We start from the raw sequence: 136,730 nt of genomic DNA, 5'->3' as shown, positions 1-136,730 counted from the left end.
CAGAGAGGAGGAGAAGAGGAGGGATGAGGAGAAGCGGGAGGGGCGGAGGGAGGAGAGACAGGAACTGAGGCACAGACATGGCTGCTGGAGCCATTTCTGCCGATGTGCAGGGGACTTCACTGGACTCTGCTGAGTTCTCTGGTCTGCACAGGTGGAAGGACGTCCAAATCCTAAAGGGAGACAGAGAAGACAGACAAGAGTCGTTATTCACCTTTCAATCACACCACTTAGTGAACCTCTCATGAGCTCGTCTGTTTTAATCGCATTCACTATAGAGACCTCTCTGCTGCTTTAAGCTTGAAATGCCTTTGATTAAAGCACATAGAAGGTGGGGACAGGTTGAGGAAACAGACATCTGCCGTGAGATGACCTGTTAGAACTAAGACACAGCATTCTTCATTTTTAGGAGGACTCAGCAGAGCTCTCAGTGGTTGCATGACTTTTATTGTGGATTAAAAACAGATCAATGAAATAAAAGCAATAAAAGCAACAAGAAAGGTAATTACATAACTGTAAATGATGATACACTTGTATCCAGCATCTGTAATAAAGTAAAGTAAAAAATAACAAACCTAAGAAAAATAGCTGGCCTGAATTCAACAGGGGGCCCAGATGAAAAGAAAAAAAATCAATCACCTCTTGTTTTTATCTGGACTGCAGAACAGTCAATAGGAGCATTCTTATTGGCTGTACCACAGAGCAGACAGTACACACATTACTCTGTTTCTAATGTGGACTGTAGAACTTTGCATAAAATCTATCCATCTCTAATCCAGAGGCACCGCAGGCTATAAACCGGCTCACACAGAATTAAAGCTAACTAGAATCGTGGCTCCCACAGTCAGACCAATCACTATGGATTCCAGCTCAGCAGCAAGAACAGAAAGAACAAAACATCTTCCAACCACCACAGCGTACTCAACTTAGCATGCACCACATTCGTGGACATGCATCGCTGAGCTTTTTTAGCATCTTTCAGCTCATTTGTTTGGTTTTACACACACAAACTCTTTTGATCTGTATTATATCTGAGATTGCCGCGTGGTTGCGAGTGAAAGGAGACCAAAAAGAGAGAGGAACAGTTGAACTGGGGTGTTAGGTTAAATCAGTGCAAAAACATACACCGAGAGGAACAGAGCCTACACCCAACCACATACTGGACATACACACACACACACACACAGAAATACACAAACACAAACAGCACTCTGTGTTGAAGTTGCTGACCTTGTACGTGCATACCCTTCACACACACACACACACACACACACACACACACACACACACACACACTCCACTCTCGGTCCGTCAGCCTTGGGCGAAAAATTTGCTGACCCTTCTTTCACAAGTACACACACCACACACACTATACACGCAGAAGCACAGTTAGTAGTCTTGTCGTGACATTATGCGTGGAGTTGCTGACCCTGTCTTCATCTATCTTCCTGGGTCTCGCTGCCCTGACAACAACCTGTCACTTCAATACTCAACTCACTCTCTTTCCACCGTCTATGCCAACAACTACTTCCCCATCTCCCTAGTCTCTTCTCGCTTACTCTTCAGTCCTGCATCACAGGTTGACGTAAGATTCAGCTGAGAATGAGGGAAAATTGAAGTTTCCACCTTGGATACAATTTTAAAAAAATTGAAATGAGTTTAAATAACTTTGCACGCACTTAGCCTCTAGAGTTATTAACTTGATTGATTACAATAAAGGCTTTAAACTTAGATTTTAACTCAGAACTTCTCTGCCTAAGATATTAATATGCAGGTTTCCACTTGATGAATTTAGCATTGCCCCCGTTCATTCAGTGCTTCACAGTGGACCAATATGGGATATCATCTTTTTTTTTATTTTTCATTCCTATATTCTGAAGTCTACATTAGCCACAATGCAACTCCACCACTGACAGTTCAGCTGGAAATTCGGGTCTGTTATACTAGTAACTGCTAATATCGCCTCCAGCCACTAGCTTTGAACAGAGACAGGTCACAGAAGTCTTTCTAACTTATTTTTTAATCTTTTAGTCTTCAACTAAAATAATTACCACACAGTGAAGCTGTAGCCCTCAGGACCCCTGAGCTTTTTCGGCAGACTTTGTTTTAAAGTATTAAAACAGTTGGACAAAATAATCTCAGGGTCCACATCTCAACTCACTTGTTCCAGGGCTTCAAATTCAATCTGGGTAGAAAGACAGTTTTTAAGGTTTTCAAGGTCACTAGTTCAAAGCCAATTGCTATGGACAATCACAATCAAAGATCCTGAGGAGAGCTTCCATCCATTTTAGAGCATGTCTTTGGACTGTGAGACTAAACTGGAGCAGACGTGGGGAGAACATAAAAACTCCAAACAGAAAGGCCTAAGCCTATGAGGCGCTGTGCCAACCACTGCATCACCACGCTGCCCCTCTGAGAACTCAAAATCAATTACAGAGTTTGTTTACCGCCGTATAAACTCAGCTGTCAGACACTGATGACGCTTGAAATGCACCCAACATAAGACTTGATTCATCAGTATATATAACTCAGCCATCTTTCTCTTTGCTCTTCGTTTGCCCGCTTCATTAAATGGCCTCTTGCTCCTTCCCATCTTCTCCATCTCCACCTCTCTTTCAGTCTTGCTGTCAGACTCCCTCACCTCCTGCCCACTTCTTTCCCTGTATCTGCGTGAGTTAATGTCCTGTCGTCCTCTGTCTCCGTCTCTCTCTCTCTCTCTTTCTGTTCGCCTACACACAACTTCACATCTCCAGCACCTCTCCATATCCCCTCCCGCGCTCTCTTTCACACCTGCGGCCCGTCCAACCTTTCACATCGTCCTCAGCCGTAAACAAATCTGTCCCGCTTCGAGTCCACAATATGTGAATTTGCTGGCACAGTAGTAAACACGCAGAACAAAAATAGACGAGGGTTGCTCATGGGAAGGAAGCACAAATAGTGTTTGTACACACAAATCTTACATCCAGTCTTAATGGATTAGCTGAAAAGTGACACAGAGTGAGGACGGATGTAAATATGGCTTCGTGTCAAGCTATTTATAATTTCCATATGTGCTAACAAAAACCTGTTAGCCTTCTCTGGGCTGAGTTGAGATGGTCTTTAATTTTTGCAACCCTTTAATAATGACGTGCATGGTTGCATGACAGAAAGGCGTCTGTTCTCACAGAAAATTTATACAAAAAGGGAAAGAAGAAAGTTGCAGAATATTACCTGACACAGTGGCAATTTTACCTCAAGAGGAGAAAGGATTGATATGGCATGGGGAACAGGGGGAGTCACACTTATAGTGCTTGAATTTAAACCTAAAGGACTGACACCAGCTCCAAACTTGCTTCGTAATCCTTGTGTATGTACTGTATGAGTGTATGATTCTGTGTTCTTTATCTCCCCAAGGCTTTCCCTTGTAGGACATGAATCACTCACACACACAGTGACCCTTTCTGACTTTAGTTGACAGTCTGACAGCGGTGCTGATGCGTGCATGGGCAGACATGTATGGAAATGGAAATGCATGCATATACACACACACATGGACGAAAACAAACTCTGCTCTGCTTTCAGTCAAGCCAACAGGTGTTCACAATGTTCATATGCATGTGCGTATCTAGGCAGATAATTCGATGATTGGATGACACACGTTTGCAACGTCTTTGTTGGCGAAAGGCTGGAAGACACTGATACAAGAGGCGAGAGCGACCTATGCAGTACGAGAAAGGTGACAAAATGTCTTTAACAAACAGCTGACGACATCAGTGTTTTATTTAAGTTATGATCCTGAATATACATTTATGGTCTGAGTTTTTCCAGTTCTAACCATTTAATTATATTATATTTTGGAATCACCTCTCTACATTTTGATAGAGTCCACTGAATCAAATTGCAGTGGGAACTCACAGGAATGTTAATGTGTCACTCTCCTAATGCTGTATCTGAGCTGTATTAAATCTTTAAGTCATTAAAAGCATTCAAATGGCGAATCACTCTGTGACTGCCATCACGTTAATGCTTAGCAAGCAAATACCGCGTCTACAAAACAAGAAAACAGCCATACTGGGATTTTTGAGAGCTTAAATAATGCAGGAAGTATAGGACCGCTTTATTAAAATAACATTTGTCTGGCAGCACTGTAAGCAGGTACACCTGAAATATTCATGGCTGAATATTAAACTGTTTAACACCACTGATTACAAGTGTCGCCAAACACACCAGGATTTAAATCAGAAGTTAGAAGGCAATATAAAAGAAAGAACACCACAACAATAAACAGTAGTAACCAAAAGAAACCTGGAGAAGCAGTAGCTGAATAAACCAGAACAACAACTCCTGGTTTAAGAATGAATTTGGGAAATGTTAAATGCCTAGGAGAGGATGCGATGGAGGCCGACAGTGCACATATTCACACCCACTGTGAAGCACTTATTGAAGGCAGTGAGAGCATTGACCACGGTTGTTGATTCATATCTCATCAGCTGTGCTCCGATGCGCTGCCTGCCATGAATCACCACGCACACATATGCACGCACACACGCATGCACACGCAGTGAGGGCTACTGTTGTCTCAGGGTTAAATGACATTTGAGTCATCACATCTTCGCGGACTCCACTAGCATTCCCACTTTTGTTCATCCGATCTGTCTTTTCCTCTTTTTTCTCCATCTACCCGTCCTTTCACACGCCCCTGTTAAGTCACATGACCTGATGTTGCTAAAAACTCTGAAGTGAGATCGTATTGTTGTTTTCTGTCAGGATCACCTGTGACTCCCTAAGGGAGGTGTGAGCTAAAAAGGCGTAGGTAGTGATTTGGTATTTGTAATATCTCTTTGCCCTCCAGACAAAGACATTTTCTGTAACTACACCACAATAGTGGTTGAACCTGGAGTTATATGCTCTCTAAGGGCTACAAGTATATTTTTTTATTGCTTTCTTTATTCAACTTTAAATCCAATGTCATTTTTGGTTTTTATAGCACTTTTATGCGCCTTATTCTCTATACTACCACTATACCTTTTAGTTTGAAGGCCGATTTAGAAGAAAATAATATAGATACGTACAGATAAGTTGATTTCTTTCATGTACGATGAGACTCAAATTGAAAAAGAGCCCTTCTTCCTCATCCTCCCTGTGAGGCTGCTATTCGGAGGTTCAGTTTCCACTGAATGGCCGTGAACGGGTGGTTACACTGCATTTTAAAGGTTTTAACAAGGCCGTTTGAAGCAGAAATGGATTATATGATTATATTTTACACTAATGAGGGCAGTATCAGAATATAACAGGACCTATGTGTCTTAAATATGCATTTTCTCCTCGACTCTCCATCTTCTCCATCCCCATCCGTCCATCTCCCATCCCATCTCTTCATCCCTAACTCCCCCTTTCCCCTCCTTGCACCGTTCCCTCTATCTCTAACAAAGTTATAATCTCTCCTCCACAGAGAGTGAAAGGGAGAAAGATGAAGCCAGCATGACTGATCTTAGTCATATCTCTCATATGTATGTGTGTGCAGATCCCTGCAACTTCACTGGTTGTGCTGTGTGTGAACGTGTACATGCTCATGTGGTGTGTGTGTGAGTGTGTGAGCGAAATGTGCATGCGTGACTGATCTTTGGTTGGAGCCGTGGAAGCTCCAGGCTCGGGTGGTGGTGGTGGTGGTGGTGGTGAGGGGGGCAGGGGTTGGTGATGGTGGAGGCAACGATGCAGCAAGCCAAACCCAGGAAGGAGCAGTTATTGTGGGGGAGCGGGTAGCTGTGGTTTGTAGCTTGGTAGGACAAGATTAGAGGAGAGACGAGGAGAGGAAGATGATGCAACAGAGAGAGGGGAGGGTGGTGGTGGAGGTGGGTGCAGCAGAGAAGGGGGAAGGGGAGAATAAGAGAGAAAGGTAGTGAGGAAAAGAAATGAGAAGATGCAAAGAGATAAAGAAAGAGGTGGAGAAAGAGAGGCGGTGTGTGAGTGTGTGTGGCTCTGGGATTACAGCTATCGAGCGACTGAAGAGCTGATGAGATGCGTAATTAGGCAGATTTAAGGGCGATAGCAAATGCGCCCCACTGGGCCGTGGATACAGCTGTCCAAGCATGTTAGAGAGTGCTGTGAAGTGCTGCGCATACTCCACAACACAGTGCAGATTTGAAGGCGATGGCGGACGCAGCCCAGGGGAACAAAAAGAAAGACATCAGGGATGCGGCCCGGACTGTCCCCTCAAAACAGCGTTAAAAGTCGCTGCAGGACGTCGTGTGTGCATCACTAAGTTTTCATGTCATAATGTGTGTGTGCATGCCCAGGTTTGAAGAGGATAGTGGATGTTAGACTGACAGCTGTCCACTGCATCTCATCTTCACCATGAGATGCAAAAAGAAAGAACGATTCAGACTCAAGGTGCCAGTGAAAGCACCGAGTCTAGACACGCAGAGGAAGCTGTTTCAAAATGTTGCACAGCACAGATTTATGGAGCTTGCAAATGCATCCTGCTGGAGCTTAAAGCAGACACTGATGCACCTGTTTCTTACTGGATGAAAGCCTGATAATTAGTCACAACAGAGTCGTACAAAGAAAAAAAAAGAAAAAAAAAGATGCAACATTTGAATAATCGCTCCTGAGATTAGAATAAAAATACAACATTTAGTATTGTATTTATAATATAGAGGCAGATTTGCCCAAAGGTTCATTGACACTAAGAAAAACAGTTGCAGGCTGTCAGCAGTGTGTGTGTGTGGCTGTGTGTGGTCAGTACTCTGGTGGTCACTCAATGTTCCTCCCTACAGGACTCAACATTGATCTGCCACCAGGCTCATCCATCACTCTGAGGACAAGCGCACGCACACACACGTACACACACACACACACACACTCACACACACTGCCACAAGATGCATTTATATAAGAGACCAAACACACACCATGCGGATAAAACCTGCATGCTGTATTCCTATAAACCCACACAGACGTATGCAATCATGCATTTCTGACAAAACATAGAGTCTGCAGAGTAAGCACAACACTGTATGCATGCTATAGTACAGTAATATGCTAGAGGCGCACACACACACACACACACACACACACACACAGTGCATTGCATGTAATGTATAGATGTCAGCTTTAGTCATATGATGTGCTGAAAGTCGGATCAAGCCTCTAGCCAAGGTCTCAAAGGTTAAGACAGAGAGAGACCGAGCGAGTTTGTGTATAATCCCGTGGCTTTCGGTCACAACGTAACACTTTCTCCTTTATTTTTACCATTTCTTTTCTCTTTCTCCCTCAAAAACCTTCCACTGAACTCCAAAATACTTTATGTTGTTGTCATGTGGCTGCACAGAAGACACTGTCTAAGCCTCAGAATAATTTAAGGAACAAGAGAAGGGGAACTGAGGTTCACAAGACTAGAGTAGAGGAGTCTTGCTGTTCTCTGCCCTCAGAAGAGTCTGGCTCCTTTATGTACTACATACAAATTTCACCACAGGCTCCCAAGTCAATGAGAGTTAACATTATCCTGCCCGAAGCAATGCAACTTCTCCTTATGTCTAATTCTTCATGTGTTCTTTCATCTTCTATGAGGAAATCCAACCCTTTATAGCACCTTGCGTTCTATGTGTCTGCAGTGTATGAAGATATGGCCTGCAGCCAAAGTTCTCACTTTTTCAACAGCGTTTACTTTCTCTCCTCCTGACCCTCCATCAGTGTGCTGCGTCAACATGTGAAGACATCAGCCAACTGGGGTTAAAAGGGTTTTAATAGGGTGTGACATTAAATGAGGGGAAATGATTCATGATGGGGGTGGATATGTATGGAAGCGTTCTTGTGTATGTAGGAGACATTTTTTTCATTTGTTTTTATAGATATTTTCCTGCAGAGAAAGAGAGGGGGAGAGGATGACAGGATGTAGCAAAACAACAACTAAAATTGAACCAGGACTGCTGCAGTAAGGACACAGCCTTGATCGAGGTGAGCTACCTGCGTGCCAGAGAAGAGACTTTGTTTTAAAGGTCTATGTGGCCAGAGGCATGAAAAACAAAGAACTCTGGAGGTGGTGAATTTGTTTGAATAGTTATATCAGGAAGGGTGCATAAATAAGCCTGATTTTAGCCAGTAGACGTGTGGGCATGCATATAAATGTGTGTGTGTGTGCGTAGCTAATCAAGCAGAGCTGCCGAGGTGACACTTCAGGTTGCTCAAGTAAAATTGCGATATAGACGTTAAAGTTATATATTAAATGGTGTAGAACCACCAGATGTTATATCCAGGCAGTTAAAGAGAATTTCAGCTACATTGAGAGCCACTGTATAAATGATTTGGAGTGGTAGCATTGGGAGAACAGTGCATGATGTGGACTCGACTTGATTTGACTTGAAGTTGCACAGTATAGAAAATTTCCTTCCTCATAAAACATTTGCAAAATTGCTACTTCAAAGAATAAATATGTGTTCTGGGTTTGTCAGACCAAAGAATAAAGTGTTATTAACCACCCAGCCACATTTAGATCAGGTAAATCAGGTATAAATGAGCAGTTTTCTCAGCTCCAGGACTGTGGGGGCGTGCCTGCTGAATGTGCTGAAGCCAGCATTCATGGGAGCAGTCAAGCAGCCATTTTGAAGCGACTGAAACATGTCAGAGGAGTTCAGAAAATGACTTTGAAACACTCTGAGTGAGATGCATTAATCTCTATCTCTCTGCTCGGGGTGCAGGGGTATGCTCAGGGTGGCCTCAACGTGTCATCGAGCCACCCTTTAGGACCGCCCACAAAATCCTGGACTGAAAACTGGTGAAAACCTGTTTTAACCCCCAACTCCACATTTCAGTAATATGTCGTTCAAAGTATTTTCACATGTTTTCAGCAACTATTTTCCAACATATTTAATGTATTTTGAAAGGAATCTCAGAAATGCCTTTACACAGTAAACATTTTAAATTGTACATCGTTTGCCAACAGTCTTCTTCTTCTTCTTTCCTGCCTCATGCTGAAAATCAGCCAAAACCAACCAGTGACCAATAAAAAACATTGCTCTATAGCACTACTAGTGGTCAAAAACTACACAGAGTACCTTTAATCAGCAATACATATTAATTATAGGTAATACATATTAAGGAAGACGTAGTTAGTGTTAACCAGTTAACCAGTCTGACAGCAACCAGAGCCTCAGGAATATGGATACTACCTAAAAATTCAGCCTGGCGGTGAGTGAGCTGTGCTCTATGGTTGAGTGATTGAATAGCAGCTAATGCTCAGAATGAGCTATCATGCAGAGGATGTGATAATGTGTGCAAATTTTAAAATCCAGTCCGTTGTGTTTAATTTTTTGGGATGATGTGATACATCCATATGGAATATATGATTATACTGTGAAATAATTCTCTGCGCACAGTTTTGAATACAGATGAATTTTTCCAGCAGCCTCTGGGAAAAATAAAAAAATTGTTGGTTATGGTGGTAAGTGATAAATTATTCTCACAAATCAATAATCTAACTAACAATTATGCTCTGCTCTGCATCTGTAAAACTGGATACAGTTAGTGTTTTCAGTGCAGTGCTGAACCTGATACAGTGCTCATAAATATATGATATATTAGCATGAGGATTTCTCACTGCCTCAAAGGACTCAAGTTACATCTGTGACAAAGCTGGCCAAGATGAAACAAATGAGATCATGTGTGTGTGCAAATGTGTGCGTGTGTGTGTGTGCCTGAGTCAGTGAGGGTGAAGGGTTTATCATCACAAACATCCTCCGGGCTTGCTTTAGATGGATGATGCAAGTTTTTCTTGCTTCCTTTTTCGCTTTCTTTCCCATCGTCCTCACCCGTTTCTCCCCCATCTGTTTGCTCTCTCTTCACCTCCTTCTGCTTCTCCTCTAACTCAAATCTCTCCTGACCCCGTCTTGTCTTTCAGTGTCAACCCTCCTTCCTTCTCCCTCTGTCTTTAGCCCCTTATCCAATCCTCTCCTCCCTCCCTCTCTCTTGTGTAACAAATAACAGCAATCCTAATAAAAAGGCTAAAGAAATCCCCTTGTCACTGAGAGCTTAGAGGAAAGAGAAAGGCAGAGGCCATTTGCTCATACATGTGTGTGTGTGTGTGTGTGGAGGGAGAGTGGGAGCGAAAGCAAACACAAGAACAATAATTTGAAGCTGCATTAATCCCTCCTGATCTCTTCTTATATCCCTGACGAGTGAAGTAAGCACAGTATACTTGTCAGCGCGCACACACACTTCGTTTGTTCACGTCACACACACTCACTCCACACACGATTGTCCTCTCTGTCTTTTAAACACACACTCGTATCTTTATCTTTTTACACACTCACACTCTCACCCCCTCTCTTCATGCTATGCAGTGATAATAACTTTGGTATCCCATTAGTCACCGTGGTAACAGCATAGGGCCAATCATGTTCTTTAAGCCAGCCATTTTCCACACTCTCATTCTTCTTGCCACTTTTCAGTTTCTATAAATATGAACTGTATCTATTTTCTCAGTTACCCTCCTTTTCTCTCCCTCTCCATTTATACTTTCACTATTTGACTGTCACCCATGGATGGATTTCTGAATGGGCATAGTAGGTGCAGGGGTCATGGGCTTCACCTGCAAAATGTCACACAATGACAAGAAAAAGATCCGAAATGACTACAACAAGGCATAGCACGACTACAAAGAGACACAAAACAAGAAAACATCTACAAAAAGATGCACAGAAATACTACAAAGACGCGCAGAATTACCACAATAAATGGAAAACACCCACAAAATCCAAAGAGATGCAAATTGAGAAGAAGATGAAAAGATTCAAGGCAGCCACATAAACACATAAGTCAACAACAAAGACCCTCTGAACTGCTGCAAAGTGAAGAAAAACCACCGTAGACGTGACAAGACTGTGTATCATACTCCTCTGTACAAGTGAGTGGCCTTTCTTCTAATATGTACAGTCTTATATATACTTTAAGAGGAGGCCGGTTTAATCTGAGCTGAGATAACCACTGGATCAATAGATTAGTTGATTGAAAACAAATTAGGCAGCGACTCTTCTGAAGAACGAGCGGCCTATGACTCACAAAGTAAATTAAAGTACATTTTCATTTGTGGTGTGATGGAGTGAAAAAAAAAACCCTCTAATTTCAGTGCTCCAAATATTTTGGCACTAATGTTGAACAATGAGTTGGACAGCACTTATCTTGAGTGCAGCGTAAAAGGAGCAACCCTGTCGCACGGCGTTGCATTCAGATGAAAGAAAGAATGATTAGAGAGAAAAACAAAACAAAATGAGAGCGAGGAGCTGAGACCCAACGGGCCCTGTGCTGTTGTGTCGTAACCACAGTGATTAATGGGATAGGAAAGTTATTATCATTATCATTATGAGTATGAAATGAGTGGGTGATGCACTCAGCGTGTGTGTATGTGTGTGTGTGTCAGCCAGATGGGGGAAACCAGAGGGTAATGTTAGCGGATTATTCATAGGGACGACATTAACTAAATCAATTAGATAAGAGGGTTTTCCTCATAAATTAGACTGTTAAGTGGAGATTACAATAACACGCTGGAGCACACGCACACACACTGTGGAATTCCTGGAATAAAGAGCGCCAGCCTTTCTGTAAAATGATCCTGTATTGACTGTGTGTTGATGGTCAGAATGAGGTCAAGACATGTAACTCACATTTTCACATTAGTGTAATGAAAATTTGATAGCCTTACTGAGGCTTTTAATTGTTCTTATTGGTTTTATAAAGCATTTATTAACTGCACACATGCATATCATTCACTAATGGGCTTCAAACAGTCAGAAATATGTTTATCCTAATCAAAAATTCAGTGTTGTATTTGTGCATATAACCATATTATGGTGTGATATAAACTATTTATTAACTGTAAAATAAAGTGTTGTCTGTGAATGTTGTAATAATGCATTGTATGAAAAAACACAGCACAGTTTTATAAGAAATGGCAGCACCCTTTAAGACTGGTGTACGCTTGAAACAAAGAGACTGTATGACAGGTTGTCCAACTACACTTGACAGCAAAAGTGTTCACAGATCCCCAAATAGTTCACTTTTAGATGAATCTCTCCTTAAATGCGTTCACGGTACAGGACTTGTTTGCCCACGTTAGATGAAGAATGAAAAAGGAGCTCTTCGCTTCTTTGAGATGTGCTCAAAGTGCTCGGCTTTTCAGGATTAAAAATTCTGTCTGATGTGGCGCCTTTAATTTCCAACATCAGAAAAAGTGTAGACAACGGAACGGCAGAATCAGCCGTTTGAGCAAGTTCCCCCGAGAGCAACATATGTTTACGTTCAAGTGACTAAACCTTCTAGCGACGGAGGACGTCAGCAACGTTATCAGAAAGCAAAGAAAGTCCGCACAGAGAGGAGGTCAGGATGAACGGACTGGTCAACAATTCTCTAGAGGCTGCTGTTTGTTTCCTGTTTCAACCAGATAATCAATGCTGTTGTGTTTTAAAATGAGCCATCAACTTAACCACAATGTAATGTAGATATGACAATGAGGCTCAACCAAACCAAAACTTAACCACAGCATTGTCATTGAAGCATGCTGACCTCTTCACACACTGTGGTTGCATATATTACTCGAGTGACACCACAGGCTCATGTCTCTTTCTCATTAATTAATCCTCTTTACTTGGCTGATCTTTAGAACTCTGTTCTGTTCTTAAACCCTCCCAGACACCACGATCCAAAACATGCATCTGTGCTCGCAATCTGCCAAAACCTGCTAATAATAATACTCACTCTGATAATTATGAGTGGGAGCTCTATTCATGTGTGTGAGAGGGAGTGTGGGAGTGTGGGAGTGTGTGAGTGGGTGGGCATATGAACTGTGGGATATCACAGTGAGGGGAGAGGGAGCTCTCATATTTTACTGTTGCTCAAACAATTAAAACACACACACACACACACACACACACACACACACACACACACACACACACACACACACACACACACACACATACATATCTGTTCACATGCACAGATGCAAATAATGACGGTAAAATGCAAATGGATGTGGATAGACCTTTACTGTCCCTGTTGTAATGACTAGGACAGTTAAGCAATGAGGTTGGCAAGACTTTTAACAGGTACAATTAGCACAGTAACACACACACACACACACACACACACACACTCTAGCTGTAGCACACAGATGTGCGAGGTTGGCAGTCAAATCCAGTCGGAGAACAGACTACGAGGCCGTGAGGAAAAGGCACAAAGACAGAGAGAGAGGGAAGAAAGGAGAGAGAGAGAGAGAGAGAGAGAGAGAGAGAGAGAGAGAGAGAGAGAGAGGAAGAAAGGGCGTCGAAAGAAGGAAAAATAAAAAGCGAGACCGAGAGAGATTTAGATTAGAAGGCGAAAATTTTTCAGGCTTGGCAGCGAATCAATTCACGGCATTACCAGCGGCGACACCAGAGAGGCCTGGCAATCAACAGCTGAACGGACCTTGTTACCTCAAGGTCACACACCTACCTGCACAAACACACAAACGAAGCCGGGCAGCAGTGTGAAAGATCGAGGCACTATTTCTGGGGACGTGCATGCTGTCACATGAATTCAATCTCTTCAGATTCATCCCCGAATGTTCATCTTTTAAACAACAGCCTCCTCTTTGGTATCACCACAGTTTTCTCCCTGCACCCTGCACTCTTGTCTTTATCGACTATTTGGTGAAGCTCAGTGCAAGGATTAGTTGGCAAGTGGTGTGAGCATTGATCGGAGAAGAGCGCAGGATTTGATGAGATGAGACGCCTAATACTGCTTTACATCCCTCTGAGGCTTGACAAAAACACTTTAATGACACATCTTGATGTTCCTAAGCCCCATTTACTCCTTCAAGGGTGAAATCCAGAAGCAACGACTTGACTTTTATTTACTCTCTGCCGTGATCATAAATCTGATTACATCTGACTGGTATGTACCACACATGACGCGTAGACCACGGATGTTTTAAAAGAACTGGATGTTCCAAGGTGGTGCTCCGTTCTTTCCAATGAAGTGCTAAAAATAGCCTCCATGTTTCTGAGTCTGGCATCTCTGGCTGAGCCGGCTGGCTTCCTGCAGACTGTTTGATTTTCATTAGACCTTGTGGCTAAATTTGTGACTGTTTTTCTGTCTTATTGACAGGCGAGTAGGATCGAATCATCTTGACATACAGGAAACTAAAGAATCCCCCACAGTGTTGCACATTCATATTATTAATGACATAAATAAAAGGGTGTGTTGGTGTCCGGGCAAGAGCCTACCCAAGTCCATAGGCGGTGGTGGTGGTGGTAGTAAAGGTTAGCTGCCAAAGAAGAGAGACCGACATATTATTCACACAGCTCTAAACCGTAGAGATCATTCATCGGTTTCACTGATCAGGAATCAGATAAAAGCGACAGCAGAGCGTGAAGCCTTTTCTGTGACTGCAAACGTTGAAATCGTTGGATCTGCTTTCTTTCCTGCCACTTTAATATGACAGACAGTGCAAGCCAGTCATCAGGGCGGCAGATAAGAACAGCAATATTGGACATTTCTGCAAAACTCTGGACTATGCACTTGGAGCATGGGTAAGGTCGGGAAGGTACGGTTAGGGTTTGGTATAGAAATGTAAAGCAGCTCTGTTCTGTGTGAACCAGCTGACTGCTGCATCACTGGATAAATAGACACACAAAAATGTATCCTCTCTCCTCCAGCAACCATTTTTCTGTAGGACATTTCTGAAAAATAAGCTCTATATGCTCAGAAACCCACAACTCAACCCCTTGATATTCTTTCGTCTGCAAAAGGAAAGCTGCCAACAGAACAGGCTATTTTCCAGCTGCTTGGTGCAAAAAACCTCTCAGATTGTGATTGACCTCAAGTCAGCTGTGGTGCACTGGCAAAGCGCTGTGGTCTGAGTACAGTCTGATTATTCCGACCTCGTGTTTGAAGGTCTTGTCTGAAGCATCACAAGATGTTGTTTCTACGACTGGAACAAGGTAATCAGTGTTTGGCTCATTAGATATAAATTCTGTTAATTAACGAGAACCACAATCGATAGAGGATGAGGGAGAGGAGAGGAGAGGAGAGGAGAGGAGAGGAGAGGAGAGGAGGAGTAAACAGCAGTTTTTATTTACGATGTGGCCGACAAAATAGGGAAGGAGAAAGCATCAAATGGAGCTGAGGAAATGAGAGAGTGCTATAAAAAAGGAGGAGAAGTCAGGAGCTAAAGGGGATATACAGCCTGACTAATAGGGACGGTGTGGATTTCCATTTTAACCTTGAGGAGGAATAAAAATCCTATACACACACACAATCAGAGAGACAGTCACAAAGACACACACATACCATCTTGAGTCATATATAAGCCTCTGGTAAGATGCTACTTCCTGCACAAAATCCTTAAAACCTTCCAGTCATCTATAGAATGAAATACAGCATGCAATACCACATTATACTTGAATTGTTCAATGAATTATAGCGTGGATATTTCTTATATAAGACATAACAAATGAGACAAAAGGAGATCCAGGCAAAAAAAGAAAGAAAAAGCAAGACTTTGTAGTGAGTATAATCTCTGAGGTGGACTGGTGAGCAGGCAGGGATCAATTTCAGCAGCAGCCATGCTGGGTGGTTTGGCTGTGGCCTTCCTGGTGGGTCCATTAGCCCAGGCTGGAGTGGTCGGGTGGACAATTTCACCCAATTTGTCTGGCCTCTTAATGCATTCATCTCTGGCTAGCAGGCGAGCTCGGATGTTTAATTTCAAAATGCACTCCATCTCAGATTGCCTATTACAAAGTGACAAAGTGCAATCAATCCTGTAACCGCAAAAAGATGAAACTGAATCAATAAAAAAGTCAAATCAGATCGCTTAAAGTTACTTTTGGAATACTTTGCCTCTGAAATCAACTCAACAAGCAGAGAAAAAGTTATTTTTTGGGAGGGGATTTAAAATGAATAACACCGTGTCCCATCTTTAACCCAAATGTCCACCGGATGCAGCTGCATGTCGCCAACGTGCAGATGTCTTCTGACTCTTAATTTTTCTCTGGTTTGCTATTTTTATTACACCGGGTCTGTTTTTTTTTTTTTTTTGCCAGATCAGCTCGGATCTCTGAAGCATGAAATGTTACTGACTTTGTCTTTATGTGCATATAAATAAACATTTCTCATCAGACAACTATTGAGGACGAACTGTAATTGCTAATTTGCAAATATTAACATGCCAATATGCTAAACTTAGGTTTTTATTACCTGTGGTGTACATCAGCATGTTAGCACTGTCATTGTGCGGACGGTAGCATGCTGACATTAGAATTTAGCTCAAAGCACAGCTGCGCCTAATTTCGGCCTGACAGAGCTGCTCGCGAGGCTGGTTCACGCTCGTTTATATCTGAACTTCGTGACCCTGGAAAAGCAAAGCTGTAGTTTTCTCTTCTTTTAAGGCACCACATACAAAATAAAGGCTTAGTTAGATTAGTTCATGCTGATCAGATATGAGTCGATAACAACTATTCAATATCCAAAAACACCAAAAATGTCAACAAACCAAACTCTAAGTAATGGAATATGTTGTTGAAGAACAGACTGCATAGATGCTCCCCGTTGGATGCTGGAGCAAGAACTGAGACGAGACAGCTTAGAGTTGGACTTCTCAGGATTTCTACTTATTACCTTCTTTTCAAAGAACTGAGACATTGTTTAAAATTGTTTTTTTTTCAATACCATCACCGACCTTTATGTGTGATCTGGCTGTGAACTTAGTGAATGATGATGAAATGACACTGAAAATGACCCAGTTTGTTGCAACATTTCACCAGTTTCTTCTGTCAAAAAAACTAAAAGTGTCTCTCCTATTTAAAGAAAGTCTTTCATGAACCTGAGGCCAGGCCAGACTGTCTGTAATGTCTTTCAAAATGCCACAAGCATTTGGAAGAAAAAGAGAAACTGGAGCAACAAAAACTTATTCTGTACTCGTAATCACAACAGTGACTCCCATCAAAAATGCCCATTACTGTCTCCAGTATGTGGTATATCCTGTCAAAAATACACAAATATCAGAGCACAACTTGCTGGTGTTCCCATTCCTAAGGAGCCAAGAGTTTGCTGCTGGACGCATGACGACACAGAGACTAATTGTCCATTATGTAGGTAGGAGCGTTGGATCCCACCTCGTTCCTGTAATGATAATGGCTTCTCGCAGTTAGCTGTTAATTACTGCTGCTGCCCGCGTGTGTCTGAATGTGTGTGTGTGTGTCCATGTGTGCGTGTTCGTTGATTATGCTGAGCACGCTCGACGAGTGTGTGCAGCCATGGGTGAAACCACCCCTGTGCTGCAGAGAGACAAAGAGAGGGAAAAGTTAGATAGAGACTCTGACAGACAGGTGTGGTTAGTCCCTGAGTCACCGTGACCTTATGATTGGCCTGCCAACACACACACACACAGAGTAATGAACACACATACATACAGAGTGTGTGTTGGGCTCAATGTGGCGTGGTGATGTCAGAGCAGTTGATTTCAGTGGTCTGCATTTGACACCACCATCTGCCTTAGCTGCAGGGAACTGCACACACACACACACACACACACACACACACACACACTGATTATTAATGCTAGAAGACCACAAAATAACTCGCTCAAACACAAACTCTAACACTAACAGCACGCAGACTGAGAATAAGCACTAAAACGTACACGCTATTAATATAGAAACACATAAAATATCTCTATATATTCGATATCTGGCATCATGCACTAATTACTGATACACACACAAAATCCTATGCATGAATTATTTCACATAAATTAAAAAATATCCAGCCTGAAATCAATTAAGATGCAGATGTCCTTCTCTCACACAGCTCCCTAACAAATCTCCTCTGCGCTGCCTCGCCTTCACCCTACAGTAAAATATATGAGTCTCTCAAGCTCTCGACCGAGCCCTGCATTAAATTAGCGCTGAAATATTAAATGCGGGCATTTGAGAGAACGTAAACATCCAAACATGAGGCGGTGGTGATTGTGGAGGTCCGGCTGTTGTTGTGCGTCTGCACTGCACTTCCCAAAATCACTTTTCAATTAATTAAGTAGAGTGGGACTGTGACACCCTTCCCTTTGAGTTTCTACAAAGTTTTCTGTAGGTGGCATGCTTTTCCTCCAACAAGGTTGGCTACAATTCATCGTGTTAACTACCTGGAAGAAAAAAAGCTCACCTCTTGTAGAACAAAAGAGTGTTCTCTGTCCTGTTTCCTAATCCCAAACAATTTTACACTAAAAACATCCATTTTCTTCCTCTTATCCGGGGTGGGATCGCGTGGGACTTTGTTATCCAGATGTCCCAAACAAAGCATTCCAGCTCCTCCCCAGGCGTTCCCAGGCTAGATGGGCTATATAGTCCCTCCAGCACGTTCAGGGTCTGCCCCGGGGTCTGCTCCCAGTTGGATGTGCACAGAGCACCTCCAAAGGAAGACACCCAGGGGGCATCATAATCAGATGCCCAAACCACCTCAGCTGGCTCCTTTCAACACGGAGGCTCGACTTCGGATGTCCGAGGCTGAGCCCAGCCACACGGCAGAGGAAGCTCATTTCAGCTGCTTGTATCCACAATCTCATTCTTTTGGTCACTAATGCTCATGACCATAGGTGAGGATCAGAATGTAGATGCACTGGAAAACTGAGGTACGACGTCAGCAGTACTGCAGATGCCGCATCATACTGCCGTTACACTAAAAACAACACAAAACTTAGTAGTAAAGTGTCTTTATGCACACTAAATTTACCTTATATATGAATGTGTCAAGCTTTCATCGTATAATCGAATGCATCAAGGACATGGGGAAGCTACCCACAGGCTTAAACTGAAATTTCAAATGGTCGTGAGACAGCTCAAAGGAGATCTCTAAAAACAAACAGGTACTAAATCTGTGAAAAACATTGTTGCTTGCTCGGTCCCATCAGAAAGCTGCCATCACACTCGCTGTTTATATGAGGATTACAGCACGCATGGACCAACTGCTGTACCCCATTGCCAGCCAACACACATCACGTCTGTAAAGATGATCGTAATGATTTGCAAATAATTCATTTTCTAGGTTTTAAAATCAACTGGAGAGTGGACTGTTATAGCCGCCACCAAAAACCTCACCAATCTCAGTGACTGGTTGGAGTACTGTACTGTTGTAATATCACAGTATAATTAATGTAAAACATGCAGGTGGCATTTACAGTCTCTTTTCCTCTCTAACCTTGTATCATTTCCTATTTGTACAAAATGATACAGATATCGTACGTCATGAATTTGGACTCAAGTGAAGCAGGAAAATGTAAAAGCCTTTAAATCTGGATAACGGTTCACTCGGTTTAGCACTACATCGGTCAGCATAAGGCAACAAAATGGACATCTACCTAAAAATGTCACTGATTATTACTTTAACCTTCATCTAGAAAAGGTTGATTTAGCACAGTTGCCTTTTTTCCCGTCAAGCTTCACACTCACAGTTCTGCATTGTCGGCCTCAGTTAGGTCTTTAGTGTCCTGTTCAAGGGCAGCTGCTGATGGAGGACAAAGTGTTTGTGTCTCTCTCTCTCTCCCTGTTCAGACACTTCAGCCACCCCCGGGATTCAAACTGTGCAGTCGTAGCCTCAACTTATTAAGGCCCAGTCGTCTCTGCTAGAATGACTTCAGCCGTGTTACCATGCTGCGGCTAAATGTATTTAGTGTAATACACAAGCTACTTCAGATTCTCCATTAAATTCCAATATTCCACTCAACAGTGGTGTGAAGGTAATGGCACTTGTACATTTCCATGCATGACTGTGCATGCTGCAGATGAAATTTAGAAAGACGAATTTACTGTACTGTGAGATATGAAACAGTAATGGTATGTGCATGTAATTCTATGCAAGAGAGCGACTAGAGGTTACTTAAACTTCCAGTGCTTCATTCAGCCGTGAATGTCTATTAGAGGAGCACTTACCTGGATAAATAGACACAGAGACAGTGTACGTGTACTCTATAGAGGTAGTTCAACCTGTGTAGACGGTCCTCGTTGTTGAAGGTGATGTAGATCACATTAGCACGCAAGAAGTGTCACATTAGATAAGACAGAATGTCATTAACTTTCACCGAGCAGAGCAGAGCAAGGGCAAGAACTGAAAACGTGAGGAATACATGTAACAAAAGTAGGGTTGCTGGAAACTTTCCATGGTAATTAACAGGAATTTATGGGAATTAACGAGAATAAACCAGGAATTTACACAATTGAAGGTTGGCCCTTAACAGGGAACCTAAATATAGTTAGGGAAAATATATTTGAGCATAATCTTGTCTAAAACAACCAGATTTCACAAGTACACTTGAATATCTGCTATTCCTCCATCACATGAACAGATGATTTCTACAACCCTGGACCACACTTTAGAGCCCAGAGCACAACGCTATTAAAGCCTGTGGACTACATAAAGTGAAGTAAGCTTTGATGATATTATGGGGTAAATATATTTGATGTATTGTATTCATGTTTAATTTGCAAATAGCACATGATAATGTATTCATACAGGAGATAGCTAGCTGATCATTTAGATGCTAAATAAGCTGTAGCTCGCATCATTTCATTGGCAATCTATGAGGTTTATCTTATCATGATGCTAGATTACCCCTAAATTACTAAATTACCTCAAATTTCCAGTTAATTCCCATAAGGTCTCATTAATTCCCATAAATTTCCATATTTGTAATATTTCCAAAATTTCAAAGCTCGACTTCCCCTGGAAAGTTTCTGGAAATTTTGGATCAATTTCCCTCACTACCCTAGATGACCCCAAGATGGCACCAAAATTAATTGTGTGTGACTTTCATGGCAAACTATCCAATTGTCGAGATATTTTACTAAAAAAAGAATAAAATGAGCAGACAACCAACAAACTGACGCTGCCATCCATCCAGAGTCACAGCACTAGACTTGCAAAGAAAAAATCAAATATTTCTCCCTATGAGATGTAATCATGAACTATTCTTTGCCCCCTTGCTCTCTTTTATGCTCATCTTTCATTCCCTTCTTGCCGGAGGAATTCACATCTTCCTCTGTCTTTCCTCTCCACTGCTGATCATCATAGATAACTCTTCTCTCTCGTTTTCTCTCTTAGTCAGCATCGCAGTTGTCTCACTGATGCTGAGGTCTTTCTCCACCTCATTACATTGCACTTCTCTTCACTTGTTTTGTCTGCCATTTCGATATGTCTGTATTCTATTGGCTGCTATTTTTCTCACATTCCTCCCTTCGTTTCTCCACCCAAACTTTACTTGCTCTGGTTAGAATCAGTGTTATTCTTCATTAAAAAGCTGGCCCAGTCTCCATTCTTTATCTCCAACATAATGGCTACCATCTATTCGTTTCACCTTACAGAGTCATTATAATGTTCTAATTAGGTTTAATCTTGTCCTGCACTCCATTTTCATTGTAATCATCCATCCATTCTACACCTCCCGCAGCTGCCTTGTACTCCATGTTGCATCAGCCTCTCATTGCTGTTCATCTCCGCAGCTCTTTTCACCTCTTTTGCAACTCCACTTCTTCACTCTATCTGTCATCTGTGTTTTCTTCTTTACACTCCACACATTTCCTGTCACATCGGTATGTAGTCAGTCATCCCAGTGTCCCAAACCCAACCCACTTCCACCCGCAAGGAACTTCCTATTTTCTGTCTCTGCCTTTATAGACAACGTCGCCTTGCTACTCCTCCATCTTTCAATTTTTCATTGTCATTTTCAACTGCTCACTCGACTTCCTTTCTATTTCTTCCTCCCTCACACATCCCATCTTCTTGCCATTTTCCCTCTTTGTGGCTCTATTGATTTGTACACCAACCAGTGCAATAAAACAACACCATCTGCACACATCAGCATCTTTGGAACATATGGCTACGTGTTAAATTGAATATATCACATATACATAGCTCGGCTGTCCGATGAAAACGACATATTTCCACTTTAGATGATGCATAGTCTCTTCTGTCAGCAGCACTCATCTCAGTGCCCAAGGAAAAGATGTTTGTTACGTCATGTATGTAGGACAGATAGCAGGAGGATAGCTTTCGATAAATAACATTATGGACCACGGATAGGCGACGAGCTCTGTGATCTCACTGATACACGCACATCAGTGTCAGATTAGTCTGGATTATGATGATTTTAATCTAAAATAGTAATATAGCTTCAATAAGGCCAATGTGCTAAGCAGAAACATTGATAGTGATAACTTACCAACTAAGGGGGGGGTGTAAAAAGGAGAGTTGAGGCTAAGAAAAAAAGAAACCAATTAATAAAATCAAGAAAGGAAGCACTTCCACACTGCCTGCAGCTAATGAAAAAGATATTTTTAATCATTCTGCCCCAATCATGTTTGAAAGACTTCATTTGAATCCAGCTCACCTCTGGCGCCCTCGGGGAATGCATTTCAATTACCACGTCATGTGTTCATTATTGATCCTGCACTGACCCAATGCAAGGATTCAGATAAAGATCAGAGCCGTGATTCATACACACAAGGCGAGAGCCTGCCCGTAATAACATCACCACACGCACTCACTGGCAGTTACAGAGCAGTTAAAGGGTAGTTTCATTAAATCTGGCAGTGTCTGAATGACATTTGACCCGCAGACCATGAGACAAGCTGGACACACTTCTCTGCTCCTCTTACTGTACTTAGATTACATTTTTACACGTCTCTTTGTATCTTTGTCCCTGTGACTCATTTCCTGAATCCAATACAAGACGTTGGTATAAATTATGCACGAACAATATCAAAATTGCACAGATTCTACTCACTCATTAAACATTTATGTCGTTTCTTCCAATCTCTCTCTCTATCAGTCTTTTTTTTTCTGGCTCTCTCTCAGCATCAATGCACACACACACACACACACACACGAAAATGAACAGGGTTTGTGGATCTATAGTGGAGCAGCAGTGTGTGACGGGCCGAGGGAATTCCAAAGGTCAGTGCTTAGTTTCAAATACAGACTCACACACACACACACACACACACACACACACACACACACACACACACACACACACACACACAGCTTTCACACATAATAAACTGTTTGCCAACACAGAGTCGCATAGCGTATGCAGCACAGGAACAAAACACACACACGAGCACTACCTCGAGATGTGAAACACAACCCCACATGTACTAGACAAACACATGCGTGTGTTCAAACACACCTCTGAGTGTGTTGCGGGCTTGTCTAAATGACACCGTATTGAGTCGACGGTGACTGAGTGACTCACTGCTGCAGGTGATTGCCTATTTGGCTGTCAGCATTGCCAACAGACGCACGGACACAGAGAGTCAATAACCAGAGTGCATTCACACACACACACACACACACACTCAAACAGACTGATTGGCTGCACCAAATGGTTTCAAACATGCATAAGTCGGCTTAAGGGATGACTCATATTCGTCTTCAGACACCATTCACAACTGGGAGTTTGACTTTGCCACGACCTGGCTGTCCGACCTGCTCTGCGTGCTCTCTGGAAGAGGATATCTCGCCCTTGACACTTGCTACATCTGGTAATGGTCAAGTGGGTGAAAAAAAAACACATCCATGAATGCTCTTATGGTGTTTCTTAAGGTCCTCGTTGAAGTATTTTGATAGTAGATGTTGCAGCTCAACACAGTTTTCTCTCGACATACTATGTTTAATTATAAAACGGTAATTAAGGGAATAGTTCCAAGGGAATGGTCGGGAAATGGGCTTGTTCCATGTCTTGCCAAGACTTGGATGAGAGGATCAATACCACTATCTGAGTAGTTAGCTAGAGCCAGAAATCAATTCGCTTAGCCTGATAATATGACTCGAAGTGCAGGGAAGCCACTGCAGCTAACAGGCCAACTTGGTGGAAGCTCCAGGAAGCAAACAAAAAAATTGTTGTAGCATTTATCACCCTGCAAAACTTAACCTGACCTAACCTGGTTAAAGGAGATACAACATGTTAATTTATGAGCTTTAGACATGTTGGAACATTTTATTTGAGGACTTTGAACTTGACTTGTGCTTCATACTTAAGAGAGCGGTTTATATCGTTTCATCAAACTCTTCATTTTCAGCTGTTGTTAGTCGATATTCACATCTTAATATGCACCGTGTATAGAGAATTCTATAAATAGTCAAAATGTTGCCGTCACCTCCAATGAAAGCTGATACCGTTCAGCACCTCCTCTTCTCATTTAGCCTCTTGTGCCTGCAGAAACACTCAATATCAGCAGCCAAGCGGTTCAGTGGATGACAGCAAGTCGGACTGCGAGTCATCTAGTTGTTGATGTCTGTTTTAACAAGACCAGGAGGCTTCGCTGCCTGAAAACAGCTCGCTGAATTTCTAATCACACAGCCTTGTGTGTTTTCCACTGAATGACTTCCGTTTCTTCGGTTAAAATGCATTTTCAAATGTTCTAATTGTATTTTCTAGAGATATTTCTATTTATTTGTTTCTTATTGTTCCTCTGAAGGATTTATAAGACATGGGATGTCCTTACGAGTAGGGTTGAATGCATGCGTTGCTCTGTCAGAGGTCATTTAAGGAGACCGAGTGTTACTGATCTTGCCTTGGGCACTAGATAGGCCAGCTCTGTCAGGCAGCGGCACAGCCACAGACAAAAGCTTCACATCACAGCCTTCACTTAGACCAAACACAGGATGTCTGCACTGTCTGTCAGAGGAGAAGATGAAGAAGATACATCACTAAACAATAAAAACGGGGCCAGGAATTGCAAAGTGTAGCACCAAAAGGTGATTCTTAAGCGTGAATCTTGATCATTACACAAAATGATTAGTCCAAGTGTCAGCACGGCAGGTTATATTTCATTTCCAAAGGTCACGTCCATAAGCTTATTTAAGCCAGTGAGTCAGTGCAGCTGAAAAACATGATTGATATTCCGCCATAACACCAACACTCTGGAGTTGTTATGGATTTTGTCCAAGTCTCAAATCTCCATTCCTGCTGAGAGCAATATCCTCCCAACCCAGCACCTTCAGGAGTACTTTGATTTAATGTCTTACAGTCTGGTGCAGCAGGAAAGTATCTCAACTAATTCTAAACCTGGGGACATGAGCTCAAGACTCACTGATAGAAAGCATCCAAGAATTAACAATGAATCCCTGCAGATTGACTGCAGATGAGAGAAGAGTGGACAGAGAATAAATTGAGGTTTGCGAAAGAAAGCCACGGGAAAAAAAATCACAAAATGAACAAGTTACACTGACACAACTTGCTTCCAACTTGGGTCCTATAATTTGAAGTGCAGAAAATACATCACAACATATATATCGAATCAGCTGATGATAACAAGACAAAAAGAAGAAAGACTATTGCCATCAGGGAAAATAAGTTCAACTGGCCAACAACACTTGGCAACTGCAACTACCTAAAATCACTCTCTTGATTATTGGGGCATCTCGACTTACTGGAGTACTGGTTTCTTGGCAAAAATTACAACCAAAACTCAGGATATGCAAATAAGGTGACAGCCAAGAATGGATTTGTTGGATATCATTCCTGTCTCTCTCTCCCTGTTTCCTGTCATCTCTCTATTGTTGACTATCAATAAAATGCATAAAATTCTTCAGGAAGACCCAGAAACATTTGTACTTGTCACGAGTAAGCGGTGCTCCAATTCTAACAAAAAAAAGGACACAATTTAGCACAGTTTACAGCTCAGAAATGATTCTCATGGAAGAAAATGCAAGATTGTGTTCAAAGTTGACATAATCATTGGTGAAACAACAATAGTTGAAACACTGTGTGGTTTTAGGGTTGTAAATGGCAGATTTTAACTGAAGTTTAATGCTTAAAATAGACACATATGGTTCTTCTTTTTTAAGCTTAAAAGTCAAACTTTATTGAGTTTCATATTTCTATGATTGGACAACAATCTACAGTTTTGAAGCCAAACTTTATGGTTTAGCTTGAACAAACTGTGCTTGGTGCAGCTTTAAAGTTAGATTAATCCTTGTATGCACAGCCAACCCTGCCAGGCTCACCTTTTATCTCTGAATACAAAAGAATTGAGTAATTCTTTAAATAATTAGGTAGTGTTGTGCACACCTCACCTCCATTTCTGATTTGTGCTTTGGCTGGTATGAAATTGTGTTTATAAAAGCCCCTCAGGGTGACAACCTCACACATGTACACAAACAGCTGCAGGAACACAGGGCATAAATGAATCATGGTGCATACGCTCCAATAACATTCGAGTTCCCATCTGCTCTCGCTTAAAGACATCTTGAACTGCGCTCACCTGCATTACCGTACACACACACACACACGCTTGAGATCTGCATTCATACACCCTACATTACCAATCCTTGTTACTTAATAATGTGGATGCCCCTGCAGCACACACACACACACACACACACACACACACACACACACACACACACAGATGAAGCACTACTCTGGTAACAATGCAACTCTGCCCTTAGGGGATTACACACCTGCCACAGCTTCCAGCAGACAGTCACTCATTCACACACACACACCCACACACATACATACATGCAATCACTCCAGCAGCACATCCTGCAGCAACAAAATCAAAGCAACAATGAGTGTGCATCAGCAGTATGTCACATCCAATAATATCCAATACAGTACTGAATATAAATGGCTGTATAGTAGAGGAGAATGGAAACATAATCTCGAAGCATGTGTGTGTGTGTGAGAGAGAGAGACAAACAAAAAGAGAGAAGGGGAGAGTAGAAAATAGGGCCAATACTGTTGCCATGGTGATTAATGAGATACAAATATCTTTAACATTATCATTATGGGTATGTGAGGAGTGGGTGATGGTGATTGTGTGTGTGACAGAGAAACAAATGAGAAATCCTCAGCAAAACGAGTTAAGTCCAAACCCCCCTGGCTGCTGTTCTATCTTTGGATCAATGATGTTTTCTTGCATCTAACCAGGCGGCTGTTTGACAGGGTGTCTGCAAGCGGTCAATAAAAACACACAGGATGTATACAGAAAATCTCAGAGTGAATTTGAGTGAAATCAACTTTCTGCTGGTCTGTTTTTTCTCATCTAAAATATGAATAAAAACCGCTGCTTCTGACCAATAGCTCCAGGCAACATGACCGCTGAGACCGGAGAGGAGTTTACCAGGGGACAGGGCATGTAGCAGCACGGTTAGAGGGGTATGTGTGGGCTTGTGATGGGCTTTTTGAAGGGTGTTTAAGTCGAAAAACATCGCTTACTAAACTGTGACTAAAGAAAATGAATAAGTAATGTTCTCCACTAACTCCAGATTTAAAGTTATGATGCCTTTGAGCAAGGAATCAAACGCTCGAGAGAACTGCAGTTTGACTTGTCAGCTCTTGTGCGAGACTTTGAGAAACAGAGTCAGCATCAACTCCCTTTACTTTTAAGATGTGAAAGAAACTTACATTTCCAAAAATGTATCTGCAAGCTACCAAAATGTTACACCTGAAGAGATTATGGCAAGATTATTAATACCTCACAGGAATGAGCTGTCAGTAACGGATCCCCAAAAGCTTTAAAACTTTAAAGCTGCACTAGTCAATTTTGGGTCCATTCACTACATCTAATGTAAAAGTAGTGCCCTAAGTGGCAGTATGTGTCATAGTCACTCACGCACAAAGAGTTATCACCCAAGTCTGCAGTTATATTCAGCTCCACAAAGCACTTTAGAGTCTTTCAGCTCGTATTTTTGGTTTAACTTAAAGCTTTTGTTCCCATTGACCTCATCAGCGCAGTGTCCGCCACAGCAGACAGACGTTTTCAGCAAAACGATATGTCAACACTCTGATGAACCAACTGTGCCATACTCAGAACTAAGTGGCAGACAAGGTTAGCATTCATTGGGTGAAAATAGTAGTATATGAGCTAAATAGTTCTCTAGACTTGGTGGAGACCAAATCAGAACTAAGCAAAGAGCCCCATGAAGCGCTTTAGTGTCTTTGAGCTAATTCTTTTGGTTTTCTAGGTGGTAACTCGTCAACATTGTTTCCAGCTGCAGCAGACAGATGCTTTAAAAAAAATATTGAAGTATTATACGGTACCTGGTCAGCACCAAATAGCAGACAAACAACGTCAGTGTTTAGGTGGTCAACATAGTACAGCAATAATCCACTAAGAGAAATTGATGACCAAAACAGAGCTAAAAAAAAGGCTAAATATTGTCTTCATACTAACCTAGTTGCCAAAAACAGGACTCTATTACGAATTACTATTAATGTAGCTCTGTGGCTGCTGGACATGTAAATACAGTAATGTTACTGTTATTCTTCCAGTGGTAAATCTCACAGTACCATATGTGGGTAAGAATATAAAGTAAAGGCAAAAAAAAAAAAAAAAGACAGATTAAGCCTCACAATTTCTCACATACCTTAAACGGACATGCATGTCAGAGTTTGCTTCGGAAGCTCTCGCTTCCCCAAATTACTCAAATAAAAGCTGGTCAATCGATCAGCACATCCAGAGGTCGATGTGAGCTAAGTGAGGCAGGCATGAAAGAGCTTTTGAAGTGTTCGACCCTTGCCCGACATCCTCCTTAACCAGCAGATCTGAGAATAACAAGCATTCATTACACAGACAATAAACACACTCAACCGCACGTTTTATGTTCTCTCGCGCACAGAAAAACACACACTGGTTCAATCTAATGATCCTGCTTTCACGTTCATGCATTTTTTATGTATGTGCATGTTAGTAGCGTGCACCCTTGCGTGCGTAATTGTGTGTGTGTGAGTGGGTGTACATGTGAAATTTCAGAGATGACACACCGCACAGCATTCATCCCCGTCTTTGAAGCCAGTAATTCGCAACAGGCTCATTGTGAGCTTGTGGAGATGCATGCATGATATTCCTGCATATGTGTGTGTGGCTGCACATGTGTGTATTAGTACTTAATATCTACTTTGATCCATCTAAAAGCATGCTTGAAGCCGCGATTGAGATCCAAGCAAGCAACAGATTGTCATGCTGGTAATGGCATAGAAGAGGAGCACAGCAACGAAGTGGAAGAGGTTAGGGGGAAGGAAAGGAAAGGAAAGGAAAGGAAAGGAAAGGAAAGGAAAGGAAAGGAAAGGAAAGGAAAGGAAAGGAAAGGAAAAGCTGATATGCATGTGTGAAAATGGAAAAACTAGAGAAAAGAGAAGAACGCAGCAGACGATAAGAGAAAAGAGTAATTGCATGCAGACAGTGCAGAGGAGGAAATGAGAAGTGTCAGTGGGCCCTTTGGGCTGTAAAGGCCAGAGAGGTTTGGTGGAGTATCAGCAGACAGATGAATGGTGAAGCATGTATGAATGTTTCATTCCACCTCTAGATTAGGCCTACATTAGAGAATGAACTTAATGAACACTGCCCGCAGGCTGGAGGTTAATAACTACACTGCCTTAATAAAGACATGATCACGGATCAGAGAGAAAAAATAACTGAACGGACCTCATCCGGTGGAAAAAAAGCCTCTCTGAGTGTGTGTGTGTGTACAGTCAATGAGAGCAGTATCAACAGTAAGTGGCCTCACATACACTCAGTTATAGCTCAGTCCGTGGGGACTTGGTTCAAGGCCAGCAGGGACCACAGTATGGAGTGTGGACTGGTAGCTGGACAGGTTCCAGTTTGCTCCTGGGTGCTGCTGAGTTGTCCTTGAGCAAGCCACTGAACCCCTAACTCCTGCTAACCACGGGTATACATCTGAATGTCCATAAGCCCTGTGTGTGTGTGTGTGTGTGTGTGTGTGTGTGTGTGTATTGATTGACCTTTATTTACTGGAGGCAAGTGCTAATAGTAAGTGAAAGGACGTAGATAAAGGATATGACAGAATGATAGTTAAAGATAAGACAACAAATAGTCTCAAGCATAAATATAGCAATGGAAATATAGATGTAGTAAGTATAAGTATATTTTTACTCTTACTACTGAGTATCAGGATCCAACATGAACACAATGTTTTCTTCCAATGTTGCATTAGTTTTAGTTGCTTCACTCGACAGATTTCTGCTTTTTCCTGTGTTATTTCAGCAGTTTCAGCAAGTGGCAGGAGCTCTGTTGGGTAAAGGCAATGTCACATACTTTAATGCAACAGTATGCATTAAAAATAATTAGATTTTTTTACAAGCAAATATTGGATTGAAACCACATTTTCAGGGACTTTAATCTGAGTGATTAAAAAAAAAAAGTGAACTTTACTCGTGTGAGATACATCATTTGAATACTTCAAGAGGCTGGTGAGATTTGTTTGTAGCTTTTTGAATAAAACAATTTTGGAACGAGGGTAACACAATATGACTCAACAACACCAAACAGTTACTTGTGTAAGACTTGTTTCTCTGAGTGGTATGAGTCACTATGGGCACATGACACATTCCAAACTAACCTAGATTTCAATTAATCATTTCTAATAGATAGAGTTTCAATAAAAACTGAACATGATTACCTTCCTGACAAAAGCCGTTTGATTAAACTACCAACTGACTCTAGAGTCATAATTCCACATATTATTATTGTGATGATTTTAACTCTAAGTGCGTGTTTCCAAGCTTCGGGCAGACAGTCACATCAATGGCAGCTCAAAGGCAAAATGAAGTGTAATGTTTTAATGAAATGAAAATCTTTATTATAATCTGGCTGAGCATCGTTTATTTCCATTTGCCCTTTCTCATGAATTTCGCCGTGCCATGACGGCATGCTACTCGATTCTGATTGAAATTTCCTGTAACGTGTTTGATCACTCTTCTAAATGAATGCTTTATTTATTTAACCGTGCCGTGCGATGTCGTGTGTGCTCTTCATGCATCGCTACAGTGATATATTTGATGTCACAGGGCGTGCAGGTGTTTAGCGATTCATAATGAGTAACAAACAAAACAGAGAGTGTTTTATAGCCTCCATGCCGATGTGGACTGCGTGCTGTGAGAGTGTAAGCCTTCCCTCTAACTGGCCGTGGCAGTATGACAAGTCTCAAACTGTGGCTTTAGATAATCCCCATAATGTAAAGTATATGCAATCTCATAATGCATATTACACGTATGGCATTACGCAACACACAATCATCAGTATAACCTTCCCCCAGCTTTCTATGGATAGGAAGTCATGGATATGGTTTGATCACACTCACGAACACAGACATACACACTCTGAGTGCAAGTCATATTGCAGATGTTCATATCCAGGATCTGCCAGCCTCCGTTTGTTTGTTTTTTCCCCATGTGTGTATGATGTTAAGAGGTACTGGCAGCGCGGTGCTCAGACTTCCGTCCCTTGCTAATGTCACACACAGAGAGGATAGCAGAGAGCCTGGGGGAGCTAGTTAGCTTATGTGTGCACACACACACACACACACACACACACACACACACAAACACAAACACAAACACAAACACAAACACACTTATCATGCATAAATAAATGAATATGAACATTGAAAGTGAACATTTAAACTTTCATACTCACAACAATGTACCATACTTCCATGCAGGCTGTCCTATAGTGTTCCCTCACTCGTGTGGATTTCTTTTTGCTACACTGACTTGGCCACACACACACACACACACACACACACACACACACACACACACACACACACACACACACACACACTGTTCATTTAAGTGTTCTTTTCATGCTGCGGGGCCCTGATGACACACACACACAAACTCTCGTGGAGTTCACAACTAAAAGTCGTCACAGCGTTGAACACACACACACACAGCATCACATACACTTCTAGAAGCATTTTATGTCTCTTTAACAAACACAAACACAAACACAAACACACACTGAACGCCAACCACCCAGAGGGAACGGCAGTCGTTGAGTGTTCACCCCGGATGCCTTCACACCTCCACCCAAAGCTTCTCTCCATTTTCATGTCACGGCCATTTTGCAGCAGCTGAGGCGTTTACCCCAGGTAGACTTGAGGGAGATTTGAGGGGACTGGCTATCACTTTATGAATAGAACTTCATAAACAAAGGATTTAGTCAAGTTGACTTGTTTATGAATCGGTGTGTGAGCAGCGGTAAGAGCAAAGAAAGAGAAGTCTGCTGCAGGAGGATGGCATATGGACAGAACCTGACCGATAAAGATTTCTGACAGCGATACTGATTTTAGAGTGCCAAAATTCACCAATTATAAATATGGTGTTGCCGATATAGTGAAGTTTTTAGCTGTTTATGTGTATGTAATTTTACATAATACATTATCAGCCAATTTTATAGTTGGCTTTAATTGCTGAGAGGTGCTTCTTCTTCTCACTCCGTGCTGCTTGCCACAGTATAATATACATCAATATATTACCATAAGCATTTTCTGCATAATACACTGGGGCACATATCAGATAACATATGAAACCTATACCAATACGTCTGCGATAGACGTATCAGCTGACCAATATAGTGTCAAATCCTATTGCTATATCACTGAGGATGTTAGATTCAGTTCAGTTCTCCATCCTCATCTGCCATCATTTGTTTATTTTATCCCACTATGATGAAATCCTCTATTGTTATCCCTCCATCTCGCTCTCTGTTCTTTCCCCAAAATCTTATTTTCATCATCCTCCTTCCAGCTCCACCGCCTCGTCACTGCTTTCATCCGGCTAAGAAATAAGTGCACTTTGCAAGTCCTTTGGCTCCGCGCTCGGCCATATTCATAAAGAGTTGGCACTCGCCTGCCCTCTTTCCCCTCCATTTCTTTAATTTCAAAAGTAAATACCCCTGTGGTGATGAGAAATTACTGCTTCTTCGAATGAATGCCAAAAAGAGGTGTGTCACACTGTGTGTGTGTGTGTGGGGGGGCCTGAAAGCGATGCCAAGAACCAGTACAGTTTGATAACAGAGCAGATGGATAACACGAGTGCCTTTGATTTGTTTGTGTTCAGGAAATGGGAGCAACAGAGCTGCGGTAAGACTAATGAAGTTAAATGGAAGCGAGTCTTTCATTAGCTCAATGCTTTTCCGTATGATAAACCCCCCAACGCCACCTTTTTCTTTATTTCACACGGAGAGGCAGTGAAAATGCTCTATGTCCGAAATGTATTTTCAAAAAGAGGCGATGGGGAGAGACCATCAGGGAGAAAGATATAAAGAAAAGATATAAAACGGCTTTATTTTCACACTCATTCGCACTGAGGTTTGAGGAGCTCAGAGAGGACATGAAACTTCCACAAACACAAAGATAAAAGCATGAAAACCTGAACAGTGAAAGCACGTGTGTAAAGGGAAGTTGCACTGAAGTGTGTGCAGCTAGAAAAGCTGGAGATGTGCAGTGAGTGTGTGTGAGAGAGTCTGTAATAGCATGACAACAGAGTGGATTATGGGTATTTAGGAGAGCCTGTCGTCCACTCCTGCCACGTATTATTTTTTTTTTTATTGCTTTCCAGCATATCACTTTATCGCTTATGATCATCATCCCTCCTTTAATCCAATCAGAAAATCACCAGACACGACAATCCATCCTCCACACACACACACACACACACACACACACACACACACACACACACACACAAATAACACAACATAGAAAACCACCCGGTCCGATGAAGCTGACACTTGCAAGATTTCACAATCACACATGCATGCACTCGTGAACACATCGTCAAACACACATCGCATGCCGAAACGCTCTGCAGTCATGCATGCAACGTGGCTGGAAAGCTTGTAAGTGTGTGTGTGTGTGTGTGTGTGTGTGTGTGTGTGCAGGGACTCTTATCAGATTATATAAGATAAGTTTGGGTTTATGCTGCTGTGACAGATTACACACAAATGAATAGGAAAAAGAGGCCTGGCGAGAGGAGGATAGAAACATCCAGGACAGAATAAAACAAATACATAAATTAGGAAATGTAAGGCAAGATGAAATGTTACAGAGCACGATGGGGGAAGATGTTCAGCGATTGAAAGAATACTGAGCTGGGCAGGAGAGACAGTAATACGGACATATGGGAGCGATGGTGGAGAAGAGAAGAGAGGTGAAGCAGAGGGGATAAAGGTAGTAAACAACCCAGGAGTGGACTGACTGACAGAGAATGGAGGAGGGCGCGAGGTGACGAGGCCGTAGAGAGTTATGGAGCTAGCAGGGAAGCAGAGGTGAGAGAGAGAGGAGAGGATTTGGGGATGAGAGAACAGAATGAGAGAGAGACAGACAGACAGACAGACAGACAGACAGACAGACAGACAGACAGAGGTGAATCTGCTGAACAAAAATATGAGTGAAGAGGTGAAAAGATCATATGCAAAAAATGACAACAATGGGTCAACTGACTATATATCATATGGAGGAAGTGTTTCATATGATGAACACACAGAGAATTACCAACAACACTGCGGATGGTTTTAGCATCTTTCAGCTTGTTTTGGTTGTTTTTGCTGACGTCACTGTTTTGAAGCTGAGAATATACGACGCCGGCCAGATGTGCATCATGCGGACGCTCGAGAAATTACAGTTTTTAGCATTGGCTTCATTTCTAAGCACCATTTTCAGTAAAAGAAAACCTCCAGTGTGCACTACCAGGACAGCAGACAGAAAGTTAGTGACTCGCTGGTGAGCACAGCGGAGCATTTAGCAAGAGACGGATATTTCTGTAAGCAGATTTAAAAGAAAGTGCTATTGGAATCATATTTATCTAGTGTCCAAAAGCAGAACTCCAAACAAATGCTAATATTATTTAAATCTGTGTCTGCTTACGCGCCACCCATATCACACATACATGGTGTTGCGTTTACAGCTTGTTCCAAAATAACTGGATTAATGTGCTGAAATGTTCTGATTCTTCTAGTTTTGCATATGTAAGATTACTTAGGCAACAGTCACTCATAAAAGTGTGTTTATATTGTATTTTGAGGTGGAAACAAAATCAACAAAGTCCCCAACATACAGAATCAATTGACCTCCTTGATCCTCCTTTTCTCATTCTGTCCTCCAATTTTAATACATGCGAGTGCTTATATTGTGTGTGTGATCGTCTGAGCTAAGGTTATTCCTTGTTGTAGTGTTCGTAACATGGTAGCATTTCAGCTTGTTCTGGCGGCACAGGAGCATTGTTGAAGGATGTTTAGTCGTAATGTCAGACACTGATGCTCCACCTGTATAATGCTGCTCTGCACTCTAATCAGTGGATGGAGGCCTGCGTGTCGGATTAAGCCATCGCGCTTGTTTTTATTTAGAGATTCTGTGCTCCTCCTGATCCACACTTATTCTCATTTTGCCACACTGTTGCACCGAAGGATGCCATTTTAGCACGGAAGATAATTGGAGCAAAGTGCTCCAAGAACTCCAAGTGCATCTGAAAAGTTGATCCAACAGTATGACAGTAATAACAGCATTACAAGGTTGGACTGAATCTGTGTCTCAGTAGGCGACAGACACTCATGGGACTAAATGATGAACAGGGCTTTATGCAGTACATCCCTGTTATCCAGTGGATTTAACGCAAACTTTTATTTTGAAGGGTACAACTTATATTTATCACATTTCCCATACTTTAAGTGTTGCTAATCTATATTTTTATGGGTGAATGTGTTCAAATGTAGAATTTGTGCGCTTGATTAAAGGAGGGGATTGTTCCACGTCTCAAAAAGATTATGTTTTTCATCATTTTTCATGCAGTATATATGAGATTTTAACGCCAGTATACACAGAAAGAGTCAGACAGACAGACTAGAGTCGAGAGGGAGGACAGAGAGAGTTAGACAGACATGGAGACAGGAGGGATGGAGAAAATTAAAGAGTAGAAGCTGTACAAACAGGGTGGGGAGGGAAAGAGAAATGAAAAATAACAGGGCAGAGAAGGGAGGGACGGAGGTAGCGGGAGTCCGGAAATAAATCTGTGCTTCAGAAACAAGGGCTTCATCTATTCGACAACCAGTAGCCACTCCAAAGAGGCTCACACTCGCCTCAATTTAGCTTAATGCTTCAGAATCCTTGTAAAAAAAAAAAACGCACAATGCTTTCTGCAACTGCTCACTTCACATGGCGCCTATTCAAGCCCGTCCACTCAGGAAGGCAATAAAGGTCAATTCATCATCCGTGCCCATTTTCACAGCTGATTGGATACCTTCATTTCACATCATGCAGCCCATTCATGAATTCAAAAGAGCAGATTGTGCTGAATGTGGCCACAGAGAGCAGCTGAGAAAACGACAGATGCAACAAGGTTGCTTTTTTTTATTTATTTTTTTTCCCACCGTTCTGTGTCTTCCACTATCTTTCAGAAATCTTAACCACCTCAGTCACTTTTCTCCACTTAGCGCAGTCTCATGCTGCCAAGCATCAAGCAATACCCTGAAAAGTAATTTAAGGCAACAACAACATCGGCAACAACAACAACAACAACATCTCCGGGACAGTCTGCCCTATGAATCATCAAATACAGATCTCACACACACACACACCTACAAACGCAGAGACAGACAGTTACTATGTCTCTCACACACACTGTCACACGGAGTGTGTGTGTGTCGTGTCATAGGCTGAGGTTACTCGCAAAACAAATGTCTTCCCTCCACCTTGGTGTTTTCTATTCTTAGCAGCGGCGAGGCGAACCTCTCTGCATACCAATGCCCAGCTCATCTTTAAACATCACCTGGTGGGATGACAGTAACGACGGCGCCATCAGGAGTGTTTGTGTCCGTCTGTAAATTTGAGTCTGTCAGTTTTAGGTTGCTAGAGTTTGACTTTTATGCGCACAGTTTTGGATTTCGAGGACAGATTTGTCTTCGTGTGTGAGTTGTTGATTGTAACTACACATGAACTGACTCAAGGACACAGAGATGACCGAGCGCAGCAGCAGTCATGTGGGATTGCAGCTAATCATTAAAGATGGATAAATTACAGGGTCGAGGGGTTTTAAATGGTCCTCCATGCAGAAAAATCCTCAGCCAGTCATGGCTGACTAGAGATGAACATGTTATTTTTCTACTAAAGCATTATTTAAAATACATTTATCAGTTTGAAAAATATGATTGAGATGAGGTGTAACTTTTTGAATTCTTATAAATGAAAACTTGAATTCACAAACTATAAAACACACCTATGCTGCTACATCCTCATTCTGCATTAATGACAGTGTGCAGCTCGCTTTGCAGGGCATTATGGGATAGCTAGTGACCAAGATTGAGAGCAGAATTTGTCTGGAAGTTCTGCAATGATTTACCCCAAAACACTTTTTTGATATTATTTTAGATTGGTACGTCCCAATTGCAACCAAAAACACACAAAGTCACATTAATTGTTGGAGATGGGGGTATGTTGCTTATGTTACATAATGTTTTTTTTTTTACCAAGCTCATTATTTCATAGCTTGACAGTCTCGGAACAACAAACTGAGGCGCAGTCCCATGATGCGTTCTTCACTGTTACATATTTTTCAATCTGTGAATTTCTGGAATGAAATGATGCTCAAGTGTTGCGGTTTTCTTTTTGGTATACTTACTTGTCCTCCCTCTACATCATGTCCTTAGTGCTGCTGCACTACATCCTAATCTATTGAGGTGACTGTACATAGAGGACCTGCTCTCTCTGGTTAGACTGTGATGGATTGTTCCTTGTTTGATTGATGAGCATTTGTAGAAACTGATGCATCTGTAAACAATGTGATTTACATTTGCCACTTACCTGTGGGGATAAGTAAGGTACACGATGACATAACAAAAACAAACGGAATACAGGAAATAATGCCAGTGTAGGAAAGCTATTCTCCTTTAACACTCCTCCCTCAGCGTGCACATTAAGCTCCTCTCTGTCTACATAAATATGTACATAAAATCTGGAGGTTTATGATCTTCACAACACAGGAAGGTGCTAGTAACAAAACAGTTTTTATGGATGTGCTTTATAGAGAAAATAACTTCACCCTGGCTTACAGTATGTGTTTACACATGCGTGTGATAAATTCTCAAACAATACATTTACCACAAGTGATTAAACACAAATACTGTAATTACTTACGGGGGGAGTAATACAGCAGGATCCCACTGACCTTTCTGCTTTGGTCAATATGAGGGTGGAAAATGGTGCATGGCGCGTTCAGTGCTACGGGATATTAACGACTCAGTTCATCATTTGCCACTTTACTTCTGAAGGACTAAGTGAGGTACACAAGTGTGAGGTCCAAATCAGTCTGCCGTGCAAGTGAGATCACTGTTGGTACATCAGAAACTGCTGCCCAGCTTGGAAATCACACCATTTGGCAATAAACGTGTCAAATGAATCCCTGAAGTGATGCTTTGGGAGTGATTGGAAACGGAGTGGAATGAATGATGTGAGAGGCATGGCCAACCTGTTTGGCCCCATGAGGCAAATCAGGGTGATATTAGGTCGGCACTACTCATCTTTATTGGTTTTTTAAACTCAGAGGGTGTTACATCCACAATATATCTGAAACCTATATTGTTCCAGCCCTCTGTGTGTAAGTGATTATTGATTTTTCTAGCAGAGTATTTAGCTTCCTTTGATACTTGGTTGAGGTGCATTACTTTGATCTTGATTTTTTTTCTAGGCCTTATAATAAACAGTCAGGCATTAAGTCAAACTATATCTTCTAACTTTATGGTTGAATTTAATAAATGTCTGCACTGGATGTACAGTTTGATAGACTGGTTTGACAGTATAAGCACCGCCTATTGGGCTTCATTTGCAGTGGACTCTGGTCCAGCAAGTGTTGAGGTGCCAATATGTGATGTGGTGTTTGGGCAAAGTAGGCAGCGTACTGGGCACTGACTTCCATGAATGTCAAACACCGCTTAAAATGAAACAGGGGAGGCCAACGACTTTGTGTCACAGCCAGAGCAGAGATGAACACTACGATCTATCACTGTCCTCGCATTCTATTGTTATAGTGACTTAATTAATCAACCTGTAGGCAGGACGCCACGCTTTTTAAAGCCCTAAGGGGAAACTCACAGGTTGCAGTAAGATTAAAATGCCTCCCGAAATTATCCTGATTAAAGCGGCAATCAAAACAGATGAAGGAGATGGAGTGGACTTCTTAAAATTTGGATTTATGCCAATTTCCGAGCATCAAGTTTAATGATCCATTTCGGGGAAAAGCATGGGGACACAATAAATTGAAGAAAATGTATAAATGAACTGATATTTAATTTCATTCATCATTTATAGATCATTGAAAACCTGCCTCTTCTAAGTAAGCTATCTCAACAACTGCTCATCAGAGTCACTTAGCCCCTGTTAGCTAAAACAACAACAACGTTGAAGTATATTTGACAACCAGTCACTGACTGACTCACCAAAAGGTGGCCACGCCCCAAAACATACCCAATTTATCATCTATTTTACTCTAAACTAGATCAAAATTTACAAACTAAACATCATGCTGTATGGAAGAAGACTTTAAACTAGCAATCGAGACCATAAACTCATTTACTGAGATGATAAATGAAGTGAGAAGTAGGCTTATTTTCCCATAAGACTCTATACAATCTGACTTCTTTTTAAAGCCAACGGAGCTGCCCCCTGCTGGCCATTAGAAAACATGTGTTGGCTTTACTTCACAGACCCAGAAGCTCTGTCCATTAATTATATACCGTCAATAGTTATAGCCTACACTGAGCTTACACCCAGTGACGTGTGGTGAGGTTCATGGCTGGTGAGGTACTCACTCCATCAGAATCAGATTTGCAAATATATGAACCCAACAGAGGGTTATAGTTCAAACCATTTGAGAAATATAACCATGTAATTGATTTGTTTATTAAATATTTAATTTTTTCCATGATCACCTAGCTAAAAAATGCTAAAATTACATTTTGAGTTTGAACTTTAAAGTCTGTGTAAAGGCAATTCTGCTCGATGACACGCTGAGGCCACCCTGAGCATACCCCTGCACCCCTAGCAGAGAGATGGAGATTAATTCATCTCTCTCAGAGTGTTTCAAAGTTAGTCATGTCATTTTCTGAACTCCTCTGACATGTTGAGTGACATGAGTGGGCGTGGCTTCATCACATTCAGCGGACACGCCCCCACAATCCTGGAGCTGAGAATGAATTTTTACCTGATTTTGACGCCTAATTTCATAAACTTTATGATAATTTTAATCATCCAAAACTGGCTGGGTGGTTCATAACACTTTCTTTTTTGCTCTGACAAACTCAAAACAAAAAAATTAATTCATGTAATATACTAATTATTCATATGATTATTGATTATTATAACACTTTGGGGCTTTTTACTGGCAATGGACAATATCAGGGAGAAAATTTTTAATTATGACTTTCACTATTTGTAAAGGTCACCGCCTTGGAGAACAGTTTTAGCCCTGAAGGCCATAGGTGGACCATAAAAATAATTGGTTAGTGTTTTAAAGATTTGAATGTTAAGTTTCACCTCAAGGCAAAATCTCCCATTTGTAATGCAAGGACACCCCCTCTACAGTGAGCTGTGCAGGCTAATTACAATCAACCATTCGATTAAAAAGCAAAAAAAAGTTGAAACTGTCAGAAGCCTGTGCTATTGGCTACATGAGTCATTCTTCTTCTTTTTCTACTTCCCAGTCATTATCAACAGCTTGCTGCTGCCACACCATTCAGAACACAAGGCATCTATCTACAGGCTAACAACCCCCTCCCTACTGACAATACTAACAGCATGCAACGCACACACACACTCACACAATGTACACACACAAACACACAGGAGCGAAGAAGATTATGACCACGGGGACCTTCCTGTCCATCCCAGCTATTGGCCAAGACATGCTATGCTCACAGTAGCGGGATCCCGGAGGTCAGTAATCTGTAACGACACAAGCAATGAGAGACCGGTGCCAGCTATACACATAACCAGATTAACACGGACAAGAATAGAGGCCAAGATGTGGGTTACCACCTCCTCCAGCGGGGAAGTGAGTGTGTTGTTTAAGTCATTAATGGATTAGTTGAGGATACAGTCACAGGAAAGAAAACCGCAGACAAAGAGAGAGAGTCTTGGGTATTTATGGCACCAGCACAATCACACAGAGAGACTTAGGTACGAAGGGAGCATGTATTACGTGCATAAACAAAGCACAAACATTGCTAGATGTGGACTATAAATGTGACAGCCCGACCAAATCAATGTCAATATTGACATTTCTAGAATTAGGGCCTCTCCGCTCACAAAATAATGAATAAATTCATGCAGTTTTCCATCCAAACACCTGGTTTCTCTGGACCTGCAGTCATTTACAGTCACAGCTTATCCAGGATGAATAACGGGACAGATGGAACAAATTCAACACGGATGGGGAGCCCAAAACATACTGCTGTGCGTCCGAGTTAGCTGAGGGTAAAAATATACACAAAATGAGTGGGTTGCGTGTGGTTTTGTTTTAAATAACTAGAAGTCTGCTTCTTTTGGAAATTTACTCATCAACAAAGTTTCGTCTTGTCTCAAAAACTTGTTTCTGTGTCACGGCCTATAAACAAGACGGCCTTTTTGACAATTGAACTTTTTTGTGTTATATTTTTGAGCATTTTCTGGTTGCTGAAAAACAGCCTCGCGTGTCTGAATTGCTCAGCATGTTGCTTCATGTATCACCACCCTGCAGACGTGGCCCACATTGGCTCGGGTACATGGGTCCACATGGAGCAGCAGTCCACAGCAGCCAGCTATAGGACATCAAAGCTGCTTACTTAACACAAAGACTTACTATTGCTGATGGAAGCTGAAACATTTGAGATATGCAAATCAATCTACAGCTCGTGTGTTTGAATTATTGAGCGTGACATGTCTTTAAGTTCATTATTTATCATTGTTGAAAGAATCCTGCTCATCATCGTCACGCTGCCTTTAGTTCAGCTGTTATAAAACTAACTCTACCATCATCATCATCATCACCATCATCATCTTTAAAACTACCACTATACCTTCATAACTGTTAACATGACACCATCGTCATCATCTTCATCACGTTGCCCTAGCTCAGCTATCCTCATCAAAACTTTTAATCTCGAAACTTTGATCTGCACTGGCATAATAATAATAATAAATAAATGTCAGCATCTTCATCACCCTGACAGTGGTTATAAAACCACCCCCACCATCACCATCATCATCAGAACTACCACCATATGTCCTCGTTGTGATTTTTAATGCCACAATTTTATCTTAATCTTTTAGTTGGCTATCATCATCATCATCATCATCATCATCATCATCATCATCATCACTCGTACCACAACCACCATAAAAATAATAACAATAATAATCATCACCAGCACCATCTTCATCATCATATAATCATCATCAGCAGCAGCAGCATCACCATCATCATACTGATAAGACTAAAACAATTTGAAATGCACACGATATATAGATATAATATATATTTAATATAATAAAAAACAATAAAAATCAACCCATGTCCAATCATCAAAATTCCCTTCACCATCACCATCATCATCATCGCCATCACTAACACAAAATTCTGTATGAAATAATTCATCAGATATTGTGCACTTGCAGTTTAGTCACTGGTTATTTCCCTCCTCCACCTCACGGACTTCACCGTCTGCACATACACCGTCCGTTCCTCCCGTGCACCCTGACCAGGTGCGCAGTCCCTCTAATCCTGGGTACGTTCTCTAACCCAATCTCATCCTCTCTCACCGGCAGCCTGCACGGTCCAGAGCCCCGCTCGGTTATACAGGGTTATACCCGCGCAGCTTTTGGGGGAAATTGCCACTCACCGTTATTCCACCGAGTCTCTCACTCCAGCGGAGAGCAGGGCAGACTGTGCGTTGGATAAATGCTTAATTGGAGCGGGACTGAAGGCGTCTCCCGGACAGGGCAGTGCTCTGCTCTGTGTGTGTCGCACACACCTGAGAGAGACCCTCCCCGGTCATGCTTTGCTGTCCGGTGTCCAGGAGATTCCTCCAGGGTGTCTCCCTGTGCCCGGTATTTACGCACGCACGTACAGATGTGTGCAAATTACACCGCCCGCTGCAATTAACGCAAGTGTCAAAGTGATCGCACCCATCTACTTCTGACACACACGGACTGCCTGCTGCTGTCACACACACACGGCTCTCACGCACTGATAATAATAAAAGGAAAACGTGAATCAGAGTAATAACAGAGGAATACACACGTTGTCTGTGTCTTCTCAGCGGTCCGGTACTCTGGAAGAAGAAGCCCGGGTCAGGATCCGTTCATTCATTCACTCACTCATCCTGTTCTCATCTATGTGTTCATCCTTCCCTCCGTTCCGTCCTTCATTCAGCAGCTGAATAAACCGATCCTCTCTGCTCTGAAGCGGCGGCGGCGACGGCGACAGAGCACGCGCACTTCACCCGTTGGCTGGCTCGCGCGCTCATGCGCCCTCCCTGGTCTCTCTCTCTCTCTCTCTCACCCGCGCGCGCGCGCACACACACACACACACACACACACACAGAGGCAGATAAAGAAAAAAAAGAGATAGAGACTGAGGCAGGATGAGCTGATGTGAGCTGAAGTGGGGGGATAAGGTCTACAGGAGACAGCGGCTAATACTGTGTGTGTTTGTACCTGTGTGTGTGTGTGTGTGTGTGTGTGTGTGTGTGTGTGTGTGCGTGTGCAGCATCACCCCTGCTCTGATCACAGATCACATAGAGGCGGAAGGCGGCAGAGGTGAAAGAAGAAGAAGTGCGATAACAAAAGAGGATGGACGAGGGAAGAGCAAAGTTCACCAAGCTGCAACCAACGATTATTTTAAACTGTAAATTATTTTCTCAAATAATCTATGAAAGATGTGAAAGATGTCTTTGGGTTGTAGTATCTTTGTCTGATGAGTCCAAACCCTCAAAATAGAAAATCTACAATCATATAAAGGAAACATAAGCAGAAAATTCACACATTTGGGAATCTAGATGTTTTTTCAGAGTTAGAGGGATACATATGCGGAGTAATACATCATATGCAGCCTATATATATATATATATACATACATAAAAGTGAGGGTGAGAAGCTTCTACCCTCACTGCCATCAGACTATTGAACACTAAACCCCACTAATTCTCAAATCAGACAATCCAAGTGCGATAATAAAAATAATAATATGCAATATTTCAATGTAGCACCTGCTTATTCATTTATTCATTGACTTATTTAACTGTGTTTACACCTCTTTTGTAATTTATTCTGTGGTGTTTTAATCTGTGAGATTTGCTCGTGAAGAAATCTTGAATCCTGAATCTTGAATCTCGAAGTGAGTTGAGGCAATGTAGTGCCAAAGTAAAGCCGCTCTACTGGCAGGTAAAAGTGGAGAGAATATGCTCACCATAGTGTACAATTAAACAGATATTGATATTTTTTCTTCACATTTTTCTGCTGACCCTGTCCACAGCACTGCTTTGCTCTACTTCCATGCCAGGACTCTTTTCAGCTTCTCCTGGGACCACTCTGCAGGAAACATACCGACGATGTATATCAGTACTTCATACAACCCCACTTCCAAAAAAATGAATTCTCTCTTTAAGGTAATGCAACATCTCTTGCTTGCATCTGAAACAAGAACCTTTCATCCCCTAATTACTTGTCATCTCTTTAATTTCTAATAAAGGCATAAAACAATCAATAAATCATCAAATTAGTTGCCGATTACTGGACGAGTCTACATTTTTTGGGGGGGAAACCCTCAAAACTCCACCTGAAAACCGGTCAAATATCAGCAAGAAACAAAATTCAAAACATCATAACACAGACAGACAGTGCTTATGACTTGAACAGTGATTGTGTTTCACCAGAGACCTAAAAGTTCTGTGTTTGGATGGGAATTTATTTGCGGATTAGATAAGTGCTGTTCCGCCTCAACTCACCCCTCTACAGAGGAGGCGGTGAAGAAGGATCGCCTCTGATGAGATGGGGATGAGAGATGGATGAGGGAGAGAAGGGCAGCGAGAACATTGGAAAAGTGGACATGAGGAAAGACAAGGAGGAGGAAAGACGAGGATGGAGGCCAGAGAAGAGAAATGAGGAAAAGGAGGAAGGCGGTGGGGGGTGATGATAGAGGAGTGGGAGAAGGAGAGCTGGAGTCAATGTAAATAATGAGAGAGGAGCGGAGTAGTTTTACATTATCCGTCTTTTCGACACAGTTGATCAGAGTTCTGTCTCCGCGTGAGGCATGGCCTTTACACCGCAAGCTAATTCACACCCTGAGGGGACATCTCACAAACACACACTCACACACACACAAGCATGCACACAATAACGACCGCAGCCAGACTCTTACGTATGCTGAGGGAACACACAACCATCCACGTCCAAATGCGTTCCAGCTAAATGCAGAACTTCAAATTCATAGCTGGACAAACACATTTGGGCACACGTGCACACACAGCAGGGCCCCCGACGCATGAAAGAACAACACACACACACAAGCACGTGTGCAGACATACAGATGCCAACACATCCACCGCCCACGCTGATTTCTATTATAACTCATGAGGGGAGTGAAGTCTAAAAATGATTAAAATTGAGCATTCTGTGAATGACTGTGCTTGTATTAAAGCTCTTTATTCATGAATAACACAGTGGCTTGTGTTTGGAAATTGGAATTTTTTTTCTTTTTTGCTTCAGAATAATTACAAAGATTAAGATGCTACAGCCTCTTTCATCTTTTCTGTTTTTTTTTTCTTTTTTAAAGATAGGGCAGGCTGTATATCTGTATATTATTGTCAAGAAATCTCTCTTTTACCAAACGTTACTCGAACGTTACTCACTCTGGGATTCATTTCAGCTCTCAAATGTGGTGCTCTGGTGGAGATGTAACATTTTAACATTAACAGGATGAATGCTGACTCAACTTATAATAAACTATGATAAACTGCCTATTTTCATGAAGGAGCTCTGTGGTACAGTGGCTGAACAAGTGATGAAAAAGATAAAATGTGATGAGTCCACAGAGGAAGGAAACGATGACGAGGAAGGGTGTATGGGTCAACAAAATGTAAAACATTAACATGTGTTCTGCTGCTTATTTCCTGTTTCCTGCTGACAGTCCTCGTCAACTTCTTTTAACAGTGACTACAGTTGTGATCTTAACTCTGCTGAGTCATGTAGACGATGTAGGACACCTTACATGCATGTCAGTATGAAGTAGTTTAATTTGGTGGACTTCCACTTATGTCTGTTAAGTCTTACAAAGGAGAGTTCACACTGTGTTTTTATTCTTATTATTTTTTAGATACATTTTTTAAATTTCTTTCTGCAGTCAAAATGAGGCTGTGCTTGACATATCTCAATATGCCATTAGGTTGATCGGACACGTTGATTGGAAATTCACTCTTTAGTTCACGCGTAGTAAGATTCAGAGAAGAAAAAAAACACTGGATGACAATGGAGTAAGACTTTAATCATGATGTTTTAAACATCCCTTCTTGCCAGAGCAGCCAAACAACAATCTATATTCCCAATATTTTTATTCCTTTTTTTAAAAAAAGAATGTTTTACACCAAAAGTAATTTTTTAAGATGCAGAATTGTGTATTCGGGGCATACTGAAGGCTACAAGTCATTGATGAACCGCTCTAAAATGAAGCACTGAGCGACTCATATCACCCAGCTGGAAATTTCTTTATCGCTGTAGGGTCTCAGTGGACAAGCGACGAAGACATGACGGCTCACTGGTTTCTGATGGATGATGCTTGTTAATAAATTAACATAATCCAAATACTTTCAAAGTAAAACATGAAATGAATGAAATAATTTTAATAGACAAAAGTCTTCTATCAATAATGAAGTTTTCAGTGATTGTACCAGATTCCTGATATCTCCTATTCAGATTCCGAGAACTTCACCACGTACCATCGCTCGCCTCCCAACTCTGCTGTGTTTCCTCCTCTCAGCACAGCATCAAAGCATTACAGATTCAGCGGCTATTAACCCTCCCCCCATCGCCTCGTAGTGTGTGTCTGCCTGCCTCACTACTGTGGTGCCAAACAAACCACAGTGATATCTTGAGAGAAAGATATGTTTCTACCCAGTTTCTATGGCAATGAGAAAATAAGCAGAGCCTTCTGTCATACTACTGTAAAATAGCCAAAAGCGACGACTCTACTACAGCGCATAGGCGTCTTTGAAAAAGCAGCAGTGTGAGTCGTATCTGCCTGGAAGATAATTGCTGTTCTCCATGAAATATTAAGTTGGTTCTTTAGCTTGAGACTAAAACAGGATTCAAGTTTATGTTTCATGTTATTTTTATATGGTCTGTTAGTTTGAGATTAGTCCAAAGAAATCATGAATCATAGATAGTTTGGTTCAAGGCTATACGGATGCACGCTCGCTGTTCTAGTGACCATTTAATTTGAACATTTCTTCATATTTTAATGTTTTATTATTTATTTCATTGTATTGAGCCTTGTGGGAAACTACAACTGTGACTCTATTTCCCTCATTGGCTTATTACAGTTTCCTCATGCGTTTATGGTCAAAACGGTTTTCCACAAAACTATGTCTGATGTCAGTTTTACACTTTGTGATGCCGTGCTTTCAAACTACTTCTAATTAAAGATTCATTGAATGTGAAAAACATAACATGCCTTTTGCCATTTAAGCTCTCTCAGCGTTTTATCTGATCACAACCTGGTACCTTCTATGCCTGTTGGTATATGGTATGGTTCAAGACATTTTTAGGTGTACATTTCTTCTATAATATACTTACAATTTGAAATCAAAGTTATCATTTTATTAATCTTTCTAGACCAAAATCATTTTTTTCCAAAAAAAAAAAAAATAATGGTAGTATTCACATGTGCGGAAATGCCATACTTTAATTAGCCAAGGACAGACTAATTTTGAGTTGATGCCTGTTAGCTGGTGCCAAGCTGAAAGCAGTCTTCCAAATGTTCATCTATACACACTCAAATTGCAAATGCAAAACTTGGTATCAAGGCTTTCAGGTTGCCAATCCCTGGATGAACAACACATGCTGCTCTCTGTCAGGTATTCCACAGACTCTGGCGCGGCACAAAAGCCAGTTAAAAACTAGGTTAGTTCTTCTTCACGCTGATTTGAAATAGCTCTGGCTCTGTCCATGTGTAACTAAATTCACCTGCAAGCACATCCAAAGCTCACTTTTTAGCATTTTACATCTAATTTATTTAAGCTGTACAAAAACTAAAGTGTTAAAACGCTAAAAGTTGCAGTGTTACAGTTGGTTGTTGGACGTACCAGACTTTTTCTTGGCCAGGACCAGTGAGTTTCCTGTAATGGCTCATTTAATATTATGAGTTTTAAAAGGTTTTGTTTAAGCTGTATGAAAAACTGGCAGCCACTGTAGTTTCTTCCCCACGCTATGAATTTGAGGGTGAGGCAAGGGTGTTGCAACCATCAACTTTACTAGTAGATTCCATTAAAAATGAAAACTAACAATAACTGTTTGACCCTGTTTCCATGTCCCAGCATCCACCTATTTCACAACATTGTCCACTTCTAGTTTTATGCAGTCACATCACTTTCACTTCTTGGAATATCAAATTTTACTGCTTTCCTAAGAGTACCATATGGTGCAGAAATAAAATTCAACCACAGACTGGTATAATTTTGTAGCAGGGTGTTGCTGGAAAGGAGCTTGTGTGATTAGGGACTACAGTTGGTAAATAAAAGGCTAATAGAGGCCAGATTCCCCAAATCCCATTTCAGAATCCTCTCATGTACTCGTCAAGACAGCTCAAATATTGAACATGATTACATAGTCACCCACTAATCAAGCCATTCTGCTTTATCTCTAACCTTATAAAGCTTTGTTGGCTCCTGATTATTCATGAGCCGCCTCAGACTCATTGTGTCAATGTAAGTCATGCTGAGTATGGTCCATAAGGGAGCTGTGAAACACTAAATGATGAGGAGGAGGATTGCAAGCAAATGAGCATTGATCGTTGATCATTTTGAAAAGGGAAAAGATGAGCGTCACTGCCACACTACGCTGTTTTTCCGTGACACCAGCTAAAATATGCAGACATGATGCATGCGCTCACAGACACACAAACATGAAACCACACACATGGATTCAGAATCACAGAAACCGACACATGCCATCACTCCCACGGTGATTGTTTTCTGTCCACTTCAGATTACTGTAGCGCTAACGGCCATCCATGTGCAGCAAAGCATCTGTCGTTGTGGCGTTCTGGCCGTTAGTTGATCATCAAGCACAACAACAAGTCGATTGCTAAGTGTTAACCTGGCCCTGGGGTGTACTGTTACGTAAACACTCGCACACTCGCTAGCTTCCATGACTGTGGGCATCTACAGAAAACATGAACTTTTTGATAGTGAGATTCAGATGAGACGTATGGACCACCTCCATCTGCCTGCTGGGTTATTGATCAGTGTTGAAATTGAACTGCTGATTAATCAGGAGGCTGAAACCAATCAAATCCACGACAAACACACACTCACTCACAAAGACAGAATCCCTGCATGTATCCTGCCTCATCTTATTATGTGAAAATGAAAACGCACACTGAGAACCAGATGACGCCTGTATTACCACTGAGCTGTCACTTGAAACTGAATGTAAGCAACAAAAACAAGAAGTGATGTATGTCTTCACCACAGATATGATGATTATATTCTTTGTGTAACCATGTTGGAGTTTTGTCCTCTCATCTGAGCTTTGTTGCTGTTGCATAATTCTACCCTAAAAGTTATAAATGAGAAGTTGCTGCGTGTGAAACAAGTCATAGGGGGAAGTTCCACTTTACCATAAGAACGTCTTTAAGGATTACGTGTGTTTTTCTGCAACTCTACCCAAGAAAATTCAAACGCAATGGTGCATTTCATGATAAATGAATCTGATTCTTGGCGTTTTCATTCATGCTGTAACTCACAGACACATACACTAGATTGACTAAACTACGAAAATAAATAAATAAAAACAAACACATACAAGTGCAAAATATTCACACGTGTATGTGTGTGTGTGTGTGTGTGTGTGTATGTGTGCGTGCACCTGCACCCTTTTTCTGTGTACACGCACATTCACCCAGTTCAATATAACCTGGAGTGTTGCAAGGAAAATGGTCCCAAAGTGCAATTCATCACCTCTGTCTCTTCTCTCCTCAAGCAATACTGACCTTTCACTATGATTCATATCACACGGACACTAACACACACACACATAAGTGAACAGACACACACATACTGCATTTTTATATATATATATATATATGTGTGTGTGTATATATATGTATGTATGTCTATGTTACGTTAACATTTTGTGCATTAGAATTTTATAAAATTGGGATATAGCCCTCTTTGTAGATATTTTGTATTGATGGAAATGTCCAACAGCCTGCAGCAGGGACTGGACCCACAGAGATAGAGTTGAATAATACAAAGGGCTTTAAGGAACAGAAGTGGGATGAAAAATACATTGGGTTATTGGCAAATGTGTTCCTATTCCTTTCCTTGTAATGATGGCCATCTATCAAAGCCTTTATTTCATTATTTCTATGCAGATGTGTATTGTTATGCTAATGTAACAGTTACTTATCCTATTTCTGTTCTGCTGACTGTGGCTGGCTGCAGCCAGCAGTGAGTATAAGGTCTCATTAGCATTCAATGGTTTCTTAATGTAATTGTGCCGCTCCCTTAACGTTTTTTTTACTTTTTTAACTTTGCAAAGAAAACTAAAGCAGAAGTTGCACATGGTGTGAGACGGTGAAGTGTAATCTCTAATGAATTAGAGCATTTTATGTGATTGAAAACTTTCATCTCCAAAAAGTCAAAATGTGAAATCACAGTCACCCAAAAGAATTTAAAAAATAAATAAAAAGTTTGACTTGCTTTTTGATTTTTTAGCTTGTTCTAGTTTCTGGTCAGGCTCTTAAGCTTTAGTTACCACCTGACTGAGTCCAACAAGCAGCTTGTTTCTATCAAACAACATCAATTAAACAGGAGCAATGACGCCATCAGCTAGCAAGCTCCACATGAACTAGTTCAGTCAGCAACCCAGATACACAAAGGGGGGAAGAAAAAGGATGGGAGAGAGAGAAACGGGAGGCAGAATTGAAAGTAAGAAAGAGACGTAGACAGAGAAAGAGAGAGCATGGTGCAGACATGGGTGGGAGAGAGATGAAATAAGAGAAATGCATAGATGGACGAAAAGTAATGAACGTGTAAGGGCAGGGACACGGAAGAAGAGAGATAATAAAAGAATAAAAGGGGAAAATGTTAGGAGGCTGTCAGTAGGTGAAATGAGAAAGATGGGAAAGAGGATTAAGGCAATGAGGAAGACAAATCTACTAATGCAAATACCGTGTACTCTCATCAGGGCTGAAAATGCGTCTTGTTTTGCACCGTGTCGTGCCTTTCCATCCAATTTCCTGCCTCTCATCACTGTCAAGACAAAACAAATAAAATCTTTAAGGAGGATGGATGACCCAACCTTCCTGTTAGAGATGGGAAGGAAAACAGGCATGGAGCAGAGGAAGAAGTGTCAGCTGACCTAATGATTGTTATACGGACCATCAGCATCATTTGTTACGATACACTGCCTGTGACCAGCAGGTGGATAGGCGTCCTAAAGGCACTGATAATATATAATACCAAAATATTAGAGAGCAATTTCTTCTATCTAGATATGGACTTTTGCTTTTTTTATGTGAGTTTCACAGCCTGAGTTTTTTCTACATACCTGGAAGAAGAGGGTGAGGCGTGAAGAGTATTCATTTGGTTGCAATCTGCAACTTCACCACTAGGGGCACTAAATCCTACACACTGGACCTTTAATGGAATTCCTACATATTAAGATTCTAGCCTCTATTGCTGTCGTGTCTAAAATTATCACAGTAACAGTTCTTCATCACAGATTTTAATGTCAACATTAATTCTCACAAATGTTAGCATGAGCTGTGTTACTCAATATATCAAACTATTTGTCTGTGATGCTAGTGTGCAGTTGACAAAAAAAATGCCAAAGTCAAATGAGATTATAAATGTAACTTATTTTTGAGCGTCACAACACCTTCAATGAAAGTATCAATTTAAGGCTTAAAAACTTCTGATTGCACATTATTTTGCGATCTCTCCAGAACAGGGATGTGACAAAATAAAGAGGTTGAACTTGATTGGTTCTCCTGTGTTCACTCTGAACACTGATTGGCTAGTGTACCCTTACATGAGTTAGATCTTTTTTTTAAACTACACAGCCAATAATGTGTAAAACAAAAAAATACCAGCAAACTATATTCATAACTTATCAGTGAATTGTGTCATGTAAAAAGTCCATGTTTACTAAAAGTAATATGTCAAATGTATTTACGATTAAATTCGCTCACTATGCTGATTAAAGACTTCAGTAAATTACAGTTACAGTAAATGATGGTTTAACTGGCCAAGGGCGTTGGAAATGGCTTTACTGTATGGCACTGTAATGTATGGCAGCAATATCATGATAACTAAGTGAAGCATGAAAATGTGTTTTGCTGCAGGCAGGGATTCACAGCGATAAACGTAAACTGATTAGCCAACAAAAGCTGAATTAACTGCAGACAATTAAAGCAGCATTGTGATAATGACTTTATTGTGATGACTATATAGCCACTGTTGATATATGATATCTCTCTTTATAGTCAATATACTCCAGGAAGAGCTGAAATGAAGGTGAAGGGACTGAGAAACAGGATATTACATCCAACGTATAATCTTGTTTCCACCACCTGATTCAGTGCAAGGGCAGTTTATGTGTGGAAAAAGACTACAGCTATACATTAACTAACATTAGACTCTATAATGACAGACATGCACCTGTGTAGCACTTAAAGTTCACATATGGAAAACATATGTTTCAGACCAGCATGTATATCTACATTAGCTCTCTGAGTGCACACATACCACTCCAACCACATGAAAACAGCCAAACCATAATTGATGACATTAGAAGGTTGAAAAGGGGCAGGACAGGAGATTGTATGTGTGGCTTGCTAGATGACGAGCTAGTGAACAGACCTGAGTCAAGGCAGGGGTTAATTACAGTTTTAACCTGTTTTTTTTTTTTTTTTAACCTCCAGCCAAGCCAGGACTTGGTGTTTTGTCTATTTCATAATCCATTTCTGTAGAGGAATGGTGTGAGATGTGAAGATATCATTCTTGTGTATGTCCACTAAATATAAAGCTACAGCCAGGGGGCAGTTAATTTAGCTTAGTTTATAGATTGAGGTGGGGAAACAGTTAGTCTGGCTCTGTCTAAAGGTAACATCTACCAGCACCTAAAGCTCAGTAATTAATGTGTTATATCATTAATTTAATACATACAAAAACTGAACTGGAAAAATGCAGTTTTACAGGTGATTATGTAAAGGACTATTTCTTGTCCGGGAGCAGTGACTTCCCCATAACGGCTCATTTTTACACTTTGGTTTATGCACAAACTAAAAAACACAATATAACATGTTAATTAGTGAGCTTTAGAAGTTAATTTACCCTTTGACAGAGACAGGAAAGCTGTTTTGTTCTGTTTACAGTCTTTATGCTAAGCTTGGTATTACATGAGGGTGATAATGACTTTTGTATCTAACTCCTGAAATTTTCCAAAAATACAGAGCTAGGTTAAAATAAAACTAGCTTCTTGAAACACAACTTTATTTGCTATGGGGAAAGGAGAGTTTTCTTAACACTATGACAGATTTTTCACTTGTCATAAGATAAGAAAGATTTCAACACCAGTCCTGGATTAAATGTCTTGTCGAGGTGTGTATTTTTGAATTTTTATCCACCAGAGAAAAAAGACAGCAAGTCATTTTTAGTCCAAACCTTTAGTTTAAGAAGAGCTGGGTTATAAGACAGGCAAGGCTGCACAAGGGTGGAGTGGATGAAATTAGAACGCTGCCATATGTCAGCCTTGTGATCACAGAGTGACTTAGTTATACAGGGAGGGAGCGGTCCGAATAATGAGCATGTACAGAGAGCAATGAGGAAAGGGCTCCAGTCGAATGTGCGTGCTGGAGGAGTGTTTGCTCTTTCCATGTTCTTGTCTCGTACGCCATTCCTCTGAATTCTGTCTGGCAGTGCTCTAAGAGTTTTACATTCACTGCCACCTTTTCTGCTTCTCTATTATTTTAATTCTCTCTCTCTGCACTCTCAGACTCTCATCTCTTGGTCTGCCTTTACTTTTCATCCTTCATCTGTTGCTTATTCAGCTCCTTTGTCTGCGTTTCTCTCTCTCTCTCTCCACAGTCTGGGTTTCAGGTATGCTTCTAATCTTTTTTTCTTTTTTTTAATCTGGAAACCAAATCATCCTCTTGTTATTTTGACACCAACTTTCTTTTCTTCTCTCTAAGCTCTCCCACTTCATATAGTTCAAAACCTGCTGTGCATCTTCCTCAGCTCCCACACAGACTGAGAGTCGCAGGTCCGCACAGAGGGGAAAATATTTTGAAAGGACAGTGAGTGAAGCTGAGGCAGACAGGCAGTGTCCTGGCATTAAATTGGAAGGAACATTTTGGGAGCCGCTTGGAAACGCTGCAGCGTTTGCTCTCAAACAGCCACACACACTGAGTGGTGGTTTGGAGACAGTGTGGGAGTGCATACGCCTACGTTTCCCAAAATAACCGCCAGATGAGGGGCAGGGAGGCAGGGCGAGGTTGGTACAGGGAGATATAAATGGATGCTAATTGTATGGCTCCTTCAGATTTCACTCAAATCCAGCAGATTTATACATAAACACACACACTCGCTGTACATGAGTGCAGGTATGTGTGTGAAAAGGATCCTACTTGTATTAGAAACTGTAAAATCAGATTCACATTTTTATGGATTGTAGTTTTATGGATGTGAAATGCTACAAATTAGTGCATACATGGCTTAAATTCACTTACATGTATGTTACTGTGTGTACCCGAGTTCAGGTGTGTGTACCTATGGGATAACAGTGTACCTGTGTGTTGTCAGTGTGCCTGTGTGCACCTGTGGGTTAACTGTGTGTACTGTACGGTTCACGAAACTCAAACAAGAAGAGAATTCCCATGTATTATTTCTCTAATCCCTCCTAAAAATAGAGTTCAAAAGAGGCAAGTCTCAACAGTTTTTCTCTAGAGCTGCTCCATCCTTACACCAGCGCATGAAAAACTGACTGTGCGGACGCTGCATGTTTGTCTAAGCTTAGAAACTCACATTAGTTCTATTTGGATACACTGACTGAGAGAGAAGCTGCATCACATGGCCTTGAATCGCAGTCACATTTCCCACAAAAACAGTCCGCTCCTCCTGCTCAAGTGTCACTTACTGCAAAACAGACTCATTTTGTTTCTAATCCCACAAGAGGCTTGTAATGCACATACGAGAGAGGAGAGAGAAGAATGATGTAGAGGAGGAGAAGAGTAAAGAGCCCGAGATATAAATGGTAGATAATTACATGGTTGACTCGCCTGTGTTCATATGTGAGCAAAGTGCAAGAGAGCAAAGTAGAGAAAGAAGATATACAGTGCCACACACACCCTATATACAGTATTACTATATTGTAATGATTTTATTCAAACAATAAGGGGCAGATGACATGTTTTTCACACAAGCTGTACTTTTCCCCAGTAGCAGATTTTCAGGAAATGAAAGGAGTTTTTTTCCATTGATTTTGTAATGCAACAACACGGGAACTCCTATTTCTGATATCACAAAACATTTCCCAAATGTTGCAAAATACATTACAGCAATGGGTTGCAATTAAATATGGAACTGAAAATATGGGATTTTCCTTTATTCAACCTGTGTGACAGGAGATGAAGTAGTGCGAGAAAAGAGGAACAGCTCAGCAGAAGTTAAGACAGATCAGTTTGTAGTCCTGCCTCCCCACCTGCTGCTCATACAAGGTATGACAACAAACTGACATGAAGGATTTTCTACCCTCTCCTTGGCTTACGTGACTCGGGAAGAAAAGAATAGAGAAAAAGAAAGAAGGGTTTGGTGGATGTTTAACTGGACAAATATAAATCATATAAATCAACTTCCTTTACTGGTTGACTACGTCATCATGTTCAGTAAGAGACACTGTAATCTCTGTGTGTTTACACTTCTAAGCCTACTGAGTCTCGCCTCACCTTCTCCTTATCAGCCTCAACATCTGCCAAAAGCAAATCTCACATAACTGTTGTGTAACATAGGTTCAACCCTCCCTGTTTATTTACCTTTGCCCTTATTTTTATGCTGCCTCCAAATCTCCAAATCCCTTTCATAAAGGCAGACAGAGAAGAAGGAAGAATAACACTCATTTCATATCGGCATCACAAGCCAAGCCCAAACAGGTATTTCCATGTACAACGTGTCTATATATAGAGACTTGCACAATCTAATTTGTTCCAGTAGCAGATAATAAAGCCCAGTTTTGAATGACACTGCCAGAGAGGTATTCATTTCACTCAGTGTTTATTACTGAGATTGTAGTTGGACTGGACTGCATTATATTTCTAAGAAATAAAGAGTTTCTAATAAATTTGGCCACCACATTTACATACAGGAGAGAGTAAAGCATTCAAATAAATCAGATCTTTGAGTTTTAAAACAATGCATTTTTATAATAATGCACTCCAGTACAACACCACCCACCCACTGTGACCTCAATAATAAACATAAAGTAGAAATATTACCTTTCTCATAGTACCTATTGGGTTATTTGTACTTTATGGTACTTTTTACTTAGTTGGGTACTTTTATAAAGTAGATACAATTAGCTACACCTCAAATAGCTATAACATTCTTACAATTCAAATCTGCACTTAAAACCCACCTAAAATAGCCTTTTAAATCTGATTCAATTGCATTGTCCTATTTTAACCTGTTTTTAATGTTCTTAATATTATTGTAATTTGATATACATTTATGGTTATTTTTGTTTGTTTCTGTTATTTGCTGTCTACTCTCATTTATTGTAAGGTGTCCCTGGGTGACAGAAAGGTGCCTGTGAAATAAATGTACTATTATTATTATTATTATTATTATTATTATTATTATTATTATTATTTAAATGATGCTTACATGTGATCACTTTAGTAATAATGATCCAATAATAAGTGATGTACCTGTTAAGTAGGATTTTATTGAACTTTTTAACAATATATTTATTAACATTTTCTTACATACACATACACTTGTATAGACATACATGTCGTTATATCAAATATGTAGGTCTGTGCTCCATCGAAAGCACCTGTTATGGTACAAGTGTCATAAACAGAACAAAACCGAACAAACAAACAACCATTACATACACACATCACTAACATTTTATGCGTAACTTAAGGGCTTAATACAGTTGCGGGTATTTGAATTTATTTTTTATTTTATTAAATTTGTATTTAGTCCTGTTGTAAGGTTTACATGACTACTTATTCCTCCTCATTATCATTTGCTAAATCAATACCATTAACAAACATATTAAATGGTTTCCATATCTTTTCGAACTTTGGTACTTTTATTAACTTCCTTGGAGTATTATCATACTGTGGTAGTACCACTTAAGTGTAGTGATCTGAACCGCGCCACTAACATTAACTGATGTCACAATTGGCCTGTCCTGATTAAATCCCGCTGCGCCTCTACACCGATCCTTACGGTAAGCCGGTGAGACAAACAAAGCCCCAGCCCAGTCCTAGCTCGCAACAGTGACGTCAGCGCGCAGTGGCGGTGCAGTGACGCGCGGCGATTGGGTGAGCGCGGAGCTGAACTGTGTTGTACAGTAAAAAAAAAAAAGACAAGACACCGACTACAAAAACAACAGCTGCGGCCGCGTAAGGCCAACCGAAGACACACTCGCACTTTCCGGACTCACACCATAAACATTTCGGGTAAGGAAGCCTATTCACGGCCGTGTTTTTTTTAAAACATACTCCGTTAGCTGATGTAGCCCTTCAGCAGCTTCCGCCCTCTAGGAAGTTTCTTTTGTCCTCTTCAGTCAACAACAACAAAACAAGAGAGTCGGTGTGTTGACCGGGAACGAAGGTGTGCTGGCTGCTTTAACCACGTTACAGTAACAGGCCTTCAATGAGGTGAAATATGGGCCCGTGTTGTCAAAACAAGTCGGTTATCTCGCTGGTTGTTCCACTGTGAATACCTTTGGACCGGCTAATAACAGGCACAGCAAAGCGTCTTACACTGATAGCCTGGGTGTGTTAGATAGGGCAGCATCAACCATACAATGGATGATGCCATTTTATGATCCTTGGATAATTAGCTCATGTGTTGTTTGACCGTAGAAATACAAGCACAGTTGCATTTCTGCACCTTTTGCATATATATATACTCATATATGTTGTGTTTGGGGTCATTTAATTTATATGTACATCATGCCTTCTGTTCACAGCATGTTTTATTTCCTTATCTGCATTGTATAGTTTTTTTCCCCCCCGGCTTAAATCTTAATTTTTTTTCCAGATGTCACGATGGCTGCAAACTTCACTGTTTCCAGCGACAGCGAGTCAGAGCCATCGGAGGAGGTAGAGGAAGGAGAAGACAACCGATCGTCGCCCGAGATGGCCGAGCAGCAAGTTCTTCAACGCCACGCTCTCACCTTACCTGAGCTCAGGATGGGAGGTAGGAAACCTCCGAGAAGCACAGCCTGCTCCGGATGATACCCCACATGTTTATCTCGTATTGTCACATTTTCTTTTCTGCCTGTTAACCCAAACCTACCTGATGTCTCATAAGAGGTGGGCAGACCGAAATCAGACACAACATAACTGGGTTTATTATTTAGTATTCAATATGCTAAAATTCACCAGGGCAGTGAACCGAACTGAAACCCATGACTGCTTGTTTTCTTGTTATGAATAACAGTAGCAGTTGATGCAGAAAACGAAACAGTATCTTATTTTGTTTCCTGCTTCCAGTTTGCTGCAATACACATCCTATTCTTGCACAAAATAGAGGCTGGGAGGATGAAACCCGCCCATTCATCACTCTCCAACATTACTATCTGTTCTTCTTTTTTGTCCTGCATCTCCTCATTTTGCAGGAATCAATCCGGTTCTTCCTCACACAGATTTTTACTGTGATGTACTTTGTACTTTTGTGTGTTTTATCATAGTTTTGACATTTTAGAACATACTGCTCCAGTGATTAATAGTCCTCTATTCCAACTTCATTATGTCTGTGTCTCCCTTATGTTGCTCTAATCCTTCTCTTGTGACGCATTACAAACCCCTCTCACCTTTTGTGTCTCCAATGAAGGCACCGGTAGAATCAGGGTGAACTCAGAGTCGAACTCAGAGTCCTACTCAGAGCTCCAAGCAAGGGGAGAAGAAGAAGTCGGTACGCCTACTGAGGGAGCTCCGTTCAGGGGGCGGTCCAAGTCAGCTCCCCCCGCTTTGTGGGCAGCCAAGAAATACGGCCGGCAGCTCAGAAGGATGAGCGACGAGTTTGACAGCCTGCTAGACAAAGGGGTGAGAATGAGGGGTCAGAGGATGGAAGATGGGTTAAAGATGGGTTAGAAAATGAGACATTAATGACTGTGTAGATATATTTCGCATGATTAGGGGGAAGGGGGCAAGAATGGATGACTGAGTCGTATAGGAAATTAGGAACAAAACTGGGATTTTTCTAGTATAAATGATCAATTTTAACACAACGCTGTGTCTCCGTTCCATGCATTAAATGAAGAAGGCGAAGAGTCCCGGGCCAACCAAACCGATGCACCACTCTAGAAGCTGGTGGAGCTACCTCTTTAGTCACCAAGAGACGGAGGGAGAGAACAACCATCACGATAACCACACACACCGCACTGAGTAGGCACGGAGAGAGGAAATAAAAGAGGTTTGAGGAACGAGAAGAATCTGTGGGAACGAGAAGAAAGCAACGGCGAAGCCAAGAGAACAATTCCGATGAAAGGTTGGTTCGATCAAAAAAAAAAAAAAAGAACGATCCAAACACAAAGGCATGTCCCATCATAGTCATGTCATCTTTGTATGTCACTGGTAAATACATTTAAATGACTTTTTTTGTATTCGTGTTGGTTGTGATGTTAACAATATTCTTGGGCAACCCACTGTGAAAGGGTAAAAAGTCAGTCAGGCATGAGGATAGACTGTTAGCTATCTGAACCCCATAGAGCGGATGAAATGAGGGGCCAAGAGAGGAGAAATGGTGTCATCAAAACGCATAGAAAGACGAGCATAAAAGTGGATTTGAAAGGTTACCACTAAGTTGAAAGACACTTACAGTTTCAGCTGTCTCCCATCAACACTATGCAATATACTGTAGATGGAGAGATGCACGTACTGAAATCGAAAACACCCGAGGCCACCTTGAACGCTGTTAGAATTTCCTTCCTTCGTTTTTCTTTTGGAAGTCGTAAATGTGTTACTAATGTTTGTTGGGCTCCGAATGTTTGTGCTTCACAAACACAAACTCACGGAGATCACTGCAATTGTGTGCCAAAAAATAATCCGCAGGCAACAGAGGAGAGAGAGTGTGTAAAAGGGAAGGATTTTTTTTAAAAAAAGCATTCGACTCGGGGGCCTTATTCCAGCTTTCTGTTCCGCTATCTGCAAGCCACTACCACAACTTCAAAACAACCGTACTTGACTATCAGTAACTGCTTTATATCTCAAATTTTTCAAAGGAAGAACAATCTTGTACAAGGACAATCTCTGATGATGCAGAAATAATATCTTTTGTAAAACTTCAGGGTTAGATTATATCTGAAGAAAAAAATGACATTAAACATACATATAGAAGCACAAAACCAATAAGAATCTATCTTTTTAAAAGCCTTGGATGAGCAAAAAAAAAAAAAAAAAAAAAAACAGACTTTGGAATTTTTACGTGTAAATATTTTGTTAATATTTTATCAAATGGCAAGGGGTGGAGGTTACAAACAACGTGAATTTTATTTCCTATTTTATGAGGTTACTATGCTCTTTAATAAGTCTGGCCGACCTAGCAATAGGCAGTGTACAATCCATGGCTGTTGTGATAAATGTTATGTGCATATTTAAAGATGTGGGTGGGGATGAATTAACTGCTGTACAAGGAGCCAACACACTAGCCTTTGACCCTATTATATATATATATATATATAGGAGGGACTTCTGGTCACATGGAAAAGCAGATGTGAAGGGAGGGATTTAAAATCGATTTTTTCAAACTACTACTAAAAATCAGTCCTGTTGGGTTATAAAACAATATAAGCGTGGGTTGTTTGCTTTCATCTGCATTGGGATGTGAATAAAATGGGATCTTAATCTATCAGGCCTTAGATCTAGGAGTGCTGATCTGATGCTGAATTTGCTATTTGTGTATTATGTTAAGCTTTTGGACGGGACATACTACACGCAATAAGACATTTCTGGGAGTTATTATTGTTCATATTAATATAATCTATGATCAGCACTTCTACACGGCTTGGTAAATATGATTAGGCTATTTGTGACTTGTTAATCAATGTGATTATTGGAAATTTGTTCTACTTGTGTCTTATCTCTTCCTCTCGACTTGTAGGGTTGAGTTGTGAAGTGCTCGGGTGTGCAGGCTGAGGGGCTGCGTTTGTATTGTCTTTAAACTAAAGCTTTCGCTCCACCTTTTTTCATAGCTTTGCCTCAACTCGGTTCGAGTTTATTAAATCAGAGTTTTAAGACAATCTGAATGGCAACACCTTCTTGTAAGATTCAGTCGACCATGTGTTTGGTAACATATGCACCACCCTGACTGTGTAAAAACATTTAGGTAACTCTTACATTGAATTAATATCTGGTATAAAGCTCCCAACACAGTTAACACAGATAGATTATGCTGTTACACTTCTTAAAACAGAAGCTACCATTTAATGATATCAGATCAGGGAACATGGGGATCAGGAATGAGTTTACTTCTCCTTGTAGACCTGTACTTTAACACATGTAGTACAGTTGATCAGCTGGCAGAGAATATGTACATGGTGTTGAGAGCTTGGGGCCACATATGAATGCTTTACTCCCTCTTGGAAATAAAGTTCAGCCGGATTTCTAAGAGTATAAATATTGTTCTGAACTGCCTTGAACATGCTGTAACCTGTGATGTGACACAGCATTACCAGGCCTGTCTGTTTTTACCCAATTACCGCCTTAAACTCTTCAGCTCGCTGTCACACATTACGCTCAAGAAAAGAAAACAAAGAGAGAAAAAAAGCACAATAACACTGAGGTGCGTTCGCTGTCACAACTGTGAGAAAAACACAATGGCTGACACTGGTTTTAGCAGATAGAGCCATTTAAACAGAAGTAATGACTTTTGAACATTTTTGGCAGTGAACACACCCCACAGGAAAGACCTGCCTGGGCACCTGGAGTTTTGCAACCATCCTTGATATTACTTGAATCTGGAGACGTGTGTGGAGAAAATTGAATTTTTAATATGTCCTTTTGTTTTGTTTGTTTTTTTTTCTTCTTTTTTTTAATGACTTTTGTAAATGTATTTTCTCTACAGCTGTGAAACTTCTGGTATATGCTGTCCTAAATAAATGATTTTAAGAGTGGTTTTAAAGTGAGTGTTTTAATTCAGAGACACCAGGACACAAAAAGCTATAATTCAATTTGGTGAGAGCATGATTTTATGATGGCATGTTGGCAGATCAGTAAACAGAACAAATGTTTGTCAGTAGGAAAATGATCTGACAATGGCACAACAGATTGGCTAGGATGTTACTTTACCTCTTAGATATAGTATTCATTATGTTAAATCCACTGACAACCCAGAATAAACTTCATCTAGTTGTGTCTAAACAATTAGTTCCTTTCTCTGGTAGTGGTTTCATAGTGTGGTTACAGTCAGTCATATGGAAAATAGTGTTTGTTCCACTAATGGTCTATCAAACAACTTCTGATGAATCCCAGTCGTATTTGTGCCCACAGTCCAAAGCTGACAGTCTGTCCATGTCTGTGTCACTCAGTGTGAAGTCAAAAATCTTGGCATTGTCCTTTATTCTGCCTGGATTTGACGACTTGGGAATCACTGGGACGCCCTGCTGCACAGCCCAGCGCAACAGGACCTGGAAGGGAACAAAAAAAACCTGAGTGTTTGTCCTAATGATAAATTATATTCATTTTCATATTCAAACACTGAGTAGGTGATGCTGACCCAAAAGCCCATGTGTATGTGTGTGTGTTTACCTGTGCAGGTGTGCGTTCACAGTTCTTTGCCACCTCCATGACCACAGGGTTGGTGACCAGGTCTCCTTTCCCCAAGGAAGAGAAGGCTTGGAAACACACTCCATACTCATCACACACACTCCTCAGCTCGGTTTGGCACAGTCGTGGGTGAAACTCTACCTGGAAAAAAAAAAAAAACATAGTGTGCATAAAACTTACATTTATGTATATTATATGTTATCTGACCCCCTTTTTCTCTCATGCAGTCTACCTGTAGCAATGCAGGAGGGGTTTTGCAGCTCTGCAGCAGTTCTCTCATGTGTGCTGGTGTGTAGTTGGACACTCCTATGGCCTTTAGCTTCCCCTGGGCATGCAACTCCTCCAATGTGGCCCAACTCTGAGCTCGGTTGCCTGGAATCAAATATTAATTAGGACTTCATCATCGGTGTTACTCAAGTACAGGTACATTGTGGAGGAGGAAAGTGAGAAGACAGCTTCAATATTATCTATTAATTAGTGGAGTATTTATTTAGAAAACATCTTATACACCTGGCCAAAGAGTCACTTCAAATGTTTTACATTTATGTTAGTTATAAATGTACACAGCTATGTTTCCAGTGATATTTAGGTACATTAATCTGACCTCTTTACCTGGGTTGCGTTGGTCAGTCACTACCAGACCCTCAGTGCCAGGCTCGTGGATCAGGTAGAGGTCAATGTAACCCAAGTCCAGCTGAGACAGGCTGTGCAGGGCTCCTTCCATGGCCCTCTCACCCTGATCCTTGGGGTCCAGCTTACTGCAGCGAGAAACAGAGAGGAGGACTGTTGAGACTGGTACACTGTGCCTTTGATAGTCAAAGCTGACTGAACCTCATTTGGTCTCTAGGAAAAGAAATCATGTGATGTGGGTATGACATCAATGTCAGGAGGCACATACTGTTCATTTTGCTCAACTAAAAATAAAGTTTGAAGTGAATAACAAAGAGAATATTTAGTTTCACATATTCCATGAATATGTTTATCTTCCAGCTGTATTCACAATGACATGCATGTTCATGAAGCTGGTTTCCTCTCTTGAGATTCTGCCTTATCAACTATAATGTATGGTGGCCCTGAGGCACACATACAGTTGAAACCAGAAGTTTACATACACTATATAAACTGTCTGACATGAAATCAGACACCACTTTTCCTGTTTTAGGTCCGTTATGATTACCAAAATTATTTCTATTTGCTAAATGCCAGAATAATGACATTTTTTTATTATTTTCTTCAAAGTCAGAAGTTTACATACATTTCGCTAGTATTTGGTACCATTGCCTTTAAACTGTATGACTTGGGCCAAACGTTTTGGATATCCTTCCACAAGCTTCTCACAATAGTTGACAAGAAAAGTCTGATTTTATGTCAGACAGAGAGGGAAAAAAGCACATTTGTCTTTTTATATAGTGCATGTAAACTTCTGGTTTCAACTGTATACATACGTACATGCTGTACAGCATTATTATATAGGACGGAGCCTATATAAATATATATGCGTCACCTGGTTATAAATACATCTTCTCTCGTTAAACCATGTTTGGGCAGGAGCTCCTTCAGGGTACGGCCCAATTGGACTTCATTCTGATAGACAGCTGCACTGTCAAAGACCCGATAACCAGCAGCCAGCGCTGCATCCACAGCCAGGTAAAAATCTTCAGGAGACAACAACCTGTAGGTACCCGTACCCAAACCCAGGAGGGGCATCTGAACCCCTTTGTTTAGGAGGACAGACGGGGCAGTGGAGGACATTTTGATCTGAGCGTGACTTCTTTTTCAACACTGTAAAAGAAGAAGAGAGATTTTGAGTAGTGAAAACTGTATTAATGGTAAAATGTATTGGGACTGGTACTGCACTAGGTGGAGAAGCAGGCAGGTCAGTTGTGTTAAGAAGTTAATCATTAATGTTAAGTACACCATGTACTTTTAAGACAGATGTCACAACGCAGTGTAAGTACACGCACTGTCAGAAAGCTGCAACTTCACAATGTACCTTTAAATATAAATATTGTGACTGTGTTTGCAGTATTTGTACGCTGCAACATCAATAAATGGCTGTGGGTACAGTGTGACGTGACGGAACGTTGTTGCGTCATAATGGACTACAAACATAGTTACAGTGGACTACAATTGCACAGTTTAAAATACTAGGAACGTCACAAAGCTATGCAGCATTGTTACAATGATGCTGTTTTAGAAGATTTGAACGTCACAGTGTATCTACAATAACTGAACACTGTAACGTGACATCTATGACGACACAGCAGTGTTCATTAAGACGTAGAAACGTCACAGTTGTTACGTTATAGTCTAGCTAACTAGGTGGAAAAGACTCTTAAATAAGGACGACACTAAAGATAATACATATTTCCATTTACCTTTTGAGCTCCTCCTCCTGAATTCGACCTGTCGACTCACTAAAGAAAACTCAACAAACGTAAACGTAACATAACTCGGAGGTTGTCCGTCAGAGAGAAATGTTTACATCCATAGACGGTGACGCCCTGCTCTGACGCCGCTGATTGGAAGAAGATCTGGCGAATCAGAGAAGGACAAGCGACCGGAAGGAAGTGTTTGATGGAGGTTTTAAAAATGTTTGGACTGGAAAACTTGCCTCATTTATTGACAGTCGGTTAATGAAAACTTTAAAAATTAACTTTAAATGACAGCTGTAATATCAAAAACAAAATCTTTAGTCCTCAATCTGAACTTTTTTTCCCCCACATTCTTGAACTCTTTCAATTCAAACTTTTACAAGCAATTATTGCAGAGTTATTATTTATTTTAGTCTTGAACAAAGCCAGGTTACAACAGGAACCCAACACGAAAGACATAAAATTGCATTATTTTAATCCAATGTAATGTATAATAAAAAAAACAAAACAAGAAGTGTGAATTTCAAAATCTTTATTTTAGTTAGATTTTAACTTTTGCGCACAAGATTAAAAAAAATAATAATCGGGACTTTAGGGCCTCTGTACTAGTTGTGTATCTTGGTGATCTCTATTCAAATTGTGAACAATAAAATCAAAAATGAATGTGCTTTTTACCTGTGGCCATGCCTGAGACGTTTCCAAGTGAAAACCCTACAAGACCAGAAAAAATGGAAAATACCAAGACCAAATTTAAAACAGAGATTATAGTCTCTGGATTAAACAGCGGAAGCACCCAGAGCCAAATGTGATATACCCGCAAGAGTAAAACCTTATTAATCGATGTTACATCCACGCCTCCCTTCCCTTTTTCTTCTTGGGATTCAATTCTTCAAAGCTTTGCAAAATGTTGTCAGCTGGGGAGATGGCTCAGCTTTAGGCAAGAGAGAAAATATTGATCTTTTTTCTCCATTTTAACTCTTTTAACGCTACTGCCTGTAACTGGCTCCCGTTACGTGTTCTGATGTGTGTTACCTAAGCTCGTCTTGACATTTTGTTTCATCTGCAAAAACAAGAGGATCTAAGGCCCCACAGGACCCATCTGCCTTTATTCAGGGATAACGTCCCAGAATAAGAGTCGTAACTGATGCTGGAACGCCCTAAAGCCGCTTTTCTTTGTGACTAAAGAAGACTCTTCTTATTTAAAGTAATGTTTTTTCCACTCAAGGCTCAGCAGCAATATATTGATTACATCTTCTTACCTTGAGACATTTGTGCTCAGCAGTCGATGCCTTTTATTGTATGCACTGCATCCGCCAAAGGCATTCAAGTGCCTTATATTGTAATCAGCTTTACAGAATTAAAAGAAATTGCCAAAACTTGAACTGCGGATATTGTTTAAAGTCTGTGTAAAGTAAGAATAAATATGTGTTCTGAATTTGTCAGACCAAAGAAGAAAGCAAAATTCGAATCATTAAAAATATCCACGTTTATGAAATTGGGTGTCAAAATCAGGTAAAAATGAATTCTTAGCTCCAGGACTGTGGGGGCGTGTCCGCTGAATGTGCCAAAGCCACGCCCACTCATGGGAGCAGTCAAGCAGCCATTTTGAAGCGACTGAAACGTGTCACAAAAGCTATAATTCAATTTGGTGAGAGCATGATTTTATGATGGCATGTTGGCAGATCAGTAAACAGAACAAATGTTTGTCAGTAGGAAAATGATCTGACAATGGCGCAACAGATTGGCCAGAATGTTACTTTACCTCTTAGATATAGTATTCATTATGTTAAATCCACTGACAACCCAGAATAAACTTCATCTAGTTGTGTCTAAACAATTAGTTCCTTCCTCTGGTGGTGGTTTCATAGTGTGGTTACAGTCAGTCACATGGAAAATAGTGTTTGTTCCACTAATGGTCTATCAAACCACTTCTGATGAATCCCAGCAGTACTTGTGCTCACAGTCCAAAGCTGACAGTCTGCCCATGTCTGTGTCACTCAGTGTGAAGTCAAAAATCTTGGCATTGTCCTTTATTCTGTCTGGATTTGACGACTTGGGGATCACTGGGACGCCCTGCTGCACAGCCCAGCGCAACAGGACCTGGAAGGGAACAAAAAAACCTGAGTGTTTGTCCTAAAAAAAATGTTATTCATTAAACACTGAGTAGGTGATGCTGACCCAAAAGCCCATGTGTATGTGTGTGTGTTTACCTGTGCAGGTGTGCGTTCACAATTCTTTGCCACCTCCATGACCACAGGGTTGGTGACCAGGTCTCCTTTCCCCAAGGAAGAGTAGGCTTGGAAACACACTCCATATTCATCACACACACTCCTCAGCTCTGTTTGGCACAGTCGTGGGTGAAACTCTACCTGAAGAAAAAAAACAGTGTGCATAAAACTTACATTTATGTATATTATATGTTATCTGACCCCCTTTTGCTCTCGTGCAGTCTACCTGTAGCAATGCAGGAGGGGTTTTGCAGCTCTGCAGCAGTTCTCTCATGTGTGCTGGTGTGTAGTTGGACACTCCTATGGCCTTTAGCTTCCCCTGGGCATGCAGCTCCTCCAATGTGGCCCAACTCTGAGCTCGGTTGCCTGGAATCAAATATTAATTAGGACTTCATCATCGGTGTTACTCAAGTACAGGTACATTGTGGAGGAGGAAAGTGAGAAGACGGCTTCAATATTATCTATTAATTAGTGGAGTATTTATTTAGAAAACATCTGATACACCTGGCCAAAGAGTCACTTCAAATGTTTTACATTTATGTTAGTTATAAATGTACACAGCTAAGTGATATTTAGGTACATTAATCTGACCTCTTTACCTGGGTTGCGTTGGTCAGTCACTACCAGACCCTGCGTGCCAGGCCAGTGGATCAGGTAGAGGTCAATGTAACCCAAGTCCAGCTGAGACAGGCTGTGCAGGGCTCCTTCCATGGCCCTCTCACCCTGATTCTTGGGGCCCAGCTTACTGCAGCGAGAAACAGAGAGAGAGGAGGATTGTTGAGACTGGTACACTGTGCCTTTGATAGTCAAAGCTGACTGACCCTCATTTGGTCTCTAGGAAAAGAAATCATGTGATGTGGGTATGACACTAATGTCAGGAGGCACATACTGTTCATTTTACTCAACTAAAAATAAAGTCTGAAGTAAATAACAAAGAGAATATTTAGTTTCACATATTCCATTAATGTTTATCTTCCAGCTGTATTCACAATGACATGCATGTTTAATGTACGGTGGCCCTGATGCACACATATACATATATTTACATGCTGTACAGCATTATTATATAGGACAGAGCCTATATAAATATATATGCGTCACCTGGTTATAAATACATCCTCTCTCGTTAAACCATGTTTGGGCAGGAGCTCCTTCAGGGCACGGCCCAAGTCAGCTTCATTCCGGTAGACAGCTGCACTGTCAAAGGCCCGATAACCAGCAGCCAGCGCTGCATCCACAGCCAGGTAGACATCTTCAGGAGACAACAACTTGTAGGTGCCCAAACCCAGAAGGGGCATCTGAACCCCTGTGTTTAGGAGGATAGACGGGGCAGTGGAGGACATTTTGATCTGAGCGTGACTTCTTTTTTAACACTGTAAAAGAAGAAGAGAGATTTTGAGTAGTGAAAACTGTATTAATGGTCAAGGCTGTATTGGGACTGGTACTGCACTAGGTGGAGAAGTAGGCAGGTCAATTGCCGTTTAGCACTTTGTTACAATGTTGTAGTGTTGAGACAATAATCATTAACGTTGAGTACAGTGTCACCATGTATTTTTAAGACAGATGTCACAACGCAGTGTAAGTACACACACTGTCACAATGCTGCAACTTCACAATGTACCTTTAAATATAAATATTGTGACTGTGTTTGCAGTATTTGTACGTTGCAACATCAATAAATGGCTGTGAGTACAGTGTGACGTGACGGAACGTTGTTGCGTCATAATGGACTACAAACATAGTTACAATGGACTACAATTGCACAGTTTCGAATACTAGGAACGTCACAAAGCTATGCAGCATTGTTACAATGATGCTGTTTTAGAAGATTTGAACGTCACAGTGTATCTACAATAACTGAACACTGTAACGTGACATCTATGATGACACAGCAGTGTTCATTAAGACGTAGAAACGTCACAGTTGTTACGTTATAGTCTAGCTAACTAGGTGGAAAAGGCTCTTAAATAAGGACGACACTAAAGATAATACATATTTCCATTTACCTTTTGAGCTCCTCCTCCTGAACTCGACCTGTCCACTCACTAAAGAAAACTTAACAAACGTAAACGTAACATAACTCGGAGGTTGTCCGTCAGAGAGAAATGTTTACATCCGCCGCCACACGTGGTCCGGTGACAGTCATGTGACAGTTTGGGCGGTTTTCGCCGGCACCATGGTGACACCCTGCTCTGACGCCGCTGATTGGAAGAAGATCTGGCGAATCAGAGAAGGACAAGCGACCGGAAGGCGGGAACTCACCCTGTCCAGCGAATCGCGAGACGAGTCAAAGGTTTGATTGACGTTCGCGGTTTTAACCGTTAGCGTTCTACTTGGAGGGATGAAGTTCGCTCGTGGGACCAGTTACCAAATTCAGGGTCGCCATTTTCTACACACATTACGGTAATTTTAAGTGATTGAGAAAGAGTTTACATTACAACATAGCATAACATAAAACAGAGAAACTAACAGTACACACGTTAATAATTAATAAAATCTGTTTATCTAACCACTTTAGGTCAGCCATGCCACTGCAGGCCTTCTCCTTCCCTCTCCCAGAAACTCGAGTCATCAAAGCTGGGGACTGTATCTACACAGTCAAGATCAGAGGAGGCAGCAGCTACAGGCAAAACACACAAACACTGTTCTTTACATCGTCACAGCCGCATATTTTTACTTTAGTATCTCTTCTTGCTTCCTCCAGTGTGTTCTCTTTTAGTGAGACAGGACCACCAGGGCCGTTTCTAGCTGTTTGGGGGCCCTATGCAGTCTGTATAGTATGCATATAACAAGAAACGTCCCAGGACAGCACAGGGCAGCCAAGATAAAGACTGTGATAGGACAAAACCAAAGACTAAGATAGGGTTTAGTGGAATTAGCAGGTTGTAAATTAAATTTGCTTTAATTAAAGCCGCTCTAGTTTACGGAGGTCATGAAAAGGTCCTGATTTTTTATCATGTGCACAGAAGATAAATAACTATAAATTCACATACTCAGCTAATCAAGTTTTATATTGTTATATCACAATTGATGGAGGTTTAAAAATGTTTTGACTGGAAAACTTGCCTAGCATTTATTGACAGTCGGTTTTGTTAATGGAAGCTATAAATATGAAGGACACTACTCTTTAAATGACAGCTGTAATATCAAAAACAAAATCTTTAGCCCTCAATCTGAACTTTTTTTCCCCCACATTCTTGAACTCTTTCAATTCAAACTTTTACAAGCAATTATTGCAGAGTTATTATTTATTTTAGTCTTGAACAAAGCCAGGTTACAACAGGAACCCAACACGAAAGACATAAAATTGCATTATTTTAATCCAATGTAATGTATAATAAAAATTAAACAAAACAAGAAGTGTGAATTTCAACATCTTTATTTTAGTTAGATTTGAACTTTTGCGCACAAGATTAAAAAAAATAATAATCGGGACTTTAGGGCCTCTGTACTAGTTGTGTATCTTGGTGATCTCTATTCAAATTGTGAACAATAAAATCAAAAATGAATGTGCTTTTTACCTGTGGCCATGCCTGAGACGTTTCCAAGTGAAAACCCTACAAGACCAGAAAAAATGGAAAATACCAAGACCAAATTTAAAACAGAGATTATAGTCTCTGGATTAAACAGCGGAAGCACCCAGAGCCAAATGTGATATACCCGCAAGAGTAAAACCTTATTAATCGATGTTACATCCACGCCTCCCTTCCCTTTTTCTTCTTGGGATTCAATTCTTCAAAGCTTTGCAAAATGTTGTCAGCTGGGGAGATGGCTCAGCTTTAGGCAAGAGAGAAAATATTGATCTTTTTTCTCCATTTTAACTCTTTTAACGCTACTGCCTGTAACTGGCTCCCGTTACGTGTTCTGATGTGTGTTACCTAAGCTCGTCTTGACATTTTGTTTCATCTGCAAAAACAAGAGGATCTAAGGCCCCACAGGACCCATCTGCCTTTATTCAGGGATAACGTCCCAGAATAAGAGTCCTAACTGATGCTGGAACGCCCTAAAGCCGTTTTTCTTTGTGACTAAAGAAGACTCTTCTTATTTAAAGTAATGTTTTTTCCACTCAAGGCTCAGCAGCAATATATTGATTACATCTTCTTACCTTTAGACATTTGTGCTCAGCAGTCGATGCCTTTTTATTGCATGTGTTGCATCAGCCAAAGGCATTCAAGTGCATTATATTGTAATCAGCTTTACAGAATTAAAAGAAATCGCCAAAACTTGAACTGCGGATATTGTTCAAAGTCTGTGTAAAATAAGAATAAATATGTGTTCTGAATTTGTCAGACCAAAGAAGAAAGCCAAATTCGAATCATTAAAAATATCCACGTTTATGAAATTAGGTGTCAAAATCAGGTAAAAATGAATTCTTAGCTCCAGGACTGTGGGGGCGTGTTCGCTGAATGTGCTGAAGCCACGCCTACTCGTGGGAGCAGTCAAGCAGCCATTTTGAAGCGACTGAAACGTGTCAGATGAGTTCAGAAAATGACGTGACTAACTTTGAAACACTGAGCGAGATGCATTAATCTTTATTGCTCTGCTCGGGGTGCAGGGGTATGCTCAAGGTGGCCTCAGTGTGTCATCAAGCCACCCTTTAGGACCGCCCACAAAATCCTGGACTGAAAACTGGTGAAAACTCCACATTTCAGTAATATATCGTTCAAAGTCTTTTCACATGTTTTCAGCAACTATTTTCCAACATGATCAATGTTTTTTTGAAAGAAATTGCCTTTACACGGACTACAACGTCATCTTTTAAGATATAAATGTGTTGTTAACAATGTGTTTAATATATTTTAAGATATAAATGTGTTGTTAACAATGTGTTTAATATATTTTATCAGTGGCGAGGAGGTTATGGGAGGAAACTGCATCGATCAGGAACTGGAGGTAATTGTAGATACTACTCACATTTGTTGTGTTGACCCTCTGCCATTTACAATCTTCATCAGAAATCAGCACAATGATTCTTTAACTTTTCTTGTCTGCTTTCAGGAAATTATCAGAACTGTTCTCGGCAACCTGGACACGCTCCAGCCGTTCTTTAGCACCCACTTCAATGTCTTCCCTTGTATCCTTCACAATGACTTCATCAGTTTATTCATCAGCATGTTTGTTTCTCTGTCAGCTTTCCACCCATTCCACCCAAGCATATCTCTGTGTTTTATGTGGCAAACTATTAAGAGCGACAGGGGATAAGACAGACACCTAAAGTAATGAGGGTCTCAACCTATAGTGCATTCTAATCTTTTAGTGGACGGTACTGTAGCAGCTACACTGCAAAACACAAATCAAAGAATACAGCAGCTGATGATCTACTTATTGACTATCAATCCACTGTATTCTGTTAACCATACTTACCAGTCAAGAAGCCCAAGATGGAAACCTCTGAGGTAATGATGTGCAAACATTGTGACAGGAATTTCACAGTCTACCAGTTTGATATCATCATCTACCTGGAGAAATGCAGGCAGACTGGTGAGGACGAACACACACGAGCGCACACAAGCATTACGCATTATCGGTATACAGGCATGCAGATAGGGTTCAACGGTAACAGGCATGACACATGGTGTAGTCATTAAGGTGGCAGGCAAAAAAATTAGGGGCTTTTCAGTGTGTTTAGTGGTCACACACACATTATCATTCAGGCATGTTGATCTCTCTCATGTATTTATCTTGTTTCAGGAAAGCAAGCAAAGGGGAAGTTGAGCACAGTGAGTTGTTGCGTGATACTGTGTGGTCTATGCAACATTTTGCCATGTTTGTGCTATATATGTACAGAAATGTATATTGTGCAGTTACATATGCAGAATAAGGTGCCAGACATTATTACAGAGGTGAGAAAAACACCTCTCTGACAGTGTCAGTTACTTCACAGAGGTTTGTTGCAGGGCTGTTGTGTTGGTTTGTTTCAAACTGTACACCTACAGCTGTGTGTAAATGACCTCCACCCGCCCCCCGAACGCGGTACACGTCTCTGTGTTCTAGGAGAAAGAGACTGCACAACAGCACTTTGAATCTGTTTCTAAGCCGCAGTCAAAGCGCCGTAGAAGCAATTCACCACTAGAGGAGGCCATACTAAAGGATTTAATCAAGGCTGAGGCCAAGTTATATGTAAGCAGGTGAGTGCTCTCTTCACCGCTGTGGAGCTACATTTGCACAAGAAAACATGAATGTGTGGGAAATCTTTGCTAATAAATGTGTGTGTTTAGACTAAATTTATATTTATTTCCACCACCTTGTAGGGCTCTGACTGTAGAGTACAACAGAACTGCCACAATTATTCAGTAACAAGTTTGTAGCTATGTTTTGACGAGTGTGTATGTTTACAAAAGCTTAATATGTATGGTAGTTGTTGCCATAAGTTAGGTCATAGGTTAAGCCACTCTCTCTACTAGGGTTAGGTGACACATACCATTAGACAGTATAACAATACATGGTAGTTGTCTGTGTGCATGTATAAGGGTTAGGGTTAGGGTTAGCGAAGTACAGGGTTAGGTATAAGCGGACGCAATGCTTATAATAAGCTTTGCGAAGGGCACGGGCACATGGGAAAAATGTATAAAAGATACTTTAAAGGACTCAATTTCACCGAGATCGGTTAAAAAAAGAGGTAGAGAAGGAAGGTAAAAGATAGAATAAAACAAAAGCAATAAAGGAACTGTGGAGGATCGTGATTAAAAAAGTAAAAACTCAGTGGCCACTACTCAAGTGAAGTAGCGGGAGTATCATTCTTTAACAAGGTCACTCCTGTTCTCCAAGAATCCCTCCCAGTTCAAAGTGCCCACATCCTCTGTCTGTTGCTCCATTCTTTATTTAAAATGTGGAATATATTTATTTATATTTATTATATTATTTCATATAATAGTGGTCTAAAGGATCACATTTATAAGTGCTATATATAATCAAATGGTAGCTATGTGACTCAATATATATATATACATATATATATATATATATATACAAACAAGTGCAGGTGTAAATGAAAGACTTCAATAAAATCAAAGAGCACAGAGTTTGGGGTGAGCATTTTCATTCTTGTTATATTATGAAAAAAGTGGATATTTGTGTCGTTTTCAATCAGAAACATTCATTCCTATCTGGTTATCGTGTCCATAAATTTCTCTGTTGTCCCATATAACAATATATATCAATTTAGCAGCATGATGTTATATATACACTATGATTGAGGCTTTTTATCTGCACTCTTACTTTCTACTCTCGAACCATTATGTTCAACAAAACAGAGCACAAAGAGCGATTTTGTGACAGTAGAAATACAACAGGCATTACCGGCTTCATGGAGGATTACAGTGTTCTGTAATGTTTATTGACTAAAGTGTGCGGAGTGTGAATTGATTTGCAAAGCTGTCGCTGCTTCTTCTCTTTGTTTCCTCTTCGGTGTGAACAGTGTGTATTTCTGTGGATAATGGGAGCATCTCTAGCATGCACACACACACACACACACGCACACACACCTGCATACACAGAGCACAGAGATAAAAATAAGTGTTCTTATTCATAAAATCACAAAGACACACACACACGCTCCATTGATTCCTGCAGTTATGAAACAGACAAGAGGCGAATGGGCGCCACCTCAATCACGCTGTCAGTCAGATCAGTGGGGCGAAAATTATTATTTAAAATGCACACACACACTCACACAAGGTCACTCCACCTAGTTTATGTATTTAAAGTTATATAAACAGAATTACCTCCCTTTATGAGCTCGAGGAACACACACTCAGATGCACAAACTGTGTAAACATCCTGCAAACAGCAGAGCCCCGAGCATCATTAGCACTTCACAGGAAATCAAGTTTCACTGAGCAATTTCTCATTGAATTATATTCACTACATTGACCATCACATGTCCTTACAAAGGTGCTACACACACAGGTACAAGTTCACACACACTGTCAGCAGGATGAGTCCTTTCTGTTCTCAGAGGCTTCCTGCGTACTGCTTCATCACTGATGGCATTCGTCTGTGTGTGTGTGTGTCTACGTGATGCCCTGGAGAGACAGATGGTTTGTTTTTGTGTTAAACATGCTGGAAAAAATGGGAAGAGAAAAGAACGGGTTTCAAAGAACAAGTGTGGACGTAGAACGGACAGAAAGTGACAGCTTTTATATTCGTTCACAGCGTTTTTTTTTGTTCGTTTTTTTCCTGTTCTGCTGTTTAGAATTTATATTCTCTACAAAATGATCAGTACATTCATTTATTTGAATATTTCTGATCCACTGTATTGATGTAAAACTGTTAGGGGGTTTAAAAAGTTGTTGTTTACTTGCGGGGTTATAGAGAAAACAGCTCAGGTCATTTGCTTTTGCTTAGCAGGTGATGGCCTGCCGCTCTCAGTCCACTCTTTCTCCTTCTCCTTGAGGGCCTGTCGGCTCTCGTGTGGAGCCCCGGGTAGACAGCTGGTGCACAGTAGTCTGGGTCAGGAGGAAGGCCGTGACCTTGTGCTTGTCTGCACGTTCTCCCTCTAGCTGAGCCAGAAACATCTCCTCTGCCTTCTTCTTTCTCCCTCTGTAGAGTTTGCACGAACTTTTTCCACACTGTGTCAGGCCTCTTCTGCACTGTTTTCATTATCCAGAATCTGAAGCAGCATCTCCTTGCCTCATTTTTATCTGCGACCTTGATGCTCAGGGCCTTTTTCTGTGGAGTATTTGATTCAATTTCATTCAGCTGTCCTTCTCACGGGCCTTCAGCCTGATGGTCCGAATCTCTATGAATTTTAGATGTGCTGAGCTGAAGCTCTGAGGGCTTTAGCCTGCTGCTGAATTTTCATGGCCCCTCTGCAGCTGTAGCTCAGACATGGGAGATGTGGTTTGGTCAGTTTTAAAAAGCATTATAGTTGAAGGGCTTTGGCCTCGAAACATTTTGGGCGCTCTGTTGAATTGTTTTTTGGAAACTCAAGTCATGTAAGCCGCTGTGTTTTCTGCTGTCTTTGCAGTCTTTACTGTTAAAAACTGAGCCGTTTTTCTAATTTGAAGTCTTTTCAACAACTCATCAGCAAGTCAACAGTTCATTTGTTGTGTTGAAACAATCACAAGATCACGTTGCACCTTTTAATTCACCAACATATAACTAAAGCCCTGTGGATGCAATGCACTATGAGGCATGACATAAACCAATTTAAAGGTCCAGTGTGTAGGATTCAATGGTTTAATATTTTTAGGTGATTATACATACATGAAAACATAGTTATGAATATTATATTCCAGTTCTGCCAATAAATCTCCTTTATGGACCTTTAAATAAAAACCTTCCACATTGACAAGCAAGCTTTGATTTTCATTGTATGGCACTGTTCTCTTCAACTGACCTTTCTGTATAATATTTTATTTTATTATTCTGACACACAAATTATGTAAAATTATCGTCCTGTGTTTCTTTATCTCACATTACTCTTTTTATTTCCAACCGAGCAGCCCTGTCAAAACTTTTAAAGCAATAATTGTTCTGTTAATGTAATAATAAACTTGGTTGTGTCTGACTATCAACAGGGTGAACACGTACAATCGTGCAAGGGAAGAAGCAGAGGAAGATCCGGGCCATGTTGACGAGGTTCAGTCTCATCACATTTAACTGCTCAAATGATTTGTCTCTCTTAAACGTGGAATGCAGAGGTCATTTCAGCCCAGCACTGCTCAGAATCTTCCAAATTCAATCTCATAACACCTTTTCGTTTCCTCCCTACCACGTTAACACACACACTTGTAGCTTTACTGTCTTTATTGTAGCCCCAGGATAACATTAGTGCAGACGGGTAGGATAACAAGTGTGATTAAGGTTAATGATAGCATTGCAGAGTGTGTGTTTCTGGGGATGTGCTTCAGTTTGATTAGCAACAAAGTCCTAAAATTACCCTCTGCACCATTCTGTTTTCCTCTGTGGCTCTTCATCTCATCTCATCCTGTGTGTTTTTTTTAAATATATGTCCACTCTGACTTTACTTTTGTTTGTTTTTTTAATGGAAAAAATTATTATGTGACTAATTATGTGTATGTTCTGCCCACAAGCTTTAAAAAAAGATCAAGTTTGAACAATGGAGATGATCATTAAGCAAATGTTCTGAATGAAAACACACTCAAGAGATGTCAAAAGAATATTGGGCTTTTAAATGTACATTTTTATACACAAACTCCATTTGAATTTGTAAATGGAAGAATCCTACTGACCGTTAGCTAAACCCCACCACTCATGTTTACCATTGCTACGCCTGTTAAGATCGGTAGCGTGGTGAGTTAAGCGGCCACCCCGTGTGTAGAGGCTGTAGTCCTCGCTGCAGCTGTTTCAAATCCCACATCGGACGGCCATTTACTGCGTGTCGTTCCCCCTCTCTCTCCCCCTGCTTCCTGTCTATCTTCAGCTGTACTATCATTAAAAAGCCAAAAAAATAATCTTAAAAAAAAAAAAAAGACTTGATTCTAGCAAAACACAGAGCACATTACAATAACAATGCCACTCCAAAATCATGCTAACAGTTTGAGCTTGACCTCAGGTGGAAAGACAACAAATCAACTTCAGCTCTCTGAGTTTGTTGCATGGCGGTTCAACATGAGAAACTTTGCAAACGAGTCTTAAATGTTCATTTGATGGTTACATACATATTATCATGCTAACAGTGCTGCATAATAATGCACTAACGCTAAAGCTTAGACCCCAGAAAAGGAAAAGTCAGCATCCGCAATAACTGATGAACATACAGGAGCAGCATTTCTCTTGTGTTGTTGAGAAGTGTATAAGAACAAATGTAATTATTTCTGACAAAATTTATGATTTATCCCAAGTATTTTCTAAAAAACAATTTGAGCAAAGTTGCTAACATTACACAACCTCTGATAGCACATGGGACAAGCGCTACACTGGTTGTTACGTAACTAAACCTAGCTATTTCTAATATTTATTTGAACCTCACATAATAATGTAGTTATATAACCACATGCTGACTCTTTGCCTCTGAAGTAAGGCTAGGTTACTATTATAGATTGTAAGTTAGTTAGCCAGGCAAGCTAAAGTTAGTGGCTTACGTTATGGTGCTTCGGTTGGGTTAGCAAATGGTAAGTTTGATGAAATTTGTATTACTGTACAAAAAGACTTAATATTCTTTTCTGTTTCTACTATCTTCTCCCACAGAAAGACACAGAGGGTTTTGAAGAAACCCAGCAGGAAACAGTTAACACAGTGAAAGAAATTGGGACTCCAGGTGATGTCCATCCTGGGATAATCCAAGACATGGACGAGGAGGAGGGTGATGAGAACAGAGAAAAGGCTCCTGTGAAGCCAGGGTTTTTAACCCGAGTTGCCAGGTTGGTATGACAGCACAGTGGGCAGTGAGGGGGGTGCACCACCAATCCGAGGTCAGGTTCAGAGAAACCACAATGCTAAAATCAAAAGCTGAAAACGGAACTAACAGATCAGTAAATCTACACACAGCACGATTCATGCCCATGATGCTGGTGTCCTTTTTTGTAGATTTGATTGACTTTTTCACCCACAGGAGAAACACAAGCTAATTGGTGCTGTAAATCTGACAGAATAAAGTTGTCAGAGATTAAAATGAATCGGAGGGGAAATCCAGCTGTTATGAAAACAGAAATTACAATATTCCTGTCAAATGTCTGTTGAGACAAGCTGAGACGCCAGATGTCCTTAGGCATAAAGAAGACTTAGAAAAGTCTCTCTTTAGTATCGTTTTACAGCATCGCTGATGCACAATAGCAGCCTCATGGGCTGAGTGCACAGTTGAGTTAATCAAATGTGAGGTTTGTTAACAAGAACTCTCTCTCTCTTTGCAGCCACATCTTCCCCTTCTCCTTGTTCTTCAGAGACTCCTGAGAGCCGCGGCGGTTTGACTGGCTCCATTTATTTATTTTAAACTTTAGTGTTGGAGGGTCTGTTTTGTATCAGACCTTTGTTGTACAATAAGCAAATAAATATTGTTCTTTGTTTGCTCTTCCATTCGTGGTTGTTTTTCATTGTTCCATAATGAGTGGAGACCTTACCATCAGCTTGCATCATGTTGTTTTAATGGCATCACATGCAATCTTTTATTATTATTATTATTGGACACTGATCTTAAACAATAGTAGATTGCTTTATTTTTATTTTTTTTCATCCCACATTTTTAGAATAGATGCATAATCATTCTGTTCATTCAGTTTTGGAGTCTGGTGTGTAAAACATGAATAAGCAGGAACCAGTTTAATCCAAATGGTTACAGCTTTCCTCGGTGGGAAGACAGGAACACATTCCAAGGCTTTATTCTGACAATGCTGGCTCTCTCTTAATATTTCCACTCGCCCGTGTATGTGTGTGTGTTCGCATATGTGTGTGTGCGTGTGTGTCCTCATAAGAAGTGCACACCTCGAGCTCCGAGTGAGTATCACCTTGTGGAAACTCCACTTTCCTCCTGTCAATCTAAATTAACTCAATGTTCTCTCCTTCTGTGTGTATTATCTATGCATGTGTGTGTGTGTGTGTGTGAGTGTTTGTCACCTGTTGTAAATATGCAATAAAAAAAAATACATATTGATTTGCTTGAAAGGGACGTGTGTGTGTGCACGTATTCATCCCTTGTGTTTATATATGGGGGTAAATGGGTCAACTGGACTGAAACATCATCTTAGAAACAGGAAAACTTTGCCTAATCCTCTCCTTACATTGTCATAGAGCCCAAAATAACACACACATAATTTATCTTACACTCACATCTACTTACACACACAATATCCTGTCAGACATAATGATACGCACACATATAGTACTTAAAATAATAGACACACACATACATCATATAGTTTCATTCACACACACACACACACACACGTACGCACGGAGATTAAAATAACAGGGCAGAAGTGGAATCGGACACATTAATGATATTATAGTTATTCAAGACGCCACGGTTTCCACGGCAGCCGAGAGCGACGGGCCCACTGAACGATACAAACATCAGTCACCCCGCTGAGTCACACTGGAGAAATGTATGTGTGTGTGTGTGTGTGTGCATCTCAATGACAAGAAAGTCTCCAGTTTACCAAAGTTCATTCACATCTAACTCTCCTGATGAGGTGCTGTAGGCCATTCAGATTTATACTCTCTCTCTCTCTCTCTGGTTGGCATGGAATCAGAAGAAACATACGAAACACACACACACACTACGGACGTCCGTACAACTTACAGTCAACACACTAATAGTTTTGTGTGTTTGTGTGTGTGTAGGTGGGGGGTTTAGGTGATGATGTCACACATTCCGTTTTCCATTGACATAACTAGATTGGGAATGTTTGGGGTAGAGGGGCCATAAGATGATAATTGTGTTTTCCTTAGGAGGCGTGTACGTGTGAGAGTGTGAGAGTGAGAACGTGTGTGAGTGCACGGCGCTGGAAGCCGCCGCATCTACCCTGAAACCTGCTCGTTCTAGAAAGTCGGATTGTTTTATTAAAATGAGCATTCTGATATCTGAAAGATGAATGAATGACATTGTATTCATCTTTCAGATATCAGAATGCTCATTTTAATAAAACAATTACTTTTGTACTACTGAGGATAAAACCTTAAAAGCAGGTGCCAAATATATGGTTTGATTCCTAAAAAAAAACAGCTGGTCACTGAAGTTCTGAGCAAACGTTACTTAAAGACCAGTAAATAGTGTGTTTGATGGGGGACTACTTTCAGCGGTGGATTAATAGACATTTAGTGCTTTAGAGATTATTTATCACAGGACAGGCCATGTGGAGTTGAGTCAAAATAAATGACAGTGCAAACATGTCAGCTAGTGCAACAGTGTGGCTCATTGATGGATTTTTAATAGGTTTTGGACAAAGAAATTATGGAGCGTTATGGCACAGAGGAAGGAGATGTATCACACTTTGGTTACAAACATTAGTAAGTGGAAGAAAATGGTTGTTTTTTTTGTTGTCATTATATTGTCTTGTATTTTTGGTCTTAAGAGTGAAAAATAATCAGTTCACATCAAATCAATCATGTCACAAAGCAAATTAACGCTAGTCAAGTTGTTTATTCTTCTTGCCATACTCCAAATATTCTCACCCATTTTTAGAAATAAAACAGAAACAGATTCTTATTGTACTGGTAGAGTTTTTTGTTTTAAGAAAAGTTTTTTTAAAAAGGTTTTTAATTATAGACAGAAATTACTTGACGGGAATTCTGCAGTGGAGAAATAAGCATAAATACATCAACTCATTTCAAACCAATGTTTCCATGATAAATGACTTATTACAGTGTTTTTTCCTCCAGGGACTGTTTCAGTGTTTCAGCTTTCCTCATCTCAGTTGATCAAAGCTCATAACAAGCGTCTGCAGTTTGTATTTCTGAAGAATACAAGAGAAATATAGAGAAAACATACAATGAAACAATGATGATTATCGCATTTGGGATCCAACCATATAATCCAAGTCTAATTAGTTAAAACAAAATGTGAGTTTCAATCACATGCACTGGTTTATCTCCACCTACTGTTTTGTCAATTCTCCTGGCAGGTTGGCAGGTTCTGTTAAAGACAAAGATAGTTTTTTAAAGACAAGTCGTTTATTCTTCTGGCCTTATATCAGCGGACTTCACAGACCCACAAAGAGCAACGATTCCTCACAGCAATGAAGTAACCTCGGAGGAGCTGATTCCGATTCTTTCTGTTCCAGCAAGTTAAGACATTTGTTCCTTCACCCTGAAACCCAGTTACTTGTGGATGTACTTAAAGAACGATACACAGTCATCTGCGGTCTAATCTGGCAGCTTGTGACCTTTGTGACATGTCACTCGAGTATCCAGATACCGCTGCAAATGTCCAACAAATATTCTAAGAGTCTATTAAAAGAATGTCTTTACCCACTGGAGTTTGGACAGGGTGGTTGCTAAGCTGATTTCCTCTGTTCAAGACAAGGAAGACGAGAAGCAGAGCCAGGCGTTCCCCGCTATATACCCATCATGTGCCACACACACAAAGAGTTGACCCAAACCCACAATATCTTCTGACCCAACCCTGCCCTTCCTCCTGCAGCCACAAATGGAAAACCCAGGCAAACTTTGAGTGTGTGTGTGAGGTCCCCCATTCAGTGTATTTATTAGTTCACTTATAGTGTGTATCAACTGGCAGCTGAGGCCTAGGGTATTATTTTTTTGTGTGTGATTTCGATTGCACGCATGCATAAGTGTGCTTTTTCTTTCTGTGTGTGTGCATGTGTGGTGAAGCCGCGTGTGTTCTTACTATTGTGGTGGTGCGTTGATGGAAAACCTATCTAGTTTTCCTCTGTGTCACAGCAGCAGTCCCCCTAAAGGTTTAAAACAGAGAGCGAGGAGGGGGAGGGCGGAGGGATAGAGAGACGGTAACACACTCCAGGAGAAAGACGTTTAAGAAAGAAGTTTAAAGCGAGATTTCACTTTTTTTTTTTTTTTTTTTTTTTTGAACAGGTAGAAAGAAAGGAAAAGAGAGAGACGCACACACTCACACACACTCGGCTGTCTAATTGTGGGTGTGTCCACAGCTATAAGTGCCTCCGCTCATACCTGTGTTACTTATATCCCTGCATGAAGCTCAGAACAAACACACTCGCAATCACCTGTCAGTCGACACACCTGCCCTGCACTCGAGAAGTTGCGCTCCCTGCTCTGCGTCTTCAGGTAAGACTCAACTCTCTTTTTATACCTGGAATCAAATTTAATGCATCAGTCTGCATGTTGGTGGAATAGACCTTTAAATGCTGTGATTGTTCTTTGAAATGCCACTGATGCTTTCTTATAGATTTTAGAGTCACATCAAGTTGTAAATGTGGGGAAAATACACCTTTAACGGTTATAGCTCCCTCTTACTTGACGCTTTTTACACTCTGATTCTGCAGAATTTTTATTTTTGTTTATATTAATATGTAAGTGTTAATGTTCGCAAATGTGTAAATTGCCCACGTTAAGGACATTTTCTTCAAATATGCATAAGCTTTGCCATGTTTAGAGGCTTTTATTCTGAAGCTCATCACTACTCAGTTGACTTTTTCCTTAATGACAATTCTTATTCTTTGACTATATAGATTATTCTTAAAAAAAAAAAAAGGATTATACAGGAGCATTACACGACGACACAGTACATGAGACTATGTGTCTCCTTTAAATCTATGCTATATATGAAATGTACTTAATGTCCCTGTCAATAAGGCTGTACACCTTTTGCCTTACAATTTTTTTCATGCTAAAAGTTGAATTAAATTACAGCCTATTGGTTCAGCGTGAAGTGGAATTAGTAAAGGTTTCAGGCACTTGTGTGTAATGATGCCGGTGCTTCATCACTAAGATATAGAACAGAAATCTTATAGTTTTTATATAAAATCAAATGATCTACTGTTAGTTCTAAGTTGTACCTGGTCTGAACTTAATTATTCAAACAATGTAATGCATAGAATTGAGAACAGAGGATAATTTAGGGGATTTACATTGATATGTTTCCACCTCTCACTTGTCAAATTTCTATATACTTTTAATAGTTGTGTCCAGGAAAAAAATTAATTTAAAGGTTTAAAGGAGCAGCAGCTTAAAGGATGGATACTTTGTCTTCCTTCTACACACATTTATTGTTTTTAAAGGCATCATAGGTGTTTGTGTGTATAGGGTATATATGTTCTTTAGGCTGCACTGGTGGTCTTGAACCCCAGCCCTCCCACTGTCACATCCCAAAGCGGGGTGCAGCATATTACAACCCACTTTCCTCAAAGACAAACCAAACCTTCAGGCGTGGAAACCCCACATAAGAGGAAAAAGCCCGGGCATTTCCACCCCGTGCTCCACCAGCTGACACGGGGTTAATGGCCTCACATACACACACACACACAGTCCTGAGCCATTCATTTGATCGTACCAGCAGCGTTAATGGCGTCCCTAGGGTCGCTCCACCATCACCAAAACGGCAATTCTCATTGCTCCGGACGGAGGGAAGCGGAGCTGGAAAGAGCTGCCATTTTAGAGGGCAAGGGTCAGGATCAGCAAATTCCCAGGAAAACATGACTTTATTGTTTACACACGTGTTGAGGTGTGTGTGTGTGTGTGTGAGGGGGGTCGTGAGCACATGCATCCGCAGACACTCACTCAAGATCATGCATGCTCAGATGCACACAGGATCATTCCCCCTTTCTGTATTTTAAAGAGACTTTTATTCATGTGTACTGTCTAATTATGGGACTGCTGTCATGTGCGGCTACGTGTACGTTTGTACGAGTCGGCGTGAGCTAGAATTGTATACGTACGTGTGTCAGCAGGTAGCTGTTAAATTAGACAGATTGACAAGATGAAGGCAGTATTGTTTTTATTCACATTAGCTGTTACTAGCTGAGTGACACACGGGCAGGATGGGAAATCACCTTGGTGGATAAAGGAGGGGGCTCTGAGCAACGCTTTGATTTAAGGTGGAAAGTTCAGCAGGGGAAGATCACCTCAGGTTGAGTGAAAAGTCAAGTGATTGAGAAGGCGGCAGCTTCTTCTGTTTCTTCAGATTAGAAAAGAAGATCAAATAAGATCTTCTAAGTAGCCTAGACGACTGGTTCGCAACCGTTTTTGACTCATGGGACTTCATAGCCGAGCAAAGCTTACTTAGGGCTGCTGCTGTCCCTTTTAAAAGTCTAAAAAGGGCCAATGTTATATTAGGCTACTTCACCAAAGGCCCAAAAATTAACATTTGGTTGTGTCATAAAAAAGTTCCCCATTTTTTTTATATCTTCAATCTGACGCTCAGACTGGGAACCACAGGTCCAGATGGATTAAAGCATTTATATACTATACTATTTATGGAATATGAAGACATTTCACATTTGACTCACTGAACTTCTTGCAGATATTTTTCTCTGGTCTTACGGTGACATCTCACATACTCTGTTTGTGTTCTGTTTGGACCCCTCAGGCTGCCATCCAGATGTCGCCGTGCATGACCTCACATTTCTGCCTGCTGGTCCTATCAGTGATGTCACTGATGCTTCTCTTCTCACCTATTGGTTGGAGCTACGATGGCCTCACCCCAGGGTGTCACCTACATCGTAAGTAATGCACACAAAAATGCATCAAATAACGTGCATATCTTCACATAACCTACAACATTGTTTTTGCCAGGGTTTATGGGAAATGTGGTCCTGTTAGTACCTATTCACACCCACTCATGCTTCTGTCTTCTCTCCTTCCCCCAGCCTTCAACGTGACCATCCGCAGTGACCGTCGTGGAACATGCAAAGGAACCCACCTTGTCTATGCCTGCGTGGGCTACTGCGAGTCCAGCGCCTTCCCATCCAGATACTCTGTGCTGGTGGCCTCCAACTTCACCCACAACATCACCTCTACTTCACGGTGCTGCACCATCAGCAAGGATGCTAAGGTGAAGGGAGGGGGCTGCAATGGTCAATGAAAAGAGGGGTTAATTACAGCTTCTGGTTTTCATAATTTTTCCAGTTGCTCATGTCGTCTGGATTGTCTTCCCTCAGGTCAAAGTTCGTCTGGATTGTCCTAGAGGTCGCCACCACGACGAGATTGAGATCCTGACAGCAAAGGCGTGTCGTTGCGACATGTGCCGCAAGTCCCGCTACTGATATATCAAGACATACCAAATGTACACAAGGATAAGAACCCAATACAGATTAGTCAGTTAAGCGGTACAAACCTTGGTAAATGACTGAAATAACAAGATGATAATAACAAGTTTCAATAACTATCCTTTTTCTGTCTATGTCGACTTGTTTTGAATGTTGGGGAAAAAAATCACTTTACCTTATTTATCTGAAGATGAATCAGCCTTTTGTCAAGGTTTCCTTAATTTGTGTTCCAAAGAATGAAAAGAAAGTGTAAAGATGGAGAGGTCTCCACATATCTATCTAGACCAGAGGTTTTCATTGTGGGAGGGGGGGTCTCTTCAGGGGGCTTTAAATAGTTTTAGAAGAGACTCTGAATTTAAGTGAAAAAATATGGCTTGAGTTATCAAAGTAAGATCACATAGAATAGCCTAAATGTGTGTAATTTGGTTAAAGAGAAGTTCAGATATGCAGTAGTTTTATAAAGTTTTCATAAATTAAAAATGCCAGAGGACAGACCTTTTCTATGTATTTCTTGGAGCCTTGTGTCAAACCGAAATATTAGGCTATATTGGATCAGCTCTTGAGTGTCTGTGGGCTCAAACAACATAATTTTGAACACATAGGCCTCCATAATTGAGCATATAAAACAATTTAGTGGCTGCATTTTTAAAGCTTTGTCTGAAGGGAAGCCCACAGTCTCTGAAAACCCCTGATCTAGACCATTTGACTGAAATTGTCCACTAAAATCATTCAGGCTCTGAATCAGCCACCCAGTAAAATTAAAATGGGATTGACACTTTTTCATGTCTATAAAGATGTGATGTTTGTGTGTGAGAGTGTGTGTATGTGTGCGTGTGTTTTTGTGTTTTTGAAATGTGATGTAAGGGAGGTTTTTCTAGAAAACTTGATTGACACACATTTGTGTTTAAGGCTGTATAAACCATTCTGTCATTCACACAAACAAACTGAAACCTTTTTCATCTTTTTTTTTTTTTTTCCTTTGAGGCTACCCTTCACACTGCGTGACAAGTGAAAGTACACAGAGGCATCAGGATTGTAATCAATCAAACTCATGTCATTATGTCATTTCACCGCACTTTTACAATTTGAAATATGCCAAAATGAATGAGAACATTACATTGCATTTGAGACAGTTACGTCATCTCTGAATTGATTTATGTTACAGGTACATAAAAAAGTCAATATATTGCCATTGTCACCATTGGACTAAACATAAATGCCATCGATACAATTAGTTTCACTCTTTGCAATAACCACTAAACACAGACAAGAGACCAAAGAATGTACAAAATTTATTTATATTTATGAATTTGAACTAAAGGACATTTGTAAATAATATCTATTGATGAAACCAAAGAATGTTGGAAATGTCAATGAAATGAAAAAAGAAAGAATGCACTGTATAGTTTGTGATGAAATTGTATTTCAATAAATTTCTATTCTGCAACTGTAAAGTCATTATGTTTTTCTTCTCACTTTACACACAAACTTGTTCACATCACTAAGAGTGGACATTGCCTTGACCTGCACTCATTCCCTGGTGACTTGGCCTAACTTTATCCAGGACCACTACATGCCTAGTAGTTGCCTTGGTGTTGGCGTTTACCCCAATGCTAACCTTAAAGAAAGTCCTAAAATAAATGAAACCTAAACTCATTGATATACGATGTGGGGACTTTGATTTTTGTCCCCAAAAGGAATGCAGGACCTCACAATGTGTACGTACCACGTCACCTTCAAGTAATATTTAAAAGAATATGCAACATGTGAGTGCAACATAAACGTGAATAAAGATATTGCATTTCATCAAATTACCATGAATAAAGCTGGGGCTTTTGGTTCCCTCCTTGGTGCAGTTGCCAGATTTGTTTGGTCGGCAATCCATTTTATAATCACAACTAATCAAGGCTACAGTTGATATTCTTTTTTCTTTTAAAACATATATTCAACTAATGTCTTTAGCTGTAATAATTTGAAATGTATTGCTCTCTTCTTCCTTTTAACAGACATATATAACTATACACTCAGTCTTGAGAGACAGTTTTTGGGTTCTTGTATGTTATGTATCCTTTCTTCAGCCCCCCCTCCAGAAACTTTCACACTTACTAAAATGTCTTGATTCGATATTTTATTTTATTCAGAGTCATAGAGTCATATCAGTAAAACTGCTGATAACATTGTTCAAAGCAGCGTCCCGCCCATCAGAAGGTCTCACACTCGGTGTCCTGTGTGGAGCAGACGGCACAGTGGCACTGCAGAGCCATGGGGTAGTGGTAGAGAGGGGAGACGTTGGGCAGGCAGCCCGGCAGGCGGGCGGTCATGTGGCGGGTCCGACTATATGTGCACACACGGTGGTGGCGGTGGATGTAGGGGGGATCCGGTACAGGTCTCTGCAGGTTACAAACAACACAAACAAATGTGCTTCTTGAACTTAAATTTCAGCTTTAACTTAACCTAGGAGGCACCATTATTCTCAGCCTTCAACACCATCCGTCCACTAGTTTGACAAAAGCAAGTATGAACTCAACATCTACTTCTAGCTCTTGGTAGAGCTTTCAACCACATCTCACTGTCTTCTGTGGGAGGAAGTCCTGTGAATTCAGCTGAAAACTTACTAGAAGAAGAAAACTAGTAAGTGCATCCTGAGTTTAGATTTTTATTGTCAAATGAGCAACCTGTATCCGCCAAGGAGGACCATGAGATGCTATTGAAAGTTCCAAAAAAGGCTACTAAGTGGACCTTGAGTTGAGATTTGTTGAAGCATGCAGATTTTATTATTTCTTACGTCTATCAATGTGACTGAGTCAGCCCTGTTGTTGCTGATTCAGAGCTCTTTCTCCTCTAAAGGGTTTAAATCTGAGTTCCTGACTGCCTAAATTTGGTTTTTCAATTACTTAGAGCTAGAATTTGAAACCCTGCAAACTTAAACGAGTTCAGTAAAAGTCCAGTAACCATCCCTGCTTGGAGGGATTTGAGCATTTCTTATGACAATGGCATATGGGTAAGAGCCGAGAATGGGTCATCAGCCTTCTTGTGGTTTGGGTTGAGCCCTGGGTCATTAATCATCTTTTTGTTTCATGTTTCATAAGTCCAGAATTACAGAAGCTTTCAGAAATAGCAACAGAAAAGAGTCTGACTCCTCCGTTGACTAAATGTTACTGATGTTCTGTCACTTTTGCTGTGTATTTGGCTATTAATGTTACCTCCCAGGTGTGACAGCGCCCCCAGCAGGCCTCTGTGGTGATGCGCAGTGCCTTGCAGCCAGGCTTCTGGGCCACGAAGGAAAACTCTCGCACGGCGCAGCCTCGGAAACCATGAAGTGTGGTCGTCACGGTAACGCACACCACAGCTGTCGCAGCAACCAGGAGGAGGAGGAAAGAGAGGGACAGGGGATAGAGATGCATGCTGGGAATGATGGATAGAAAAAGAAGAATACAAAAAAAAAGAGTATTCAATTCCTCAACTTCCTACGTGACCTGCTGTACCTAGTGAGACCTGTTCACCGCTCTTCACTGACAGTTAAAAAATTATGTGTAGAACGTAAAGCACAGATTTAAATAATTAGTTTGGCCTCTTATAATTATTAGATCATGAACTGCAAAAGATTTGATGTCAATATTTTACATCTATAGGGGAAGAAGAGCCACAAAAGCTGACTTTGAGAGCAGCATACTGTGAGGTTCAGCATGACTCACACCTCCACCTAGTGTTCATTACCACTACTGCAACCAATAGTGACCTACAGTTTACACTGTAAAAAGTATATTTATGTCTGTGAGGAAAAATGTAACTTTCAAACAGAAAATAAACAATTAAAAAAAACTTTTATTTATTGACAAATCTGACCGTATATTTGCCTTGGTTCACCCGGAGAACCAAGAGTGATTTCCTTCATGCCGTTGGCGACATCTGCTTAATTACTCTGCACGCTTTCAAGCAAACCACTTAAACTGCACAGAGACAACTGGAATCATGTCAACTCAGCCAGACTGCAGAATGCTTCACTTGTTTTAGAAATTTAACACTGAAATAAAAATACTTTCTGCATGAACAGCACGCTGTGGAGTACTTTTAGAAGCATTGAGACCACTAACACCACACTGTGTTCGCTGTCAGTACAAAGGCTCCATATACAGTATGCTATGAAACTACACTAAGTGGGGTGTAAAACGCACTTAGTGCTGACATAATTAAGCACACTTCTTGTCCGTGAAGCAGTTAGAAGTCTCTTGTGAATTGATTATTACTTAAGGCATACCTGTCCTACAATAATAAGAGATGTTTAACAAAAACACTTCTCACCTTTTCAGCTGAAGATCTTGCAGAGATTTGAGCTGCTGGACTCCGGTGTCTCTCTGCCCGAACAACAACCAGTGAATGGAACCAATCTGTCCTTGTTGTTGTTTTTAGAAGCCCATTAGGGCGGACGGACACTCTGACATCATAGCAATTACAATGAAATACCATTAGAGACCCCAAGCCAGAAATAATGGAGACTCCCTGGAAAATACTGATGATTGTCTATGTTTTGTTAACCTCAGCCTGTATCTCTCTGTGTGACTGCGTGTGTGTGCAGTTCTATATCCAACTTTGGTCTACTCTCAGTGATGTGAGGATTGTCAGTGCTCAGCTTGACACTTACAGGATTAGTAATATGAATACAAATGACTTTTACAGGCTGAATCTATAAAATGAATGTATCCCCATTCATTGTTCAATCATAATGCAATAAGGTATTAAAATAAAGGTCACAACAACATGGTTACGCTGATCAATTTGATGTTAATTGTGGCGAATTACACAACTCAAAGTTTGAAGTGTCTGCTAAATGATTTTAACACGTTATGGAAAAATGTAACCTGAAGATGTAGCCAAAAGTACAAGTAATTTGTAAATAATAACTGAAATTTTAACAGGAGCTGAAACCATACCAAAAAGCTGGCATGGTGCTTAAGTCCAGTATTCACTTTACTTTTTAGCTCTGCTTTGGTCTCCACCAACCCTTGAGAGAAACGTCTGGCACTTTAGCTGCTAAATGTTCCACTAGCTAAGTGATAACTTCATCTGCAGCTCAATGCTCCAGGTAGTGTAAAGTGGTTTTTATAAGAGCTTCAAATTTCCTCGTTGTGGGATCAATAAAGGATTATCTTATCTAAAAAAAACAGCTGTCTGTCTGAGACAGGAAATGAGTTTGGTGACAACAAAACAAAAGGCTGGAAGCTAAAAGATTCTGATAAGCTAGAGTTATAATTCTCTGAGGGTTTGTAAATACACTACCCCTTTTACATTAGACAACTATATGAAAAATGTTCAGAATTATTGAATATTAAAGGTCCAGTGTGTTGAATTTTGAGTACACAAAAATATGCATAACTATGTTTTTATTAGTGCATAATATCCTGAAAATAATTGTTGTATGTTTGTTCACCTAGAGTGAGCCTTCTATATCATTTATACAGACACTGCAGGATGGCGGAGTCCGCCACGTTCAACCACCATGTTTCTACAGTGGCCCAGAATGGACAAAATAAACGCTGGCTCTAGATAGGGTTGTTGTTAGTGAGAAGAGGGTCAGGCAAATGTGTTGTAATCGAACAACTACACCACTAGATGCCGCTAAATCCTACACACTGGCCCTTTAACATATGAATATAATCGAAAAGACAAAAGAGGTGACACAAAAAACAGCGCAGACTCCCAGAGTGTTTTCTCAAAGTGAAGTTTCATTTTTAGCACATAGTTTTTTTTCTCCATTCTACACCCCCCTGTAATGTTACGTACAGTAGTAAGCCTCTCTACATTCAACCCCCCCCCCGCCGCTGTGTTGGTCCCCAAAATATACATCTTCTTTTTCTTCTTCTTCTGCATCATCTTAATCATCTTCTCTAAGGTTTTTCTTCAACACAACAAACACAGACCATTGGGCAGACAGTGCAAATCTAGAAATTCAGTGAAATTGCTACGTAATGCGGTTGTAGGTTTCGTTAACATTATATTCTCATTCTGTTACTGTTGCTCTGACTTATTGCCATTCTATTGTGTCTAACTCTATGTCTTTTCTTTCCTCTGTCTTTCTCCTCCTCTGTTTTTTTTTCATCTTCACTCCGCTGCTTTCATCCCGTCCATTCACATCAACCCTCGGATTTAAAGCATTTGTTTCAATATGGGCCACGTGAAAATGGCCGCTGGGAGGAAATGTGGCGGTGGATGAAAGCAGCGTTTGATGGCGGTCTGCGAGGCGATACCAGAGCTCTCTACGAACACTCTCTTCTCTCGCTTCCTGTTCTGGAGCAGTTCTCTTCGTACGACAGAGTCCTAGAAACAGGAACTGAGAATTTCTAGAACGGTGGGAGTCAGCTGACCGACTGACAATAACAATCAAGAGGGTTTGTGAGGAAGCAAGCCAAAACAAAAATCATAAGTAAGCTGAGTTTTATGACAGCGAGGTCAAGTTTTGTCTGTTTTCAGTTGTGTTTTTTATTTTTATTTTTTTTTATTTTGCCTGAATCAAAACAACGTTTGAAATCATATGGGAGCATTTGTTGTTTTTCTTGCCTGTGTTCGGTTAGATGGTGTCGGGTGCAGGTTTTGAGGTGTTTACTAGCATGAGGCTGCTATTACACCTAATCAATCCGTGCATTTTTTTTTTCCATGTGTGTGGCCGCATGCAGAAAGTTAATGTGTACTTTACATCCACGCTCAAAATTCAACAAAATTCAGCCTGAAAGGAAGAACTGTGTAGTGTTATGGTACTTAGAGAAGAGAGACATGTGTCAGTGGTTCCCAAACTGGGGTTCAGGGGACCACTTAAGGGGTCTTAAGTTAATTCAGGGAGGTCATTAAGGTCATTAAAAGAACACAAGAACAAAATGAAATATTTTTCTTTTTTTATGATTTTCCTCCTTTTTCTTTTGCTGTTTTGTATTTTCAAAAATGATTTGAGAGGGGAAAAAACTCTTTGGTTTAACTACCCGCAACTCATGTCCACACAAAGGCCAAAGAGTCACAAGCAGACATTGATTTCTTCTAACGGGATCACAGGTGAAAAAAGTGAAAAAAGTTTTGGAAACCACGGGCACATGTGTAACAATGCTAACTAGCTGGCTTTTTCCAGAGCTTTCAGTCTTATCTCAGGAGGAGTTTGCTCAGTTGTCATGGAGACGGCTCAGGTGCCATGCCAATTGGGCAAAGCGCCATACTTCATTCACACGATGACTCCTGAGTCATCTCCAGGATGGCTGAGCAACTCCATAACCTGATTGTAAGCTGCAGAAAAAGCTAGTGAGTGGATTATGAGTTATGTTTATTTTTAATATCAACTATTTTCATGCATATTTGATGATATTTTGCTTTTGGTTTTATGACAAACATGTTGGAAGTTATAACCTGCTGCAGTGTCAACGCTTGAAAGCAACAACCTCTTTTGTATAAAGATTACTGTATGTGTGGCCGATTCAAAGTATTTAAAAAAAACACACACAAAAAAAAAAATGTGGAAATTTGGAGGCAGAAATGCGCCACTGTAAGATGCAGCTCAATAAAACGTTAAAATGCCAATCTGAGAGCTGCAAATCGGATGGATTTCAAAACCTTGTTGACTCAGGCATGATTTGAAGTTTGGAAAAACTGCTGGTCTGAAGTGTTTTTTGAAGGTTTGGTTACGAAGCAGCCGACAGGTAGCTCTGCGTCTCAAGCGTCAAAAGAAACAATCGATTCGTTTTACGATACATTCGGATTCAAACCCTGTCCCTCAGGAAGGAGAGAAGGAGAGAGAGAGAAAAAGAAACAAAGAGAGAAAAACATTTTTCTCTCGTTCTCAATCACTCTGTCTACGCACATCTCCTGCACACCGATTCACTCGCTGGATACACACCCACACATGCATGCACGCACACACACACACATACACAACCTGACCATCATCTTCAAATAAGGTTACATTTCCTGATCAAATAGAAAATAAATAGCATCGGTATCAGTTTTCCACAAAATGAACGAGATCATACAAAAACCAAGAAAAAACAAAACAAAATAATTACAAAGCAAAATCATTTTCATCAAATAAATGTACACAGAAAGTACCTTTAAGACAATGTGAATATCAAGGACGCAACAGGAGTAAAAACAAGAGTGGGGGGTAAACATTTGCGTGTGACACCCACTTCCTGTTTAACCCCCTAAAAACACACAGATTATCCTGAAAGAATGAAAATATTGCTAAAATAATTTTTTTCTGTTTTTTTCCCCACCCTCTCTTTATCCCACCACTCTATCATAATGATCAGACAAGAATAAACAGATTTTTGTTGGTTCACACCGAAAAAAAAAAGTTATCATCGTCATGGTCGCCATCTAGCAGCGTCAGGTCTGCTGAGCCTTAAGGAACAGACGTGCCGGGTTCAGAAATCCAACTGGATCACTGATGTGTTTTTCTTTTGGTCTGAAACACTGGTGGTGCACTTTATTTGTCCTCCAGTAACGTCTGAGTTGGGTGGCGTTTACTAGTCTGCTTGGAATCCATTTTTGGTTCAATGTTGGGGTTCCTAAACTGCAACTTTGTAAAATATAACCAAGGCAAAAGAGTATATTTGTAAAACTTTTAATTAACATCTAAATTAAAGGTACCCTGTGGAGTTTCCCACCACTAGAGGCGCTATAGCGCAATGTTTTTATGAGCAGGTCCCCATTATGTTTGTTCCACGCACAAGGGTGGACATGTATGCGCGTGAGCACACAGGCGATATGATTCATGCCAGTTGCATGCTATTTTATTGATCAACCAATAAATGTGCAGAGAAACGATAGCAATATGCCGACAGAGGCAGGGAAGAAGATGACTAGTTAGTAAACATGGATGTAAACAATGCAACATTTTTTTTACTTTTCAAATGTTCTATGAGGAAGGAAATGCATTCAGCTTGTCAAGGATGCACACGATGCGTTTTTTGGTGAGTAACACTGAATGTAAACATAAATGTGTTTTTCCACAGGGCACGTTTAATCAAACGAACAAACCCCAAAAAACATAATTGTAGGGATCTTTAAATGTGGAATGTTTTGGGAATTTATTTATTTTTTTTACGATTTAAAATGCACCCACCGCAAACATCCAAAATTTCAAAAAGAAAAGAAAAACAGCCACCGCGATTCCAGTTCATCGTCCCCTCTTTAAGGTCTGTTAAAGGGGAATTCCGCTGAATTTCAGCACTCACATTATGGCCTCATACAGTTAACATGTGATGTGAATTCAGAATTCGAGCCGGCCTTCCCCCTTCATGGTATCTGCTACACTAGTGTTTCTCCCATAATACACTACAGAAATATCCAGAGACATATGTATATATATAAAAACATTATCATCATCATCAGTAGTACTTAGAGTAGAGTAGAGTAGTAGTAGTAGAGTAACAAGTAAGAAGAAGGAACAGTATTGTACTTTATATCATTATCATCATCTTCATCAGTGGTTATTTAACCTTGACGGACTTTTAGGCTCGTCCTTTGGTGGAAACCGACAGAATGGGAGAGAAGTTAGCGCCAGAACCAGCTGTGTGTGTGTGTGTGTGCGAGTGTGTGCGTGTATACGAGCGTCTAAAAGAAATATCTTGGTGCATCAATCGATAGTTGGCGTGTGAGATTTGTTTGACCTGGATACATTTTTATCTCTGCAGCTCTGTATTCTCATATTTACAGTAAATATGTACCTGCGTCTGTGTGTGTGTGTGTTTGAGTGTGTGTGTGTGTGTGTCTGGCCTGTGCGGCAATAGTTTTGGGACATTTGTGTGAAATTGCTTCTTTTGTTTATTAATGCATTGTGCTATCCACGCATGAAATAAGCATCTCTGACCAAAAGATAAATATGAGGCCACAGTACAGACTCCGACTGGTTAAATATCAAGACAAGTTAGACACATGTTAAACTCGGTTAGTGTTTGCACCAAAAGAGAAGTCGTATCTCTTTTTTTGAGGCTGATTTGAAGCAGGCCAGCTACCAATTTTTTTTTTGGTACTGACCTGCAGTTTAATAAACCAGCTGTTAATTAAAACGACAGTCAGCACTTTATGGACAATATTCATCTTCTGATCTGCAACATGATGTGTGTACAGCAAAAAAAGTGAACCAGTTTCACACAACTCTGTCAGAAAAAAGGTACAGTGTTTACCTCGCATCACTGAGCGCGTGCGCTTTTTTCGCAAAAAAGCCGCCACATCTCGATGATACGAGATAAAAAATAATAATAATAAAAAAAAAAGAACAGTGGTTTTGTTTTGTACCTTTTCTGTCTGACCTCTCCCAACACTTTCACCATCAACCTCATGTCTTCTCCCTGTCCCCTAACCCCCTGTGTTATCCAATGTGTGGTGGAGCAGCACCTAGGTGGCGCTCTCCCCAGCTCCGGAGGAGGAGGAAGAAGAGGCCCCGCTTGGCTTGGGCTCGGGCTGGTCGGAGTGAGCCGTCTGCGGGGACGAAGGGGTCGGCGGGTCCCCTCTCTCGCCTCGCTCCTGGAGGTTCCTCTGGTTCCTGGCGGCCTCGGTGAGCATCTGCATCCGGCGCTCCTGGTGCTCCTCCAGGCCTCGCCAGAGCTCTGCACGCTCCCTCTCTCGCTTCATCTCCCTGGAGAATGAAAAAGAGAAACCATAGGAGGTTACGATGCTTATAGGCAAGATGGAGGATGGAGTACGGGGGGTGAGGTCGCGATTTATTTTAAGAAAGGTAAACAAACTGTTTGTTAATTTAACGACAAGGGAAGGGACATTTGCTCCCGTCCTAACGGAGGATGCACTGCGTGAAAGGCTTAGGTCAGGGAACAAAAGTCTCTTGTGTGCAGTACATGAACAACTGTATCCCACTAGCCTGCAGCCACATGAACAATGATACATGCATGTTGGTATTTTTAGGTATGTATACAGTAAATCTCACTTCCCAGAGGTGTGTACAGTGTGCCAGAGTATACACACCACCATACCTCTGCTGTCCAAAAACCAAACTGTGCCTGGAAACCTGCAGTGCGCCCAAAGATTGGGCACAGAAGCTCTGAGCAGATGGATAAACTGTTCATCAAGAAACAGTTCCAACACATAACCCCCCTCTTAAACCACAAACTGTCCATTTTTTTTCACTTCTTCTCATGCATGGCTTAATCAAACAAGACAGACCATGTAAATAAGTCATCTTCAGAGGATTTTTTTTTAAACTTTGAATATCACCAGTCTAGCTGCTTCCCCTGCTTGTCTTGCTGTAATGCTAAAGCGAACCACGCCCTGACTCCAAACTCCGTACTGAACTCACAGACACGAGATCTCACTCTCGGGAAAAACAAGCAAAAAAATGTTGAACTACTCTTAAATTTAGTTTCCCAATAACATCCACTGTTGACTTTGAAACAGGGCAATAAATAAGTGGAATCATGATGTGATCCGTGTCCAAAAGATGACCTAAGCGATACATATTTACAATGTGAAACATAACGGAACAAATACCGTCTAAAACATGACTTAAGAGCCTAATATTTCCTCCTCTTGTTGTCACTGTTGTATCCAGTGACACAAAATACACACAAAGAGTCTGAGTCACACTCACTTCTGTTTCTCCACTTTGTAGGAGGCAGTGAGGTCATCAAACAACTTGCTGTTCATCTCCATGAAGGTCTTCAGCACGTTGTAGATCAGAGACACGATGGTCCTGGAGGGACAGAGTGAGACGATAATGAACCTGGCTGTTTATCAGCCCCATGACATTATGGGTCAGGAGGTTAAAGTAAAAGTGTGTTACGGGGAGATTAACGCACTCACAACTGTATGTGTTTGCCTAAATAATAACATGCATCCCTGATTTGATCCCTAATTCTTTAGCATACACATGATAGGAAGCTTGTGCATTTATCTCAGTGTTATTATGTGACTTGGATGAGTGACAGTAAAGTTGCTTTCATCCTAAACAGAACTCCCTTTTCATCTTCTGATCTGACTCAAGACCAACTGGGAGCGTCCAAACAGCAACAGAGCGTGAGGTTACACCCAAACTGACCCAAATATCTGATATCAAAAAGCTGTGAGGTATGAGTTAATCTGTGTGTGTGTGTGCTCATGTGTGAGACACTGACTGGTTCCAGTGCTCCTTGGAGACTCTGTAGAGGGTGGCGAATACCAGCGGCAGGATGACTTGACAGTTCTCCTCTATCAGACTGAGGATGTACTCGTTGTTCCAGAAGTAAAGAGCCCGCTCCGCTACCTGAAACGAACACACACGGCAGAAGAGTTTAAATGAAAAGTTCATCCGACTGACGTCTGTGCTCACCGTTTTTTAAAATTATCCAACTAACTGACTTGATTTTGGGACTATAAACCAGTGTTATGTGGTGTTCACCTGGAAGTGAGGGCTGGAGATGCAGGCTGCGATCTGTTTGAAGAGCGGCTCCTGCACCCGGATGAACTGAGACGGCTCGATCACATCCAGGATCTCTTCAATCTCCCCCAGGAACATCACCTGAACACACACACACACACCAACACACACATTTTTAGAACTAGAAAAGACATTCATGACTCCTGTTGAATAAAAAAATGTTAACATGCTTCAAGAAGGAATCAAAAACAAAGACACAACTAATAGAGAAGTCCTACAAGAACAACATTTCCTATAATTATTATTATTTATTATCAGCCGCCTCACCTCTTTCTGCGTGCAGGTTTTTGGCCAGTACTTGAGCAGCCCTCTGATGATCTGCAGAGAAAACATGAAGCGCATTAACATAAATAAACTCTGCAGCCATTAGCTCAGTTGGGGGGAGCTGGCTGGCGTCCACCTGTGCCATCTCCATTAACTCATATTCAAACTCTGGCTAGTGCATTAAGAAATATGTCGTTCACTTTGTACTGAGTCTCTTTTTTTACTGCGGTGATGTTGGTGAAAGGAGTTTACATTGCTGAACTATTTACAAGAGTAACATTGATTATATGTTTGATGGTCAAGTGATTATAGAGTCATTTAAAAGAATAGTTTATCACTACACTTTGTGGTCATGTTTCTGGAGATGTTCTGTCTCCTTTCAGCTCTGTAGCTACTGAATGATGCACTATGTTCAACAGCTAGTCTGTCTGTAGATTAGTGCTGAGTAAGTAGTGCACAATGGGTTTATTAGAACAGCTATCTGCTGGAAAGGTTCACAAGAGTGAACCAATCCAAGTTGCGGGCTGTTAAACCAAAACAATGAACTGAAAGACACTAGAATGCTCTGTAGAGCTGAGGGGAACTACGGGGGATAATAAATGTAAATTTGCATCCACTCTTCACGTCACATATAGTCATTTGTGCAAATATTTATACAAAATTGACTAGTGCAGCTTTAAACCTACATGATTTTGTGACACTGACTTCTTCTTCTTTCATCACGATGACCCTACATCACAGTCAAAAAACTACAAAACTACAAAACTAAGATCATCCTTTAAATTTGATTAGCGAGTGAGTTGTAGGGTGTGCAGTAACGCAATGAAAAAATAATCTTACATATTCAGTCACTGTAGCATCTTTCTCCATAAACTGCACCACACAGTAGGCCAGCTGTAAAGAACAGAGGAGACGTGGTTAAAACACACACACACCAACCCAAAAAACACACACACACACACACACACACACACCAACACAAAAAAAACACACACACAAGTTCCCTGAAGCTGTCAAGGAGACAAGGGGGATCTTAGCACTTATCCCTCCGGATTACACACTGCTAAAGATCGGAAAGGCAAGTTTTCCAAGGGGAGATGTGTGTGTCACGTGTGTGTGTGTGTGTGTGTAGGTGTGCGTGCGTTGGTGTGTGTGTGTGTGTGTACATCAGCTCTCGTCTTCTCGTATATGATCTGCAATCATTTCCTATTATTCAGCGAGAGTGTGTGCTGCATACGTGCACGCACGTGTGTGTGCATGTGTGTGTTTTGCGGTTGCCCCCTTCCACCCAGGCCGGTTGCCGTGGCGAGTGGGCACCGTGGCGACGGAGACTGTGTGTGCGTGTGTTTACTTCGGAAGGAGTGATGTCACACACATGAAGTCCCTTAAGGGCAATGTGAGATAGAGTTTAGACCTCTTGCCTCTCTGTCTTTCCTCTCCTGTCCTATTTTTACCTTTGACTTTTGTCACATTATTATGATTTTTATGACTATTAGATAATAATAAGTTTAAATCTTCAAAACAAAAGCATGCTGGATTGTACAATTTTATAGTCACAGACAAGGGAAGTTGTGTGCTGTCACATTGTTGGCGACTGCTCTCTATCGTTTTGTAGGACAATCTTTCTTATTTTAGTTGTTTCTTTCTTTGTTTTATTCCCGACCTGTCGCTCCATTGTCTGTCTGTCTCTCTGTCTGTCTGGGTTTTACATCTTTCACAGCTTTCATCTTTTTTATTTTCTCAGCGTCTAATCCCTTTTCCTTTTTACGGTGCACCTTTCTTGTTTGTCTTCTCCTCTCACTTCATCCCTAACTTTCCTGTCACCCTCACCCTCACCACAACATGGTTACAGAAGTAGAAGGAAAGAGGGAGCGGAGGCTAAAAAAAGGGACCGGTGAAAGCAGGGATGTCAAGTTTGAATAAAAAGAAAAGCAGGGAAAAGGAGAGGATTAAAATAAAGACGCTGATCGGTCAAACTGTTTAAAGTATTAGCGAGGCATTAGAGAAACTGCTTGGGGTAAATATGATGTTGGATTCTGTTGTCAGGCCCGGCTTTGTTGGTGCAGGAGGCCGTTGTTAGGCTAAGGATTACGGACACTGTGGCCTTTTTAGGATTGAGATTTTACTAATATTGATTTGTCAAGGTGACAGGTCAAATTAGGGTCTATTTTTGGGTATGAAGTCATTCCAGAGAGCTCTAACGCTGGCTTCTTGGTTGTAAAATTGTTACAGCATGCACGTCAGAAAGTAGCCTTTCTCTATTTTTACAGTTCTTTTAATAACATTGTCACAATCTGTGATTAACACTGACTTATTCTCAGTTTATAGTTGAACAGAAATTTTAACTGCATATTTTTCATATACAGTGGTCCCTCGTTTATTGCGGCGGATACGTTCTAAAAATAACCCGCAATAAACGAAATCCGCGAAGTAAGTTTTACAGTTATTATACATGTTTTAAGGCCGTAAAACCCCTAACCACACACTTTTATACACCTTTTTACACGCGTTTTGTACAGTACTCCCTTAGCCAATTTAGGACGCAGAACACGATGCGCGTTCATACTGTACAGTACGCTGTAAAAAAAAAAACATGCAAAATTACACAAAAAAAATCTGCGAAACACAGAGTCCGCGAAAAGTGAACCGCGTTATAGCGAGGGACGACTGTATATACATGCAGCACAAAAATGCAGTTCCTCAAACATCCACTTGAGGCTGGCCCCAGAACAACACAATCGTCCCCATGTTAAAATGTCCAACTTCACAGCAGGAATAAACATGTTTACAGTCTGGTACAAAAAACAGTTTTTGTCTCTATAGCTAATTTCCCCATTTGTGACAACTGTACTGAGGGTGAATTTAACTCACCATTTCAAATTATATTAGGGCTTAACGTTATGCAGCATTAACATTAAAGCAGCTTTGATTAACAGGTGGGTGCCATTACAGATGGCTTATTTGAACACCCAGATGTCATTCAGCCGGCCTGAGGTCTGCTGATGACCCACATCTTTGCCGATTTTTAGATTACCAGGCGAGCAGAGCCACTGATTTTGAGCTTCAGAAACACTCTTCAGAAACCTACAGGTGACGTCACGCATACTGCGTCCAGTCAGCGGTTAACTATCATGTTGACTGCTGACTGAAGTGCGTCATAGCCCCTGTGTAGCTCACCAACATTGATATATGCTGTTGTTTTCCTCTTTTCATAGTGATTTAAGACATCTGTCCCTTTCAACATTCAATACATTGAGCTGTTTGTATTCCATTAGAAAGATGGAAGCTAACAAACTAGGTAACCAAGCTTTGGTTCCCACTTTTTGCTTATGATATTTCAACACCTGCTGAATCATTTGGAAGCTGCCGCTCGCACAGTGTCGTGTTAGTTCAACATTAGACAAATTATGGGTCAAGCTAGACTGTCGAAACTCAAAGTAGTCCTGTAAGTAGCAGTGTGCCCACTGGAACTTAAGCGAGAGCTCTTTTTAGTGTTTGCCTAAACACATATTGCGACAGTCAGATTACAAGTGCGCACGCTGTCAGTCTGAACACAAAATGAGTCAACGTGTGTTTGTGCTGCTATGTGTCAAAGCAGGAACATGTTGCTAAAACTGACACAAGCCTAAAATGTAAAAGCACTGCATTTGCTTTATTTCTGCATTCTGATCCATGATGTGTAACCGTGTTGTGGCTACACAATATAGCTCTAACAGCTGTTACTACAATTCAGTGACATGAATATAAATGAGAAAACCCTTCACGGGCTGCAGGAAGAGTGATTCAAATGTATTTCACAGCGTTTCTGATGAATAAAAGGCGCTGCTGTCATATTTTATTTGGATTTTTACATCCAGAACGGGGTCACTCCTTCACAGCCACACCTACTGAGCGCAAAGCTGCCGTCCACTAGCATCGTATCCCCCGTGACCCTGTCAAACCGAGTGTGTGTGTGCGCGTTTGAGTGTGTGAATTATGTATGTGTGTGAACCACAGGGAGAGAGACGGGGAGGAGAAATGTAGGGCACGCTGATGCTCAGACCCAGAATACACACACACACACCTCAGACCAGTTTGTGGAGAACAAACTGTACCTTCTGCATAATCAAATAATGTGTGATACAAATGAAATGCACTCACACACACACATGCACACACACTCAAGCACCAACACCGACCACATGAACGCAGACCAAGGAAACCAAGGGCACGCGCACACACACACGCGCACACACACACACACACACACACTCAGAGAAAGCATCTCTCTGCGGTGTTATCTGTGACTCAACTCTGCCTCCTAGTGGTAGTTTTGGCACATTGCAGGAATCCATAATTACCACAAACATCTTACAGACATTAATATATGTATGTTTTATTCAGGTAAGAAAAAAACTGCCTGGATTTTATTCTTACATGTTTAAGTGTTTGTAGACAACACTACACCCAAGAGACTGATCAAGACTTTGACTGGACATTTAGGTGATAACCACAGCTGGATTACTGCTAAAGAAAAACACAGGCTGGAAGGTACGGTACTATAAACCCAGTTTCTATGATGGTTGGGAGGAGTAGGGTCATTAAAACCTTCAATAAAGCACGTAGCAGTCAGCTGTGAGGTACAGCAGATGAAATATACTTAAAATATATCTGTCCTCTACATGTGGCTGTAGACATGGCTTCAAAATATGTCAACGAATCTTGCCACTGTGTAATTACATTTGTGGTGTTAGGTAAAACATAGTAGTAGGTTTTTACCGCCAGGTATCAAAAGTAATTGGTGGTAGCCTTTATGAACTAATGTAATATTACAAACAACAAGGAGTATATCACTGACCTGTGCGTGGAAGATGGAAAGGGACTTTGCCGTGTGTAGCGGGATGAGAACCCGAACCAGGAACTGCTTGTGTTCGGCCTTCAGGGGCAGGGCGAAGCCATTTATGATGCTGAAGAAGAGAAGAAGACAAGTTAAATACTTTCACTCTCTTCTTATGGACTCTTAATGTCGCGTTTTGTTTCTTCCTGGCAAAAACAACAAGGCGATGTGTTCCAGTTTGAATCTGTCAAAAGAGTATTTATATATTGAGAACCTGATCTTAAATATGAAGAAAATATTAGTTCACGGCACTGAAACAATGGAAACATCACACACTCTAAATAAGTGCGTACATCTGCGTAAGCGTGTGCATTCATCTGAGTCTATTATTGTACTCTGTCCATTTCCAAGTGACTGGACAAATGTGAGGTCTGCTCTGATCACTACTACACTGACTGACATCGAGGTAGGTCAGCCTACGGAGGGAAGAGCAGCGGAGGAGTGGGAACTAAAGTTGGAAACACTTATTTAGCATCACCCTGAGCTGTTTGTCAGTTTATCTGTTTGTCTCTGTATCAGTCAGTGCACCTGTCTGTCTGTCTGTCTGTCTGTCTGTCTGTCTGTCTGTCCGCCTTCGTTTTCTATTAGCATCTCTGTCTAACAGAACATTCCTTCAATAATATCTCCCTCCTGCTGTTCCTCTAATCTTTCTTTCTCACCCTTTTTTCTGAACACCTCTGTCTTCTTCTCTCCTTTTCTCTCTCTCTCTCTCTCTCTCTCTCTCTCTCTCTCGTTCTGTACACTGCATCCTCCCTCATCCATCCCTCTCTCCCTGTCTCCATGTGTGGGAGGAGCTATAAATACCTCTGTTACCACCAACATGAATACAAACCTCTCTCTCCTCCCCTGCTCTCCCTCCCTTCCTCCACTTCTGACTCACCATTCACTCGCTTACCCTCTCCTCCATCTCCTTGTCTGCCTCCAGCTCTCATCCCTCCATCCTCACCCTTACCTCCCTCACTTCCCTCCACATTAACCCATAGTTCTCATACTCCAAGAGTCTGTTTATGTTGGGAAGAAACAATATCACTTTTGATAAACAGTCTCTGTGAATCTCTTTGAATCCAGCCCACTCTTCATCTCTCTCTACTTGCTTCTATGTTTAACATCAATACAGATTATTTAAAAGGCACTTCTGTGATATTTGTGCAGAATAATGAAACACAGATACAGAAGCTAGATTCCAGCTACCAGAATGCCTTTGAGAAAAATGCATTGACTGTAATACTGATTTGTGTGTTTGCTGTATGATTTCTCATCCTCCATCTTCTTCTATTTACTATCTTTCTTCTTCCATCGCTCCAATCTTTCAGCATTAACATGTTTATGTTACAGAAGTATATCCGTGTAATAAACTCATTGCTAGTTTCTCATACTCATACTTGAGTACGAAGTGATAAAGCTCTGTAGAGTGTCTCCATCTTTCACAGGAGATACATTGCTTGGCTTGTTACTCAGCAGCAAAGTGAACGCAGTTAGAGTTTATAAAACTAGTGTTTTGATTTCTCAGACACAACTCTTAACTTGCTCTTCACTTTAACGCTGAGTAATAACCCAAAGTTAAGACAGGACAAACATTTTGTCTCTTTAAGTCTAGCCAGTTTTTCGTGTCTAACAGATTATATAAAGCAATTTCTGCTTTAATGGTGTTGAATAATAAAAGAGAAAAAATCACAATAGATTCCAGTGAGTGTCCTTGAGGGGGAAACACAGACAGTGTTTCCCCCTAGTACTGCGTCTAGGCTGTGATTTGGTGCTGAGCTAACGCGCTAACGTAGCTAGTTCATATCTGTACATGTGTGATTTAATAAAAATAAGATAAGAAGTGATGTAAACAAGGCAGCCTGAGAGGTGTAGGTGAGCACACTACAGGGCCCCTTCTTCGAGTCTTTATGCTAAGCTAACTCAACTCAACTCAACTTTATTTATAAAGCCCTTTAAAAACAGCTGCAGCTGACACAAAGTGCTGCACATAAAATAGAACATGAAATAAGACATATAAAACAAAGAACAATATAAAAACAATAATAAACGATAAAACAATGTTAAAATAATATTAAAGCAAAAACAGAAACAGAGTCTCATGCTGGGTTAAAAGCCAAGGAATAAAAATGGGTCTTAAGACGTGTTTTAAAAATGGACAGTGAAGGGCCTTGTCGAATGCATAACGGGAGGTCATTCCACAATTTAGGACCAGCAACAGAAAAGGCTAACTGTAGAACTTTCCAGTAGCTGTTACTGTATTGTTGTGTGCAGTGTGTGTTGTGGTTTTCGTTATCATTTATCGTCAGGACCAGTACGCCTTGTCGGTGAGTTATACCAAAGATACAAGAATCAGTATTATACGAACATTTGTATAATTCTATTGGTTAATTTTGGGTTTGTGTTTATGTTTACATTACAGGTTTACAACCTAGTTAAACCCAAGTTAAAACAGTTGGAAACCACCGGTAATAGTGCTAGGACACCTGTAGCAGGCAGGCTATCTAGTGGAGGATTTTACCGTGGGTGTGCGAAATAAACAAAAGGAAAAACTCGAGTTGTGTCCACCGTACTTTCCTGGCAACCCTTCCAGAGGGGAGTTCAATAAGCTAGAAAGCTGAGGAAAATCTGGACACTAACCCTGACCCCTGACTCCGGCTCAGTTATTTCCAAAATGTTGAACTACTCCTTTAACATCGTTTTGCATACACAGGGAGTCAGGAAACCAGATAATATCACCAGTCTTGTTTGTATTCATCCTTCATTTTCTCTCTGCCTTTCTTTCTCTTTATTACTGTCATCTTTATTCTTGTTGCCATTGATTTGTGTGTGAGAACAGGCAGAGAGCAAAGACATGTTTGTTTATCAGTTTGGCTTCCTTCCTTTGCGCTCTCTTCATTTCTATCTTCCTCATATTTCACTTACTGGCCAAGACATGGCAACAACTTACGCAAAAACCTCATGAGTCATTTCTCATTAATGTCTTTAACCCCCCTCTTGTTTCTCTCTGCTTCCTGCCACCCCCCCACCTTTAATCATCCCCTCCCCGGCCTTATAACCCATTTGTCACTCCGCTGGGCTTCACCCACAGTTGCATTTACCTGAAAAGAAAGAGGGAGCGCTGACGATAAATGGAAAATAAATGCATATTGGTTTTTATGTTGAGCAGTGGTTATGCTTTGTCGCCATTTTTCGTAGTTGCTTAATTCACTGGGTTACCAGCTGTCTCATAAATTGGAGCAGCTGGGCCAAGTACAGTGTGTGTATGCAATTGTGTGCGTGTGTCCAAATATATATTCATCAAAGCCATGATATACTACTGCTTTCAGCCAGAGCAGCAGCTACATGCTACAAATTGTGCCTGCGTCATGGTGCATACAAACCTGCCGAGGATTTCCAGAAGCTCTGCGACTCCGTTGAAGTGCTCAGTTTCATATATGAACCTGAAGATCAGACAACACACACACACACACACACACACACACACACACACACACATAGTGATGATTCAAGTAACTGTTTCTAGTTTAGGAAAATTAAAAACAACTAAAAGACGAACTGCAAAAAATGGGGGATTGGTCAGTATCCTGTTGTACCATGTCTGAAATACAACTCTCACTTAACAGTTAAACAAATGTGTGCTTGTATTGTATTTTTTAGCTGTCACAATACTAAAGCTAGTCAACTCAGACCGTAACAGAGGGCCTTGCAGCTCTCCCACGCTTGAATTTTATATTGCAAACAAAACAAGCCACACTTGAAGGGAAAAGATGAAACGCAATTGTACATCACAGCACTCTCGTTAGTCGGAGCTGTTTAACCGATTGTTTGAGGAGATCTGTGTCACTGCACAATGATTTAACTCCCAGGATGGATGCAGCACGGCTGGTTCAGTGAGCGCAAAAGTGCATGTGTCATGTTTGTGCACGCCCTGTGCCTGTTTGCCTGCATGTGTGGCAGAATGCTACTTTACCTGTAGCATTTTGTGCTTCTCAAACCTTAGACGACGTGAACCTGGCAACCCTGGTGCTATCTGTCACAATAAGGATACCGCTACTTGGAGACTATTAATGTCAGCCTCCTGTTATAGATGTAGTTCAGAGTCAGCAGAGGAACTACACAAGTCTGAACAAATTGGCAACCAAATTCTACAAAGGGGCAGTGAGATAGATTAAAAAAAACAAAACAATATCAGCACTGTTATTCAAATCAAAAAGGACCTACACACTCTTTCATTTGTCTAAATATGGAACAGGTGAAAAACATATCTAATGTAGCTTTAAATCTCGTGTGACGTCAAGGTTGGATTTACACAAAGCTTTCCCCTTTTTCACCTACTGATAACTTGTCTTGAACGCAACTTTTGTCAGGAAATGAGAAAACAAAAACGTTTGTGTTTCACGCTGTAAAAATCATTATTTGTTCCAGTGACGCACCGAGCTCAAAGAAAAAATGCATCGCCGGGGTCATAAACACAGCTGTTCTCCCTCCTGATGGTCTGATGTTTGATTTATTGATGTTAAAACGCTATAAATAGCGCCTTTAAATCCTGCACATTGGATTGGTGGAAGGCCTTGCCTGTACCTGAGGAAGATGTTGTTGATCTGTTTGCGGATGTAGGCTCGGAGGCCCAGTAGTTTTCCATAGACACGGTGCAGGATGGTCTTTAGGTATTCCCTCTCCCTGGGGTCTTCGCTGTCAAACAGCTCCAGGAGCTGCACACACACATGATAATTACAGACACAAATACAGTATGCTTGTAGTGTGTGAGGATCTTTTTTGTCTGCGTTCATTCTCTGATCTCCTCACGACAGATTTTTAGCACCCAAAAAGTAAAGTTAATATTACATTAACTGTTTTGCAGCAGGATATAAAACATGAAAGTTGTACCTCTTTCAGTAAATCTTTTATACAACCAAAGCTTGAGAGCACTTTAGCAGGAATATTACCAGCTTCTACGAAGGCTGTGGTTTCTAAGAGGAGCTTCCCTTATTTATACCTTTCCATTTATCATGATTTCAGACATCTTAGAGCTTTGGGTTTGACAAACCCTTTCAATAAGAGAGAATGAGGGTTACCTGCAGGACAAACTTCTGGTCGACGTAGCGTTTGGCCATGGAGGGCTGGAAGTCCGGGCTCTCCAGGAAACGCAGAAAAAACTCGTACACCAGCTAATGGACACACAAACAAGAAGTGATCACACACCATTTAGTGTCTGTGGAATAGACATTTTGGAAATTATTTGTTGCAAGTAAAAGATCGACACCGCTGTTTGTGCGCTAACCATGTCGCTAAAGTAAGACTGCATCACAGAAATGAATTACAAGATGGCACAAGAATGGAAAAATGATACAGAATAATCAATCAATCAAATAATCAACACAACTCATTTGTTTTTTTTGCAAAGTTATGTTAAAGGAATTGTTCAAATAAGCAAGTTTATATGTTTTTTTTCCAAGAGTGAGATGAAAAGATCAATCTCAGTGTCTCTGGTGTGAAGCTGGATTTGTAGCCTCTAGTGAGCCTAGATGTGCTGTCGTATCTCCAGACAGGGAAAGGCCAACCTTAATGCTAAGGCTGCGGTGTCTATTGAACGGTCAGACATGAGAGTGGTGTCAATCTTCTCATCTAACTGTGTGTGATTTTCTTGAAAAATCCTAAAAGGTGGCCTTAATGTCTGCTCACAGTACTGCTTTACACCTAAAGATACAAACTGAGCGAGACAAATCTGTTCCATGAGACAGTTTTGGACTTCACGCTTACGTTTTGACTCATCTCCTCCAGGAAAGGTGCAGAAGTGACTGTACACCTCACCCAAATGTCATGGGCAATGATCGCAAGTCTATTTAGAAGATGTGACGTTCTTCTTCGCCGGAGCATCATTTTATGATTCCGGCTGATGAAACAGGTACATTTGGTCAGACGCTCTCTGCTTTAAACAGCAGATTTAACTGATCTGAAGGACCTCAGGCTCAGGTAACCGTGTGTTTATGTGCAGATAAGTGCTGAACGCTGCATTAACAGCAACACCTGGTAAGAGTTGTGTGCATTGTGGTATTCTCCCCCTCCCAAATATAGTATATAATATAGAGTAGGGCCTATTTTTCACGGTGCTTACTGACATTACATTGTATTTCACTTAATAACAAAACAAGTACAGTTTTTTGGCAAGTTTTGCTGAACATATACTCTCAAAAAGAAACCTTTCCTCCCTTTAGCCGCATTAAATTATGTAAATTCTCAGATTATGGTCATTATTTTACCACAACATGATTTCTTTGTAGGCGTGACCTACCTGCAGATGCGGCCAGGAGGCTTCGAGTGTCGGCTCGTCTTCCTCAGGATCAAACTCTGGATTCTCGCTGGGCGGGAGAGTTCGGAAGATATTTACCGAGATCTGGAAAAATCAAAGACGAGGACGGGTAGGGAAAGAGAGGAAATGGAGGGGGGAGGAATGTGAGGAAGAAAATAGGAAGTGGAAAAAATGAAAATGGATGAGAGGGATGTGGATACAGGAAGAGGATAAAGGGAGATGAGGGAAAAGCAGGTCAGACAGAAAAAAGTAAAGTGAAAAGAAAAGGAGGTGGAGACTAGAGAGAACCAAATATAACATACGGTACATTCCTGGTAATGTTGTGGATATCCTGGACATTATTTTAGGAGTAAAAGGAAACTGGGGTGTAGTTGTAATTTTCCAAAAACAAGGTCTCCAAGTATAGTCGTAGTCATGACAGAGCAAAAACATCCTTTGACTCATCTCTGGATTTTATCCTGATATTTCAACACAGATTTGTGTCACTACATAAGAAATTAGCTCTCCGGATGGATCAGGACGAACAGCCCGTGCAAAACAATGTGAATTATTCAGATTTGAAAGCATAATTAGGTTTCTATCAACTAAATCAAGCAGATAAAACAGTAAAGCAGTTGTGTTAGATGGGTGGCAGTATTGCACTACTGTGTCAGATGACAGCTGCCCACAATCAAAAGAAGAAGCTGTTGCATCAGTGGAGAAAAAATAAATAAAAAATCATGTTTTCAGTTTCCGAGCTGTCGCACGCAACTTCAGCTTTTGTCGGCCATGTTTGAGAGGAAACAACTAATAAGTCATGCAACCTGGCTGCTTGCTCTGTCATGATTTATTCAACAAATGCGTTTCCACTGGCCATTTAGTGCATAAACTATATCGCAAAAAGCAAATGTGATAAATCCCAACGCCCCAATTCAGCATTATTTTCTTTTCCACTCTTGCCTTCCCTGCACACTAACGTCTGCGTTAGTAAAACGCCTCACTGCAGCAGGATATGAGCTCCGTTCTCTCTCCTTCAGTGCCTCTCCACTCACTCTTTCCTCCTCACACCTTTTAGCTTTTAACATTCATTATTATATATATATATATAGATATATAAATATATATATATATATTATATAATATAATATAGTATATATAGATAAACAGTTAGTTATATTATAGTATAATTCATGTCTAGTTAGACAGTAATACTTGAATATAGTTGTCACAACCTTGTACAGTGTCTAGAAGATTCAAACATATTTTTCATATTCTGTTTTAATATATTTTATATACATTTTTACCTTTCTTTTTCTTATTGTATTTTACTTCTTTGGCTTATTTCTTATTTCTCTACACACTTTTAATGCTGACTGCTTCCTCTTGTCTAACTTCCTCTTGTTACTTCAAACTTCGAGATCATCACCTTAAAGACGTTCAGTTGTTGCTTTTGTGTCTGCTTTCTTTGATATTTGTAGAGAAAATTTAAATCAGACAAAAAAAAAGTTTCAAACAAAACTCTCTCCCTTACATTTACTATATCACATCACATGGGCTCTAACCTTTGCACTTATCAGCAATGTCTATTTTAGACTTTTACCTTTTTATTTGACCTTACGACCACGCGTTAATGCTTTCGCCCACTTCCCTTTCATCCCATTTCCTCTGTCCTATCAGCGTTTTCACGTCCTCTGGGTATACTGACTCCAGAACATAAGCTATATCCTCTGCTCGCTTTACCCTCTTTCCTCAATCCCCTTTTTCCTATCCCTCCTCTTTATATCCTCTGGGACCTCTGGTGCTCTGTGATGGTGTCCACACATCCTTTCTTGTCCCTCCCTCTTCTTTCTCACCATCTGTGTAGCCTATTGCTGCTTAGCACCCTTTGCAAACACTCTATCTCTCCTTTCCTTCACTCGCCTTATCTATCCATCCCTCTCTTCCATCCTCTCTCCTCTCTCGCTACCTTTGTTTATAGTCTCTGGTGACTCCTCCAGGGCTTCCTCAGCTGGATATCACACTGTCTACCTTCTGTTCAACCTTCATCCTTCCTCTCAGTGTTCTTTCCTAATCTATTTTTTCCAGGAGTTGCAAATGATGGGCATTTGGATTTACTCATCTATTACTATTCACCCACTAATCCATCATTTCTACCCCTAACCTCCCTTCTCCTCCTCCCCTCCTACCATCTTTATAGCCTCTGGGTAGAGAGGCTCTATGAGGACTCCTCTGCTAGTGGCCACGCTCTCCACCAGCTCGTTGAGCGCCGCGCGCTTGATCTCCTTCCCCTTCAGGTCAGCCACGCAGTCCAGGAAATCAAACAGCACACAGCACTGCTGCAGCTTCTTACAGAACAGGTCGTGTAACTCTGCCACCGGGGCGTCTGGATGATTGAGAGGTGGGGAAGAAAGAAAAGGAGAGAGAGAGGAGAAATGTTAGACGCAGAGGTTAAAGGACATAAAAAGGTGATGCAGCTCAGCCAAATCTGATGGCGTTCCTAAAAAAAGAGCCCTTTGTGTTTGGTGGTGAATCGTTTGAGAAAGTGGGAGCGTTGGAGTACACAAAGATGCATTCTACAGGCTAGATCTTCTTTCAAAGGTAATGAGGGAGAGAGAGCAGACTATTACTCTACAAACACATTTGTACACACCCACACACACACACACACACACACACACACAGACAGGGGCTTGCATTCATACAGACACACACATGTCCACACACACCTTTCTCCAGAGGGCTGTGTTGTGTCTCAGCCCTATTACCTGTCAGTTTCGTTCTCGAGACCTGTTCGTCACAATGAAACAACCTGCTGCCAGGCGTCAGATTAAAACCTTGTACCTCCAAAAAAAAAAAAAAAACAGTTCACAGATGTAGAAAAAGTGGCTGATACCCACGGATTATTAAAGACATACAGTGAGGTTTAAATTGATTCCTAAAACTTAGCAGCTCAGCCTGGAAAGCATTATGCAAACTGAGAGAGTTGCGAGCTTTGACAGCAGCCAAATGGGAATGAAGTAACCGGATGATTGATGACTCAATAGCTAAATATAGCAGTGAAATATCCTGATTTTGGGTTCCCATATTAGTGAGATGTATGTGAGGTTTGGTCTCAACAATAATATGTAGGATGGAGGATCATAAATGATACACATATATAAACTACTCCTCTATACAAAGGTTTTTGCAGGACTTCCAGCAGAATGTTACTGAGACTAATATTTATATCATGATCTGTCATAAGTGTGAGCTTGAAAGCTTCACACAGAGATGACATTCTTTTATTGTACAGTATGCTTAAATCTGTGAATCATTTTTTTATGATACATTAGAGACTGTTAGAGCCTTTTTTTATATTATATACCCACATACTCTGCCTGGGAAATACAACATCCTGTAAGTTCCATTGACTGATTATCAGAAATTGTTTTTATCTATTAACGAACAACAAGAAAACAACATTTTTCTGCCATGCTGGCGGCTCTGAGGCTGCATAGCTATGCTTTGAGCGAAGTCTCAGTTCAGCACGGTAGCATAAGAACATTGCTAATTAACGCCAAACATGGACAGCCTAATGATGGCGCTATATGAACAATTAAGGAATGACCAAAGTGTTTACATGTCATCCTCATGTGTGCCAAAGTTCATGGTTATCCATCCAATAATTGCGTGGTTATTTCATTTAAAGCTAAGAAGGTCAACTTCATGGTAGTGCTAAATGAAAGACGGTACGATTCTTTGGAAATTTTATGGGAATTCATCAGATAATCGCTGAGATAATTCAGTCTGGATCGAAGTGGTAGACCGACAGTGCCATCTCTGCAGCCACACTGCTAGTGTGGCTAAAAAGAGAAAGCTCATTATGTATAATTCCTAATACTATACTTGTAAGCTTGGTGCTTATTTAGCCGTCACTGTTGCCTCAGTGAATAAATAAAAGAGTGGGCGACCAAAAATAGGGACTACTAAACTTAAGGCACCATGCCGCACTGAACAGAAACTGATCAAGACACCCACTTCTGTACCTCCCCAAAGAGGCTTCATAGGTGTACCCGATATACTGATTACTCAGTGTACAGTGGAACTAATAATCTCCCTCTGTCAGAAGAAAATAATACAGCTTTACTGATGGCTGAGAAGCAGTCTAGACTAACTGTGCAGTTGGAAAGAGGATGATCCAAGGCTCTCTCTCACACACACACACACACACACACACAAACAGCAGGAGCAGATTAGATTTAACCCTTCTTAACCCCCAGGTAGGAAACACAGGCGAGTTAAGGGGGGCCTGACTGGAGCTCTTCCAACACCAGACCCCTCACCTCTTTTGGGCACACCAGGACCATCTGCTCCCTTTGGCATGGAGCTGTACAACAATAGATGAGGACTGCCCTTTGCTTGATGTGTCAAGGCACAAGATAGACGCCCTTTTGAGACCATTGAAAGTGGCCTTTTATTCTATTAATTATGCTTTCCATCCCTAAGATAGTGATGTTACAGAACTGAATCTGTATTCACCTGATGAGTCACAGAAAGGTCAAATGCAGATTACGATTCCTAATTTTCTGATTTGTTCAATTTAATTTAAATACAGACTACATAAAGATTGTCTTCTACTCAGGCAAACCCCTCAGAACTTTTCTTTGTCATATATGCAGACGACTGTGTGTTGTTTAAGTATAAAGCCTCAGGGTACCAAAACTGTTCTGCTTCTTATTTTTTGTCTATTCAACGATCATTACATGACCTTCATAAACTCACTGACTTTTATTCAACCGGCCTTTTTACCCGTTGTACAGCTAGAGTTGACATCTATGCGTTTGTCCAATGAGCTATACTGAGCAGTCAATTTGTTCTTGAAATGCAGCCACTTCTCAGTGACTGGACAAACGTGTGACAGCCGAGTTCACACAATTTTCGGACTATTTGTGACAAAAAAAAACCCAACAAGTTTAACAGGGTGAGCCATTTCTTCTGACTTTGCTGTGTTAACTAATGTGAGTCTAAATCTGCAAGGTGACCACAAACACTTTCAGGTTCTTGTTTTGAGATCACGCTTCATCGCTCTTCTACTTCACTCCCTCTTCTAGACTACCACCCTTTCCTTTCTATCTCAACCACTCTATTTTCCTCTTCGTCCATCTCTCTTGATTTCTTATACCCACCCCCCCTTTTCTTGTTTCTTCTCATCCTCCCTCCCTCCCTCTCCTGTTCTCCCTCTGTAGACAGACTGTGAAGGTGAAATCTAATCCATTTTTAATGGAGAGTAATTGTATGAAGATGTGCTGTGTTGGGACTGAAGAAAAAAAAAAGAACAGAGCGAGATGGAAAGACGATTGAAAAGAAAAAGCATGTATGTGTGTTTGGTAGACAGAGAGTGAGATGGGAGGTGAGAAAAAGAGGGGGATGACGAAGGGAATGAAGAGACTTGGTGGGTCATGTGAGAGAGCAAGTGTGGGAGAGAGCGAATGAAAAGTAAGCAAAAGAGCAAAAAAGGTAGGGGGATGACAGGCACAGACTGAGCCACAGTACATATTTTAAGCCAAAGGAAATCAGCCAAATCTGTTTGTTGGTTGTCAGCGTTTGCTAAACTGGACACCAGTATTACCTTACCGTCTGTTATCATGTCTCGTACAGGTAGAAAATGCTTACATTTGGAAGAACAGGACAAACTGAGGTTACACTGAGTGAGGTGAATTTGAGTTTTCCTCGTGGCTGTGCTATTATTAGGTCAACGCAGGTCGCTCCAGACCCATTCATCCAACGCAGATTTTAATATCATGTCAGTGCAGTGATTAGAATGTTAACTAAGATCTTAATCACAGCAAGTGAGTCGCTTATAACTGAGTTATTTTTATGTTTCTGACTATCCAAATTGGTGTTTTGGATAAAAAGAATTTAAAAAACCAAGCCCAGCTGTGAGTATAAAATCCAAAATGCAACATTCGACTTTGTTTGTTTCATCTTCAGTGAGAGTCCCATGAGATTAGAAGGCATACTGTCGACATGGCACATCATTAGCAGAGTTACATTACCACAATTATAAAAGTAAGTCAGTAAGAACATCAGGCTTACAGCACACCATCCAGCCTAAAATAAATGACACCTAAAATAAATTATAGTAAGTGCTAATAGAAAGTGCTTGTATTACTACTGTTCTTCATATGACTGTGCAGATAAAGGATATTTTCAAAATGTACAAAGAATGATTCATTTACCTCCTTTACTACCCTTTAGTCATTATCTGAAGAACTGAAAGCTACGCCAATCAATATTTCTATATCAGCAATGCATCTCATGACTATGTGTAATGTGGAAGAGGCCACTCCCAGTGGAATTAGCGCCAGACTTAGCGTCTTTCAGCACATTGTTTTGATTTCGCAGGCTCGCTGACTGCTCACTTATCAACCACATTGTTTGTGATGCATTAGCTGTTTAAGTAAAAACCCACTATGCCACCTACCCAAGTACCAAAGAACAAAGTGGCTCACTCGGCAGCTAAAGAGTCAGATATTTCCAACAGGAGTTGCTGGACACCAAAAAAAGAGCTAAATGGTGAATGAATATTGGACACTGGGTGGACAGACATATGATTCCAAATGAATATTAATGATGGCTTGGCCAAACATTCAGTACATCGACCTGAGAAAGTTCACAGCTTGTATCACTGACCCCAAGAAGCCAACATGCAGCTATTTGTGCTAAAATGACTGTAACCTCCGACTTTTATTTAGACTTTATAGAATGTTTTATAGTGAAAGCCACTGAGGATTAAATCACGTTAAAAATAGTAATCATCAGTCATCATCGGTTAAGCAGTTTGTTGTGTAGGTGTTGATTGTGGTGAGTCGTACTGAGAAGTGTGCAGAAGCGTGTGTTTCCCTCATTGAACGGCAAAGACAAAAGAGTTTTTCATCAGAAGTCCATCCTGCTCCCCAAATATCATATAATGTCTCGTTGGGTTTTACAGGCACAGTAGCTGTCTAAAGAGGAATAAGAAATAAAAAATAATGTGAGGAACCTCTGGAGAGGGAACTTAATGAGAGATTCCCTCTCTGCGGATGTCTGAGGATGCAACAGAAGCTGTAGGTGGTAAAAAAAAAAAAGCAATAACAATAATAGAAGTCCAATTTAGACATACTGTGACAAGGCTAGAAAACCCCTTCACCTCGTTCCAGGTCCAAGGGAGACAGGTAGACAGGTCATATACTGTATGCAGTGTGGAAACCTAGTGAATCACTTTGTGCTATCATTACTGTCCAATAATAATGAAACATTAAACAGTCTAATGAGAAATCACGTTTTCGATATAGCTAAAAGTGATTAGAATTCCTGAGTAGGAACCCAAAGGAGGACGACATCTGTTTAGCAGCTACTAGACTAAGAAGCTTGTGTCACGAAAATCCAACAAAAATTGCAACAAAAGCTTCGGCTCTGCGACACAGCGTGCAGTGGCGCTGAAAATCCTCGGGGGTCGGTTCTGCCTCTTTAGTTTCCCCCTTTTTTTTTTTTCTTCTTCGTTTCATCTCCAAATTGTACTCATGAAAAAATGCTGCAATGTACCACTTACAAGAAAAAGCAACAGCCGCGACAAAGCCAATTTACTTTTTTCAGCGTGACAGAAAACCCTCTCGGCCCCCGAAGCCCATTTGTTCTTTAAATCTTGGGAACTATTTTTGTTATTTTTGTCAGTGGTGGACAGGCGAGTATTTGCAGCATGACAGAGGATGTGGGATTGCGTCGAAATAAAAACTACAGTTCCCATTTGTAATGAATGAATGAAATTCATTAGTGTGTTTTTAATTAAAAGACACCAATTACGCCTGCTATTACGACCAAATTCGTTGTTGGAATCACTTGAAAAATAGGGAATATTTCCATATTTATCCTTTAAATACACTGAGGAGGAAGGGGGAGATGAAAAAAAGATGACCTGACACACACACACACACACACACACACACACAGGGAAAAGGCAGCATGTGATGTAGAAAAGATGGTGGGAGCAAGAGGAGAGAGGGGAGAGCGGTGGATGCATTTGGTAAAATGAGCAGTAACATATAAGAAGGAGCAGTGCCAAGCACACTGCAACAACATCAAAACACAAACACACACACACACACACACACACAGCTGCACAAATCTAAATATAGTCCTGCTGGAGAGACACAGAAAGGAGAGGAGGAAGAATCTGGGGAGGAAACCAGAGGAGAGGAGAGAAGATGGGGGGAGAGGAGAGGAGAGGAGAGGAGAGGAGAGGAGTGCGGTATAGGGTTAAAACATGACATCATCCTCTTCACCCTCCTCCTGCTTCTCTCTCATCTTTCCATCACTAGGTACCTCCCTTCTTTTCCTCCCTCTCTTCCCTTCGTCTTGACTCCACCCATCAATCTCTCTGAGGCTTTTTTTTTTTTTTTTTTTTCCTCAAATGAGCAAGTACAGCTCTAAGTCTTTAAATAACAGTTATTCTGTTCGGGGCTGAGTGTGTGTGTGTGTGTGTGTGTGACAGAGAGAGAGAGGAGGACAGCTTCTTGTTTTAGCTGCCATCCGAGCCGCCTCTGCACCTCTGTCATTAAGCACACACACTCATGCTCAATGCACAGACACAGTGACGCAGAGAGGAAGCGAGGATAGGGAGGGAAGGGAAAGGGAAGGAAGAGACAGAAGGGGATAGAGGCAGATAAAGGAGGAAAGCAGGTGAAAGACGCGGTTATAAATAGGAAAAGGGAGCTATCAAAAGTGAGACAACGTCCGGGCCGTATAAATATCACCTTAAGGGGTTTAAGTGACGCGCTTTAAGTCCATCTCTAAATAATCTAATCCTCCTGATAGCATCCACAACACGACAAACTGTGTAGGAAACATGTACCCAACAGCTCATCAGCAGCCTGATTAGAAAGGGAAAACAAGGAGGGATGTTATCACGTGTGATTAACTATATCCTAACCCTCCTCCCATCGCCCGTCCTTAGATTTTCAAGAAGACTGGAGAGTAAACAGCTATTACCTGCCGAGAAAGAACAGAACGAATCATCCCGCTGCTTCAAATTAGAGCAGGAAATACTTGGAAGTCCTCACTTGTTGATGGTACCGAGAATTGTTAATGAGAGCAGCTGGGTATTGGCATATAACATGTAAATAGAGTTGTATGTACAGTCTGCCGCTGGTAATCAAGGCGATCCCGCTGAGAGAAAATCGGACATGTTTGCGCTCTCTGCTGAGGATGTCGTGTTTTATTCCTCTCTGTCTGTCAGCAGGAGATCTCACCAAATTATGAACAGATTTTCATGACATTTGGTCGTCTGAGGCCAAGGAAGAATTTATTATGTTCTAATTTGTAGCTGGACCTGGAATTTTCACTCCACTTACTTGAGACCAAATTCTGCTGCAGTCAATTGTTTTCACTGAAAAAGCTCTAAAAAATCCAGCGTGCACGACCTGCCAAGCAACAAACAGTAGACAGGAAAAGTTAGTTATAACTCTCTCAAAGTTTCCTGTTATTCACACAGTACAGATGTGAAGAATCATCTTCCCCAAAGAATAACTAATCATTCTCAACTGCGAAGTGACTCTCAAGCTTTATGGAGCATTTTATCATCTTTCAGCTCCTTGTTTTGGCTGAACACGAGTTAGCAACTAGCTGGTAAAGCATTAAGCATTTAGGCTTAAGTGCCATATATTCCACCGAGGACTTTGTGGAGGGCGAAAATAGCTAAAAGGAGAGCGAGTGTTGCATTTACATTTGCAAGATGGACATCAACAAGACTCCAAATGAATGCTAATGTTGCTCTCTGTCTTCTGGATGTGTAAAAAGACAACTCTTGTTAGCTATAACAACCTTACGATGTGAGGATATTTCATTGTTCTGTTTTAAAGCTTGTTCCATTGCCCCAAGTAGCTGAAAAAAATTTGCTTCGGTTCACAAATAAAAACCGTAGAACATGGATGAAAGTTCAAAAAAGTAGCCCTTGAGCTACTTCAGCTGTTTTTTTAAGGAGGATTATTTTCTCGAAGATAGAAATTGTCAAAATCAATTTCACCCAAAATGACAGAAAATGATGTCCTTGGATTCAGTGGTGTTGGAGGTTACTGGCAGACTTCTAGTTTCTAATAAAACTGACTATTATCTTTCTAGGCTGAAACATGGTTATGAAATTCAGAGAATAAAACAAGACAATTATAACCACAGCCTTGAGAGTTTTTTATGCTTCCTATTGAAGCGAGAGAGAGTTTTATATTCCAAAATGAAGATGGCTACCATCAGAGAAATATCAGTGATTGAAGTGAAGCTCATTACTGATTAGCAATGAAAGTGACGGCTACTGTATCTGAAGACCTGTTTTGACGGCAGCGGATTTCAAAACATGGCAAAGAGTCTTTATGCGCTTGTATTCAATGGGAGCGCAGACAGAAGAGTCCCATTCTCTCTTTAACAAAGGCAGTGAGAGGAGGCTAAGTCAAGGCAAAAGATTAAGTGTCGCGCTAAGCCCATCTTTAAATAATCCAATGATTCTAATAATACACATTTCCACCCCACTGCATAGTGAACCGAGGGCAGCTGGGTGTTACAGGCTGTGGTTCATACTGTACGTACTGTCTGTAATTTTTAGTTGCTTACTCGTCCTATAATCAGCTGAATCATTCTCAATAAATAGACTTCAATTAGTATAAATAAAACCAGCTCACAGCTCTTTGAGCCACTGGACATATCTTCTCTTTTCTCCTTGATCGCTGAGTGACTTTCAGGAACTTTAGATATTAAAATTCTCCTCTGATGACAATATTTTCTGTACTGGAATATAAACACAAATTGGAGACGGTTAGTAAACAAATATGGGAGACGGTTATCCCAGCAGGAGACATCCTCATCATTTGATTAGCAGCTTTGTAACCATCACTTGTTGAATAATAATAATCTGTTGGTTTGCCGCGCAGGGTATACATCAGGCGCGCTGCTTTCCACACTGCTGCTGCTGCTTATCACACACAAGGAAATGTGCTGAATAAAATATAAATCTCACATTTTCCTGTCCTTGATTTAGTCTGAGTGTGTTTTTTTTAAAGCTGGCTGTGATTCACTGCAAACATATTTTCTGCTTTCGGCCTCTCATCCCATCTAAAACAAATCTACCATTCCTTCAAGATTGATTCGCAACACGTCACCTCCACATGTTCACTATTTGATTTCCTTTGTATACTTTAGGTTTGCACTGCCTCAGAGCCGTACAGCATATGAAATAGTGACCGCCGGCCAAGGTGAAAGCTGCAGTGATTCAATCAGAGAGCTTATATGCCTGAGCATCAGCGTATTACTTTAAGAATCAACTCTTCCTTCGGTGACACAGCAGCGGTTGTGTTTATTGCATCACTAGCTGTTTCATTATATCCTCTCCCCTGCAATATCCTCTGGCCTTTTTTTTTTTTTTTTTTTCACCGTCTCTCTCTCTCCTCTCTCTCTCTCCCTCCACATCCCCTTCTGTCTCCACTCTCTCCCAGCCTCCTACTGTTCCTCCTCCACCTGTCGACTTAATGTTCAGTCATTTCCTCTTTCCTCGTCCACTCCATTTCTTTCATCACCCACCTCACTCTCTCCCCCACTCTCTCTCTTAATTGATCTGAGACAGTCATAGAGCAAAAAAAAAAAAAAAAACTACTCCATGTCTTCTGTAACCCAATGCCAGGCCCATCCAGCTGGCCTCTCCCTTTCACACACACACACACACGCACACACACACACACACACACACACACACAGAGTCATTCAATCTCCCACATACAATCTGTGAGAGAAGGTGACTGTTTTACAGTAAACAGCACATTTAAAGCAGCGTACATTCATTATTGAACACATTTGCTGGACAAACAAAAAGGCACGCAAACATAACATGCAGGTTAACATGTGACCTCATGTTACATTTTTTCACATCGGGCATAAAGAAAGAACAGAAATTACATTACCACTATTTGTCAGAAGAAGCTACTTGTTACCAAACCACCATCTGCAGTAGTCCTCTGTTGCGACACGCCGTAAACTACATGTGAGGAAGTTTTGGTTTTAAAGCGAGTTTGTGTAACTTCAAAAGAAGAACAAATAGCTGGTGTTAGATAGGCTGCTACAGATATCTGTATTATCATTTTGTTGACTTTGTGAGGGGCTCAGTGTGCAGGATTTAGTGGCATCTAGCCATGAGGTTGCAGATTGCAACCAACTGAACACCCCTCGCCTACCCATAACCTTCTAAGCATGTCGGAGAACCTATAGTTCTCCAAGCTCTCTCCAAGTTGCTCGCTCAGTTAGCTGGCACAATAAATGATCATAATTTGTATCTGGCACATTCTCTTTTGAGGTGCAGATCAAGGTTATATCAAAATACATGGTGCAGAGGCATGCCAGTCTATGGTCCCAGTAGTTCACCTGGTACCACTGCAGCCCGGATTCACCTCAAGCTGGGACCTTTCCTGCATGTGACCCCCTCTGTCTCTCCCTCTGTGTATCCTCTCTCTCTCCAGCTGTCACTATCTAAATAAAACAAAAGAATGGATGGTGGAATAAAACTAGTATGCTACAATAGCTGTTCCCTCAAATGTTATCATCGTGGAGGCAGTCTTTCTGCTGGTCTCTGTCACCAATTTGGACGTCAACCAAAGCTGAACAAGACATAAAAGATTCACACAATTTATTTCACCTGCAAAATCCCTTCACTGATTGTATTGAATTTATTAAAATTAATCAATTCACTGCAAAATTTCACTGTTTCAAATGGTGGTGTGACGACGCCTTTACAGTGAGAGTGAAAGACATAATAGAGCTAATTATAAAATTCAAAGAAATGTTCACATTTAATTGAGCACTTTACATTTATTGCACCTTTGTATGGCAGACAGACATTTCCCTCTGATATAATGCATGAGGCGGCCTTTAAGATTTCATAACATGCATGTCTGCCTCCTAATCCCTCCATTGTTAGCAGTGAAAGTGGCCCATTTTTGAGAAACATTATAAAACACAAGCAGCAGTGTATTTTTGGTCTTCCTCAGACGGCAGTGGGAACAATTTAAATGCCTTTTCTAGCCTTCCGTAGAAACAGAAGGCTTGCAAAAGCACACTGACCTGTTAAACAGCATCCAGTGGGCTGATAGCATAATCAGTGGAGTCAACGCTGCAAGGAAGAAAGCCTCGTTGCAAAATGACCGATTAGAGCCGATTTTAACAGGAAGTAAGAGCACATGAAACTCGTATTACTACTCTACCTAAAATATCTAACAACATTTAATTCTTCCTGTTATCTCACTCTGGTTCGACTCGTCACTACCTGCTTCTCTGTGCAACAAAGCCTGATTCGATTACACTGTCTGTAGTGCTCATCATATATCTGCAGGGTGTTTCGTGGCTTTTAGAGATGCTTAGATGCAAACGCCAACAACACACGCACGGCTATTTCGTTATATATTTCTTTTTTCATGGTTAAAATAGAAATTAGACATACTGGTGTTAGTTTGCGTCACCATGAAGCGTCTATTTATTGATTAATTCATGTGAGTGCTTTCCTATTAATGAATTTTATGTTGAGCCGTTTTGAGGATTCAGCACCCAGATAAGCGTGCTGGAGCCGGGCCGTGTCGATTAATTTTCAAAACAGCAATTAAGGCCCGCCTCTGTTCTGCAGCTCTGCTGCGTTCACATTGGTGTGGGAGATAATAATAAACAACCAGGTATCAATTTTTGATGAGAAGAAATCCAACACCCACGGTCGACTGTAAGAAACAGCTGTGGTAAAAAAAATATTGGACTATTTAAAAACAAAATTTGGGGGTTTTATCTGCTGCTTTTTTGGAGATCAGATGGTGAAAACAGTTTTGTTTTTAAGAAGCGTGTCGACAAAACTAAGCTTCAGACACAGGAGGGGTTTTAGTATGATCATCTTGTGACTTCCAAATACAGATAGAAGTTTGCTAATGTCCTTTTAATGTGTAATTATGTCTTTTTTCTTTATAAAACAGGATATACCGTGACCTTTCTTACCCACTGGGTCTCCTGTCGCGTCATTTTACGTATATATACTATAACCGTAGACGAAAACACAATGTGAGCTTAGTAAAACTGTTCACCAGCGGAGGATGGCAGAATGTGCCGGCGGGCTGAGCTGAGCAGAGAAAGTCTGTTTTGTGTGTTTTCACTTTGAGCTCCTGCTGAGGTAGCTGCTGGCTGCAACACTGTCGCCCAAGATCTCAAGATAGATCAGGATGTATCCCATGATCTCCCTGCACACATACATGCTTTTCACAATCACACACACACACACACACACACACACACACTCAGGCTGTGATAAATGCTGCAAGATTTCAACCTCGCTCAGCTCAGAGTAGTAATACTGACCTATTGCAAGTGTCAAACCTATTCCTATATGTCACTTATTAGAGTTATTTCCATTAGTAATTACATTTCTATGCACAATGATGATATTTCCACCTGCAGTGGAGGTGATTTTACTCACAGTGATGTATGTAATTACATTTCTACCTACTCTGATGGATCATTGTCATATATTTCCACGCACAAGTGCAAATTTCTACTATGATCCTTCTGTCATCATGACATTTACACGCAACAACAACATTTCTGCCTGCAGTGATGTGTAGTGTATGACGTGTTTTTTCCCCTCAAGTAGATACTTTTTCACAGATACAGTCACACTGTGTACGATGTATTTTAACCTGGATGATCTCATCCGTACTGTAAGACAAATCAAAATGCCTGGAGCTGATCACATGCTGATTGCTAAGTGCATATAATGTGTTTTTTTTTTGTTATCATCAGATGCATTTTGCATTTTAACACACAGTGTAGAGAGAGAGCAGCAAAGGGAGAGATCGACATATTAGCTACAGAGACATTTGAAACTGAGCATTTCTCAAGGTTAAAAGCAAGAAATCTAGTGCTGCTATTGTTTGGTTGGAGGATTCGAGACAGATGGTTCAATAATTTTCATCCTCAACCACATTTGTACAAACTGTGTGTGTGTGTGTGTGTGAACAAGACATAAATCTTAATCAGAATTTTGTTTATCTGCTGACTAGATGTTGGGCAAAAATGTGACCTTAGCCTGGTTAGCCTGCCAGCGACAGCACTACACCCGTGACCGGGAAGCCTGACTGGTGTCTGTAGCCCCAGGGGAGTGCATCGCAGCTGGGGAGGAGCGCTGAGCTCACGGCCCCGCTCTCTAGTTAGACAGAGAGAGCTGCAGTGTAACTGAAGACATGGAGGACGACCAGGAGAGGGCCAAGGACCAACTCGATAATCAACTCAATCAAACTAAATCTGCAACAAACAAATATGATATGATGTGCTATGACGCATGATAGATTTGACATCCGTTTGGCAAATTGACGTCATTATGAAAGCAAGGCTGACATCATGGCCGACACTAACACTAACCTATCTAATAAACGACTTGTTCTGAACACTACATTAGTTGTTTATAAGCAATTATCAGTCTTGTACTGTTGAATTTTGTCATTTTTACATTGATATTTTTGATAGATAGATAGATAGATAGATAGATAGATAGATAGATAGATAGATAGATAGATAGATAGATAGATAGATAGATAGATAGATAGATAGATAGATTAGTGTTCTGCCTTTCAAATGATTTTTTTGTTGACTTGCAGTCTTCTTCTGAACAAATGCCAGTTAGCTCTACTGGGCTAGTTTCCAGAACCATTAACTCCCAGCACCGTCTTACTGGACATCTTCAGGTTTTTTATTATTTAACGTGACGATTAAAGTGTAGAGAGAGAGAGAGGAGCGAGAATGTCTTCACTGTGTCTGGAAACAAATTTCGATACTCATCTGGTGGCTCTGTGACTGTGTTACAGCAGGTATTAAAGATTTTAATTTGACTAGGTCCCTGAGAAACACTAAGTTGATCGAGCCCTGGTGGCTCGGTGTGACTTAATCATCACCTCATTTGGGGCCCTGTCTAAAAAATGTTCAGCAGTATTTACATTAAAACTTTAACAGGAACACTGAGGAAAGAGACACTACTTGAAATGGGGTGACTGCTAATAGAGGTATAGGCAGTGATCAGGCTCCAGATTTTACAATTATTATCTCTTTGTAGCTTATTAAACAACACAAACGCCTACTGAAAGTCAATGTAGGGTTGGCAGGTTATCAAAGACTAACAGAAATGTACTGTGTTTTTATGAAATAGTACTCCTCGTCATAAATTCTGTTTGAAATAAGACATAAACCGTCCTCTGCAGTACAGTGCAACCACTTTGAAGTGCAGCACAAGAACACAGTGCCCGGAGAGGGGTGAAATACCTGTACACGTATGTGTTTGCAGCAGGCTTGTGGCCAAACATGCATACACTATAAAAGGACTATAAGGACCCTGTACCCTTCACCCTTCATGTGCTGCCTTGACCATCCCGGCTGCTCTTGTATTGTCTCATTGTTTTAGATCAGAAAGATAGTGTAGTTATCTCAACTTGTTTACTGAAAGAAAAATCCTGAAGTGTCTGCTGTGTCTCACTTGAGTGAGCTCAGAGGTCAAGGTCAGGTACAGAACATCAGCCCTGAAGCTAGAAGGAGATTCAACGCCTGGTTCAGTGACACACCAGCAGGGTAGATGTTTGCTTACATAAGGGTTGAACCACTGACAGTATAAATGCAACGCAAGCATGACATCACCTATACGTTTCCAAAGAGCTGTTTTGAAGCTCAAAATCTGTGGCCCTGCCCACCACGGTATTGGCAGTCCTGCCTCTTCCGCCTCACGGATAATCTAAAACTCAGCAAAGATGTGAATCCTCAGCAGACCATCCATAACACCACCCACCCGTCAATCAAAGTGACCGTGCTGTTAATTATTAACTTTAAGTCTTAATATAATTTGAACAGGTGAGAGACCAAAGCTATTTTTTGTACCAGGCTGTAAACGTGTTTATTTATGCTGTGAAGTTGGATATTTTAACATGATGACTTATGTAGATTGAATCGTTCTGTAGCCAGCCTCGAGTGGACGTTTGAGGAACTGCAGTTTTTGGCACTTCCACATAGGTTTCACTTCACAGGTTGCCCACTTGGTTGAACCAGACTGCTCCAGGTGAATGGTAGCCTGTCTGGAGGATAGCTATATACAAATAATAAGCAGACGACTTGTTTTTTTTTCCTTTTATACTACTCAGACAACAAAAATGTCAAAATTAAAGGTCTGCAAAGATGTAAGCTGTGACTGCGTTGCATCCTGATCAAATGAGGCCACTGATGATGGGGAAATAAGTATCTATCAGATCCATCTGGCAACGTGTCTAACTAACCTTCTAATTGACATCTTGCCAAATGACTTACATAATACACAGTAGATGCACAGAACTTCTGCAGAGGATCGATGAACTGACATGTTTCAACACTGCCAAGACCTGAATTGGTGAAATCAAAGGTAAGTAATTCATGGCGTTCAAGTTTCTAAAAACCTGTGTCACATACGTACTTATGCGATATTTGGCAACTTTTTAGCAAGTCTCCATAGTAAGTTTTTCAGGTCCAATGTTTCACACATCACTGATGACAGATCTGCAAAGATGCAAGCTGTGGCTGCATTGCATGCTGATCAATTGAGACTAGAAATCAGTATGTCTGTCTCTTCTGTGATGGATTTCTTCCTGCTTTGACTGTTGAAATTGGTTCAAAATATTGAGGCACTTGCTCTTTCTGATGCATTCACTATTGGTAATTCTAAGCATTCCTCGCTGTCAAACCATCGTTGCTGTGCTGAAGGCGTCATTTCTTTTTAGGGCTAGTTGTCTGCAATACCGCATCAAATAACAAAATTGATCCATAAGAATGCAACGTTGAAGCTGTTTCTTGACAGTGTTCAAGTGTTTCAGGGTGGATTTTGCTTGCTGCGCTCCAGCTTTATCTTTTGTCTCTTTCTTCATTGTTATATTCCATGTATTTCTCGAGCTATTATGTCTCATATTCTGCCTGAAACTGTGAGCAAGAATGAAGCTCGGCTCGGGGCTTAAAGTGAAAGAGATGTGCCGTTGTTAGCAGGAGGAGGAGTTCAAATTAACAATGGGAATGTGACTCCCTGGAGGGCAAAACACCCACAAGTCTGTCTACACTTGGCCTACATACTGCCCGTTACAGACTTCCCCACACCAGGTTTTTCTCCTGCACCGGTGCTGCAGGATCTTACTATCAGTTCCTCGGGGGATCCAGGAACAATGCCGCAGCGGTGCAGCAGCCATGTGCTAACTGGAACTTCAAGGCTGAAGCACGTATGCACAGAGAGATCTGAAGCAACGCCGCTGTAGAGATGTCATAAAAACCCTCCAGCATCATGCCGCACACACCCCTCGCTCACGTGCCTGGGAGGACCCGGGGAAATATATAAGAAACATATAAGAGCGCATAGCCGCACGCACCTCGTACCATCTCTAAAAGCAGGAAGGTCTTCTCTTCGTAGTTAATGGGAAGAGATTGCAGGCTACATGAAAGAAGGAGTAACCTTATAAAGAGGGGTCAGAGGCATACATGAGGACTTACAGTACAATGTGCCCTTGTGCTGAACACACGGGTAAGAAAGAAAGAGAAAGGAGATACGCAAGGTGAAGAAGAGGCGTAGATAAATACATAGAGATGAAACGGCTCTTGAGAAAGCAAATATAAAACAGGTGAAGGAGTGTGAAGGTCTTGTTTACTTTGTGAACCAAAAGAAAAGGCACAAAAATATTGACTTGGAAATTCCTGACATTTACTCGCCATCTAAACACGAAAATATATCTTGTAGGATTAAAGTGACTAAAATTTCACAACATAAGAGTAGCACATATATAGAGGAGCCATAATGTCAGTGAGCTGACTCAATAAAGTTAGTTACACAACAACACTAAGCTTATGTTTAACATTAGCCACTCAAAGCTGCTGGTCAGAAACTCAAAACCTGTGGCACTGGCTGCCGCCATCTTGATTGTCCTGCTACTTCCGCCTCGTGGCTAATCTGCAAAGATGTGGATCATCGGTGGACCAGAGGCGGGCCGAATTACATCTGGGTGCTGTAATAAGCCATCTTTAACAGCACCTACCTGTCAATCAAAGCTGTCATACTGTTAATTATTACTAATTTTTAAGCCTTAATATAATTTGAATGAATTAGTTATATAAAAATTCACCCTCAGTACAGTTGTCATGAACGGGGAAATTAGCCATAGAGACCAAAACTGTTTTTTGTACCAGGCTGTAAACATGTTTATTTCTGCTGTGAAGTTGGACATTTTAACATGGGGACTAATGGAGACTGACTTGTTCTGTAGCCAGCCTCGAGTGGTCGTTTCGGGAACTGCAGTTTTAGACACTTCTGCATTGGTTTTACTTTACAGCCACGGAGGTTGCCACTTGTACCAGACCAACACATTCTGTAGCAGCAGCATAAAGTAAGGGTGCATTTTATTTCGTATGAATTAAACTTTTCACTTGTAAGAGGAAGAAAGTGACATAGAGTGGCTTTAAAATATAATGAATAAACTCCATCTTTCTCCATTTTTAGGTAATTTTATCAGAAATAAGCCTTTTCACGGCATGTCGCATATCAAATCATGCTAATGTTTACTCTCGGGATGCAACTAACAATTATTTTGATTAGGATTATTACTTGATTACTTGATTAGCAGTTTTTTCACACGTGTTTGTTTGTTTTTTGGGTTAATAAATGAATCATTGATTATATAATAGGTCATAAAAGGATGAAAATTGCTCAACCAAAGTGCTTCAGAGCCCAGGGTGACAAAAGATATTCAATTTGCAGCTATATTAAACAGAGAAAACCAACGTCTGAGAGTCTGGAACAAACAAATGTTATGGTATTTTTGCTAAATTGCCCTGAATCGATTACTAAAATTGCTGCCGATTAGTTTTCCGGTTGTTGGCAGATTGATGAGTCATTTTATAATTTCGCCTTTCCCATTCTGGCTAGAAAAAAAATATATAATCTTACTTATTCCTGTGATTTTTCTAACTGTATCTCACCAAACCCCACCCACACCTGTCTGCAGATGGCTGATCTATAGGAAACATATACAGCACTAGAGTATAAAATGAAAGCCAGTGAGTTCTCTGCGTTTGGAGCCTTCATTCTGAGAGAATTTCCAACAAGCTCACATAGATCAAAGTGGCCTAGGTGTAGTATCAGCAGCTCTGGGGTTAAAGCTATGGCAACGACGGATCTGCAAATAGTGCAGCTCTGACTGAATTTATGAGGGATGTTACACCAGTCTGAATGTCAAGATCTTTACATAGCCACAATTTGTACGAGTGCTTTGTTTGAGGTTTATCTAATAAGGCGGTGAAGAAGCAGTTCTTGTCTGTCAAGGCCTTTTCCTACATCCCCATCGTCCAATCAGACACAAGCAGATGTTTGACAGTACTGTGTTTTAATGAGTGTGTAAGTCGTCAACGTCAAGCTCAGTGACTCGGCATACATGAACGTGAACTCAAACTCATTCTTAGCCACAGTTTGAAGCATATTTATGAATATAATCAGTTAGATTACACACTGTCCTGACTGTAAACACTTGTGTAGGCACTGGATCTAACATGCAGTTGTAGAGTTGATTGTTGCTAAAAAAAAATGAGGATAAGTGGAAGGAAAATGTGCCATTTCTTACTCATCCATTTTCACTCCTACAGTAGTTCAACTCCGTTTGATCTCCATCTGCTTCAGCAATCATCAAATCTCAATATTAGCTAAATATAAAAAGATTCAATTACTCAAGTTATGATTCAAATGTGCCATAAAATTGACAGATTTTAGATTCTCCAGTGTAATTATTTGCTGTTTTTCTCTGTTTTAAATGACTGTAAACTGAATTTCTTTTTTGTTTTTGGACTGTTGGACAAAACAGGATATGTGAAGACGTCACCTCTGGGAAACTGGGATGGACCTCTTTTTTTTCTGTTATCTAATTGACCCATTGATTAATTAATAATGAAAATAAGTGTTAGAATATTCCAACAAGAGGCCAAAAGCAGACTGTCTCCTATAGGAAAGTAAATCAAAGTCATTGCTATCACCCCTGTCAGTTAGAGAGGACACAAACACAATACATCAATAGACCTTCTCCACAGCTCTGATCAATGGGTGTCTCATGTGAAGTCAGGAGAAGGCTTTTATCTCCAGGTGCTTCATCTTGCATGAAGTAAACAGTGAGTTTATGGTGACCTTACTGCACTTTTTAGACGTCTATGATTCACCCATGGGTGCCACAGTGAAGCGGTGTCTCACCTTTGAGCAGGGGCAGTGGGGTGAGCTCCACCTGGGAGCTCTGGTATCGGAACTGGGACGAGCTGTGGGACCTCCTCTGCCGGGCTCTGCGCATGGACCTGCGCGGAAAGCCGTCCACCTTCTCCGCGGACGGCACCGAGAAGCTGGTGGTCGGTGAGGACGGGCTGGACGGAGGCAGCTTGGTCGTCTCCATGATGGCGGCGGCGGCTGTGGTGGTGGTGTTGGTGCGTGCAGTGGGTGCGCGCCTTTGCGCGTGTGAGTGCGTAAAGAGGATGTGAATGGAGGAGAGGATGGAGGAGGTGGGTGGCTTTTCTGAATCACAGATGGATTATCAATTGATCAGAGTGAATAGACGAGATCTGGGGGTGGTGGAGGAGGTGAGGGGTGAGAGATAAAGGGGAGGAGGAGGGAGGGAGAAGGTGCAGAGGCGGAGGAGAGGTGAGGAGAGGAGAGGATATTTTCTGGATGTCCAGTCCCGTGCTGTGCGCCTCCTCGGTGTCTCTATCAGAGCCGGGCTGGAAATGGCAGCAGCAGCAGCAGCATCATCCCTGATTCTTCACTTCTTTACGCACAGATGTAAAATCGCTTGTGTATCATCCCCGTGGAGGAGTAGCCCGTACAGCTACCAGATGATGCTCAGACAGACACACACACACGCATACACATAAACACACCTCTCTGCTGCTGTATTGGCGTCACACACACACACACACACACTCACACACGCATACACATACACACACACATGCACACTTAAGTCATCGGCCTAAATTTGGAGATTTATTTTCTGATCACAAAGCCTCCTTGTGGAAAAGAAATCACTGCATAAATCAAGCACCGATGATCCTCCTGCTGTTTTTATCCAAACAAACAAACGGACCCCAGATCAGCTTTATTCTCCTCGATGATGCTCCTTATCAATAAAATCAGTGATCGGTCCTGGCGGTGGATGATGATATCATAAAATCATCTATCTGGGCCCACTTCGGCTGCCGCATCACTGTTGTCCTTCTCCTGCTCGGTTTTTTTTTTCTTCCTCTCTCGGCCGCACCTGCTTTATAATTCAGATTTTTTTTTGTTTTTATTCTCTCTCCTTCTCCTCCTCCTCCTCCTCCTCCACGCCACACACAACGTCCCCCTCCTCCGTCGTCCTCCTCCTCAAAGCGCTTATCAGGGCGGGGAAACAAACGCTCCCTCACCGCTCCGACATGTGTAGGTCCTCCGCCAGCGGCCGATGCAACAACCGAGCTCACCCCGCTGCAGCGCTCCGGCTCTACCTCCGCGGTGAGAGGAGAGGAAGAAGCAAATGATAGGAGGGCTGGAATAAAAGAAGAGAGTCCGGGCAAGCAGCAACAACAACAGCAGCCTGGAGTGAAAAGACTGAAGGCCTGTGTTATACAATAGCACCCCGTCTATGTCTGTCAGACTGACACGTTTTGCTCCTGTCCCCCTTCTCGGATCCCGTTATCCGGTCGTCCTACAGCGCCTCGGCGAGATGCGTCAAGAAACACGCGGTGAGTCAGGAGCACACAGGAAATGAAGCTTACAGGCTTTCAAAATAAAACAGCTCCCTCCTCTCTCTATCTATCTATCTATCTGTGCTGTGCACCACAGATCTCCAGCTGTGCTGGAATATTGTATGGCCTCAGGTTTGATGTGAGTTAATTTGATTAAACAAACTAATTTTAGTAATGAGTACATAATTTAAGTGCCATTTCAAGACGGGGCCGCAACTTCAGTTAAGTTAAAGCAACTCATGCAAAGGCTGTTAACATGGCGCCTGATATTTTCCTAAGGTTATTATTATGAGATGAGATTAAAATTAACCAGTTGTTGCACGGTGAACAAAGACTATTCAGAGGCGTCGGGTTCTTGGGGGGGATTCTGGCGGGGGGGGGGGGGATTCACTAGAGAAGTTGCAGACATTGCCCTGTTGGCAATCCATCTTTTCATGGGTCCAATTAAAATGAAATGAGTAGGGGCGCTGGTTAGTTCAGCAGGTAAGTGTGCCCTATTTACAAAAGCTCAGTCCTTGCCACAGTCCGACGCAGCAGGAGGAAGCCGGAGTACCAGGAGAGAACCCACACAGACATGCTGAGAACATGCAAACTCCACACAGGAAAGCCCTAGTGGAGGTTTGATCCAGGAACTTTCTTGCTGTGAGGCAACACTTCTAACCATTGCAGCTGCTGTTAGCTAATGTTAGCCCACTTCGTTAGCTGGGCTGCCCGGAGTGTTTGTACCACAAGCAATTTGGACCACCAGGAAGAAGAGGATGTTTAGGCTCACGGCATGTGGGAATGCTGATGGAGAGGTGAGCTGGGGACATAACGACAGAAGGGCAAAGACCGAAGAGGATATTGATGGAGGAGGCTAAGAAGAGAAAAGGAGAGAGTGACCAAGGACAAGAGTAAATCTCAAGCTCATTCTTAGCTTTCTTCCCGACCACATTTTAAAAAATCATATTTCTTAATCTCATCATTTATATTACAAACACGACACAAAATAAACACTTTCCTTCCTTACTTTAAACACTTTTTTCGTCCACTTGTATTTCCCATGCAGTAGTATTGAGTGTTGCTATTGCTTAAAAAAAAAAAAAAAATGAGGGAGGAGAAAGTGGAAGGAAAATGGTTGTGCCATTTTTTTCCTTCTACTCATATATCCATTTTTTCCCACCACGCTCCTACAGGTAGTTTCAGCTTCCGTTTGATCGCCATCTGCTTCACACAATCATCAAATCTCAATATAATAACTAAATATAAAAAAGTTTTCAATTACTTACTTCAAGTTAATGATTCAAAAAGGTTTCAAATGTGCCAGAAATTAAATTGACCAGATTTTAAGATTCCCGCTCTCCAGTGTAAAATAGTGGAGTGTGTTATGTTCTTCGGGTGTAAAAATGTGGACAGAGGGTAGAGTAGCCAGGGGAATTATTGGCGGTGGTGCGAGGGGAAAGGACGGGGAAAAACGGAATGGGCCGGGTTTGGTTGGGGGGACGGTTGGACAAAAAAAGGATAGGTAAGAAAGACGGCACACCCCCTAGGGGAAACGGGATCTGTTGGAAGACGTCAACCTCTGGGAAACTGGGATGGACCTTTTTTTTTTCTGTTAATCTAATTGACCATGATAAAATAATGAAATAAGTGTGTAGATATTCCAACAAGAGGCCAAAAGCAGACTGGCTCCTATAGAAAAGTAAATCAAAGTCATGATGCACCCCACCCCGGTCAGTTAGAGAGGACACAAACACAATACATCATAGACCTTCTCCACAGCTCGGATCAATGGTGTCTCATGTGAAGTCAGGAGATGGCTTTTATCTCCAGGTGCTTCCATCTTGCATGAAGTAAACAGTGAAGTTATGGTGACCTTACTGCACTTTTTAGACGTCTATGATTCACCCATGGGGTCCACAGTGAAGCGGTGTCTCACCTTTGAGCAGGGGCAGTGGGGTGAGCTCCACCTGGGAGCCTTGGTATCGGAACTGGGAGCGAGCTGTGGGACCTCCTCTGCTGCCGGGCTCTGGGCAGGACCCGCGCGGAAGCCGTCCACCTTCTCGCGGACGGCACCGAGAAGCTGGTGGTCGGTGAGGACGGGCTGGACGAGGCAGCTTGGTCGTCCCTCATGATGGCGGCGGGGGCGTGGTGGTGGTGGTGGTGCGTGCGGTGCGTGAGTGCGCGCCTTTGCGCGTGTGAGTGCGTAAAGAGGATGTGAATGGAGGAGAGGATGGAGGAGGTGGGTGGCTTTTCTGAATCACAGATGGATTATCAATTGATCAGAGTGAATAGACGAGATCTGGGGGTGGTGGAGAGGTGGGGGGTGGAGAGATAAAGGGGAGGAGGAGGGGGGGAGAAGGTGCAGAGGCGGAGGAGAGGTGAGGATTATTTTCCTGGATGTCCAGTCCGTGCTGTGCGCCTCCTCGGTGTCTCTATCAGAGCCGGGCTGGAAATGGCAGCAGCAGCAGCAGCGCATCATCCCTGATTCTTCCATTCTTCTACGCACAGATGTAAAATCGCTTGTGTATCACCCCGTGGGAGGAGTAGCCCGTACAGCTACCAGATGATCTCAGGACAGACACACACAAACGCATACACATAAACACAACCTCTCTGCTGCGGTATTGGCGTCACACACACACACACACACTCACACACACAGCATACACATCACACACACACATTGCACACTTAAGTCATCGGCCTAATTTTGGAGATTTATTTTCTGATCACAAAGCCTCCTTGTGAAAAAGAAATCATGCATAAATCAAGCCGATGATCCTCCTGCGGTGTTTTTAACCAAACAACAAACGGACCCCAGATCAGCTTTATTCTCCTCGATGATGCTCCTTATCAATAAAATCAGTGATCGGTCCTGGCGGTGGATGATGAATAATAAAATCATCTATCTGGGCCCACTTCGGCGGCTGCCGCATCACTGTTGTCCTTCTCCTGCTCGGTTTTTTTTTTCTTCTCTCCTCGGCCGCACCTGCTTTATAATATTCAGATTTTTTTTTGTTTTTTATTCTCTCTCCTTCTCCTCCCCTCCTCCTCCTCCTCCACGCCACACACAACCCCCCCCCTCCTCCGTCGTCCTCCTCCTCAAAGCGCTTATCAGGGCGGGGAAACAAACGCTCCCTCACCGCTCCGACATGTGTAGGTCCCCGCCAGCGGCCGATGCAACAACCGAGCTCACCCCCGCTGCAGCGCTCCGGCTCTACCTCCGCGGTGAGAGGAGAGGAAGAAGCAAATGATAGGAGGGCTGGAATAAAAGAAGAGAGTCCGGGCAGCAGCAACACAACAACACAGCAGCCTGGAGAAAAGACGGAAGGCCTGTGTTATACAATAGCACCCCGTCTATGTCTGTCAACGGACACGTTTTGCTCCTGTCCCTTCCCTCGGATCCCGTTATCCGGTCGTCCTACAGCGCCTCGGCAAGAGTGCGTCAAGAAACACGCGGTGAGTCAGGAGCACACAGGAAAGAAGCTTACAGGCTTTCAAAATAAAACAGCTCCCTCCTCTCTCTCCCTCTCTATCTGTGCTTGCACCACAGATCTCCAGCTGTGCTGGAATATTGTATGGCCTCAGGTTTGATGTGAGTTAATTTGATTAACAAATAATTTTAGTAATGAGAACATAATTTAAGTGCCATTTCAAGACGGGGCCGCAACTTCAGTTAAGTTAAAGCAACTCATGAAAGGTCTGTTAACATGCGGCCTGATATTTTCCTAAGGTTATTATTATGAGATGAGATTAAAATTAACCAGTTGTTGCACGGTGAAAAGACTATTCAGAGGCGGCTGGGGGGGGTTCACTAGAGAATTTGCCGATATGCCCTGTTGGTAATCCATCTTTTCATGGGTCC

The 136,730-nt window shown here is 41.2% G+C and overlaps 8 protein-coding genes across 11 annotated transcripts in view; 3 read left to right on the top strand and 5 right to left on the bottom strand.

Moving 5' to 3' along the window:
- Window positions 1–43,327, bottom strand: part of slc8a4b (solute carrier family 8 member 4b) — a 92,734-nt gene extending 49,407 nt beyond the window's left edge. For both annotated transcript variants that reach the window (XM_027278154.1, XM_010743273.3), the window contains exon 1: window positions 43,073–43,327. The gene's annotated coding sequence lies outside the window, so the exon portion shown is untranslated. The remainder of the gene's footprint in view (window positions 1–43,072) is intronic.
- Window positions 43,328–57,538: 14,211 nt separating this feature from the next.
- On the top strand, window positions 57,539–59,804 carry badb (BCL2 associated agonist of cell death b). 2 transcript variants are annotated; one of them, XM_010743272.3, is made up of 4 exons: window positions 57,539–57,736; window positions 58,323–58,481; window positions 59,118–59,329; window positions 59,550–59,804. In XM_010743272.3, the coding sequence occupies exons 2-4, from the start codon at window positions 58,331–58,333 to the stop codon at window positions 59,673–59,675; spliced, it is 489 nt and encodes a 162-aa protein (XP_010741574.1). In that variant the 5' UTR covers window positions 57,539–57,736; window positions 58,323–58,330; the 3' UTR covers window positions 59,676–59,804. The 2 variants fall into 2 exon arrangements, with proteins under 2 accessions (XP_010741574.1, XP_010741573.1); XM_010743271.3 differs by having other exon boundaries at window positions 57,545–57,736; window positions 59,547–59,804.
- A 577-nt stretch (window positions 59,805–60,381) lies between these two features.
- LOC113745598 (glyoxal reductase-like) lies at window positions 60,382–65,581 on the bottom strand. The gene is made up of 6 exons (XM_027277368.1): window positions 65,428–65,581; window positions 64,554–64,831; window positions 63,662–63,807; window positions 63,282–63,421; window positions 63,032–63,190; window positions 60,382–62,910 (listed from the first exon to the last, which is right to left on the bottom strand). Exons 2-6 carry the CDS (start codon window positions 64,799–64,801, stop codon window positions 62,731–62,733), a joined length of 873 nt encoding a protein of 290 aa, XP_027133169.1. The 5' UTR covers window positions 64,802–64,831; window positions 65,428–65,581; the 3' UTR covers window positions 60,382–62,730.
- Window positions 65,582–67,063: 1,482 nt separating this feature from the next.
- On the bottom strand, window positions 67,064–69,792 carry zgc:101765 (glyoxal reductase). The gene is made up of 6 exons (XM_027277369.1): window positions 69,659–69,792; window positions 68,754–69,025; window positions 68,252–68,397; window positions 67,879–68,018; window positions 67,635–67,793; window positions 67,064–67,524 (listed from the first exon to the last, which is right to left on the bottom strand). Exons 2-6 carry the CDS (start codon window positions 68,993–68,995, stop codon window positions 67,345–67,347), a joined length of 867 nt encoding a protein of 288 aa, XP_027133170.1. The 5' UTR covers window positions 68,996–69,025; window positions 69,659–69,792; the 3' UTR covers window positions 67,064–67,344.
- A 93-nt stretch (window positions 69,793–69,885) lies between these two features.
- majin (membrane anchored junction protein) lies at window positions 69,886–79,629 on the top strand. Its single transcript, XM_027277371.1, has 10 exons — window positions 69,886–70,055; window positions 70,171–70,278; window positions 72,500–72,545; window positions 72,651–72,726; window positions 73,020–73,133; window positions 73,344–73,372; window positions 73,647–73,780; window positions 77,174–77,234; window positions 78,807–78,979; window positions 79,469–79,629. The coding sequence occupies exons 1-10, from the start codon at window positions 69,994–69,996 to the stop codon at window positions 79,506–79,508; spliced, it is 843 nt and encodes a 280-aa protein (XP_027133172.1). The 5' UTR covers window positions 69,886–69,993; the 3' UTR covers window positions 79,509–79,629.
- A 3,449-nt stretch (window positions 79,630–83,078) lies between these two features.
- On the top strand, window positions 83,079–86,396 carry gpha2 (glycoprotein hormone subunit alpha 2). Its single transcript, XM_027278281.1, has 4 exons — window positions 83,079–83,312; window positions 85,573–85,705; window positions 85,853–86,037; window positions 86,144–86,396. Exons 1-4 carry the CDS (start codon window positions 83,220–83,222, stop codon window positions 86,246–86,248), a joined length of 516 nt encoding a protein of 171 aa, XP_027134082.1. The 5' UTR covers window positions 83,079–83,219; the 3' UTR covers window positions 86,249–86,396.
- Window positions 86,397–88,386: 1,990 nt separating this feature from the next.
- On the bottom strand, window positions 88,387–91,062 carry LOC104918736 (glycoprotein hormone beta-5). 2 transcript variants are annotated; one of them, XM_027278070.1, is made up of 3 exons: window positions 90,554–91,062; window positions 89,455–89,656; window positions 88,387–88,641 (listed from the first exon to the last, which is right to left on the bottom strand). In XM_027278070.1, the coding sequence occupies exons 2-3, from the start codon at window positions 89,653–89,655 to the stop codon at window positions 88,453–88,455; spliced, it is 390 nt and encodes a 129-aa protein (XP_027133871.1). In that variant the 5' UTR covers window position 89,656; window positions 90,554–91,062; the 3' UTR covers window positions 88,387–88,452. The 2 variants fall into 2 exon arrangements, with proteins under 2 accessions (XP_027133871.1, XP_010728885.1); XM_010730583.3 differs by having other exon boundaries at window positions 89,455–91,062.
- An 892-nt stretch (window positions 91,063–91,954) lies between these two features.
- ppp2r5b (protein phosphatase 2, regulatory subunit B', beta) lies at window positions 91,955–132,910 on the bottom strand. The gene is made up of 13 exons (XM_027277778.1): window positions 131,367–132,910; window positions 112,258–112,454; window positions 110,075–110,176; window positions 108,858–108,950; window positions 108,364–108,494; window positions 107,163–107,222; window positions 103,759–103,867; window positions 99,762–99,815; window positions 98,925–98,975; window positions 98,619–98,738; window positions 98,356–98,483; window positions 97,833–97,934; window positions 91,955–96,866 (listed from the first exon to the last, which is right to left on the bottom strand). The coding sequence occupies exons 1-13, from the start codon at window positions 131,557–131,559 to the stop codon at window positions 96,626–96,628; spliced, it is 1,581 nt and encodes a 526-aa protein (XP_027133579.1). The 5' UTR covers window positions 131,560–132,910; the 3' UTR covers window positions 91,955–96,625.
- Between the last annotated feature and the right edge of the window lie 3,820 nt (window positions 132,911–136,730).

The sequence above is a fragment of the Larimichthys crocea genome, chromosome III (genome assembly GCF_000972845.2).
Source record: "Larimichthys crocea isolate SSNF chromosome III, L_crocea_2.0, whole genome shotgun sequence".
NCBI classification, from domain to species: Eukaryota; Metazoa; Chordata; class Actinopteri; family Sciaenidae; genus Larimichthys; species Larimichthys crocea.
The sequence above is the reverse complement of the archived record's forward strand: the minus strand, read 5'-3'. Positions and strand labels throughout refer to the sequence as shown.

What these genes read in the sequence shown, in the direction of transcription:
- zgc:101765 (XM_027277369.1), bottom strand. Translation starts at nt 68,995, where the DNA reads ATGTCCTCCACTGCCCCGTCTATCCTCCTAAACACAGGGGTTCAGATG. An exon ending in GAGGATGTATTTATAACCAG is followed by an intron (nt 68,398 to 68,753) that starts GTGACGCATATA and finishes TTCTCGCTGCAG; the next exon opens with TAAGCTGGGCCCCAAGAATC. An exon ending in GACTGACCAACGCAACCCAG is followed by an intron (nt 68,019 to 68,251) that starts GTAAAGAGGTCA and finishes ATTTGATTCCAG; the next exon opens with GCAACCGAGCTCAGAGTTGG.
- badb (XM_010743271.3), top strand. Translation starts at nt 58,331, where the DNA reads ATGGCTGCAAACTTCACTGTTTCCAGCGACAGCGAGTCAGAGCCATCG. An exon ending in ACCTGAGCTCAGGATGGGAG is followed by an intron (nt 58,482 to 59,117) that starts GTAGGAAACCTC and finishes TCTCCAATGAAG; the next exon opens with GCACCGGTAGAATCAGGGTG. An exon ending in ACAGCCTGCTAGACAAAGGG is followed by an intron (nt 59,330 to 59,546) that starts GTGAGAATGAGG and finishes CATTAAATGAAG; the next exon opens with AAGGCGAAGAGTCCCGGGCC.
- ppp2r5b (XM_027277778.1), bottom strand. Translation starts at nt 131,559, where the DNA reads ATGGAGACGACCAAGCTGCCTCCGTCCAGCCCGTCCTCACCGACCACC. An exon ending in CCTCCTGGCCGCATCTGCAG is followed by an intron (nt 108,951 to 110,074) that starts GTAGGTCACGCC and finishes TGTGTCCATTAG; the next exon opens with CTGGTGTACGAGTTTTTTCT. An exon ending in CTTCTGGAAATCCTCGGCAG is followed by an intron (nt 103,868 to 107,162) that starts GTTTGTATGCAC and finishes TCTCTTCTTCAG; the next exon opens with CATCATAAATGGCTTCGCCC.
- LOC104918736 (XM_010730583.3), bottom strand. Translation starts at nt 89,655, where the DNA reads ATGCATCTCTATCCCCTGTCCCTCTCTTTCCTCCTCCTCCTGGTTGCT. An exon ending in GGCGCTGTCACACCTGGGAG is followed by an intron (nt 88,642 to 89,454) that starts GTAACATTAATA and finishes TGTAACCTGCAG; the next exon opens with AGACCTGTACCGGATCCCCC.
- gpha2 (XM_027278281.1), top strand. Translation starts at nt 83,220, where the DNA reads ATGAAGCTCAGAACAAACACACTCGCAATCACCTGTCAGTCGACACAC. An exon ending in TCCCTGCTCTGCGTCTTCAG is followed by an intron (nt 83,313 to 85,572) that starts GTAAGACTCAAC and finishes TGGACCCCTCAG; the next exon opens with GCTGCCATCCAGATGTCGCC. An exon ending in CCCAGGGTGTCACCTACATC is followed by an intron (nt 85,706 to 85,852) that starts GTAAGTAATGCA and finishes TCCTTCCCCCAG; the next exon opens with CCTTCAACGTGACCATCCGC.
- majin (XM_027277371.1), top strand. Translation starts at nt 69,994, where the DNA reads ATGAAGTTCGCTCGTGGGACCAGTTACCAAATTCAGGGTCGCCATTTT. An exon ending in GCCAAGTTATATGTAAGCAG is followed by an intron (nt 73,781 to 77,173) that starts GTGAGTGCTCTC and finishes GACTATCAACAG; the next exon opens with GGTGAACACGTACAATCGTG. An exon ending in ATCCGGGCCATGTTGACGAG is followed by an intron (nt 77,235 to 78,806) that starts GTTCAGTCTCAT and finishes CTTCTCCCACAG; the next exon opens with AAAGACACAGAGGGTTTTGA.
- LOC113745598 (XM_027277368.1), bottom strand. Translation starts at nt 64,801, where the DNA reads ATGTCCTCCACTGCCCCGTCTGTCCTCCTAAACAAAGGGGTTCAGATG. An exon ending in GAAGATGTATTTATAACCAG is followed by an intron (nt 63,808 to 64,553) that starts GTGACGCATATA and finishes TTCTCGCTGCAG; the next exon opens with TAAGCTGGACCCCAAGGATC. An exon ending in CCCCTCCTGCATTGCTACAG is followed by an intron (nt 63,191 to 63,281) that starts GTAGACTGCATG and finishes TTTTTTTTCCAG; the next exon opens with GTAGAGTTTCACCCACGACT.